Genomic DNA, 119,717 nt, shown 5'->3' on the forward strand with positions numbered 1-119,717 from the left:
AATTTTTGCTGTATTTTTGATCAAATAATTGGTGAGCAGGAGAGACTTCTTTCAAAAACATTAACAAATCTTACCAACCCCAAGCCTTTGAAAGGTTGAGTACATGAAACTGACATTTGATAAAAATGAATTTGAAATAAAAAGTTGAAAGGATAAATGGAGATACTGAAAAAGGAAGGAGAGACAAGGAATTTGTTTCTGTATTATGAAGCACATAAAGTCCTCTTTGTTGATATCATAAACGCTTGGTCTCTTCAGCACGTACAAGAGTTATTATCAGTGTCTGTTATCATAAACACGCTGAAAATAAAGCTAAACATTTATACTAGAACTATGTGAAAAGCCTCCTGAGAAACATTTAGATGTCGAGTCCAAGATATTTATGTATTTATCTCATATGATCACTTTTTCATGCCGTACTGATGAGGAAACAAACTCAACAAGCCTTAGCTATAGTAGGTAAGATATATTTCAAACGTGTCAAAAGACAAACAGAAGGAACGATGTAAATCTGGCAGATTAAAACACCATTAACAGCAGCAGATTAGTGTTTATCCACTTTAAACGAGGGCTTAATGAACATCACACACTTAATACTAGTTCAGCCATAAGATTAATGAGACAATGGAGCTGGTTTTGTTGATGATGAAATGGTTAAATCTGCATATTACTAAAAGGCTGAATTTATAGTTTTGTGAAATTCAGCCAAACAGTCGCTCAGATATAAATAAGGATTAATGTTAATTAAACCTTAATAATATTATACCTTGAACCTAATGATTCAATTTAAGTAGGCATGTAACAAGTAAAAGCTACTGAAATTAGAATAGAAGATTAGAATGTTGGTTTAACTTAAAAAAGTAAGTTAGTTGCCTTAAAATTTTAAGTTCATTGAAATTAAAAAAATGAGTCAATACAAAGAAGGCGATTGGTTTAATTAACAGAAACACAAAATATTATGTTATCTGAACCACATTAATTATCTAAGTTGAAAAAATGTTGTGATAACAAATCATGAAAATAATTTACAGTGTGTACAATGGTTAATATGTTTCTGCACTGGGTAATTAACCATGGTTTTATTATAGTAAAAATGTAGTAACCACAGATTTTTGTGGCATTACAATTTATTTAGCCACAGTTTTACTACAAATACCATGGTTAAACTATGGTTAAAGTAGCAAAACTATGGTTAATTTGTGGTTACCACTACAGTACAATAACCATCCATGGATAATTTTCGTAAGGGACGTGCAAATTAAGAAAATCTCTCCAAACACACACTACCAGTCAAAAGTTTGAAACATTACTATTTTTAATGTTTTCGAAAGAATGCTCATCAAGCCTGCATTTATTTGATCAAAAATACAGAAAAAAAACAGTAATATTGTAAAATATTATTACAATTTAAAATATTGGTTTTCTATTATAATTTACTTTAAAATATAATTTATTTCTGTGATCAAAGCTGAATTTTCAGCATCATTACTCCAGTCTTCAGTGTCACATGATCCTTCAGAAATCATTCTGATATGATGATTTATTACAAATGTTGTGCTGCTTAATATTTTTTTAACGTGATATTTTTTCCAGGATTCTTTGATGAATAAAAAGTTAAAAAGAGCAGCATTTATTTAAAATAGAAATCTTTCGTATACATTACCGTTCAAAAGTTTGGTCAGTAATTTTTTTCTTTCTTTCTTTCTTTTTTGAAATAAATTAATACTTTTATTCAGCACGGATGTGTGAAATTGATAAAAAGTGATTTATAATGTTAGAAAAAAATTATATTTTGAATAAATGCTGTTCTTTTTGACTATTTATTCATCAATGAATCCTGAAAAAAGCATCAGAGTTTCCAAAAAATATTAAGCAGCACAACTGTTTCCAACTTTGATAATAAATCATCATATCAGAATGATTTCTGAAGGATCATGTGACACTGAAGACTGGAGTAATGATGCTGAAAATTCAGCTTTGATCACAGAAATAAATTATATTTTAAAGTAAATTATAATAGAAAACCAATATTTTAAATTGTAATAATATTTTACAATATTACTGTTTTTTTTCTGTATTTTTGATCAAATAAATGCAGGCATGATGAGCATAAGAGACTTCTTTCAAAAACATTAAAAATAGTAATGTTTCCAAACTTATGACTGGTAGTGTTATTAAAGGCTATTAAAGGCCGTTATCAGTAAAGATCCAGAGTTCAACAGTTATTGCTTTTGTCCTCGAGTGACTCATGCCTGTGCTGAAACTCTTTTGTGTGTCAGATTGTTGCTCATACTAGACAACATTCACTTAACAGACAAGCAATGAATTATAACAATGCAATGTTGAATGTGAACAACACTCGGGACAGTTGACGGGCCAGTGCCCATTTGAAATATTCAAGCGCAAGAAGACGTGAAAGGGAAGCTGTTACTCGTTTCAGACAGAGTGTGATTACTGAATTAAGTTCTCTTTCATGTCGTCTTTGTGCTTGACAGACATATTCAAACAAAATAGCAAGTATCCTCATAAACAAAACATGCTTTCGGCAGTGTTGCCAACTGCTTTCAATTGAAAGTAGTAGCTAAATGTCACTAGATGACATCATAATGGCAAATTCATTGATCTATATAAATATGAATAGAGATCAGTGGGCAAAATAAGAATCTAGATAAGGTTTGTCCAAGAAGCTGCTAGATTTGCCCCTAAACTTTTGAATTAAGTCACAAAAGAGGCAGGGAAGTCACTAAATCTAGTGACAAAATCCCTAAATTGGCAACACTGGCTTTCGCTCTTAAAGTGACAGCAGCCTAAAATCACTCACTGCTCTAGACTGAATAACTTTTGTAACTTTAATAAGGATGCATCTGTTTCATGGCAGGTAAAAAACACTTATGGCCAGTAAAGTTAGTTTTAAGCCCTGCAGTCAAGGATTTGATTAGAACAATAAGATTGATCTGCATGAGGGCATTGAAGTTTTGGGATTGTTTTTGTTAAATATTTGGGCGACTGAAATGACTTTTACATGTCGGTCTGTATAATTCAGTTTGTTTCATTCTCAAGTTATGTGATTTAGTATCTCCAGTAACGGAAAACCTGAAAATTAGTGACCAAAAGTAGGGAAATTGACATCTTCACCCTTTATTCAAATATTATTAAACATCTTGTAGCGTTTTTGTGCTTGAAGTCGATTGCTTTATATCTGTGATAATTGTGCGAAATAATTGTTTAGACTGTCATACAAAGAAATTATGAACAAAAACACAAGAGAACCAACCAAGTATTAACTGATTAATATTTTTCCTTTTTTTTTTTTTTGCATAGACAAAATTTTGCCAGATAAATACATTTACCAAGTTCAGGGTTTTGTTCTTCCCTCATATTCAAAATGGTTTAATTGAACTTGTAAGGTCATTACTTTCCAGACATGAAAAATACTGGAATTTTACAGTCAAATTTTTTTTGCTCTAAAATTGATACTCGTCTAGATTTTTAACATATATTTTTTAAACTCTATGTCCAAAAATCCTTATCCAGTAAAATAAACTTTAAAAATACAAAATAATTAAATGCATGAAAAAGCATCTTTGCATTGGCATCTCGACAAGCATAGAAAAAAAAAAAACACCGAAAAAGATGTCCATCTGAACTTTTATTTGCATTACAAAACAAAAATTGTGCATTCCAAGACGTCAACATACAAAAAAAAACACTGCATGACTTTAAAGCATTTGAGCAAGTCAACCAAGAGATGTTACAAGAGCGAGTCTCTGTTACATGTCACTCAAATTCTTCGCCCCGCCCCCGAAGCCCGGCGCCTCCTCGTCATCCTCGTCCGTATCAACAAACTTCATCAGAATATCAGTGGTGCGGTTTACAAAAAGAGGAGTACGTGGGCACAGAAAACAAAGGGCTGTACGGTCGTCTGCATTTTTTTGGTTGTCCAATCACAATGCGACTTAGGTCATATTAAACAGCGAAAAGACGTGAAAAAGAAGGCAATGTGGAATGTACAGTGCATAGAAGTGTGGCGAGAGACTTTCATGACGAGCCCGCCTGTTTCTCCTGTTCGATGGCTGGAAAACAAGAGGAAAAAAGTGTTATCGGGTGTTCATTTTGGGGTCGGTTCCTCAAATGAAAGTGTGCCGAATCTTACTTTCTTTTGACGGCAACGGATTTTTCTCCTGAGTTTCTGTTTTCTTCAGCTTGGTTTTGTCAAAGCTGGTCACCTCCTCGAGATTTGGCTTGTCAGACATGTTTGCAGTAGGTCTGGAAGGAAATGATAAGAAAGAGACACATGACCTCCATTAATATTCATATCAGTGACTCATATCAATATGAGCTTATAGAACCCAAAAGAACCTAAATGTGCTTTAAAAATGCAATAAAGAACAAAAGCGAAAGGCTTTATGCTGTAATGCAGAGACTGTGGCAGAAGGAAACGCTGCTGTTGCATCACAGTCTTGAGTGTGTGGTATGAAACCACCGCCCTTTCCTGCTCATTCTCCCTATTATTTCACTTCATATCAACATTTTGATCAGTAAACACATTCTTTTAGCTTTTTGCAATGATTTGCGCATATCTGCCCTGACATTTATGCAAAATTTCGGTGGGTGGAATGTAAAAACTGATCGAGCTTGTTCATTCCTGAACAAAGAAACTGCATGCATCTATTGTCTTTGGCACATATATATCACATTAATAGTTATATAACCTATAATATAGCGACGAACCGTAACATTTCCTGTAAAAATGCATGCATTTATATATTTCGACAATTATGCATGATAAAACAGCTTCTAAAAACGCAAATTTAGACTATAATTAAAAGATTATAAAGAATAACAGCATGTTGTTATGCTATATTAGTGCATTTAAAACACAAAAAAGAGAGATTCTTGTGCTCACCAGAGTGTGTGGTAGTTGAAGTGGTTTATTCTCCAGCAGATGCAGCAGTGTGAGGAAAAGCGCAGAATCTCAGCATTTATAAGGAGGGATAGGCAAATCACGTGACTGACGTCACCGGACCGTTAGATGAATCGCTACTTCGCGGAGTTCGCGTGCACATTTATAAACCAACTAGATACGAAAATTAAACATTTCGGCCGAGAAACAATGTAAACGTGAAGCTATTTGAGTATTTAGGAGTGATAAAACGTGCAAGGAAGTCGTGTCGGGGCCGCGTGCTGATGTGAACGCGCTCTGCTGTGCGACAGCGACATCGTGTGGACACACAACAAATCACACTAGAAATAAATATAGATATTTTCACTTGGGGAAAAAACTTTTTTATTGTGTCCTAAAGTAACGTTTTCAAAATATCACAAGTTAATAAACTGAATGGTGTTGTATTATATTGTGGATATTCACTCGGTTCAACAAGATCAGAAACTGTGACGATCGCTGCACTAAAACAAAACAAAACAAAACACGATGTTTGTGCTGGAAAACGAGACAAAGATACTGAGGAAGAACGACGTTTTATTTATTTTTTATTTTTTGCTGTGTTTACATTGATTCTTTTGTTGAAATAAACTGCAAACCTACTTCCCTTTTTCAGGCAGATGCTAATAATGCTAAATAATGCTAATAATGCTAAAAACAAACAGACAATGGCCCTGTAAATACATATTATTTTGCGCTAAGTAGGCCAAAACAAACATGTATAACAGAAAACTTATTTTAGTTGGCTAAGCTGGTCTTGACTAACAGGAAGTGTGTGTGAGATCAGTTCCTGTTAGCTGCTAGCACACGATTTAGCAGTTCCTTGCAAAATTTGCTGACTTTTCCCCATCATTTTATGATAAAAGACAGTAAAACAGATGCTCCTTGTGAAATGTTCCTTTGCATCTCTCTCACATGATAAAATACTATAGTATTTGCTATAGTAAAATATAGTAAATTGTAGTAGTTATGCTAGTAAATGTCCCTTTTTTGGAAACCATCAATAGAAAGTCTGTAATTTAATATATATTTTTTATTTTTAGATTTTTAATCTTGAAACATGAATTTGACCTTTCAATGGCCTCATTGTTTATACTGGAAAAAATGAATTCACTTAAAAAATACAAATAAAGTTAAATTTATCTGATCAGTCCACACAACAAGAACATCATTCAACATTAATTTATGTAATATTTCATTTTCTTTCCATAAACCTTTAACAAAATGACCCTGTGACGGGGTGGTAAATGTAACGGGGTGGTAACTGATGTGACGGGGTGGTATGGACAAAGTGTTTCTCTATATGATCTGCTGGTTTTAAACTTTAAAAACTGGGGGAGGGGAGACCTTCAAATTGAGTAAAAAGTGTTTGAGTGAGTGAGTGAGTGAGTGAGTGAGTGAATGAGTGAATTAATGAACCAAACAGTGTTGCCAAGTCTGCGTTTTTCCTGTGAAATTGGGCTAGGCTACTTTTACACTGTTGCCGCGGGTTGTTTTTCATGTCCACGGGTTGAAGCGAGCCCAGATAACATGATATTTAGCCTTTGGAAAGCACATTTTTCCAAGGGAACCCTGCCAAATAAAAAGTTTAACCCCCCCAGAATGTGATTTTTATCAGGGGACATTTTGGGATGAAATTTACCACCCCGTCACATACCACCCTGTCACGTTTTTGTGACGGGGTGGTATGTGATGGGGTGGTAAATTTAATCCCAAAATGTCCGCAAATCTCCCATGTGGTCAAGTTTCTCACCTAGCATACATGCATTCAATCTGAAATTTAATTTTCTTTGTATTAATAATGTAAAAAAAATAATAAAAAACACTTTTACCTATCTATTTTGCGTGACGGGGTGGTAAGTTTAAGCTTGACGGGCCCTGACTAACATGAAAAAGCAACAAATAAACAATGTAAAAAAATGTAGGCCTACATAGTTGCCTGCTTTTGTTCTTGGTGACTATAAGGCTCAAATGATGTCACTTAGGCTTTGTGATGTCATTTAAAGGAACAGTGCATTATTTATAGATAAAACAAGTTAGTGTGACGGGGTGGTAAGTCAAACTGAGGGATGCACACAAATCATAAAATATTTACAAAAAAAATAAGGTTTATTGTGAATAAATATATCTTGTGTAAACAGGGACACACATATAATCCTGAAAATAGTATATGTTTGAAAAAAATATATAACTTACTTGGTGATATTTTAGATGCAAATGTCATGTTGGTTCACACGGACATGTGAAATTGGCTATGTAACTATGAAAAATTATTAAAAATAGTATGCTAATCTTCAAAAAAAAAAACATTTGATCATATATCATGTTAAAAAGAACACTTGAATTAATAACTTTAAGCTTTGGAAACAGACTTTGGGACATTTTTTGTGCTTTATGCATCTGATCAAATGTTGCGGACCCAAATGGCACCCGTTTCGTAGAATGACTCTACTATAGTATTTTTTCATGTGTGTGCAAAGAGTTTACAAGCGAGTTTCTGTCTTAGATTATAAAAATAATAAAACAATACAACATTAGTGACCATGTGAAGAATTAGCACACGAAATTTCATATATATATATCAGTTTTGCACTAAAAAAAGGACTAATATGAATACTTGCTGCATCATTTTATGAGGAAAAATAGGAAAAATATGCTCTGTGTGAAACGATTAAGAAACGATTAAGTTTGGACCGGTGGTGTAAATAATTTTAATAGTTTGAATTTACATTTTACAAGATATTGCAAGTGCCTTGGATAAAAAATAAACACAGGTAAAGTAAATTACAACAAGTGACCAAGTTAAGGATCGATTTTGTTGTACCGCTTTTCACTTGAAATTTCACTAACATTTACAATAAAGTCCTATTAGTTAATGTTAGTTAATGCATTAACAATGAGCAATGCATTTAATCTTTGTTAACATTAGTTAATAAAAATACAGCTTTTTGATTTTAATAATATTATGAACATTAACTGAGATTAATAAATGCTTTAGGAGTATCTCACTGTTAGTTCATGTTAACTAACTAATGTCAACAACTGGAACCTTATTGTAAATGTATGTATATAAGTTTTTATCATTTTGTTATGAAAAATAGAAAAAACAGATGCTCCTTGTGAAATGTTCCTTTGTTTGCAACGAGAAACAATGACTTTTGGACTGTTATTGTAAATATTTTTGTTTTAATAGTTTGAATTTACATTTGTAAAAAATTCCGCCTTTTTCACTTAAAAACCTTTCAGTTCCTGTCTTACATTGAGTTGAATCATCTTGTTTGTACAATTTCAACTTTATTATATTAAACCGACTTTAAAAAATTGAGTTGATAACTTATAAAGTTGAAACTGTGTAAATTATTTCGATGAGTTAAAGTAATGTGAAAACATTGGCATGACTTACAGATCATATCACTTTTCACAGTGTGCAAGTGAGTTTCAGCCTTCAATAAAAAAAAAATACAAAATTCAATATTTAATACATTAGTGACCAAGCAAATAAGCTTGAAATTCCATGTACAGTATAAAAGTGATCATTAAATATTAATATGCATTTTTTTCTGTTTTGCCAAATAATTTTGTCAGATAAGTACCTTAAACAAGATTAGTGTTTTGTTCTTCCCTCATATTTTGATCATATTTTGGTCATTAAGGGGTCATTAAAACAATTTAGCATGGTACTAGTTTTCAAATCAGGTTTCTGCATCTACTTGGTGGTGAAGTATCGGCTATAGAGTTCGCTGTACATGGCCTGGTTGTCCACCCGTATGGCGTTCCGCAGGGATTGCCAGAACCAGGCTTCGGCGGACGAGGAGCGCGGCCACTCGAGGATGCTGCGAGCGCACAGACGCCTGCGCAGCCGCAGGAAATGCGAGTACTGCAGCACGGGCTCCAGGAGCAGCAGCACGATCACGTCCTCGTTGTCCTCCACCAGCCTCTGGTGAGCCAGGAAGACGGCCAGCTTGAAGGAGCCGCTGTTCACGTAAGCCTCGGTCAGCACGAAGACGGTTTTGCGGCTGTGCTGGATGCTCTGGGTCAGGCTGTCCAAGACGGGAGAGCCGGGGATCCAGTCCCGCTCCTCCAGGCAGATGGGTAGGAAGCGCTCGCCTCGTTCCTCCAGCTGCACCCGCAGGTGGTTGAGCACCCAGTCGGACACCTGCAACATCGACACTGTTACTGAACTGAATAAGGACACTATTGTCTTCTATAGTAGTTTTCACATGACAGAACAAAACTTTCCTCCAGTGCAGTTTCTCCTTAAAACCATTATAAAGAAAATGCATTGCATTCATATTCTGGCCTCATCTCGCCTCTATATAGTGTGCATCATCAATAAGCTGAAGTTGGTCTTTTAGTAACAGTGTTTTAGTGCACTTTTCACGTTAAGTGTTTTATGTTTTTAGTGATTGAAATACTGCAGCAGATGCTGTATATGGATCACAAGAGGCCAAAACATGCATTTTGTTGACATATTTTTGTTTTTGACAAAATTGACAGGCCTGTGCTTCAGTTCTATCAATGTTTTGCCCTCCGGGTCTCTTTGACTGAAAACTGTGAAGAGCTGAAATTAACTTGTTTCATAATTGATGAACACTGTTTTTAACTGGATCAACAATGACGCCATCCTAGCTAACAAAAATATGCTCTGGGAATGTTTTCATAATGATTATGGAAAGAATATTTCTGAATGTTCTCAGAATGTTCAAATGGCTTGTCTTGAAAGTTATCAAGGGAGCATTCCATTTTATGATTTTACAAACATTATTGGGACGTACTTTATTTTGAATGTTGAGCGGTTTGAAACAAGTAGTAGTAGCAGCTCTTAACCCTTATAGGGTCTCTGGGGTCTTTTTAGACCCCAAACGACGTTTGCTAAAATAAAATAAAAAAATATTAAGAAAATATTAAGTCTTGTGTGCTGAAAAATTGTGCTTAAAGCAAGAAAAAATATCTGCTATTGAGGTCAGAAAAATAATCTTGTTTATCCTTTGAATTAAGTTTCTTTTTCTGACCCCATTGGCAGATATTTTTTGGGAAGCTAACATGCATTGTTTAAAGCACTTTAGAAATAAAGCTGACTTGACCTGCACGTCCTTGGTGTCGTAGGTGATGAAGGCGTCGTAGATGCAGCTGTCGGAGCTCAGGTGCTGATACCCAGTGAATCTGGCTTTCAAATAGTAGAATAAGTAGGAGGCATCCCAGTAGAAAAGGTGCATTGCGATGACCACGAAAGTGGTGCATATAATGCACACAAGTGAGAGGAAGCACGCCAGAAAGGCCAATTGGTCATTGTTGCATTCTTCAGTTTTAAATTTTATAACAGACTGACCTTTCCTCTCTTCCGGCATGGCGCACAGCACCGAGGTCACCAATTTAGGGATTTTCACATTGGTTTTAGAAATCCACAGAATGAATTCAAGTAGGTCGCACGTGCAGTGGAACGGGTTGCCGTTGAGCCACAGCTTCTTCAGGTAACTCTCGGTTTCAGGTGGAAACGTGGACTGGTTGATGGTTATGAGATAGTTGTGACTGAGATCAAGTGCCTCAAGGTTTACCGCTCCCTTTAGAAATCCATCGGAGAGCTTGGATATTCGGTTGTACTGGAGATTGAGGAACTGTAAAGAGGGAGCATCACTTGCCAAATTACTTGATATCTGATAGATCTTGTTGTTATTTAAAATGAGCTCTTGGAGATGTGGGAAATTTCTTAACATCGTCCAGTTAAAAACCACCAGATCGTTTTGGCTTAATCGCAACTTCTGAATGCTTCTGGGAAGAAGCGTATAAACTCTAAAAGGGATTTTCTCGATATCATTGCAGGATATGTCAAGATAAGTCAGATTGGTCAAGTTTGCGAAAAGCCTATCGTAGGTTCTGTCTCGATCCCTCCACATCCTGCCGAGACTATTGTGAATGAATTGCAGCTCTTGAATAGATGCGCTTGAGATGGTTTTGGTGGTCAACGTGAAGATGTAATTGTAGCTCATGTTCAACACCTTCAGAGAGGGCAAATATTGGAGGAAGTTCAAATTGTGCGTCACACCTTGTACGGTGAAATAATGGGGGTTGTAACTCAGGTCCAGCACCTCAAGACTCTGTAACTCTTGGAAGGCGTGATCGTAAGCCAGATCTATTTTGTTGTAGGACAAATCTAGGTATTTGAGACCTGGAAGCGATGTGAATTCGGATCCATTCGGAGCCGTGGAAAAGCCATTCATGGAGAGATTGAGGCAAGATATGTTCCCGTATGACTCAAACTGTGCAGGAGAAATTAGGAACAGGTTATTTCGACTGAGATCCAACACTCGACCGGTGGCGTAGCACTCTGGCTTCACGAGATTTTTTGGAACATCATAGGAATGATCTTTAGGGTAAGGGTCTGACACCGACGGCATCGCGAACGAGGATTTTAAACCAACACCTGTGTCTTTTCTCAAGTTCCTATTGATCACCGGGTAAAGTCTGTTTTCTGAAAGATAGAGTAGTTTCACGTGTTGGAATTTTTCAAATATGTTTGAATTTGCACGCACAATGAAGTTTATTCCTACATCCAACACAGAGAGATTTCGTAAGCCGTACAGAGAGCGGAATGTATCATCATGGATTTCTTGAAACACCAATCCTCGAAGGTTCAGTATCCTCAGCGAGGTCAAATTCGCGAAGCTGGGCGATAGCGTAACAGTGGGCGGGTAAGTCTTAAGGGCAAAGTTAAATGAAAGATCAAGTTTGGTAAGCAGTGGCAGATTACCCAAGAAAACATTCTCTTGGACAGCTGTGAACAAGTAATTGAACGAAAGGTAGAGCTTCTTAAGTTCCAAAATATTGGCGAGCCAGCCAGGATCTACGGACGTGAGTGAATTCCCTGCGAGGTGCAGAATCTGCAGCTTTTTAAGGTTGGAAAAAGCTCGCGGATGGATTTCAATGGAAACATTTTTACAAGGAACACATGGATATGGAGCATTGTTACACCTTGGGCAGTTTCCTTGGATCTTTAGAGTTGTCAGATTGTCGAGTCCTTGGAAGTCATGCTCTCCGACGTACGCGATTCTGTTTGAAGCGAGCTCGAGAGTCCTTAAAGACACCGGTAATCCTCTGGGCACTCGAGTTATGTTGTTGTACGATAAAGTAAGATGTTTCAATCTTGTCAGGACCGAAAGACTCCCATCTTCTATGTGATAATCTCTCAAGCAAGGATTCCAGTAGAAGCAGTTTTTCGAAAGAAAAAGAAGTGTCAGATTTGGCACATGCGCAAAAGTCGTCGAGTTTAACCAGATGATGTTGTTCACAACAAGCATTAGTTCCTGCAGGTTTTTTGGAAGTTTTTTTGGTACGTTCTTTAGTCTGAACCCGTCGAGCTCCAACGTACGCAACTTGGTCAAATTCACAAACTCCTCGTCGCCAACAACAACCTTCTGATTCTTATTCAGCCAGTTCAGATTTAAAGCGGTCAGATTCTCCAGGTATCGGAAAACTCCTGATGTTAAGTTCTTGATCCTGTTCTCAGAAAGGTCAAGGGAGGTGGTGTTTCTCTGGAGCGTCGGCATTACCTTGAGTCCACGTCCACCGCAGTTGACCACAATCGTCATCTCAGTTTTGTTCTCATGTATATCGCAGGGTTGATTCTTTATGGTCGTCACGTCCTTTTGGCACAGAATTAGTGTGATCTTCAATGTCATAATAAGCCAGACTTCCAATTTTATCACCTGTGGGAATACGAAACAAAGAGCTGTTAAATGACACTGTGCAATATGACAAAAACATTGTCAACACTTTACAATACGATATTATTATACTTGTTTTCCAGTAAAAGTATCTAAACATTCATAAATCAAGATACATTTACTGGAGAATCAAAATGACTGAAGATATTAAGTTGTGTTTTCTGAAAAACTGAGTGAGTTTGAAACAAGACTAAATATCTGCCAATGTAGTCAGAAAAATAAACTTAATTTAAAGAGAAAACAAGATTATTTTCTGACCCCATTGGCAGATTTTAGCCTAATTTTAAGCACAAACTCACTTCATTGTGTTACATTTTTCAGTAAACAAGACTTAATATCTTCAGTCATTTTGCTTCTTAATTTAAGAATGTTTAGATATTTGTACTGGAAAACAAGACAAAAATACTGAGAAAGAACATTGTTTTTTTGCAGTTTAACAATGAAAAACACTTCTTAACCATTTCTGTTAATTTCAGAATGTCCCACTTTATATTAAGTGGCTTTAACTACTATGTACTTACATCAAAAAATAAGTACAATGTACTTATTGGGTTCATATTGAATTGCAAAACACTTTTGCTGCTATTGAGGTGGATACGGGTAAGGTTAGGGAAAGCTTTGGCGGTATGGGTAGGTTTAAGGGTAGGGGTAAGGTAAACAGTGTAATTATAAATGTAATAACAGAAATTAATTACAGATGTAATTACATGCAGGTGTTTTTAAAATATAAGTACAATGTAAAAACATGTAGGTACACAATAAGTGCATTGTATCAAATGATTAATTTAAATGAAAGTACATATTAGTTAAGGCCACTTAATATAAAGTGGGACCTTCAAAATTTATATACGTATTATTTAAACATTCATCAAAAGTTCTGTTAATATTACGTAATGGACCTGAGCTGACTAACAAACAATGAACAGTATTTTTTTTATATAACTCACGACTTGCTCTTTGTTAGTTAATGCATTAATTTACATTATTTAATAGGAGCTTATTATAAAGTGTTACCTTATTAAAGCAATGCATTTATATGTGCATGAAATGCATTTGTCTTTGTAACTATAAACAACAGCATATGCAATAGACTGAAAAACAAAAATCACCCTAACATCAAACATACAATGAACACTACTATTGCTACTAGTAATAACTAATAATATTGTATAAATAGACTTTCTTACCATTGTAGCAATGTCTTTGTAATGCCCCTGTGCAAGCAATGCAATGCTTTGAACCAAAATAAGTGGAATCTGGCGATGCGCACAGTTGCATTTAGGAAACAGGAAGTTTTGGTTCAACTGCTAAAAACTATTTTAACACTAATAGATCTCTAAACGTGGCCTGTCATCACCACCTGCCAGTCCACCGACTAATATAAACCGTTCTGTTTTTCTTTAATGACCACAATCAAAATTGTTTGGTGAAAGGCATTTGTTTCTTACTGCTGGATCAGTACAGCCACAAAGACGAAAGTGGTTTTGTAAGTTGCAATTATAGGAGAGGAAGTTCTGCCTACATTGTTCCTTCTTCTCAGGGACATGATAGCACAAATCACATGCACATTTACATACGTTAAAGGCTCTACTTCAGAAATTGAAACTGGAACAGACCTTCTATGTATCATATTTAAATGTATGGTTTTCAACATGCTCAGCATGGTCAGTTATATATCTATAGTTCAACATATATATGGTAACAATGTGGTATTTTAAAGGTGAAGTGAGCTTTTCAGTGGTATGAATAGTTTCCCGTATCTAGAGTCTCTGTAAATAAATATGCAGAATCACTGTAAGTCAATCACCTTCAGGTTTATATCCTTATAAAAGTGAAACACTGATTCTGTCGTGTCAGAGCAACAAAAAGTAGGAAATAAGTTTGAGTGTTATTTTTAGCAATTCCATTTGGTGACACTACTGCCACAGAAATTACACAGTTTCGTTTAAATGGAGATTTGAATAAATATTACATTTTTTCTAATGCTTTGGCAGAATAAAATCAGCTATCCTCTATTGCAAAACTGCAACGGTATCTCTATTATATAAAAGGCACTAGTATAATGGGGATTTCCACTATGATTATGATGAAAAATCTAAAAATATATTCTATAACTGAATTAGGGGCTTTTTGATCTCATTAACACATGTATTGGACACATAAATGCAAAAAAATCCCTCTGTATATTAGATGGAGATTGCTTTGAAAAAAAAAAAAATGATGTTCTCGTTTTCCAGCACAAATATCTAAAGATTTTTGAATTAAGATATATTTAATGGGGAAGCAAAATGATTGAAGATGTTTTGACTTGTTTTCTGAAAAATGTTTATGCTTTAAAAAGTACGGTCAGAAAAATAAGCTTGTTTTTCCTTTAAATTAAGTGTATTTTTTCTGACCCCACTGACAGATTGTTATCTTCCAATATCTTCAGTCATTTTGCTTCTCCAGTAAATGTATCTCGATTTAAGAATGTTTAGATATTTGTGCTGGAAAAAAGGACAGAAATCAGTTTTTGCAGTGTTATTTTAACTATGGATCAGAAATCTCCAACCTTATTGTGAGTGAGAGCTTCCTGAAGGGTTAAAATAGATGGCTACTTATACAGTAAATAATAAATATATCTCCAAGAATATGCATTTTTGGTTTCGTTACCTCGTTTTTCATGCTCTGACACGCTGCTGCGGTTTTCACTTTTAATCACTTTCATTCAGGACCCTCGGGACCCCAGTTTAACACCTCTCTGGAGACCCGGGGAAACACAGATAACTCAGTGTTCAGTTTTTCAGAACTGAAATATACTGAAAAGTGTACACTGATCTGTAAGCATGACATTTGAAAATCCATTCCTCTTAGAAAAACAGAAATATTCCAAAATATGGTACTGGAATTTTAGTTTGAAGAGCAAAAAACACAGTTCATTTCACACTAAAGTGATTTATTTATTAATTTATTTTTTAATAACAACAACAACAAAATGATTAGCATCCTGCTTGGTGAAAACACTAGACATGTGAGCATATAATTACTTAGATCAGCATAAAAATACTACTATCTAAAAACTAAGAATATATTATTATTATTATTATTATTATTATTACATTTTTGCTTGGCTAAGGAGAATATAAAAATAATAATAATAATAACTTATTGTTATTAATCAAACTGCAGGCTGTATCCCTTGAGTTTGACCAAATAGAATAATAATAAGTTGTTGTTATTATTATTATTATTATTATTAATAGTATTATTATTTAAATATTAATTATTCTTATGTGGTTATGAAATCTACACACAGAGAATTAACAAAAATGTGTTTATTAATAATAATTACTTGACCAAACTCAATAGATACTGCTGGCTGTATCCCTCGAGTTTGACCAATAATAATAATAATAATAATAATTATTATTATTATTATTATTGTGTGGTCATGAAATCTACACATAAAAATGCTGTTTTAATAATAATAATAATAATTATTATTATTATTATTTAAATACTGTATTTATTATTATTATGAGGTCATGAAATCTGCACACATAAAAGAATTAGAAAAATGCTGTTTTAACCCTTAAATGCATACCTCGGGTCTTTAGTGACCCGGGACGTCATTCACTACCCTCCTCCTCGTTCATTTTTTAAAGTTAGTCATCAACCTTCTTGGTATTCCTCAATCAAATCATTATAAAGAATATAACAAGAAAAAAAACATAAAATTATGAGAGAATGATTATTTTTGTATTCATTTTTTGTAAAAATTGTATAGGGTCGCAAACGACCCGAGGTGTGTATGAGTGTACGTATATTTTTTCTGCACAACAATAATTGAATCTTAGATGATGGAATAAGTGCAATTCACCTTTATTCCACAAGGTGGCAGCGATCGAAATATTGATTTTGAAAATGTTGAAAATTATATAGTTTTGAGAATATGTTTGAGAACGCGAATGGGCTCATATTCGTGACCTCAAACATAAAACTGGCCCATTATTTGCTGATTTTACTGGGAAATGAGCTCTGACGAGGACAGTGATGATAGCATAAAACTCAAAGCTCCAAAAGGTAACAAAATATGCTTTATTTTATTCTTCTGTAATTGTTACTCTAATATCAAAGGAGTTTTATATTATCGCGACAGGTAGAGATCCATCCGTGTTAGATATAGATCCGGGTCGATAAAGACCCGAATATGTAAGAATGATTGGCAAAACAGTCATGCATTTAAGGGTTAAAAATAATAATGAGTAGAAGAAGAATTATTATTTTGATGTGGTCATCAAATCTTTCCAAAAACAACTTTCCAAAAACAACTTTCCAAAAGCATCCCAAACACCCAGGAAAAAAATGTGCATTTGTCAATGAACTCCAACAAAAAAGTGGCTGTGTTTATTTACAGTTATATGGACAACAAAACTGAATCAAATCAACATTATATTAAAAGTTATATGCTTCACTGTGGTCTTTAGACGGAAGCTTTGGAGTGTGTCCCAATCAATCACAGCGTTTCCTGGAAGAGTTTGTTGTACTGCCGACTGTCTGTTGACATGAGGCCTCTGAGACTGAACCAGAAGTACCTCTGTGCTTGAGGGTTCCTCGGCCACTCCAGGATTGATTTTTTATACAACCTCTTCCTCAGCTTGAGGTACTTGGAGTGACAAGGCATTTTCTCCAAGAATATCAGGACGATAACATCATTCCTCTCGTCCATGAGTCGCTGGTGGGCCAAATAAAATGCTGTCCTGAAGCTGCCGCTCTTGATGTACTGCCCCGTCAGGATGAAAACGGTGCGTTTACTCAACTGTATGCTCTGGGAAAGGTTTTCGATGAGGGGACAACCAGGCACCCAATCCCGCTCCTCCAGACAGAGTTGCATCCGCGGATCGCCCCGGTCCTCCAGGTGAACGCGGAGCTCCTGCATGACCCACTCGTGAACGGCTGGATCCGCCGTGTCGTAGACCACGAAGGCATCGTAGACGGTGCTGTTGGAGGACAGCCGGCGGTATCCCTTGAGTTTGGCCAGGCAGAAGTGGTAGATGTACCACACATCCCAAAGGAAGAGATGGCTGGAGATGGTGAGTGTGAGGATGCTAAGAATCACAGAGGTCAGGAAAATACACAGGATGATGGACAGGGAGTTGTGTTGGCAGGCCTGGACGTTTAGGAAAATGACGCTTTGACCTTTTTGGGCACTCGGCGAAGAGCAGGTGACGTCCGTCGCGAGGCGTGGGATATTCACGGAGGTGCGGTTGATCCATCGGACGAACCACGTGGCGTTGCAAGAGCACACAAACCTGTTGTTGTTCAAGTACAAGGTCTCCAGATGGTCAACAACATTTTCCGGGAAGCTCGATTCGTCGATGAACTGGATGAGGTTGTAACTGAGATCCAAGACCTTGAGGCTGAATGCATCCTTTAGGAAATTCGGAGTCAGTTTTGCAATGTAGTTCTTGTGTAGGACAAGAGTTTGGATCGATTTCGTGTAGTTGGTCAAGCACGTAGGAACCTCCGTCAGGTAATTCTCGCTGAGGTCCAACAGCTGTAGGTTTTTAAGGTTCACAAGGCCTTCCCATTTAAATGACTTAAACTTGTTGTTAGTGATGTAGAGTTCTGTGAGGGTGTCTGGAAGACCTTCGAAAACACCTTGTGGGATGAAGTTCAGGTTGTTTTGAGAAATGTCAAGAGTCTTCAAGGCCACAAGTTTCTTAAAGTAGCTGACGTACCTCGTGTCTCCATCCCTCCACAACATATCAAGACGGTTGCCTCTAAACTCCAAATGTTCCAGAGTAAAACTCTCCATTTCTGTGTTTGTGGATGTGGATATCTGGTTGTCGTTCATGATTAATTTTCGCAGCTTATTCAGGCTTTTTGTAAAGTTCAACATGTGAGTTAAACCCTCAGCCACGAAGAAATGGCTGTTACGGCTGATATCCAGAACGATCAAGCTGCTCAGTTCTTGGAACGCTGAAGAGTACATCAAATCCAGACGATTGTCGGAAAAGTCTAGGTATTGTAAATTCTTCAACTGGACAAACTCAGAACCGTTCAAACTCTGGCTCATGGCGTTCCCGGAGAGATTTAAACACCTCAGCTCACCAAGATCCAGAAATCTGGAATGAAGGAAAAAGATGTTATTCCTGCTAATATCCAATGTTTTTCCGAAGGAACTACATTCGTTGTTGAAAGGACTTGTAATCCAGAGTTCCTTGTCCTTGTATTTGCAGCTGCGTGCAAATTCGTCATAGAGGAAATAGTGGACATCCTTCACTTCTCCATTGTGGTACTGGGCACCTTGCGACATCGGGGAACCGTAATGTTTTTCTCTGTGGTTAGAATGCCAAGTCGCGTATCCTCCTTCAGAGGGCATTGAGATTTTGTTGTCGGACAAGTTGATGATTCTGAAGCTTTTCAGTTCCTTCAGGAGACTGAGGTCTGCTATTTTTATGAAGTTTGTGCCAAGATCAATGAATTCCAGGTTGCTCAAATTAATCAGTGGTTTGAGGTCTTGCTCTGTGAGTTTTTGAAACACGTACCCTCTGATTCTCAGGACCCTCAGAGATTTAAGGCTGCTGAATGAACTCGAAAGGTTGAGAGATGTGGGATACACCTGGAGCTCGAAGTTGAAAGACAGATCCAACTCTTCCAGATTGGGCAACTTAAAAGGAAAATTGGTGCATGTTATCTCCTTACCCAAAAAATTGCTTGAGAGGTCTAGAAGACTAAGTCCCGTCAGGTTTTGAAACCATTTTAAAGGTATATTCGTTAAAGAGTTGCTATGAAGTCGAAGAGTCTTGAGGTTCTTCAGGGTGTTGAAGGAGTCGGCGTGTATCTGAAGGGGAGCGTTATTTGGGCATGGGTTGCATGGGAATGGTGCATTATAACAGCGTGGACAATTCCCACTCAAGTCCAGTATTTCCAACTCTGTCAGGTTGTGAAAGTCCTCCTCCGTGATTGTCTGAATATTGTTGTTGTACAGGTACAGCTCTTTGAGGCTAGATGGCAGTTGGCGTGGGACATAGGACAAGTTGTTAGACTTCAGAGAAAGCAAAGTCATCTTGTTGAGCTGCACAAATGCATCCTTTTCAATGTAGTATGACTTGTTGCACGGGTTCCGGAAGTAACAGTTCTGGCCAAGATACAGCCTCTGGATGTTAGTCAGCTCTGTCAGATTCTCCTTAAGAATTGAATAAATACTGTTGACCTCGAGACTCAGAAGCACTATGTTGGGAGGAAGGCCCTTGGGTATGCTGGAGAGCTGGTTACCATCCAGGTAAAGCGACTTGAGGTTCTTTAGCTTCCAGAAGGTTCCGTTGTCAATCGTGACGCTCTGGGTGCAGACGCGGTCTTTGGGACCGATCTTGATCGGTACACAGTTGCAGCGGAGGTCGATCTCAGTGATGTTGTGCAGTTCGTGGAATGAATCATTCATGATGTGGGGTATGTGGTTGATGGTTAGTGTCAGGTTGGTAGTGTTCATTGGGATTCCCAGAGGAACTTCGGTGAGGTCTCGTTCGGTGCAGTTGACGCTGACCTCGGTCCCGTTACTAGCCAGAGAAACGTCACACTTCAGACTTTTGGGGTACCATTCTGCCGCATCCCGCAAAGAGACGAGACCGGCAAAGATGATTAATATCTTCTCAGTCACCTGAAAGAGGAACATAGCATGCTGTAAAAAATGATTTTTCAAAGTTGTAAATAAGGCAAAGATTATTGATGTGTTTTACAAGAAAATACTATTTCAGTCTTTCTACTTAAAAAATTGCATGTTTAATTCAATGTGTTCCTTGGTGTTCCTTTGTAATTAATTCTAAGTGAAATTTGTTTCTTTTCAGTGTATGTTGCATAATAAAGAAAAACTCGAACAATACATTGCCATTAAAAATTTTGGGGTCGGTAAGATTTTTTTTTTTGAAAGAAGGCTGCTTTTATTGGATCAAAAATACAGTAAAAATTGTGAAATATTATTCCAATGTAAAACAGCTGTTTTTTATGTGAATATAGTAAAGTGTAATTTATTCCTGTGATCAAAGCTGAATTTTCAGCATCATTACTCCAGTCTTCAGTGTCACATGATCCTTCAGAAATCATTCTGATATGCGACTTGCAAGATACATTTCTGAATATTATGAATGATATTATCAGATTTTTGTGGAATTTTTACAATAACTCAATTACAAATATTTCCCCTCCAAATTAGTGCACGCACACACACACACACACACACACACACACACACACACACACACACACACACACACACACACACACACACATACACAAATAAATAAATAAATAAAATAACTAAAATCTTGGTCTTGCTGACATATTTTATGCACATTTCTATACATATGAATAAAACAAAATATATAACATTATTTAAAACAATTAAAAGCAAATGCAATTTTTCATGCACTTACAAATTGCAAAATAGCACAAAGATTGCAAAATATGTATTAGACCAGTTTTACTGGTTTTATGGACTGCATTTAAAAAAATAATAATAATAATTTAGTTTTTCCATTGTTATTTTGTTTCCATGTATATTTCAATGTACCATATTGTTATTTTCCCTTTTTTGACCTCAAGTCAATAGTTAGTTTTAAAAATACACTTGCAGCATCTTTGTTTTGACATGTAATCATTATATGAGAGAAGTGATAAATATTTAATTACTCACCATTTTCATCAGACCTGGAATTCTTTTTGTTCTTCGAAGCTCGTTGTGCTGTACTTTGTCTGTCTTGTCAAATTGTACAGCCTGTATTTCGAGCAGAACAGGTGTTACTGACCAAGGTTAGACCACAAAAAAAGTACAAACAAAAGTGAGAGTGAATATTTTTAAACATAACTTCCCCTTTATCATACAAACAAGATACTTCTGAATCTTTTTGTATTGTGATTCTGCAAGTGATTATATTACTCTAACTCTCAAGACTGTTATTCTGAATTGTTTTGATATATAATGTATGAATTATATTTCATTACAACAATACTGTCACTGAAATACCACCATAAAGAGGAACTACATTACTTTCATCCTTTTTCTCAAGGGACGAGTTTCTGTAATAGAGATTGAGCAAAACAATGTCAGGGGTTTGCACAAGTTCTTATCTGATTTCTTCATAAATGAAAGCAAAACCACAAAAAGTGAAGCACTCCAATTATGAAATTATCAAAAACATTCTCTGTCCGACACAACCGTTGCTTATTCTGCACACAAGGAGAGGAAGAAAAATAGGAGAAGGAAGTATATTTCAAACTATGCAATTCATACACTATTTATAAATTAATTACTGGCATATTTCAGGAAATACAATGACTCGTTAGGAAAATAAAGACAGCACGAGATCACAGTGTCCAAGCTGAAATATTTAATGGAGATGAATCAAATAAAATACATTACATTTATCATTTAAAGTCAACATGAAATCAAAACGGACCTTTCCTGGTCATATTGTGAATGATTCATCTGTGCACGTTATTCATAATAATAATCTTTCATCAAAATGTACCAACTTCAGAAATGATTACTTTCAACATCCAACCAATTCCTGATGGATAAAATATTTTTTTTTTTTGTTGCACTGGAAACGATGTTGACTTTAAATTATTTCAGTAAATGTTTGCATTAGCCAAACAGCAAATCAAACGGTGCAAGTCGCGAACATAATACAGTTTACAGATCGTATAGTGGCTAAAATGTCTTTGAAAGTGAAGCTCTTCAGTTATGGCGACTGAAATAAACACATGGAACAAAAAGGATGCATCTATAAGGTGATGTGGTTTATATTATATATATATATATATTGTCTTTTAAAAATTCTATGTATTGTAGAATACTTCCCTTTCATTTTACATATTACACAAAATATACACAAGCACTGTTATCACAGTGGATCGCAATGGCCAGATTATCTTGATGACAAAGGTATGTGTAATATCATATGGCTTTACTATGGCTAAATAAATAAAAGCAGTGATTTTTGACACATGGCCATTGCTACAACAGCAAATGTAGTTTTGCTTTGGTCATCAAAATAACTTTCCAAAGCCTCCACACAAGAGAAAATAAAGTGACTTCCTGAATCGCTTTAAGTCCAACTAGCACTTTGAAAATGTCCTTTTGCTGCGTAAAAAAACAAAATCATCAGAGCAGAAAAGCTCCGCACATGCAGTCTTGAGAATTTGCACACAAATGTGGCTAAAATAGACGTATTAAGTGACCAGTGCAAGAACCTCTCAGAGCAATGCACAGTTCTTATGTATGTCATCCGAAAGAATAAGGAGATGGACTTGCCTTGTTCCAATGCTTGACATAAATAGAAAGCCTGTTGTCTTGTGCTGACTTCGGTAATGTCCAACCGCCTGTCATTCACTTACACTTCAGCAGATTAAAGTCAACAAGAAATCAAAATTCACTCAATTTACTTTCTTAGTGTGCATTTGTTATAGAGTGCTGCAGGGATGAAATATTTTTGTAGGCCAAAACCCAGAAACGAGTTGCATTTTAGCACTTCTGACACATGCAAGTTTGGTGTCAATATGCCAAAGCATTGCAGAAATACAGCCTCAGCCTCAAAATTCATTGCTGTGGTATACAAAAATGGGTTCGCCTATTGACATGAAATCCATAACTCCATAACCATAACCATTCAATTATAAGCAAAAACAGCCGTTTCTCCTGACCACTAGGTGGCACTGCTCCGAAACTGTGCAGGTAGTCTCATATCATAGTTTTCATAACACACACCAAGTTTGATTAGAATACACTTAAGCGTTGCGGAGATATAGCCTCATGTTCCTTTTGGAGGGCACTTCATCAAATTCGATTGCGCTTTATTTGAGAACAGTTTGACGAATCGACTTGAAATTGATAACTTTTTGTCGGCATGGTCTGAAGATGATGAAAGTCGTTTTTTGTGAAAAGCAGACCAACGGTCTAGAAGGAGTTAGAAAAAATAGATTTTTAAAGAAAATCAAAATGGCGGACAGGACGTTTGGCTGACTGTGGCAGAATTGGTATCTATGTTCTCTGATTGACTCAAGGAATCTATTGAGACCAGTTTCATTACAATAGGTTAATTTAGTCAAAAGTTATTAGCATTTTTTAGAAATTTCATTATAACTTTTGACCACTAGGTGGCGCTGCCCCAAAACTTTTTGAGTACTGCCAAAGACCCATACAGAGTTTTGTAACAATACCTTAATGCATTCTTAAATGTAGCATTTTATGACAAAATTCAAAATGGCCAACACCCAAAATGGCCGATACAGGAAAATTGAATATCGTTCAACTTGGCATGCTGCACTGAATCTTTGTGATTTTTGGCCAAACCTTTCAGAAGTTAAGCAAAAATAGCCATTTTTCATATCTCCTGACCACTTGGTGGCACTGCGCCGAAACTGTGCAGGTATCCTCGTATCATGGTTTTTATAACACACACCGAGTTTGGTCAGAATATGCTAAAGTGTTGCGGAGATAAAGCCTCATGTTCCTTTTGGAGGGCGCTTCATCAAATTTGTCCGCGCTTTATTCGAGAACGGTTTGACAAATCGACTTTTTCCGAAGATGATATGGTTCAATTGGATGATCAGGAAGTTTGGTATCTATGTTCTCTGATTGACTCAAGGAATCTATTGAGACCAGTTTCATTACAATAGGTTAATTTAGTCAAAAGTTATTAGCATTTTTTTTAAATTTCATTATAACTTTTGACCACTAGGTGGTGCTGCCCCAAAACTTTTTGAGTACTGCCAAAGACCCATACAGAGTTTTATAACAATACGTTAAGGCATTCTAAAATATAGCATTTTATGACAAAATTCAAAATGGCCGATACGGGAAAATTGAGTATCGTTCGACTTGGCATGCTGCACTGAATCTTTGTGATTTTTGGCCAAACATTTTTTTAAAATAAATTACATTATAACTTTTGACCACTAGGTGGCGCTGCCCCAAAACTTTTTGAGTACTGCCAAAGACCCATACAGAGTTTTGTAACAATACGTTAATGCATTCTAAAATATAGCATTTTATGACAAAATTCAAAATGGCCAACACCCAAAATGGCCGATACAGGAAAACTGAGTATCATTCGACTTGGCATGATGCACTGAATCTTTGTGATTTTTGGCCAAACATTTTTTTAAAATAAATTACATTATAACTTTTGACCACTAGGTGGCGCTGCCCCAAAACTTTTTGAGTACTGCCAAAGACCCATACAGAGTTTTGTAACAATACGTTAATGCATTCTAAAATATAGCATTTTATGACAAAATTCAAAATGGCCAACACCCAAAATGGCCGATACAGGAAAACTGAGTATCATTCGACTTGGCATGATGCACTGAATCTTTGTGATTTTTGGCCAAACCTTTCAGAAGTTAAGCAAAAATAGCCATTTTTCATATCTCCTGACCACTTGGTAGCACTGCGCCGAAACTGTGCAGGTATCCTCATATCATGGTTTTTATAACACACACCAATTTTGGTCAGAATATGCTAAAGTGTTGCGGAGATAAAGCCTCATGTTCCTTTTGGAGGGCGCTTCATCAAATTTGTCCGCGCTTTATTCGAGAACGGTTTGACAATTCGACTTTTTCCGAAGATGAATATGGTTCAATTGGATGATCAGGAAGTTTGGTATCTATGTTCTCTGATTGACTCAAGGAATCTATTGAGACCAGTTTCATTACAATAGGTCAATTTAGTCAAAAGTTATTAGCATTTTTTTGAAATTTCATTATAACTTTTGACCACTAGGTGGCGCTGCCCCAAAACTTTTTGAGTAACGGCGGGCACTTTGCCAAATTCATTTGTGCTTTATTCAGGAAGGGTTTAATGAAATGACTTGAATTCTATAACTTTTTGTCGGCATGGTCTGAAGATGATCTGGTTCAATTTTTGTGAATACTGGAGATACGGCCTAGGAGGAGTTCGAAAAGGTAGATTTTTTGGAAAATTCAAAATCGGGGAAACATTTTCAGGACAGAAAATGACATCATAGGGTGCAATTGAATCATCTTGAGCCAAGAAATCAAAGGAAAAAGAACCGTAACATCATGCAGACAATGTAGAAGGTAGTATAATCATATAAACACAATATGACTGATAATATTGGGTTATGTCGAGGGATGATACGGTTTTGCCTACAAAAATACGGCATCACTGCAGCGCTCTATTCCAAAGACTAACAATAAATTCCTTTTATTTTTCAGCTCATTCCCTCCAACCACCAGATTTCATCCTGGTATGGAATGTCTTCGCAATCCAATAAATAACACCAGTGGATACAACAAAATGTCACGTTACAGAAGTAAAATGAGCTTCATGTTGACTTTAAGAATGACAGAGTTGTAATCAGCTCCGTCCAGGGTTGGCTGTGTGATTATGACCATCTACATACTTGTTGCAGTTTCCATAAAAACTGTCAATGCTCCCTGAGCCAATAGTTGTCTTATTAAGATTCCCTTTCTGCCTCCCTGAGGCAACCAGAGCGGGGGTCGTTTGAGGCCAAGTGCAAGAATAAACAGGGAAGCATTCAAGACCTCCGATCACCTCTGGTTTGGCACATAGGAAACTGTGCTATGGATGAATATGGACGTATCGTATAGCAGAAGACGATTCTTCGGTTTTATCTCCATATGCAGCATGCTAGACTGGGGGAGGAAGAAGAGAGGGATAAATTAGTTGGCCAGTATTATGTCTCATAATTTCATGCTTCTGAATCTCCTGCTTATCCTGATTCAGCACGATAAGGTAATGACGTCAATGATAAGCCTGTCTGTGATACTTGAGAAATGGTCTATGCAAGGCTTAATGTTCTAAATCAGGAAATTCTAATTACATCCTAAGACTTAAAACCTGCAAAACAGCAATTTAAAGGTGAAGCATGTCATTTCTGCATTAGCAGTGAATTGCAATCTGACTTTATTAGCATGATTACAGCTCAACATTTGACTCCAAAGAGTGAATATTTATCAATATCAATTTAATGTATTTGTCATAAGTATTCACCCCCTTTAACATGAAACTCCAGAATCATCACTGCTGCAGCCTTTTGGTTGTAAGTGGCATAACTGCTTTTGTGTGGTCAAGGACTTTCGATTGATTGTAGCATAAGTGAGTCAGCACTGTGGAAGACCATGATGAGAAAAACCTCCAAAGTGGCGTCACGAAAAAGTAATTGAAAAGCACCAGGCAGGGGAGGATTTCCATGTCATTGAGCTTCCCTTGGTGTAGCAGTTAAATCAATAATTAAGAAATGGAAAAATATGACACAGCAGTAAATGCACCAAGAGCAGGACGTCCTCAAACGGTGCGTCATCGTGCGAGGAGGAGGACACCAAGAGAGTAATGACAAGTCTCAATGAGCTACAAGCTTCAGAGAACTGATGCTGAAGAGAAGCTACTGTTGAATATTTTATGCAATATTTCCGTTACAGTACTATCAGACATGTTTAGCATAAGCTAAATACTGCGCATCATCAGAAATACACCATCTCTACTGTGAATCATGCTGTGAGGATCTTCTCTGGAAGGCTTATGAGAGTAGAGGATCAAATGAATGCAGCAAAATAACAGGGAAATCATGAAGCAATACCTGAGTCAGCAAGACACATGGGACCTGGAGAAAATTCGTTTTTGACCCCAAGAATAAAGCAAAAGGTACACAGGAATGGCTTTTAAAACTACAAATTATGTTCCCGAATGTTCAAGAATCCAGAATTTATTTCAATAGAAAAATTATGGTCCGTGTACTTTTGCGTCCATTCGTTTTTCCTTTTTTAAACCAGATATGAAATATGGAAAATGCGGTTTCTTTGTTTTTTATTTTAACACTGATGAATAGAATTAGCAGATACAAGCTAATTTTCTTTATGCAAGATTATTATTTTGTGAAAAATAATATAAATGATACATAACTTGTTTTTTAATATGTAAAAATGCTAAATTTTGTTTTGCGTCATACACACAGACGCTAAAGCGCCCTCTAGTGCCTGTTCCTCTGGCGTTAACTCACTTCAAGAGCCTGCCTAAATGACATTGATTAATTTTCATTCGTTAAATTACTATTATTATTATTTTTACATTTATATTTTAACCTAAAAATTACATTTCTATACATTATAGCCTCTTGTTTAGCGCTCTAACATTATCGAGTTGCCGCTTGTGGTCTCAATCCCGTCATTTTGCTTTTTACTCTGTTTTATATGAATAAAGGCCAAAACGACATCTAAATTACTGTGACTTTTTCATCTGGCTCTGTGTTTTATATTGTTTTATATTGAGAAATTGTTTGGGATTAGAGTCACTTAGCTATGCTATGCTGTTCAAATTGAAAATATACCAACATTTGTTATGATGACAAAATTATACCCCAATATGTAATGACAAAATTCCCATGCCCTTTGCCTCAGTGAAGGTTTGACATGAAATATTTCTCAATTACGTTACGGCCACGTCGCTGGACATTAACGCTTTACGTGGCTTAATCCTAAAACAACATCCAGGGAGAAACTATTTTCTCGCACATTTTTTTGTCATCAACAACATCTGCTACGACAACGTAAACAAAGAAGGAAGGACAATATTTTTATGTTAAGCGTTTATAATGGTTTTCTATAAGTGGAAAACGCGGTTGAAAGCGCATTGCCTTCATATTCGGCCTGACCTGCTTGTCTGCATATCTTTATTGGTCATTTAATCAGTGTCTTAATGCATTAAGCGTTTTCTTCATAACTGTGTTTTATTTTCTAGGAAAATGCTTAATGTGTTATTGTGTTTATAGCGGGCTGCTTATAAGGTGTAGTGAATTTGCTCCTCCAATATCACCTACATTAAGCCACATTAAGCACTTATTTTTCATGTTAAGCACTCAGAATGTCTCAGTATATTATCTCTTGGACATGCGGCAATATCGGACCCCTCGTGAGTGAGAATGGGATGGAAATCAAGTGAAGTACGGCCGATTATCATGTTTCAGAGACATGGCTCTCGAAAGTGTGGGAGAAACAACAATTTTACAAAAGAAAAGAAAACTTGTAAATTGACATTTCTTCGACTTTAATTTGTCCTTTTTTAATTTTGGTTTATAAAGATGCAAAAATCATAAACAAAAATCTGAAAAGAAGTCAATATTTATTTTATGCACATGAAATTTGTGTATTCGGTTTGAATTTAAATTTTGGTATTCACAATAGCATTTAAAAATACAACAACCGTTCGTTTTTTGTTTTTCTTGATGGGGTTAAAAAACGAAAAAGGAATGGACGCAAAAGTACACGGACCAATTATGTTGCATGGTCTTAATGCATCCTGACTGAACTACAGCATCACACAACTACTAAATACTCACATAACTGGGGGGTGAATACTTATGCAAATGAACGTTTAATAACTATGAGACATTTTTTTTTTTTTTTTTACATTGAAATCAGGCTTCACTTTGACATGGAAGAATATTCTTCAGTTGATCAAATAAATGCATGTGATTCCATGTTGAGAAAAAGAAATATCTAAAAGGGGGGTGAATACTTTTTATAGGCAATGTATGAGTAAGTTAAAGTTTTAAAGCTACAATTTTAAGGTAGTTTCCCTAACACTGGGCCTCATTCATTAAACGTTCGTAAATATACGAGCAAATTCGCGCGTAAAACAGACCTTGCCGAAAACTCTTCTCTGGATTCACAAATGCTTCGTAAACATCAATTTTGATAGTTAAATGTGTACGTTAATGAATTCCAATCATTCGTAAATAGGGCACGTGCACGCTCATTCACAATTAGCATGATCCATAGCCTATGAATTACAACTTCGCAAACTGGGGTGTCCAGGAACGCTGTGGAATCTTCCGGACTTTCTTCTCAGGATTGGCTCCAGTATACTGCATAAATGCAAAAGAGACTAATAGGCCATATGCCTAACAATAAAAATACAATTAATATGTGTCCACCAAAGCTTTTTTAGCCAGCTGAAAAAATGCTAAGCTCCAGAAAACTGCCATGGGGGCGAATGCTTTTTTACAGGCACTGTATGAGTAGCTTACAGCTTGAGAAGCTACAGTTTTAAGAATGTTTCCCCAACACTATATGTGACAGTGACAATGTCAAGGTCATGGGTTTGATTCCCAGGCATAAAATGTGTACCTTGAATGCAATGCAAGTTGCTTCTGCCAAATGCATATAAGTAACTGTAAACGTAAAGGCAAGCCTGCAGTACCTGTAGTTTCTCTGATCTTGGGCAACCTTTGGCATCCCTCTCGGCCCGACTCTGTGCCAGCTTGTCCATGGTGTTTCCGCAAAAACGTTCCATCTACATTCTGATTTGGATAGCCAAGACCTTTCAGAGAGGACTCCGTGTGCAGGTGGACGCTATCGACCGTGCACAGAGGAGAATCCATTGGCGTCACGCAGCTGCTGCTTCCCGTACTGCAGCCGGCATCGATGGACGAACACTGGGAGCTCTGCAGGGAATGAACACCCTCGCTCTGTAAAGATGACATCCTTTTGGACAAGTGGTACTCGTACAACCGCGTCACCTCTTGTTCGGAAGAAGCCGCCTTGCTCTGTTGATGCTCATTCCGGGCTCGCTCGATCAGAAAATGTTCTTTGGCGGGGGAAGTTGCGTTCAAGTCCGTGGAGTCCTCCAAAGTGACTTTTTGCGTAACCCCGTCGGTGTGCAACAGACCGCTATCGCCAGCCACCTCGGAGTAAATGTGCTCTTCGGATTTATTATTCAGAATCATATGCAATCTTTGATTGCTTTCGTGAAATGCATAAGACATCCTCTCCATGTCAAAGGGACCTGAACGCTGGGAATCTCGTCCGTTGAAGTTGTTGTAAATCCCGACAAGATCCTCCACGTGTGATTCTGCATCAGCGCTCGATTTCCCCCCACCATCGTGCTCCTCGATCTTCGGCATTCCCATCATCACATCCCTGTGCATTTTGTTGAAGTAGTCCGTCAACGACTTGGTTTCCATTGTTTCCGGTTCCATCTCAAAGTGGTCCGAGCAAAGAGTGGCGACTGCGGAGGACTGGGGATCATCTCGAATGTTACACGCCGCCAATCGAAACTCGGTCTCCTCTTCGGCTAGAGTTTGGTACCCTTCTGCAGTGGCTACTAACATTTTCAGAGAGTTTTCGGAGAGTTTCTGAGCTGCAGCCAGCTCTGAGCTCTCCGTCATTTCGGAGGAATTTGTCTCATTCCCAGAATCAGAGGAGGACTCGGGACTAAAGGACCGAGATATTTCTACACCTGTGTGTCACAAAGAGACAAACATTTTAGCCATCACACCATACGCAACACCACACGTACTGTATACTTTAAAATAGTTTATTTGTACAAAACGTTGAAGGCTATGAAATGCAACAAATACATGAACAAAAATGAACCACAAATTATAATGAGATCACATTTACATCGCTAACAAAACAAATGCACGCACAATACATGGGGCTTGCATTGAACACAATGGAGTACGGAGAAACAAAACCAAAATAAAAGAATGGCTGGAAGGTCCTACAACGTCAATGAATAAACGTTACTATAGTGTAAGAACCTGAACTATTGTCCGATTGTGGGTGAGACTGTTCCTCAGAGGCCGCCAAGGCCTCCAGAGCTTGTAGTGTGGAGACAACGGCGTCATTGAACACTTCCTCGCTCCCACCGGCCACCTGTGTCGGCACTGAATCGATCAGCGACACAGGGATGTCATTTTTTAGCAAAGCTATGCTTTTACGGTCTTGGTGGTCATCTTCATCCGAGCTATCCCTGAACCCGGGCGGCGGAGCGGCTATTGCCAAGTTCAACGACTGCAACAGGTCATCGTTGTCCTCCTCATCGCCGCCTTCTGGAGGCGGCGGAAGTGAGGTGAGGTCAATGATGTCATCGCTCGATTCCGAGAGCGACAGGAGAGAGTGTGCTTTGTCCTTCATCTCCCCCATCATCATCATCATCATGTCCTCCTCGCAACTAATGTCGTCGTCATCTTCGGCATCGTCCGTAGTCTCGGCGTAGCAGATATCGTGCAGCAAAGGCTCCTCGATGCCTTCCGTTGTACCGAAGATCTTGGCATCGCCGTAGACCATGTGGGAACCGTACTGGAAGCCGTCGACCTCCATCGATGCTTCCAGAGGCTTGTAGTCTTTCTGCTGCGCATACATGTACCGGTGTTCCTCCAGCACCTCTGGGATGTCCTCCATCAGTCTTTGGTATCCCAAGTTCTGAGGGTTCACAGATTCCAGGGGAGGATCACCAAATATGAAGGACACCTTGGCGCTTCTGGGCGACTCTTGAGGTTTGCCTTTCGGGACATTGAAGTAGGGCTGTGGATGCATGTGGCTTCCTCTGCTTGCCCTCTCTGCCTTCTCGTCCATGTGCATACGATGCGACTGGTGGATTTCAGAGACGTTGGGGGCAATATCACACTCTCTTCGCCCACAGATGGCATATTCAGGGTGGGACTCGTCGCATCCGCCACAGGACGCATAATTCCAGTCGATTGCCTGGTAGTTGTGCTTGACCCTTGAGTCATGTCCTTAGACAAAACAAAATAAAGAAGACGCCAGTGTCAATGTTTTATTGAAGTATCAGATATAAGCACCTTAAATCAGTGGTTCTCAACCTTTTTGAATTAAAAAGGACACACATTGTCCAATATAGTATGCCAAAGTACCCATTCTCACTGCAAAAAAAAAAAAAAAAAAAATGCTCTTTCTCAGTAGTTTTGTTTTCTAGTACAAATAGCAAAATATTCTGTAACACTTAATTTTGATGGTCCATTCAACTAACTATATGTAACTTGTATTTAAATGGTCCACTTTAAAAATCCTACTAACTACAAGTAACTACATGTCAACTAGCATTTATTGAAGTATTAGTGCTTAATATCTACTTACTCTTTATCTAAATGGTCCACTTTAAAAATCCAACTAACTACAAGTAAGTTTGCAACTACATGTCAACTAGCATTTATTGAAGTATTAGTGCTTAATATCTACTTACACTTTATCTAAATGGTCCACTTTAAAATCCAACTAACTACAAGTAAGTTTGCAAGTACATGTCAACTAGCATTTATTGAAGTATTAGTGCTTAATATCTACTTACTCTTTATCTAAATGGTCCACTTTAAAAATTCAACTAACTACAAGTAAGTTTGCAACTACATGTCAACTAGCATTTATTGAAGTATTAGTGCTTAATATCTGCTTACACTTTATCTAAATGGTCCACTTTAAAATCCAACTAACTACAAGTAAGTTTGCAACTACATGTCAACTAGCATTTATTGAAGTATTAGTGCTTAATATCTACTTACACTTTATCTAAATGGTCCACTTTAAAATCCAACTAACTACAAGTAAGTTTGCAAGTACATGTCAACTAGCATTTATTGAAGTATTAGTGCTTAATATCTACTTACTCTTTATCTAAATGGTCCACTTTAAAAATTCAACTAACTACAAGTAAGTTTGCAACTACATGTCAACTAGCATTTATTGAAGTATTAGTGCTTAATATCTGCTTACACTTTATCTAAATGGTCCACTTTAAAATCCAACTAACTACAAGTAAGTTTGCAAGTACATGTCAACTAGCATTTATTGAAGTATTAGTGCTTAATATCTACTTACTCTTTATCTAAATGGTCCACTTTAAAAATCCAACTAACTACAAGTGAGTTTGCAACTACATGTCAACTAGCATTTATTGAAGTATTAGTGCTTAATATCTACTTACACTTTATCTAAATGGTCCACTTTAAAATCCAACTAACTACAAGTAAGTTTGCAACTACATGTCAACTAGCATTTATTGAAGTATTAGTGCTTAATATCTACTTACTCTTTATCTAAATGGTCCACTTTAAAAATCCAACTAACTACAAGTAAGTTTGCAACTACATGTCAACTAGCATTTATTGAAGTATTAGTGCTTAATATCTACTTACACTTTATTTAAATGGTCCACTTTAAAATCCAACTAACTACAAGTAAGTTTGCAACTACATGTCAACTAGCATTTATTCAAGTATTAGTGCTTAATATCTACTAACACTTTATTTATTTTTATACACAGTCTACTAATGATCTAATGAGAGTTAGTTGACAAGATACTTATAGTTAGTAGACTGTCTAAAGTGGACCACTGAAATAAAGTGTAGCCAAATATTCTTAAATCAAGATACATTTGCTGGAGAAGTGACTTATGATGTTAATTTTGTTTTGTTTTTTTAAATATGTTTTGAAATGAAGCAAATTCATGCTTAAAACAAGAACAAATATCTGTTGGGGTCAGAAAAATAATTCAAAGGGAAAATTAGTTTTATTTTTCTAACCCCACTGGCAGAGATTTCTTGTTTCAAGCATAATTTCAATAATAATTTTGATAATAAGACTTAATATCTTCAGTCATTTTGCTTCTCCAGTAAATGTATCTTGATTTAAGAATGTTTAGATATTTGTGCTGGAAAACAAGACAGAAATACTGAGGAAGAGCATAATTTTTTGCAGTTATCGGAAATTTAGTCAAGTATTTCTGCTGTAATTATGACAAAGCTGCTTGTTTTGAAAGTATTTTATTAAAAGACACTGGAAGTTCTGATAAAGTATATCAAATTAATTAATCATGATTGATTTTGTAAATCCCAAGTTTCAAATGTTCTTTAAAAAACATCAGTTATGAGGTGGATTTTACTGAGTTTTTAGCATTTTAATTAAGTTAGATTTCTTTATATAAAATTAAATAATTTATGTATACATTATTTTTTTTCACAAACATTTTGCTCTATTCTTATATTCTACATTCACTATTTATTTTTTTTTTTTGGATTCACAAATTTCTTGATAGTTTATTCTATTCTATTTTTCATTATGTATGTGTATAACCATAATTCTTTGCTGGTTCTGTTTGTTTGAACTAAGAAAAATCATTTCGCTACATTACATCACATGTAAAATAAATACAACAAATAAATAAATGACCTTGAACCTTTAAGTCATACTTGGACGTTTGTAGCTGAAGTTGAGAACCACTGCCTTAAATCTTCTATTTCAAACTGACAAATGAATTGTTCATATTATGTGGAGCGTGTAGATTTTGTGCTCTCACCTGCAGTGTTGCTGTTGTTGGCCATGTTGAAGATGGACCTCCGTGAATCGACCAGCAGTCTGTAGTATCCGGCCGTCAAACACGCCAGGTTCATAGCATCACTGGACTCCATTATAAGTGTGATGGGCTTCAGAAACAAAGAATATTTTGCATAAACAATCAGTAAATAAAGCAATAACTAGATAAAAGAGATGCTGAAAAAAGGGATATTGTTTGTAATATTTTTAACTAAAAATGATTTGGTTATACTTAAATATATCTGAATGTCACTGTATTATATGGCCAAATATTAAATCAAGTGTTTTCTGTAAACAAACAATGCTCTTCTTCGCTTCATCCGACGCACCTTAACATCCAAGACATGGAGCTCCACTCGTACGTTCCTCTCGTCCTCCGTGTACATTTCGATCCGGTTGACGTGGCTGAAATCGGCCAGCAGGGCCACCAGGTTGGTCTTGGTGTTGATCACATGACTGATGCCGTACCGCGGCCCCACGAGCAGCGTCACCTCCGTGTGTTTCTCTCCTTGCTGTCGGATCACAAACCAGAAACAAGAACAGCTGCTTAAACAGCGTCAGATCGCAGTACCTAATATATAATGTAATAATTAATAACTATAATAATGTTATAATTATTGACCAGACGCCGAAACTTCATTCTGTGAATGAATGTGTCTTTGCACTTACGACCAGCGTTGACTTGAACACTCGTCCTCCGTAAAGCCTGAGATCGCTCAGATATTTCAGGTAGTGGACCTTCGCCTGTAACGCCGTCAGCTTCAACACAGAGAACACATCTCGTCAGAATGAGAGAACTGAAAGTGTAACTGGTATATATATATATATATATATATATATATATATATATATATATATAAAAACGACTGATTGCGTGTGATAAAAGTGTGTTTACATATATGTCTGTACTGTGTATTTTTATTATGTATATATATATATATATATATATATATATATATATATATATATATATATATACACATATACATATATATATATATATATATATATATATATATATATATATATATATATATATATACACACACACACTTGGCAGATTATTGTAGAAGTGAAATAAATTATGAAAGTGAAAAAAAAAAGTTATAGATGTTTAAGTTTATGAAAATGTAAAAATATAATTGTTTATATTTTATAATAATGTTACAAAACATGTTTTACTTAAACTTCAAGAAAACCAAAGCCAAAAATATCAACATTCCAAATTTGAGGTTGATATCTCAAAAAATGAGCTTTCAGTAAGATTTTGTTTGCAGTACCAAACTTTAACACTAGATGACACCCAAGCTCCATTACTGACCATTTAAGGGCACCTCCATTTATGGTTTGAGTGATATGAACCATATATTTCCATATTTTCATACATTTTATGAAGAGGACATCCTATTCAGAAGTAGTATGGACAGTTTGACAGTATTTGATTTGAATTCGATCTCTCATAAACACATAATTAGAACATGTATGTTCATTATAGCTCGCCGCCGCATCACAAATGGCGAATCTATCATTTTTTCTTTTATCATTTTAAAACATTTTTAGACCTTTTTTGCTAAAAAAAAAAAAAAAAAATTATTGGGATATTATATTTTGAACTCTTGGCATGAAAACAAATTGGTTTTCAAATCTGGTGACTGATTTTCAAAATAAAGTACAGAGGAGCAGTAATTTATTAATTTGTAACAAGAATATTTCCAATGCAAAAAATGTTTTTCTTGCTTAGTATTTTTTGTCTTATTTCCAGTCCAAATATCAAAAAATTCTTAAATGAAGAAGCATTTACTAGGTAAGTAAAATGACATAAGATATTATATATCGTTTTCAATTGAGTTTTTTCTTAAAACAAGCAAAATGATCTGCCACTGGGGTAAGAAAATTAATCTTATTCAAATGGAAAACCAGATTGGCGGATAATTTTGCTTGTATTTGTTATCATGACAATATTAATCCATGTTATATTATGCATCGAGGAATCTGAATTCTCAAAGACAGATCGATTTCAATTCCACTTTTCTCATGCACATCAAGCTGTGAAAGTTTCTTCACCTTTTTCCCAGGAGGCACCAGGTTCTGGTTGGTTTTCAGAATGTGCGTGAGAGCTTTCTTGATGTTCTTCTCTTTCATGCTGGACAGCACCGCTGGAGGCAGAAACTGCGCCAGACCCCACTCCTTTCTTTAGAGACACGGCGAGAAGGAAGAGCTTTCACGCTCAATTTCAACATTCTTCGCAACACTCAAACACCTTTTGATCTTTTCTTCTCATTATTTAAAGCAACTGTCACCAAAAGATGAAAATTCTGTCATCATTTACTCGCCCTCATGCTGATCCCAACCGCAGCATTCTCTTCCCTCAGTGAAACACAAAAGAGGGAAGAACATTTGAGCTTCTGCTCTTCATGCAGTCAAAGTAGATTTATACGGCCGAGCTCCAACAAAAAACACCATAAAAGACTGTAGAAGTCGTCCACATGACCAAAGTAGTGATTTTTGTTTTAAATGACACTACAAGTTCAATTAAACCATCAAATCTGAAATTCTTTTTTTGTGTTCCACAGATCAACATTATTCCAGGAAGGCGAGTAAAACATATTTTGGAAACACTTTACAATAAAGTCTTATGTTAGTTAATGCATTGTGATTAAATGATTTAGATCATGTTAAGTAACATTGGAACATTATTGTAAAGTGTTACGAACATCTTTCCTTCAATAACTGTTCTCAGACATGACTGTTGAACTCACTCGATGTATTTCAGAGAGACTTTCTGCGTCTGTTTGGTGCTGAGCGTCAGGATGTACATCTGAAGAGCGGCCAGACGAAGAGCCGTGTCGTATTTGAGCTCCGAGCCGAAGCGCTCCTGCACCACGTCCTTACAGCTCTGAGACAGAAGAAACACAGACATAAACCTTCATCAGAGATTCTGAACATCGTAATCCCAAACAGGGCTGGACCACAGTGTGGTATACACCATATGCACCAAATGATGATGTTGAGATGTTGATACTCTGCACAAAATGATGCTCTTCCTCAGTGTTTCTGTCTTGTTTTCCAGCACAAACATCTAAACATTCTTAAATCAAGATCATTTACTGGAGAAGAGAAATGACTGAAGATATGAAGTAATTAGTAGAAACAAAATGAAAAGCATGCAAAAGTTTTCTTTATCATATTTAAATGTCTGAATGAATGAGCCGAGTCGAGCGTCACAGATGAGTTACCTGAACATAGAGGTAATCGAAGGCAACAGCGTCTCTCCTGAGAAGATCCACTGGATCTTTCGGAAGGAAACTGATGCGGAAAAAGCATTTCATCTTGTGTGAGCCGGGCCTCTGAGTCACCTGAACACAAGAACCATTCAGACCTCTCTGGATTTATGTTTATGAAACACTTTGCCGTTGAACCATCCATCCATCCATCCATCCGTCTGCCATTCCAATCCATCCATCCATCCATCCATCCATCCATCCATCCATCCATCCATCCATCCATCCATCCATCCATCCATCCATCCATCCATCCATCCATCCATCCATCCATCCATCCATCCATCCATCCATCCATCCATCCATCCATCCATCCATCCATCCATCCATCCATCCGCCATCCATCCATCCATCCATCCATCCATCCATCCACCATTCCCATCCATCCATCCATCCATCCATCCATCCATCCATCCATCCATCCATCCATCCATCCATCCATCCAATCCATCCATCCATCCATCCGCCACTCCCATCCATCCATCCATCCATCCATCCATCCGCCATCCGCCATTCCCATCCATCCATCCATCCATCCATCCATCCATCCATCCATCCATCCATCCATCCATCCATCCATCCATCCATCCATCCATCCATCCATCCATCCATCCATCCATCCATCCATCCATCCATCCATCCATCCATCCATCCATCCATCCATCCATCCGCCATTCCATCCATCCATCCGCCATTCCAATCCATCCATCCATCCGCCATTCCATCCATCCATCCATCCATCCATCCATCCATCCATCCGCCATTCCAATCCATCCAACTCATCCATCCATCCATCCATCCATCCATCCATCCATCCATCCATCCATCCATCCATCCATCCATCCGCCATTCCATCCATCCATCCATCCATCCATCCATCCATCCATCCATCCATCCATCCATCCATCCATCCATCCATCCATCCATCCGCCATTCCAATCCATCCAACTCATCCATCCATCCAACCATCCATCCATCCGCCATCCATCCATCCATCCATCCATCCATCCATCCATCCATCCATCCATCCATCCATCCATCCATCCATCCATCCATCCATCCATCCGCCATTCCATCCATCCATCCATCCATCCATCCATCCATCCATCCATCCGCCATTCCATCCATCCATCCATCCATCCATCCATCCATCCATCCATCCACCATTCCAATCCATCCATCCATCCGCCATTCCAATCCATCCATCCATCCGCCCATCCATCCATCCATCCATCCATCCATCCGCCATTCTAATCCATCTATCCGCCACTCCCATCCATCCATCCATCCAACTCATCCATCCATCCATCAGCCATTCCAATCCATCCAACTCATCCATCCATCTATCCATCCGCCCATCCATCCATCCATCCAACTCATCCATCCATCCATCCATCCATCCATCCATCCATCCATCCGCCATTCCAATCCATCCATCCATCCATCCATCCATCCATCCATCCATCCGCCATTCCATCCATCCATCCATCCATCCATCCATCCATCCATCCATCCATCCATTCCAATCCATCCATCCATCCGCCATTCCAATCCATCCATCCATCCGCCATCCATCCATCCATCCATCCATCCATCCGCCATTCCAATCCATCTATCCGCCACTCCCATCCATCCATCCATCCAACTCATCCATCCATCCATCCGCCATTCCAATCCATCTATCCGCCACTCCCATCCATCCATCCATCCAACTCATCCATCCATCCATCAGCCATTCCAATCCATCCAACTCATCCATCCATCCAACCATCCATCCATCCATCCATCCATCCATCCATCCATCCATCCATCCACCATTCCAATCCATCCATCCATCCGCCATTCCATCCATCCATCCATCCATCCATCCATCCATCCATCCATCCATCCATCCATCCATCCATCCATCCATCCATCCATCCATCCATCCATCCATCCATCCATCCATCCATCCATCCATCCATCCATCCATCCATCCATCCATCCATCCATCCATCCATCCATCCATCCATCCATCCATCCGCCATTCCATCCATCCATCCATCCATCCATCCATCCATCCATCCATCCATCCATCCATCCATCCATCCATCCATCCATCCATCCATCCATCCATCCATCCATCCATCCGCCACTCCCATCCATCCATCCATCCATCACAAAAAATCAAAATAAATATTGTTTTGTGTGTGTGTGTGTGTGTGTGTGTGTGTGTGTGTGTGTATAGCGTCAGGGTTTTGTGTCTTTCATTATTTTAACTCAACTCTCTTCCAGTATCATTTCTCCTGCTGTGTGTCTCTATATTCAGCACAGGACATCATTCACCAGCACACACCTGTGTTAACATCTCCTGCTCGTGCAGAAGCATCAGCTTCGTCGCAGATCCTTCCATCTTGTGTTCCAGCATCAGAGAGAAGTGCTCGATGCTTTTAATAGACAGCTTCTCTTGCAGGGTCAGAATAACATCCTTTCAAACAGAAGAACATCTCTGTCATCTCTGACGTGATCCCTGATGAGATCACGTCCACATTCAATTACACTACCGGTCAAAAATACAGTAAAAATGTGAAATATTATTCCAGTGTAAATCAGCTGTTTTCAATGTGAATATATAGTAAAGTGTAATTTATTCCTGTGATTTTCAGCATCATTACTCCAGTCTTCAGCATGTGGCAGCAGTGATTTGTAGATAATACACCTCTGTGATGTTGAAATACCTTAATGGAGGTGTTGGAGTCAAACTTGAAGGATTTTGTTTGTCCGTTTTCCAGATACACCTTCAACACGTTTGGCATGAAGAGCAGAGAATTATCCTTCACCGACTCCTGCAGATGAAAACAGTCTGTTAGGGGAATCCATCATGTTTTTAATAAAGAGCTGGCTTTTATCTGTGATGATAGCAGTACAAAAACATACATCTGCATCATTATAATGAATAACCTCTAGTTGTGCCACTAATTAAGATATATGAATGAACGAACACACTGATTTATGTAACGTGTGTCCTCTTAATCTTACTCCAGCGCTGAAATCTCTTTCACCAATCCTCTTATTTAAATCACCTGACTCACAATCCAATCAATCTCAGATGAATATAATCAAAACCCAACATTTTTTTCCTCACTGAATATCAGAAATGTCACATTATGGAAGTAAAACTCAAAATAAAAAAAGATTATAACATATGACATGCTTTCCAAGCCAAACGTGTCATTTTTCCCTTACCGGTACTTGTCCGTTAATAATGACTTCTTCAGCAAAACGCACTTTGACCGGATTGGATTTCAGCTTGGCCTTTTTGGCCGCACTGATGAAGGCAGATTTAGGCGACTGAAGGGGAATAATAGGAACAAAAGCAGAAAAATTACTGAAATATTAATGTAAATCAAGTCATTATCATTTGAGACAGAAACTAATAAGCCGGTCTAGACAGAATCTGCAGCAGGGTCATTATCGTTAACTAAAACTGAAGCGAAAAAACTTCTTTTTTTCTTTTGTGTGTGTGTATATATATATATATATATATATATATATATATATATATATATATATATATACACACACACTAAAATTTAAAAAGTTTTAACACACTAAAAAGTTAAAAACATGAAATCAATTTTGTTACTTGAAACAAAATTAACTGACATAAAAACATCTGAAATAAAATATTTAGAATAAAATATAAAGAAATAAGCAGATTTAGATGGAATATACAGCATTTTATTGTTAACTAAAATGTAAACCATAAAAATGCATTTTTGTTACTTGAAATAAACTGAGGCAAAATAAGCAGGATTATTATTGTTAACTAAAATTAAAGCTAAAAACATTATTTTTGTTACTTGAAATAAAATAAACATGATCTGAAATAAAATAAAATATAAAAAACTGCAGCAGGATTATCATCAATAACTAAAATTAAAGATAAAACAAAAATCGATTTCGTTACTTGAAATAAAATAAATATTAACTAAAATAAAATGATATATTTAAAAAAAAAACATTTTATTTATTTTTAATTAAAAAAGTAAAATAAAATAAGCAGGTCTAGATGGAATATGCAGCATTTTATTATTTTTTTTTAATTAATTTTATGAAAATTAAAATCATAAAAATCCATTTTCGTTACTTGAAATAAAATATTGAAACAATGTAAGATAAACAAATTGCAGCAGGATTATTATTGTTAAATAAAATTAAAGCTAAAAACATAACAAATATATTTTTATTACTTGAAATAAAATAAGCATTAACTGAAATAAACTAAAATTAAAAAAATATATATTTATTATAAATGAGTAAAAATAGACAATCTGCAGTTGGATAATTATTGTTAACTAAAATTAAAACTAAAAACCTATTTTCATTTCTTTAAATAAAATAAACATTAACTGAAACAAAAGATATTTTTAAAAATCTGCAGCAGGATTATTAAACAAATAATTTTTGTTACTTGAAATAAAATAAACCAACAGAAAAAGAAAAAAAAAATCAAAACTTATTTTATTTCAGCTAGTTGCCAAGGTAACATTTCTATTTTCCATTTAGTTTAAAGTCAAGTAGTAAAATAACTAAACTAAATAAATTAAAACTAACAGATAAAAATACTTTTTTTTATTTTTTAAAAAGGCAAATACACAAAACAAAATGACTAAAACTTTAACTAAAATTAAAGTAAAAACAAATAGAAATCGGCTATAAAAATAAAACCAAATTTAAAATATTAACAAACACTATAATATTAAATCAATGACAGTGAAATAACACTGATCTGCAGACTTTTTATTAATGCTTTTTGAGATTGGAGCAAAATCTGCAGAACGGATTTAAACGTGTGCTAAAATTAGCCGAAATACTGACAAACTGTGTTGTTCTTCACAATAATGATTGATTAGTGACTTACGGGGTACGGCTGCACCACCGTCAGGATGATGGACTCCTTACAACTTCTGCAAAAAACAAGAGCAGATTCTCCATCAGGGCTGTGATGATGATGATGTGCTTGAAAACACACCCAGATCTTCATCACATTCTCTACAGAGTCAGACACGTGATGAGTTGAACTGAAGAACACAGTGACTGGATGAAGAGCGACACACTCGCAGGATGATGGAGTTCAGTACCTGACCAGGTCGATGACCCGTTCCCGCGGGGCCGAGCTGACGGCTTCATCGTTTATCATCACGATCTCGTCTCCTGGGATCAGCTTCCCCTCCGAAGGACCTCCTGCACGTCACACACACACACACACACACGTACGTGTTGGGTCAATAAATCAGTTTCTGATTTAGATACTTTGATTTCTACACTCAAGATGCATCAAATGACTCGACTCTCTGAATAAGTGCTGGTGTAGAAGTCCGGGATACCTGGAGTAACTGAACGAACCACCACAGGTTTCTCGCTCCCCGCCACGAAGCCGAAGCCGAGCACCGGATCCCGCCTCATTTCCACCTTTCGCGGTGCAGGAGGGACAAACTTATCCACATCAAAACGCACTTCCTCCAAAGAGCTGGACTGTGAGAGGTGACTGAGAGAACGAGAGGAAGAGTTTTGATCATTTAAAGCCTTCCACATTCATGAATCAAACATGAAACAGCAGGAGTTCAACATGTTCATGGCTTATTTCTGATCAGTTCATTCAGTAGACGTTATTGTGAAAAGGTTTTGATGTCATGATTTTACTTTAATTTTAGTTAAAGTTTTAGTCATTTTGTTTTTGTGTTTTTTGCAGTTTTTATCTATTAGTTTTAATTTATTTAGTTTGTTAGTTATTTTATTACTTGACTTTAAACTACATGGAAAATAGAAATGTTACCATGGCAACTAGATGAAATAAAAAAATAAGTTTTGATTTTTTTTAAATTTCTGTTTCAAGTAACAAAAATTATTTGTTTTTAACTTTAATTTTAGTTAATGATAATAATCCTGCTGCAGATTTTTAAAATATTTTGCTTTAGTTAATGTTTATTTTATTTAAAGAAATGAAAATAAGTTTATAGTTTTATTATCCAGCTGCAGATTTAGTCTATTTTTACTCATTTCTTTAAAAAAACAACAACTATAAACTATATAAATATATATTTTTTAATATTTTAGATTATTTCAGTTAATGTTTATTTTATTTCAAGTAATAAAAATATATATTTTATGTTTTTAGCTTTAATTTTATTTAACGGTAATAATCCTGCTGCAATTTGTTTATCTTACATTGTTTCAATATTTTATTTCAAGTAACGAAAATTGATTTGTATGGTTTAAATTTTAATAAAATTAATAAAAAAAATAAAAAATAAAATAAATAAAATGTTTTTTTTTTTTTTCAGTCACTTTATTTCAGTTAATGTTTATGTATTTTATTTCAAGTAACGAAACCGATTTTTATTTATCTATAATTTTAGTTATTGATGATAATCCTGCTGCAGTTTTTTGTATTTTTGTATTTCAGTTCATGTTTATTTTATTTCAAGTAACAAAAATAATGTTTTTAGCTTTAATTTTAGTTACCGGTAATAATCCTGCTGCAATTTGTTTATCTTACATTGTTTCAATATTTTATTTCAAGTAACGAAAATTGCTTTGTATGGTTTTAATTTTAATAAAATGAATAAATAAATTAATAAAATGCTGCATATTCCATCTAGACCTGCTTATTTATTTAAATTTTTTTTAAAAATAAATAAAATGGTTTTTTTTCCAGTCATTTTATTTCAGTTAATGTTTATTTTATTTCAAGTAATAAAAATATATATTTTATGTTTTTAGCTTTAATTTTAGTTAATAATAATAATCCTGCTGCATATTGTTTTTATATCTTATTTTGCCTCAGTTAATGTTTATTTCAAGTAACAAAAATGGATTTTTATGGTTTAACAATAAATATTCCATCTTATTTCTTTCAAAAACTTTTAAAAATAAAAAATAAAAAATATATATATATTAAATATTTTATTTCAGTAAAAGTTTTTATGTCAGTTAATTTTATTTCATGTCATGATGGTGTTATTCAAACATGATTCAATCTTTTTTGTGCTCTACTAGAACAGGTTGATTATTCTCCTCATATTCTGTCAGTAACGCTCTGTTTACTTCCTGTCTCTATGAAGCCCCTCCTTCTGTGCTCTGATTGGTCGGCTGGAGCAGTGTGTTGTGATTGGTGTTTGGGAAATGTCCCGCCCCTTACCATAACCGCCAGTTTCAACACACTACTAACTAACTCAACCAGGCCCCGCCCCTTTATTCTGCGCATAAATTATTATTTAAATGAGGAATACTGTGAAGAAAACTCAAGATGGAGTTCAGAAACACTGATATAGAGAAGAACTGGAACTGTGCAGAGCTTTTCATGTTCAAACAGCAACATTTTCAAACTCTTTAAAGAAGTAGGAATATAGGAAAGCTTGCGGATGCAGTTTTTCCCTCAGGTGTCCGGATTACACAACTCTGATTGACCTCTTTCATAACAGCAACACCTGAGACGGGAGGTTTGATTGATTCAGCCACAACATAGTAAAAACCCAGTGGAAATGATGATTGGCCTCGGCAGGAACATCAATGCTGCGGCTGTCACGGCTCTCAAGGTTCCCGGGAACCGTAATTTAGGGGGAGGTGAACAATGACTTTGTAGTACAAAAGGTTCATGAGAAGAAGTGCTACAAGTGAAAGAAATTGCTGCAAATGTTGATGACCCGGTTACACACTGTAATCATTCAAAGCCATCGTCTGGCAGAGTTGAGTCACCGCACAGGAACACGCTACACGAAACACGCCATCTGCAGAATAACTGGATGAAAAGGGACAGGTTTTGTCTGAACGCTGCACCGTGTGTAAACGAACACTGTGAAACACAAGGCACACGTTTATTAGCCCGCAAACCACCACAATGAAAGCAGTTTAACGTTTGCAAATTAAGACATGTTATTAGTATTGTAATTTTACAGTTGTACTATTTATGTTTATACTGTTTATTATTATTGCAATATATTTATCACTTTGTCTATATATTTTTTAAATGATGAGCACTACAAAAATCACATTTTATAGTCATATTGAATGGGTCAAAAATAGTGGGAATAAGGACGATGAAAACTTTTTAAAAACTGATAATTTTATGCTTAATGAAAGAGGTTTGAGTTGGTTATTGTAAAAATACAAATTGTAAAAATAGTTTTTCCCAAATTGTTTGCCCACAATTTGCTTCACAAATCCAAAAAGTGAGTTAAAAAGTAATTTTTCAGTTGTATAGAATTATTTTTATTTTTTACACAGATGCAGCCGGGAGCAGCAGCTCATTTGCATTTAAAGGGACACGTACAAAAACGGCGTGTTTTTGCTCACACCCAAATATGGTGACTTATATTACATCTTGTAAAATGGGGCGTAATAGGTCCCCTTTAAATCATTCTAGAATGAATAATTCTTTATAAATGTATCTATTCAAGTCAGTATTATTTCATATCTCAATGTATTTCACAGAAAAACGAAATATTGCATTATCAGTTTTTTGTTTTTTTTTTCCAATATATCGTTACGGCTCTATTCATGAGGAGGAAACATGAAACTAGGACAAACAAACTTAATGGACAATTAAAAACATTAAAGTCATCACAAAACTGCCCACAAAATCATGGCAAACATTTCAACATGTGTCACAAAATAGACACTTTGTACTTTGGATGTGTTAATGTTGCCTTCAGTTCAAGTTGGAATGATTTAATTTACGAGATGAGTGCATGTAAACACCAGAGTGAGTGTGAACGGAAGAATTACAGCAGAAACAATCACAGTTAATTGATCATTTTTGAAGAATAGCTATAAAGCTTGGTTTTTGAGAAGCAGACTTTTGCAAAACTACACTGTAAAGAGTAATACGCTATATGTACATAACATTTTGGCAACAGATTACAAGCAATATTATTAATTAAATTCTGAGTTAGAATGAATCAAAATTAATTCCTTAAATGTCTACCGTTTAAAATTAGTACAATTTAAGTAAAATATTATTTACACAAAAATATCTGAATAACGGACAGACGTCAAAGATGAATTAAGAACTGGCATTTAGAAATAAATTAAGAAATAAATATTTATTTTTTATTACCAAACCCAAAGACACCTGATGATAAGCAGAATCACTGAAGGAAAGAGAAACGCAAGAATTAACAGAGGTTTAGATGTTGATTTTATTGAAAATGTTTGGTCACCAGTATGGTGATCAGTGTTTCATTTAGTTGGGCAGTTTGACTCTTTGCTTTTTATGTCAGTTTGTGGTTTTTGTAATGGTGTTTGCTAATTTTACACATTTTAAATGGTTGACTTTTAAGGAATTCATTTGATTAATTCCAACTCAATTCTTATATGTTGAATTTAATTAATAATATTGCTTGTAATCTGTTGCTACAATTTTATTGAGTAGATGGAGCTTTTTACAGTGTACATTTCCGAACATCTTCTGTAGTTGCACACATCTAATGTACATCGTTTGCTCTTCTTGAATTAGTGCTAAAAAAGCTTCCCGTCATGGTCCGCCTCTGAATAAAACACAGCCTTTGGTCTCCATGTGCAGCCATTATCTGTATTTCATCACTCAACGTAAGATTTTATTGAGAATTTAACAACATTATGTTTCTGCTTTACGCTCAGGTAACCAGCAAATGGCCTTTACATCACGTCTTCTCGCGTTTCACTAATGTAATCTGCGCTAGTTGCTCAGCGATTGCTCACTCTTTATATCATCTTGCATTTGTTCGTCTCTGAAGCGTGAGTTCTGTGCACGTTGTTAGCTAATTAAAGCCGTGGGCTGAAGGAGGCGGCGAGGAAGCGCCATCATTCTCGACACATGTTCCAGCGGAGCGCGAAGGGCTACAATTAATCTTTCAAGCCACGGCGAGAGCGCGAGAGGTCGTGCATGAGACGCTGCGGAACGCAGATACACGCAGGTTAAGCAACGGATCTGTAAAGCGCCATTAGTTCATTAACGGGTCTTTGTTTCATACATTTGGGATGCTGCGACACAAGTTTGTGGGTTCAAGGTGGTTTGGGCAAAATCTCATGTTTTTACTCAAAAAAGTCATTGTAAAATAGCCAATATACACACCTATGATGCTCATAGTAGCAACGTTGCTTCGCTACATCAAGGCAAGACGATACAGGTGAAATAGAGTAAAAAAATGATAACTAATACAGATGCAGATAGATAAAGTGCAATAAATGAAACACTTAAAAGTGCATTTTCCTTGTTTAGTATGGAACCAAAATCTCAAATCCCTGTAGAGTCTTGCCTTAAAACACATCTTGACTCATTTGACGCTCATTATTCATGTTATTCCATGTTCATTCATCTTGCTCACATGCAAATGAATTGACACACTTTTACCATTGCAAAGTAAATACTGTCACACCATCCAGTCCTAATAAAATGCACACCTTGAACGCACTGCAAATCTCTCTAGATAAATGCATTTGTCAAATGCATGAATATTAAGTGCATTCATGCAGTGACGACCAAATGATCCAGGTTAATGCTGGATGATCGCAGCGAGGCGAGCGCTGGAGATAAAAATATGAATGGGATTTGTGCCATCACTCTAACACCACAAGCCCTGCGAAAAACATATGGGATGCAGGAAATGCGTCGCCTCATCTTCAACCATGACCACCTGCTATAGATGGCTGGCTTCCCAAAGTCTTGAGAGCCACGGACACTGATGACCAGCGTAATGTCTTCATACTGTTATACTCATCAACAGGTGACTGAATAGATGGGTTATTATTTTAAACTCAAACTATGATGGAAACTATTGACTTAAAACTGTAGAAAATAATGCACAGTTGATGAAAAACTAGAAGCAAGTTCAAATAGAGCTGCAAGCAGCTATTAAGAGGCCAAGCACAAAGAAAGTAAAATCATCAGTAAAATATAGCATTTTATTTCATGTACTTTATTGTAGTTAGTGGCAATTTAATATTTTGTTCAGTTACAGCACCACCAACAGGCGCAATCCCACCACTTTTTTTATTTGTCCTCAGAGTGAGCCCATAAATAAGTGTGCCAAATTTGGTGAAAATATCTCATTTCTTTTAGGAGTTATAGACATGAGTACTTCAAAAATGACCCTTGCACAACTATATTGCATTTTTTTGCCACTTACTATCAAAATTTTGGCTTGAACGTACAGTCAACGATTTATGTTTCCAAATTTCTTACAGTGGTTTTGTCTCGATCAGACTAATGGTTTCGAAGATAATCGTGAAATTTTTTTAACACTACATCGCAACGTTGCAAAAACCATAAGGCGAAACTTTGGTATCGTTGGACTCGGCAAGGAATCTAAGAAGATGACTGCCATGAAAATAAGTCCATCACATCAAAAGTTAGCATGTGAATATTTGATTTCACCACTAGGTGGCGTGGTCTCGAAATTTCTCAGGCTACTTCAGGATGATGATGACCCATACGGAGTTTCATAATAGCAAAAATAACGCAGCATGTAGCCTCAGGTCATGCTTGCGATGACAGAATATGCTAAAGCGTGCAATTGGCATGCTCTTCTTCAAATTTGTTTGTGCATTATTCAAGAATGGTTGGGTTTACAAAAAGCTTTTGATATCTTTTTGCCAGAATAGTTTGAAGATGATCTGATTGTCATGAAAATTGGAGCAATCTTCTAATTTTGGAAGGAAAATTTTCATGACGGAAAATTTTGTTTTTGAACCCTTATGGTTCACAAGTCATTAGCGTAAACATGAGTGAAGATTTGGATAAGTGGTGGAGAGTTTGATCTAGACACACCAAATTTGCTGTAGTTAATGTTGGGACTGTCCTCTATCAGTGTGCCAAATTTCATACTTTCCTGCAAGTGGTTCCATGGGCTGCCATAGACGACCTGGGCAGAAGAATAACAAGAGCGCCAACGATACAATAGATGCCATCGAACCTTCAGCGCTTGACCCCTAATTAAATTAATCAATGTGGGATAAGACATCTCACACAGCAAACTCTAAATCAACATTGAATCAATGCATTTTGTGGCACTGAATAATAAATAATGCTTATCTTTTTATCATTTCAAAGCAACAATATAACACAATTAAAGACAAGCACGCAAAACATGTTCACACATGCTGGTAGTTTCATTTTCACTTGAAATAAATTTTGTTTGTAATAAATGTCATTTATTATGAATGCCACTTTAATTTATGTTTGTTTTCTACTTATATTTATCATTTCTGTTCTAAATACTGATAAATTTAAAAGTTCGACTTGTGCTCAGGTGCAACTTATTTTCCGGAAAATATGAAATACGCAAAAGACAGTGAATATTTTGATGACTGTCCTGGCCTGAAAATGTAAATGGTGTCATGCATCTTTATCCTTGCAATGCATTCACCTTTTGCATGGAACATAACATTATAAAAACTTAATATTTTTCAACTAAAGCCATATTGTATCTGATAAGTAACTTCTCATTAATGAGTGAATGCACATTTTTTTAGTTTTGAATGTTTTTTCTATGATTTAATTAATAATTTAAAATATTACAAGAACATATATTTAAAAACATATATTTTTATCAATATTTATGAGAAATTTTATTTGAATATATTATTATATGTAATTTATAAGAACATATAATATGAGAATTACCAGGATGAACTCCATTGGTTGACCCGGTTCGACCGATAATCAATAATTTTGATAATATGAAATACACAAAACCCTATCATTATATTAAATTTATAAGAACATATAATATGAGAATTATTGAATTCCTCTGAACTTACAACTCATGACTGCACAAAACTGTATATGCAATGTATAAAAACTACACATTCTTTTTCAAACAAAGCAACATGTTATCTAAAAGAAAAATTCATAAACTTTTACTTTCAGACGAAACAGAGATGATAAACAGCCTGATTCTCCTGCAGTGGCTCATCAGTAGAGTGATCTTCATTTTCAAACCCTCTTTACTTTTTCAAATTTAGACTATTTGGTCTATGAAATTAAATAGAAAATGTATCTATGAAAAACAATACACAAGCAGACAAAGTACTAAAATGAACAATCCAAACTGTAATGAACTTGTGGACGATAAGCTCACATCACCTGTTTGACGGACGTGTGAATAAAGCACAAATGACCTGGAATGATGATTATTCATGATTTCACTGGCTGTCGCCTGATTTGATGTGGCGATGAGTCACGGCGTTATTCAAATGACTCATCTGAAACATTCACATCACAAGACAAAAGACACAATCACAAATGCCCTCGCAGGAAGTGAACGACAATCGGACAAAAGAGCACATCGGCGTTGGGACTAAATGCCAAACCAAGCACGCAAAACTCACTGCAACTTCCTCCTCAAAACAAGCTGCTGCTGAGAAACTGTTTTATGAACCGGCATTTTTCCAGACAACCAGCAGGGAGCAAATCTGATCCGGCATGAGAGGTTGATAATTGCGCTTTTATTTGGTTACGTGAATTATTCCGGTCAAAAGCTCCAGCTAAATGCTTCTGGTTAATGGACTCTCATCTGGGCCATTACAGCCTCTCATCTTACCTGACCAATCAAATTAACCAGGTGAGGCGACTGGGAGAAGCTCTCATCGCTCTTTGAGAGGTCTATCACCTACATAACCAGCACCTTAACTCAAATAAAACCTCATTTCAAACACTCTCCACAGACAGCAGCCCTGTGCATTACACCAACAGACACGGGAAACTTGATGCATAATTGATTTGAATGCAGTTAGTGTTAGTTAGAGCCAAGATAACAACACAAAACTGACCAAATGCATCTATTCATGCCATTTCATTTTCTAGAAAATATGATATATGCAATCGACATAAAGTAAATAGTGTCTTGCAAAAACTATTTTAGACATTCATAACTCTCAACTGATTGATTAACTATAATTACAAATTAAAACGTATGTAAAAGGTACATAGAAATGCTCATCTATGAAATAAAAATCCGTGGTGTAGTTTGTGTAGCGAGCGTGAGCGTGCGTAGGCCGTCTAGTAGGTTTTGGAACACAGCCCGTGTGTCTCTTATGTAAACTGTGGTCTGTTTATTTGATTGGAAGTGTGTGAAATGATAGCAGAAACCCAATGTGCAGACATTTCATTTTCATTTTCTAGACTCGAACAGGGTTTGAAAACTGTCTTACTTAAAGACGACGCAAGCGCTCTAATTTCTCTCTATACTCTAATTATAAATGCTCCGCTGCACTAATAGAGAAGGATTGCAGGATTTAAAGGAGGCGCTGATCCAGCTGGCCAAGATCAGATCTCTCTTTAGCTACAAAACACTCGAAACAAGGTCCAGGATCAGCAACTAGATTTTGATGAGCAGAACAGCGTATTTGGCGTATCTGTGAAATAAGCAGGGCTTATTCTGTGCAATTAACAATTTCACAAAACCACAAACCCACACAGCATGCAAAAACAAAAACTCATACACCGAGAAAAATAAAAGGTGGAATTTGGAAAATTTGGAAACATTTTCACTTAAATTTTGCAAATAAACAACAAGTAAAACACTGAATTAAACAGTTTTGAAGTAGAAAGACTGATATAGTATTTTCTTGTAAAACGTAACTTGCTTTTCCACCAAGTCAGTCAGTCTCTTCTGATTTTTAACGATAACTTATAAACCTGTAAAGTCAGCCCTTCTGAGAGCTATGAGGTTGTTAATCGATGGTGTTTGCTTCTGTTGAAGCTGTCAGCTTGCATTATTTCAGCTTATTTCTGCAGAATTCATGGTGAAAAACTACATCACCCATGATGCTTTACAGAAAATCCCACCAATCAGAGTCGAAACAAGCAAAACGCACTAAAAGATCTCATTAGCTTCACACACTCCCATGAAGCACCATGAATGGTAATGTGATAAGTTCTGTCTCCCCACACCACGGGTGTCCAGTCCTGCTCCTGGAGGGCCAGTGTCCTGCAGAGTTGAGCTAATTAAACACTAAACACACCTGAACCAGCTAATCAAGGCATACTAGACACTTCCAGACAGGTGTGTTGAGGCAAGTTAGATCTAAACTCTGCAAGACAGTGGCCCTCCAGGAGCGAGTTTGGACACCCCTGCCCTACACTCTCAAAATACTTAAATATTTTAATATATTTTTTAATATACTTAAAATATATTGTCTTTACATATATACTCAACATTTTTAAATGAGCAGTTTTATATTTAATTTGATTATGCCTTTTCACAATGCTTCATGGGATTGTAGTTCTTTCCCTCACTAAAGCCGTTAAGTTCACAGATTTTCAAATACTTTTTTTTTTGCTTCAAATCAGTTTGTACACTAAAAAAAATGCTGGGTTAAAAACAGCCCAAGTTGGGTTAAATATGGACAAACCCAGCAATTGGGTTGTTTTAACCCAGCGGTTGGGTTAAATGTTTGACCCAACCTGTTGGGCAGTTTTATTTAACTCAACTATTGTTTTAAAATGACTATATGTCTGGCTTAAAATTAACCCAAAGTATGTTGGAAATTAAAAATCAGACACATAATTACTAGAGGAAACAATAATAATCAAAAGGTGAACATTTATTAATAAGCAATTTAATAAATGTTTATCGTTTAATTATTATTAATTAAACATATCAATAAATGTTAATTTCCAGCATATTTTGGGTTCATTTTAAGCAAGGAAAACAGTAATTTTTAAAGAATAGTTGAGTTAAATAAAACTACCCAGCAGGTTGGGTCAAACATTTGACCCAACCACTGTGTTAAAACGACTCAATCTCTGTGTTAAAACAACCCAATCTCTGTGTTAAAACGACCCAATCTCTGTGTTAAAACGACCCGATCTCTGTGTTAAAACGACTCATCCCTGTGTTAAAACAACCCAATCTCTGTGTTAAAACAACCCAATCTCTGTGTTAAAACAACCCAATCTCTGTGTTAAAATGACTCGATCTCTGTGTTAAAACGACCCAATCACTGTGTTAATACGACCCAATCACTGTGTTAATACAACCCGATCTCTGTGTTAAAACGACTCGATCTCTGTGTTAAAACGACCCAATCACTGTGTTAATACGACCCAATCTCTGTGTTAATACAACCCAATCTCTGTGTTAAAACGACTCGATCTCTGTGTTAAAACAACCCAATCTCTGTGTTAAAACAACCCAATCTCTGTGTTAAAACAACCCAATCTCTGTGTTAAAACGACTCGATCTCTGTGTTAAAATGACCCAATCACTGTGTTAATACGACCCAATCACTGTGTTAATACAACCCGATCTCTGTGTTAAAACAACCCAATCTCTGTGTTAAAACGACCCAATCACTGTGTTAAAATGACCCAATCACTGTGTTAAAACAACTCAATCTCTGTGTTAAAACAACCCAATCTCTGTGTTAAAACAACCCAATCTCTGTGTTAAAACGACCCAATCACTGTGTTAAAATGACCCAATCACTGTGTTAAAACAACTCAATCTCTGTGTTAAAACAACCCAATCTCTGTGTTAAAACAACCCAATCTCTGTGTTAAAACGACTCGATCTCTGTGTTAAAACGACCCGATCTCTGTGTTAAAACGACTCATCCCTGTGTTAAAACGACCCAATCGCTGTGTTAAAACAACCCAATCTCTGTGTTAAAACGACCCAATCGCTGTGTTAAAACAACCCAGTCTCTGTGTTAAAATGACTCGATCTCTGTGTTAAAACGACCCAATCACTGTGTTAATACGACCCAATCACTGTGTTAATACAACCCAATCTCTGTGTTAAAACGACTCGATCTCTGTGTTAAAACGACCCAATCTCTGTGTTAAAACAACCCAATCTCTGTGTTAAAACAACCCGATCTCTGTGTTAAAACGACTCGATCTCTGTGTTAAAACGACCCAATCACTGTGTTAATACAACCCAATCTCTGTGTTAAAACGACCCAATCTCTGTGTTAAAACAACCCAATCTCTGTGTTAAAACAACCCAATCTCTGTGTTAAAAAAACCCAATCTCTGTGTTAAAACGACTCGATCTCTGTGTTAATACAACCCAATCTCTGTGTTAAAACAACCCAATCTCTGTGTTAAAACGACCCAATCTCTGTGTTAAAACGACCCGATGTCTGTGTTAAAACGACTCATCCCTGTGTTAAAACGACCCAATCGCTGTGTTAAAACAACCCAATCTCTGTGTTAAAACGACCCAATCGCTGTGTTAAAACAACCCAGTCTCTGTGTTAAAATGACTCGATCTCTGTGTTAAAACGACCCAATCACTGTGTTAATACGACCCAATCACTGTGTTAATACAACCCAATCTCTGTGTTAAAACGACTCGATCTCTGTGTTAAAACGACCCAATCACTGTGTTAATACGACCCAATCACTGTGTTAATACAACCCAATCTCTGTGTTAAAACGACTCGATCTCTGTGTTAAAACGACCCAATCTCTGTGTTAAAACAACCCAATCTCTGTGTTAAAACAACCCGATCTCTGTGTTAAAATGACTCGATCTCTGTGTTAAAACGACCCAATCACTGTGTTAATACGACCCAATCACTGTGTTAATACAACCCGATCTCTGTGTTAAAACGACCCAATCTCTGTGTTAAAACAACCCAATCTCTGTGTTAAAACAACCCAATCTCTGTGTTAAAACGACTCGATCTCTGTGTTAAAATGACCCAATCACTGTGTTAATACGACCCAATCACTGTGTTAATACAACCCGATCTCTGTGTTAAAACAACCCAATCTCTGTGTTAAAACGACCCAATCACTGTGTTAAAACGACCCAATCACTGTGTTAAAACAACTCAATCTCTGTGTTAAAACAACCCAATCTCTGTGTTAAAACAACCCAATCTCTGTGTTAAAACGACTCGATCTCTGTGTTAAAACGACCCAATCACTGTGTTAATACGACCCAATCACTGTGTTAAAACGACCCAATCTCTGTGTTAATACGACCCAATCACTGTGTTAATACAACCCGATCTCTGTGTTAAAACGACCCAATCTCTGTGTTAAAACAACCCAATCTCTGTGTTAAAACGACTCGATCTCTGTGTTAAAACGACCCAATCACTGTGTTAAAACGACCCAATCTCTGTGTTAAAACGACCCAATCTCTGTGTTAAAACGACCCAATCTCTGTGTTAAAACGACTCGATCTCTGTGTTAAAACAACCCAATCTCTGTGTTAAAACAACCCGATCTCTGTGTTAAAACAACCCAATCTCTGTGTTAAAACGACCCAATCACTGTGTTAAAACAACCCAATCTCTGTGTTAAAACAACCCAATCTCTGTGTTAAAACAACCCAATCTCTGTGTTAAAACGACCCAATCACTGTGTTAAAACGACTCGATCTCTGTGTTAAAACAACCCAATCTCTGTGTTAAAACAACCCGATCTCTGTGTTAAAACAACCCAATCTCTGTGTTAAAACGACCCAATCACTGTGTTAAAACAACCCGATCTCTGTGTTAAAACAACCCAATCTCTGTGTTAAAACAACCCGATCTCTGTGTTAAAACAACCCAATCTCTGTGTTAAAACGACCCAATCACTGTGTTAAAACAACCCAATCTCTGTGTTAAAACAACCCAATCTCTGTGTTAAAACGACTCGATCTCTGTGTTAAAACGACCCAATCACTGTGTTAATACGACCCAATCACTGTGTTAAAACGACCCAATCTCTGTTAAAACGACCCAATCACTGTGTTAAAACGACCTAATCACTGTGTTAATACGACCCAATCACTGTGTTAATACGACCCGATCTCTGTGTTTAAACAACCCAATCTCTGTGTTAAAACGACCCGATCTCTGTGTTAAAACGACTCATCCCTGTGTTAAAACGACCCAATCGCTGTGTTAAAACAACCCAATCTCTGTGTTAAAACGACCCAATCGCTGTGTTAAAACAACCCAGTCTCTGTGTTAAAATGACTCGATCTCTGTGTTAAAACGACCCAATCACTGTGTTAATACGACCCAATCACTGTGTTAATACAACCCAATCTCTGTGTTAAAATGACTCGATCTCTGTGTTAAAACGACCCAATCTCTGTGTTAAAACAACCCAATCTCTGTGTTAAAACGACTCGATCTCTGTGTTAAAACGACCCAATCACTGTGTTAATACGACCCAATCACTGTGTTAATACAACCCGATCTCTGTGTTAAAACGACCCAATGTCTGTGTTAAAACAACCCAATCTCTGTGTTAAAACAACCCAATCACTGTGTTAAAACGACCTAATCACTGTGTTAATACGACCCAATCACTGTGTTAAAACGACCCAATCTATGTGTTAAAACGACCCAATCTCTGTGTTAAAACAACTCGATCTCTGTGTTAAAACGACCCAATCTCTGTGTTAAAACAACTCGATCTCTGTGTTAAAACGACCCAATCTCTGTGTTAAAACGACCCGATCTCTGTTAAAACGACCCAATCTCTGTGTTAAAACGACCCAATCTCTGTGTTAAAACGACCCGATCTCTGTGTTAAAACGACTCAATCTCTGTGTTAAAACGACCCAATCGCTGTGTTAAAACAACCCAATCTCTGTGTTAAAACGACCCAATCTCTGTGTTAAAACAACTCGATCTCTGTGTTAAAACGACCCAATCACTGTGTTAAAACGACCCAATCTCTGTGTTAAAACGACCCAATCTCTGTGTTAAAACGACCCAATCTCTGTGTTAAAACAACTCGATCTCTGTGTTAAAACGACTCGATCTCTGTGTTAAAATGACCCAATCACTGTGTTAATACGACCCAATCACTGTGTTAATACAACCCGATCTCTGTGTTAATACGACCCAATCACTGTGTTAAAACAACTCGATCTCTGTGTTAAAACGACCCAATCTCTGTGTTAAAACGACCCGATCTCTGTGTTAAAACGACCCAATCTCTGTGTTAAAACGACCCAATCTCTGTGTTAAAACAACCCAATCTCTGTGTTAAAACAACCCAATCTCTGTGTTAAAACGACTCGATCTCTGTGTTAAAATGACCCAATCACTGTGTTAATATGACCCAATCACTGTGTTAATACAACCCGATCTCTGTGTTAAAACGACCCAATCACTGTGTTAAAACGACCCAATCACTGTGTTAAAACAACCCAATCTCTGTGTTAAAACAACCCAATCTCTGTGTTAAAACAACCCAATCTCTGTGTTAAAACGACTCGATCTCTGTGTTAAAACGACCCAATCACTGTGTTAATACGACCCAATCTCTGTGTTAAAACGACTCGATCTCTGTGTTAAAACGACCCAATCACTGTGTTAATACGACCCAATCACTGTGTTAAAACGACCCAATCTCTGTGTTAAAACGACCCAATCACTGTGTTAAAACGACCTAATCACTGTGTTAATACGACCCAATCACTGTGTTAATACGACCCGATCTCTGTGTTAAAACGACCCAATCTCTGTGTTAAAACGACCCAATCTCTGTGTTAAAACGACTCATCCCTGTGTTAAAACGACCCAATCACTGTGTTAAAACGACCCAATCTCTGTGTTAAAACAACTCGATCTCTGTGTTAAAACAACTCGATCTCTGTGTTAAAACGACCCGATCTCTGTGTTAAAACGACCCGATCTCTGTGTTAAAACGACCCAATCTCTGTGTTAAAATGACCCAATCTCTGTGTTAAAACGACCCAATCTCTGTGTTAAAACAACTCGATCTCTTTGTTAAAACGACCCAATCTCTGTGTTAAAACGACCCGATCTCTGTGTTAAAGCAACCCAAACAGCTGGGTTTGTCCATGAGTTGTTTTTAACCCAGCATTTTTAGAGTATAGTGTTGTGATTCTCCTCATAGCTTTGGTTCATGGCTTAAAACGCTTTAACCAAGACCTTCTTCTGAAATCCCTATGGGAGAAATGAATGGAAAAAATACTCCCGGAACCAGCGCCACTCAAAAAGTGGGTGGCACTAATACACTCAATGAGGTCCAGATTTAATGGCAAATATCCAGCTATAAAGGAGACTAATAAATCACACGCTTAACACTCAATCGCATGTTACAAAAACCCTGCATGTTGCGTCTGCTGTGATCTGAATCCACGTGACACAAAAGCCGGTCATAAAATCCTCAGCTCACCCACACGCTGTCTGTCAGGACAGACTCGCACCGACTGACTGCAGATTATTCACCGCTCAGTGTCGCATGCTAGATTCACGGCTCAGACCAACAAACACAGAGTTCAGCTTCATCTTCATAATTCACTCGTGTTGCACAACGAAGCCTCCCGGCGTCACGTCCACTGCGACCCGGCTACAGAACGAGAGGTTCAGATATCACATCCCTAAAAGCCCCGAGCAGTTAACAGTTGTGCTGAGCAGCGGAGTTCTTTCATTTTCTTTATTTTGAAGATGTTGCTTCTATTTTAAGACTAGGAGACAGCATCCAATCACAGCACGAGCGTGAGAAAGGAAAGCAAAACATCATCCGTAGAACTGGGTTACTTAAAGACTTTATAAATAATGCATTATGAAGCATTTTGAATTATGCACCTTATAATGCATTGTATGATCTCATGAAAAATTATAACCACAGTTATAATACGCATCTATTCACTGAACACACTTTTAGAAAGCTTAATGCATTAAAACACACAACAAAATCAGATGTAACAAGGAAACTGGAGATGTTATGTTCTTTAACTTTATTTAAGAATGATTGACTGACATGAACAGACCTCAGAAATGAATCAGTGAGTATCATCAGATTCAGCTAGTGCCCTTTACAGTGTACCTCCCTAAGATCCTCACCGCACCCGTCCAGCAGCCCGTGAATCTCCTGGAAACATCACATGCCGCAGCAAACAAACACAAATCTGGTATATTCGAGGAGAATATTTCATAAACAGTGATTTCTTATATGGTTTGACTCAAGAAAACACTTTCATAACGACGCAAAAGCATAAATTATTACACACCCGAGGATGAAGCTGCATCTCGGCCAAGGAAGAAGACAGACCCAACGGGAAGCTTCCTGCTCGCGGTGTCCTGCATCTGATGTGCAGAAGGTTGCGTTTCATTCTTACATAAGTGGCCCTGGACAAAACCCCGCAACCCAAGTGTGACAAACCCCTCCCTCTGCTGGATAATTAGAAATAAACAACAACAAGACGCTTTCACAGTCACCACGAACAGAAACACGAGGAGCCGAGAAGCGAGGGAGGAGACCAGAACACAAAGATAATGTTCTAAAATGATTATATAGATCATATAATAACAGGATCACACTAACCTGTCAAACCCTAACAGCAAAGACGTCCACAGAGCAGCAATTTAGAAAAACAAATGCAACCCCTAATATAGTACACTGTGAAAAAATATTTTTCGAAGATTTTCTAGAAAATATTTCAGCCTTTCTACTATTTCATTGCTGTTTTTCTTAACTTTTTGTGCAATTTTCCCAGAAGCTCATGTTTCCATCAATTAGGCATGTGAAGGTTTCAAATTTTCATATCACAATAATCGCTGAAGCTTTAATCACGGTTAGGAATTAAGATAAAACTTAAAGGATTAGATCAGTTCAAAATTAAAATTCCCTGATAATTTACTCCTGATAATATTTATGTCTTCCTTTCTTCAGTTGAAGAGAAATTAAGGAAAACATTCCAGGATTTTCTCCATATAGTGGACTTCACTGGGGTTCAACGGGTTGAAGGTCCAAATGTCAGTTTCAGTGCAGCTTCAAAGAGCTCTACATGATCCCAGACGAGGAATAAGAGTCTTATCTAGAGAAACCATCGGACATTTTCTAAAAAAAATAAACATTATATACTTTTTAACCACAAATGCTCGTCTTGCACTGCTCTGTGATGCTCCACGCATGACGTAATCATGTTGGAAAGGTCACGCGTGATGTAGGAGGAAGTACTTCAAAGTCAACTTCAAAATTGTCCAATAACGTTGTTTTACCTTTTTTTGTAAAGGTTGTTTGACTTCATCTTTGACGTTCTCTTTGTAAACACTGGATCAATACTTCCGCCTACGTCACGAGTGACCTTTCCAACATGATTACGTCATGCGTGGAGCATCACAGAGCAGTGCAAGACGAGCATTTGTGGTTAAAAAGTATATAATGTTTATTTTTTTAATAAAATGTCCGATGGTTTCTCTAGATAAGACTCTTATTCCTCGTCTGGGATCATGTAGAGCTCTTTGAAGCTGCACTGAAACTGACATTTGGACCTTCAACCCGTTGAACCCCAGTGAAGTCCACTATATGGAGAAAAATCCTGGAATGTTTTCCTTCATTTCTCTTTAAATGAAGAAAGACAGCCATGAACATCTTGGATGACATGGGGGTGAGTAAATTACCAGGAAATTTTAATTCTGAAGTGAATTAATCGTTTAAGTCTTTATGCATTTGGTGCTGTGATGAATAACTAGAATGTCTGTTTGAAACACTTAAATACTGCTGAGGCACAGCCGGCTTCGTTTATGGCAGCATTTCTGCTGTTCTGTAAGTGCAATTTTTGACACCGCATTCATGCAATAAAAATGTATTCTAAAAATCTAAATAATTTGTAATAAAGAATTATTTACGATATTTCAAAGTGCCAATACCGTGCATGTTCAGTATCGCGATATATCGTATCAGCGAACAGAAACAGAAAAACCCCAAAGCGTGTGGCCGCGCAAGTTCTTCTTCATCCTCAGATCTGATCTCACATCAGTAGTGTAAAGGAAAAGCAGTATTAGTGTCTGTTTGTCACTTCAGAAGGCCGGCGCAAGTTTCGGCATGCAAATGAGCTGCGTTCACCCTGTCAGCAGCGAGAGAAGCTTCACTCCAGCTTTGAGCAGACCAAAGCCGGTGTCGCTCTCACACTCACAAGTGTTCAGTCTCAGGCTGCTCTGAGTGCAGTGCGGCGAGGACAGAATCAGTATTCGGGAGGGAACGTCCCGGGTTCAGTCAAGCTGAAGCTTTGCGTACATCTGCAATGAGAGGAACGCTGAATGCACAACACACTTACTTGCCGTAGCAGTCGCGGGCCTCTCTAGAGGACGCCATCTCCCAGCCATTGGGGGGCCCCTGTGTGGGAGCCCAACTCCCGGGGGCCGACGGCGGACAGCTGGAGGGTTTGGTCCTGTGGCTACAAGGAAAACGCAAGAGAAACATTTAGAGATGGTGTCAATCCAGCGCCACTTTACATCAGGTCACTTCTGTTTAAGCTGATTGTTTCAAAGCAGCCTCACAAAAATAGACATGAAAATCGAATGAAACTACAGTAGAGCTGCTTCACATCTGAAAGTTAAGACAGTGTCATTATTCAGCTCAATTCAGTTCAATGATTATTCAATTTAGTTCAATAACAATGTCAATGTTGCAAAGTTCAATTATGAAAAATTCAATTCTGCACAATTCAGTAGTTCAGCTATCATTATACAGCTTGATTCAGTTTAATGTTGATTCAGTTCAGTTCAATAATGTCAATGTTGCAAAGTTGAATTTTGAAACTATTGCAGAGCTGCTTTACATCTGAAAGTGAAGTTGTTTCATAATTGAACAGACACCGCTATTGAACTGAATTAACATTGAACTGAATTGAGCTAAATGATAACATCATTGTCTTTTAAGAGCTGCTTTACAGCTGAAATTGAAGACAGTGTCATTATTCAGCTCAATTCAGTTCAATGATTATTCAATTTAGTTCAATAACAATGTCAATGCTGCAAAGTTCAACAATTACGAAATTACTTCAATTATTCGGCTCAATTCAGTTGTTCAGCTATCATTGATTCAGTTTAATGTTGATTCAGTTCAGTTCAATAATGTCAATGTTGCAAAGTTCAATTATGAAACTACTGCAGAGCTGCTTTACATCTGAAATTGAAGTTGTTTCATAATTGAACATCGACAGTGTTATTAAACTGAATCAACACTGAACTGAATTGAGCTGAATAATGACATTGTCTTTTAAGAGCTGCTTTACAGCTGAAATGTAAGATAATGTTATTATCCAGGTCCATTCAGATCAGTGTTGATTCAATTTAGTTCAATAACAATGTCAATGTTGCAAAGTTCAATTATGAAAAATTCAATTCTGCACAATTCAGTTATTCAACTGTCATTATTCAACTCAATTCAGTTCAATGTTGATTCAATTCAGTAACTGTTAATGTAGCAAAGTTAATCAATTATGAAAAGAGAAATTATGAAATCCCAAAGTGATTCATCATGTTACAGGGACTCAGTTCCTACGAGAGCCGCATTTTGCAAGTCTGGAGCTTTGCATTTTAAATTGTAAATAAATAAATAAATAAATAAATAAATAAAGGGGAAAAACAGCAATTTGATTTATATTTAGCCCTACTTCTAATATTGCTTTTTTTTCTTTTTTATTCTGAGTGTGAAATTGTGAACATATTATAACAGCACATATATGGAGTTATTAGCCGTAGAGCGTTACAGTAGGAGGTCTTTCTCCTCCTCACTAAATCTGCAGAATATTAACCGATAACCGCCTGGACTTCATTTGTGTCTGTGATTTAATTACATTTATTATGTAATGCAATCATGCAAGCCTCAAGATTGTCATGCTTCAGTCTTGTACGCTAAGTGCCGTGAAATCTATCTTATGCTGAACCGCCGGCAGATTCCTTAGAAAGCCTGATATCCAGTGGGCCGTTTGATCAAAGCCGTGTTCGTGCACCAACATCATACACCAGATTACTGAAAGTATACGTGACTCACAAGCTCAAGGGCTACATTTACAATAAAGTGCAGCACAAATAGTTACAGAATCCAAACACCCACCTGAAAAGATAACTGGAAATATAGATGATGATGCATTGAAGCAAAACTGCTTCTTAAAATAAAAACACTGGCCTCATGTTTTAAGCTGTTTTTAAAAATGGAAAGTTCAGAACAAGGCTGGGCAGTATATTAAATATTCACATAGACCTAGTAGAAAAAAAGCTGAAAGCAATTTTTTTAAATCGATTTTATATAATGATATCAGACAAAAACAGCAGGATGCAGACAGGAATATGATCTTAAATGAGCTTCAGTCTGTCAGAGATGAAACCAAGTAACTAAATTACAGTAATAAAATTCCAAGGCTTAAAATGCCATAGAGACATCTTCATAAACTGATGCACACGCTGAAACTTTTGCTAGACAGAATCTAGTTATTGGATGAATGACAAAATGCACTTTTAGAAGCTTTTCTGGCTTGTAACAAGGTTCTTTGCATTTATTATTTAAACGCACCTCCTGTAAGGAGGAACTGTACTGTGTTTGTGTGTTTTACGCATGCAAGAAAGCTCTGAAAACTCCCAAACTGATCCATAATAAATGAACAGTCATATTTTGCTGTCATATTTTGGGTTCCTTTCCGCTGTCACCTTTGGCTTGCTTAGTTGGGGACACTTGACATTCATCAATGTTTTTGATCTGTCTGCATTAACACCATTGTATGCAAACTAAATTAATAACTATTGATTTTTTACAACGGAATATCAATTTACTTAAGCTGGACAATGACACCATTTTCTTTAAGAGCTGCTGTGCAGCCAAAATTATTTACCTGTTATCGCTGTAAAGCTGCTTTGACACAATGTGCATTGTTAAAAGCTCTTTATGAATAAAGGTGACTTGACTTCTCAGTCTAGTTAGAAGTCTCTTCTGATCACCACGGCTGGATATATTTGATCAAAAATACAGTAAAAAAAATGTGAAATATTATTCCAGTGTAAAAAAGCTGTTTTCTATATGAATATATAGTAAAGTGTAATTTATTCCTGTGATCAAAGCTGAATTTTCAGCATCATTACTCCAGTCTTCAGTGTCACATGATCCTTCAGAAGTCATTCTAATATGATGATTTGATGCTCAAGAAACATTTATGATTATTATCAGTGTTGAAAACAGTTCACATTTTTGTGAAAACCGTCATACATTTTATTTCAGGATTCTTTGATGAATAGAAAGTCCAAAAGAACAGCATTTATTTAAAATAGAATATTTTGTAACATTATAAATGTCTTTACTTTTGATCAGTTTAATGCATTCTTGCTGAATAAAGGTATCAATTCCTTTGAAACTAAACCTACTGGCCCCAAACTTTTGTACAGTAGTACAGCATATATATATATATATATATATATATATATATATATATATATATATATATATATATATATATAGGCATCTTTTGTCTTAACAAGTCATCTTCATTTTAAAACATTGTGGCAACATCTTGCTTAAATAAAGCATTATTCTGAAAGTAAAGTAATTCTGTAGCATAAAAAGCAGAGGCAGCAGATACTGGAATGGATTTAAACATAGTAAAATGTTTCAAAGCTGAGAACACGACAGACTTACTGGAGCTGAAAGCATCATCAATTAAACCAAAAACAATACACAACTATAACGAGATAAAACTAACTTAATGAGTGTGCAGGTGTTGGGTGTGTGTAGAATATTGTAGATGTTTAAGTTCTACAGGTGCAGAAATCATACAGGCCGACTAAAGAACACCGGCAGTCCCTGTGAAGCCTATTTTTAGGACCATTAAAATCATTCCACTGTGACTTTATTCTCATGACAATTAAGCACATTTTCCCTCCAAATTCTCATTACAAACCTGGTGTATGACCTTTTTTTTTTTTTTTTGTAAGCTATTGTATGACTTCAGAAGACTTGGAACATCATTCACAGGTCATATGGTCTACCGTTATAATAATTAAAATAATTATTACTTTGCAAAGAAAAGACATTATGCTTTACATTTCTGTGGTCTACAAAAATCAGGATTTGAAAAACATGAGGTTTAAATGATTATAGAATCAAAATTACAAGATGTAAACTTAGAATTCTGAACAAAAAAACATCAAAATTTTGAGATGTAAACTTAGAATTCTGAACAAAAAAAAAATGTCAAGATTGAGAGATTTAAGCTTAGAATTCCGAACAGAAAAATGTCAAGATTGAGAGATTTAAATTTAGAATTCCAAACAGACAAATGTAAAAATTTTGAGATGTAAACCTAGAATTTCAAACAAAAAACATCAAAATTTTGAGATGTAAACTTAGAATTCTGAACAAAAAAAGTCAAGATTGAGAGATTTAAGCTTAGAATTCCGAACAGAAAAATGTCAAAATTTTGAGATGTAAACTTAGAATTCCGAACAAAAAAATGTCAAGATTGAGAGATTTAAACTTAGAATTCTGAACAGAAAAATGTCAAAATTGCGAGTTGTAAACTTAGAATTCCAAACAAAAAAACATCAAAATTTTGAGATGTAAACTTAGAATTCTGAACAAAAAAAAAAAAGTCAAGATTGAGAGATTTAAGCTTAGAATTCCGAACAGAAAAATGTCAAAATTTTGTGATGTAAACTTAGAATTCCGAACAAAAAAATGTCAAGATTGAGAGATTTAAACTTAGAATTCCGAACAAAAAAAACTCAAAATTGAGATGTAAACTTAGAATTCCGAACAAAAAAATGTCAAGATTAAGAGATTTAAACTTAGAATTCCGAACAGAAAAATGTCAAGATTAAGAGATTTAAACTTAGAATTCCGAACAAAAAAATGTCAAGATTGAGAGATTTAAACTTAGAATTCTGAACAGAAAAATGTCAAAATTGTGAGTTGTAAACTTAGAATTCCGAACAAAAATTAAAATTTACGAGATGTAAACTTAGAATTCCGAACAAAAAAAATGTCAAGATTAAGAGATTTAAGCTTAGAATTCTGAACAAAAAAACATCAAAATTTTGAGATGTAAACTTAGAATTCCGAACAAAAAAAATGTCAAGATTGAGAGATTTAAACTTAGAATTCCGAACAAAAAAAAATGTCAAGATTAAGAGATTTAAACTTAGAATTCCGAACAGACAAATGTAAAAATTTTGAGATGTAAACTTAGAATTCCAAACAAAAAACATCAAAATTTTGAGATGTAAACTTAGAATTCTGAACAAAAATGTCAAAATTGCGAGTTGTAAACTTAGAATTCCAAACAAAAAAACATCAAAATTTTGAGATGTAAACTTAGAATTCTGAACAAAAAAAATGTCAAGATTAAGAGATTTAAGCTTAGAATTCTGAACAAAAAAACATCAAAATTTTGAGATGTAAACTTAGAATTCTGAACAGAAATGTCAAAATTGCGAGTTGTAAACTTAGAATTCCGAACAAAAATGTCAAAATTGCGAGTTGTAAACTTAGAATTCCCGAACAAAAATTAAAATTTACGAGATGTAAACTTAGAATTCCGAACAAAAAAAATGTCAAGATTAAGAGATTTAAGCTTAGAATTCTGAACAAAAAAACATCAAAATTGCGAGTTGTAAACTTAGAATTCCGAACAAAAAAAAAAAACGTCAGAATTGCAAGATTTTTTTTTTTGTCTTTTTTTGTTTGGAAATCCAAGTTTACATCGTCTTCATCTCGCAATTTTGTATTTTTTTTTTTTTTTCTGAATTCCAAGAAAAAAAAGTCAGAATTGCAAGATATAAACTTGGAATTCCAAGTCCAAGCATTCTATAATAGTTCTATCATTCTATAATCATTTACACAATCTCATGTTGTTTAAACCCTGATTTTTGTGGACCAATTAAATTTTTATTTTTTTATACTGTGGTGGAAACAATCTTCCAAACAACTCCCATATTTAGAAAACACTTTTAAACATATTACTGGACTCGCAGACAAGGTTTTCAATACTGTGCTTCCCTGCAAATACTCTGTTTAAGCAGAAGGAAGTATGTAATGCTTACAGCACAAATATTAAAACAAGTACAAACAGTCCTGATGAAGCCCCGTGGTTGAGACCAAACACAAGAGATACGCAGGCAAAGTAATCAGTTTCCTCTTTAGAGACATAAACAGAACAATTCACTCACAGTGTCAAACGCCGGGTCTTCAGAACAGTAAGACGGACTAACAAAACACTCTTCCATTTTCCCCGACAGCACCTTCATTAACTTGGTTTTCTCATTGATGTCCCTTCTTTAACTCGGCTCCTTTGGATCACGATGGGGATTTTTAGGGAGTAACCGTACCGGACAGAGAAACACAAGCCACTCAGAGAGCCATCAATAAATGATGGCCGTGCCGCCGTGCAGCCAACACTAGTGAGGGAGCGCAGGCTGCAGAATTCATGAAGTGCACTAAGCAGAGCAAGTGTTCAAATACCGTGGATTATTAATGCTTTAAAGTTGGCGTCTTTTTCAGCTGTATATACTGCTCAAAAGATTGGGGTCAATAAGACTTTTATTTTGGAAAGAAATAAATTGCTGTTTTTTAAAAAAAATAAAAATTAAAAAAAAAAAACAGTGAAGACATTTAAAATGTTTCAAAAGATTCTATTTCAAATAAATGCTGAACTTTCTATTCATCAAAGAATCATGAAAAATAAAATGTATGATGGTTTCCACAAAAATATGAACTGTTTTCAACATTGATAATAATCATAAATGTTTCTTGAGCAGCAAATCATCATATTAGAATGATTTCTGAAGGATCATGTGACACTGAAGATTGACAAGGATATCTGAATTATTTTCCAGCTGCATTCATATGTTAACAGTAATCTGATCTTTTGGTTTGTGTCCATCATGTGGCAAATAAAAAAAGGAAATAATTAAATAAGTAATTTAATTCATTTGATTATCCAAAACATAGTTCATAGGTTATTCAATATATGAAAGTATTGTTATTGTTATCTAAAACTATGAAAAATGGATTTTTGGTAATGGAAATAAAGCTGAAATAAAATTATAAATATTAGATGAATTTTTTTTTTTTACTTGAACGTTTGTGAAATTGCTGTAGAAATTGCTGTAGAAATCATTTTATTTATAAGTTTAAAAATGACTAAAAAATAAAATTCAAAATTCAAACTAAAATATTAAAAAGCACCTGACAAAGTTAGTAAAATGTATTAATAAATATATATATGTATTAAGAAATATAAAACTAAATAAATACAATAAACTTAAATATATTTGTGACAATGGTGTAGAAATATTGTATAGGAAATTTAATTTTCTTATTTTATTTATAAATTTCAGTACTAAAATTGCTAAAAAAATAAATAAAAATGAAATAAAAATGAAACCTAAAATATTAAAAAGCACCTAACAAAATTACTAAAATATATTAATAAATACTATAATAAACTTAAATTAATATGTTTGTGACGATGCTGTAGAAATATTTTTATTTTATTATTTTATTTACAAATTTAAGTTGTAAAATGACTAAAAATAAAACTGAAATAAAAGGTAAAATTGAAGCTAAATTATTAAAACGTACAAGTAAATATTATTGAATGTAAAATCTATAAATAAATACTATAATAGTAAATACTAATATATACGATGATCTTAATAGTCACTGATATTTAATTTCCGGCCAGCCTTATTTCCAAGCTGAAGAGCCCATTTCAGATCAATTTCACAATCCAACGTCTTGTTCAAGCTTAATGATAACGACAGAGGAAAGTTATTAATTTGCGATTTGTCAGTAGAATTGAACGCACTGAAATGACGTGCCGCGCCGTAACATGCAAATGAAGCTGTTAAACTGGGATCTGTTGCCATGGCAGCTGTGTGGAGACGGTGAGAGAGCGAATGACAATCAAACTAATATCTTCAACTAATCAGTAGCCTGACATCTATACTGGAATATCAGTTAGTGCGACTCCCACAGGAAAACTGTCCAGAGAAAAACACGGATCTGCTCCTGCAAACTAAAGCTTAACAAGCTGCTCAGCACTAAAACTACTGACAAAAAACGAATATCTTCAGAAATATATCTTTGTAAGGGTAACACTAACAGTAAGGTCTCGCTGTTAACATGGGTATTTCACAGTATTTACTCAAAATCCCTCACTACATCAAATGACAAATCTCCCCCTTCACACTGAAGCCATTATTACACACAAGATACAACAACCGCTTTCCCCCTGACAATACTGCCATAATACAGACGATAAATGTTTAACATCTTTGACTGCGTCTCGCTGTAATTACTCAATCTTTTTTGTTTGGCCAGTGAAGGACACACAGCAGTAACATTCCAGCACATGAACCCGATCGCTCATGTATGCGCCGCATCAATAATTCAGTCTGGAGAGCAGAGCTCATCATGTTCCCTCACAGCGTTTCCATTCCTAACATCCCGCCCTTCTTCATCTCAACGGACATTATTTCACTGGAAATGTGAGGAAAAAACTTTGTTGCATCAATTTCCTTGTGGCACAGAAAGTTAGAAATAAATAACTAACACTTATTGGTTGTACTTTAAAACCTAGTGAGCAACCTACATAGGCAGCTACCTTATAAGGGAGCATCTTACTTGAAATTGAGCCTATGGATACGCGAATGTTTGGAACACTGTACAGAAATTCTCAAAATAAGCAGAAACGCACACAAACTCACGGCTCTTCATCGCAACCCGCCAAAATAAAAGTTCAGAAAACTATCAGCAGATACACACACAAACTCACTGCTCTTCACCGCAACCCGCCAAAATAAAAGTTCAGAAAACTATCTGCAGATACACACACAAACTCACGGCTCTTCACCGCAACCCGCCAAAATAAAAGTTCAGAAAACTATCAGCAGATACACACACAAACTCACTGCTCTTCACCGCAACCCGCCAAAATAAAAGTTCAGAAAACTATCTGCAGATACACACACAAACTCACGGCTCTTCACCGCAACCCGCCAAAATAAAAGTTCAGAAAACTATCAGCAGATACACACACAAACTCACGGATCTTCACCACAACCCACCAAAATAAAAGTTTAGAAAACTATCTGCAGATACACACAAACTCACGGCTCTTCACCGCAACCCGCCAAAATAAAAGTTCAGAAAACTATCTGCAGATACACACACAAACTCACTGCTCTTCACCGCAACCCGCCAAAATAGAAGTTCAGAAAACTATCTGCAGATACACACACAAACTCACGGCTCTTCACCGCAACCCGCCAAAATAAAAGTTCAGAAAACTATCAGCAGATACACACACAAACTCACGGATCTTCACCACAACCCACCAAAATAAAAGTTTAGAAAACTATCTGCAGATACACACAAACTCACGGCTCTTCACCGCAACCCGCCAAAATAAAAGTTCAGAAAACTATCTGCAGATACACACAAACTCACGGCTCTTCACCGCAACCCGCCAAAATAGAAGTTCAGAAAACTATCTGCAGATACACACACAAACTCAAAGCTCTTCACCGCAACCCGCCAAAATAAAAGTTCAGAAAACTATCTGCAGATACACACAAACTCACGGCTCTTCACCGCAACCCGCCAAAATAAAAGTTCAGAAAACTATCTGCAGATACACACAAACTCACGGCTCTTCACCGCAACCCGCCAAAATAAAAGTTCAGAAAACTATCAGCAGATACACACACAAACTCACGGATCTTCACCACAACCCACCAAAATAAAAGTTTAGAAAACTATCTGCAGATACACACAAACTCACGGCTCTTCACCGCAACCCGCCAAAATAAAAGTTCAGAAAACTATCTGCAGATACACACAAACTCACGGCTCTTCACCGCAACCCGCCAAAATAAAAGTTCAGAAAAATATCTGCAAATACACACACAAACTCACGGCTCTTCACCGCAACCCGCCAAAATAAAAGTTCAGAAAACTATCTGCAGATACACACACAAACTCACTGCTCTTCACCGCAACCCGCCAAAATAAAAGTTCAGAAAACTATCTGCAGATACACACACAAACTCACGGCTCTTCACCGCAACCCGCCAAAATAAAAGTTCAGAAAACTATCTGCAGATACACACACAAACTCACTGCTCTTCACCGCAACCCGCCAAAATAAAAGTTCAGAAAAATATCTGCAAATACACACACTAACTCACGGCTCTTCACCGCAACCCACCAAAATAAAAGTTCAGAAAACTATCTGCAGATACACACACAAACTCACGGCTCTTCACCGCAACCCGCCAAAATAAAAGTTCAGAAAACTATCTGCAGATACACACACAAACTCACTGCTCTTCACCGCAACCCGCCAAAATAAAAGTTCAGAAAACTATCTGCAGATACACACACAAACTCACGGCTCTTCACCGCAACCCGCCAAAATAAAAGTTCAGAAAACTATCTGCAGATACACACACAAACTCACGGCTCTTCACCGCAACCCGCCAAAATAAAAGTTCAGAGACTATCTGCAGATACACACACAAACTCACTGCTCTTCACCGCAACCCGCCAAAATAAAAGTTCAGAAAACTATCAGCAGATACACACACAAACTCACGGCTCTTCACCGCAACCCGCCAAAATAAAAGTTCAGAAAACTATCTGCAAATACACACACAAACTCACGGCTCTTCACCGCAACCCGCCAAAATAAAAGTTCAGAAAACTATCTGCAGATACACACACAAACTCACGGCTCTTCACCGCAACCCGCCAAAATAAAAGTTCAGAAAACTATCTGCAGATACACACACAAACTCACTGCTCTTCACCGCAACCCGCCAAAATAAAAGTTCAGAAAACTATCAGCAGATACACACACAAACTCACGGCTCTTCACCGCAACCCGCCAAAATAAAAGTTCAGAAAACTATGTTCAGAAAACTCACGGCTCTTCACCGCAACCCGCCAAAATAAAAGTTCAGAAAACTATCAGCAGATACACACACAAACTCACTGCTCTTCACCGCAACCCGCCAAAATAAAAGTTCAGAAAACTATCTGCAGATACACACACAAAGTCACGGTCCTTAACCGCAACCCGCCAAAATAAAAGTTCAGAAAACTATCTGCAGATACACACACAAACTCACGGCTCTTCACCGCAACCCGCCAAAATAAAAGTTCAGAAAACTATGTTCAGAAAACTCACGGCTCTTCACCGCAACCCACCAAAATAAAAGTTCAGAAAACTATCTGCAGATACACACACAAACTCACAGATCTTCACCGCAACCCGCCAAAATAAAAGTTCAGTTTCACCTGACGAAACTGGAACAGAAATATTTAACTATAGTACAATAGAAGGTACCTCTCAAAGTAATAATAATAATAATAATAATTATTATTAAAATGATTTACACCCTTTTTTTTTTTACAAATTTAACTGAAATAATAAACAGTAAACCACTATTATGCAGCACTTCGTTTGACAAACAATAAAAAGAATTGTTACATTTTCATTTGATTACATTTTAAAAGATTAAACTTTTTGCATTCATTTGATTATTTGTATTCAGTCATAAAACACAAAATAATATAAAACAGAATTTTTTAAAAAGATATTACATTTTAGATGGCATTTTTATGAATTCAACAGAAATTGTTTTTGATTATTTATATTTAATTAAACCATTAAAACAGAATCCAGAAAAATTACTGTACTGACAGTACATTAGTGTAATGGTAGAAATCGCTGTCAGCCAGTAGACAATATTTATACTGCATTTTTAAAATGCGACAAGAAAGCTAGAGTCTATTTAAAAGAGGCACTTACAGTACAGACAGCTTTGTTTTATATAATGACAGCAATTTAGTTGTCGAATCTTGTGACCCAATAATAGAAAAATCCTGCACTTTCATTCCTTCTAAATTGAAGATGATGGCTTATAGTAACTCTTTCAGCAAACCAATGCAAAGCAGTGGCAGATTACAACAAAGCCCTCGAATATGCCAGCATGCAGGCGAGATGATGTAACCGGTGGACAGATGGGAAAAAAATCTCAGCTCCATCTCAGAGGAAGACAGAGACGCAGGAGAGACATGCTGAAGAGTCCAGGTCAGAATGTATGAGAATGGATGATTGGCTGGGGAAATGATTTTGTCTTGCTACTGCAAATGGGCTGTTGTCAGGTAATATGCAGCTCTGCTTCGAGAGCACTCAGACGCTTCGCAGTCATGTCTGGAGACTTGTGTGCTTTACTGTAGTGCTAATGATACTGAACCATCAGGGACAACGTTGCTGGAACGTGAACTTCAGCTTGGCTCATGGATGCTATAACTGCCAGCAAACAGCGTCTCTTTGCCCCGCCGTCAATCACTGTAGTTGTATCTGAGACTGGAAGTGTTTGGTTCGTGTTGCTCATGTTGAGAAGATGCTGTTTTCTGCTGCCAAAGCAAATCCACTTTCACGAGATTGATACGGTAAAACTGTTACTGTTCGTATCACTGTGAATCAAGAGCTGAGATTCAGATATGACAATGAGCTTTTGGTTTCTGACCAATCAGAGCAGAGCAGCTCTCAGAAAGGCGGGGTTTAGAGAGACCGAATCTATGATGGAAGCGTTTCAGACACTGAGAGAAAAGAGCTGATGCTGCAGTGGATATTATGAGAGAATTAAAGTGTTTTTTGAACTTAGATGAATGTGAACCTGTTTTAAAAGACTCTAAAGCAAAATTAACAACCTTTAAAATAGCATAATAGGGCACTTTAAATAAACACTGCAATACTGCACTGCTGAACACAGTAAAAAAAATGCTTCTCCAGTAAATGGATCTTGATTTAAGAACGTTCAGATATTTGTACTGGAAAACTAGACATAAGTACTAAGTAAGTGTGGCATCTTCCTTTAGATACGTGTAATCGACGCAGCGGAAGCGATGCTTTTCACACTGATATTGACAGTGATGTGATGCAGGCTGTCATTAAAGCGCTACAGAAACACACTGCTGTAAAACGCTCAGCTGCGAGCCGCAAGTGATTCCGCCCTGTTATTTGAGAGCTTCATCAGACCCAGATCGTCCAGCTGGGGAAACACCACCGCTCCGGTGCTTCCAGCTAATGACAGGCCACTGTAATAACACACAGCAGCTCATCAACGCCGCTAATGAGCATTTCACACGCAAATATTCCAGCAGAACTGATGCCCTGTGGCACATTGTGTCAAGAGCTGTTCACAACAATGCAAACAGGAAATACAAATGCCTTCCCATTATGTCTGAAATGCCATAATTACAATTTTCTGCCATTTACTCATCCTCATGTCGTTTAAAACCTGTATGATTTTTGTTCTTTCTTCTGCAGAAGACAAACACACACACACACACACACACACACACACACACACACACACACACACACACACACACACACAAAAGATATTTTGAAAAATGCCTACATACCTTTATAACTCAATTCTGACTTTATATCTCGCAATTCTGACTTTATATCTCGCAATTCTGACTTTATATCTCGCAATTCTGACTTTATAAGTCGCAATTCTGACTTTATATCTCGCAATTCTGACTTTATAACTCGCAATTCTGACTTTATAACTCGCAATTCTGACTTTATATCTCGCAATTCTGACTTTATATCTCGCAATTCTGATTTTATAAGTCGCAATTCTGACTTTATATCTCGCAATTCTGACTTTATAACTCGCAATTCTGACTTTATATCTCGCAATTCTGACTTTATATCTCGCAATTCTGACTTTATAACTCGCAATTCTGACTTTATATCTCGCAATTCTGACTTTATAAGTCGCAATTCTGACTTTATATCTCGCAATTCTGACTTTATAAGTCGCAATTCTGACTTTATATCTCGCAATTCTGACTTTATAACTCAATTCTGACTTTATATCTCGCAATTCTGACTTTATAACTCAATTCTGACTTTATATCACACAATTCTGACTTTATATCTCGCAATTCTGACTTTATATCTCGCAATTCTGACTTTATAACTCAATTCTGACTTTATATCACACAATTCTGACTTTATATCTCGCAATTCTGACTTTATATCTCGCAATTCTGACTTTATATCACACAATTCTGACTTTATATCTCGCAATTCTGACTTTATATCTCGCAATTCTGACTTTATAACTCGCAATTCTGACTTTATAACTCGCAATTCTGACTTTATATGTCGCAATTCTGACTTTATAACTCGCAATTCTGACTTTATATCTCGCAATTCTGACTTTATAACTCAATTCTGACTTTATATCTCACAATTTTGACTCTATAAATCGCAATTCTGACTTTATAACTCAATTCTGACTTTATAACTCGCAATTCTGACTTTATAACTCAATTCTGACTTTATATCACACAATTCTGACTTTATATCTCGCAATTCTGACTTTATATCTCGCAATTCTGACTTTATATCTCGCAATTCTGATTTTATATCACACAATTCTGACTTTATATCTCGCAATTCTGACTTTATATCACACAATTCTGACTTTATATCTCGCAATTCTGACTTTATAACTCAATTCTGACTTTATATCTCGCAATTCTGACTTTATATCTCGCAATTCTGACTTTATAACTCGCAATTCTGACTTTATATCTCGCAATTCTGACTTTATAACTCGCAATTCTGACTTTATAACTCGCAATTCTGACTTTATATCTCGCAATTCTGACTTTATATCTCGCAATTCTGACTTTATATCTCGCAATTCTGACTTTATAACTCGCAATTCAGACTTTATATCTCACAATTCTGACTTTATATCTCGCAATTCTGACTTTATAACACGCAATTCTGACTTTATATCTCGCAATTTTGACTACAAGTCGCAATTCTGACTTTATAAGTCGCAATTCTGACTTTATAAGTCGCAATTCTGACTTTATATCTCGCAATTCTGACTTTATATCTCGCAATTCTGACTTTATAACACAATTCTGACTTTATATCTCGCAATTCTGACTTTATAACTCAATTCTGACTTTATATCACACAATTCTGACTTTATAACACGCAATTCTGACTTTATATCTCGCAATTTTGACTATAAGTCGCAATTCTGACTTTATAAGTCGCAATTCTGACTTTATATCTCGCAATTCTGACTTTATATCTCGCAATTCTGACTTTATAACTCAATTCTGACTTTATATCTCGCAATTCTGACTTTATAACTCAATTCTGACTTTATATCACACAATTCTGACTTTATATCTCGCAATTCTGACTTTATATCTCGCAATTCTGACTTTATATCACACAATTCTGACTTTATATCTCGCAATTCTGACTTTATATCTCGCAATTCTGACTTTGTAACTCGCAATTCTGACTTTATAACTCGCAATTCTGACTTTATAACTCGCAATTCTGACTTTATATGTCGCAATTCTGACTTTATAACTCGCAATTCTGACTTTATATCTCGCAATTCTGACTTTATAACTCAATTCTGACTTTATATCTCACAATTTTGACTCTATAAATCGCAATTCTGACTTTATAACTCAATTCTGACTTTATAACTCGCAATTCTGACTTTATAACTCAATTCTGACTTTATATCACACAATTCTGACTTTATATCTCGCAATTCTGACTTTATATCTCGCAATTCTGACTTTATATCTCGCAATTCTGATTTTATATCACACAATTCTGACTTTATATCTCGCAATTCTGACTTTATATCACACAATTCTGACTTTATATCTCGCAATTCTGACTTTATAACTCAATTCTGACTTTATATCTCGCAATTCTGACTTTATATCTCGCAATTCTGACTTTATAACTCGCAATTCTGACTTTATATCTCGCAATTCTGACTTTATAACTCGCAATTCTGACTTTATAACTCGCAATTCTGACTTTATATCTCGCAATTCTGACTTTATATCTCGCAATTCTGACTATATCTCGCAATTCTGACTTTATAACTCGCAATTCAGACTTTATATCTCACAATTCTGACTTTATATCTCGCAATTCTGACTTTATAACACGCAATTCTGACTTTATATCTCGCAATTTTGACTACAAGTCGCAATTCTGACTTTATAAGTCGCAATTCTGACTTTATAAGTCGCAATTCTGACTTTATATCTCGCAATTCTGACTTTATATCTCGCAATTCTGACTTTATATCTCGCAATTCTGACTTTATAACACAATTCTGACTTTATATCTCGCAATTCTGACTTTATAACTCAATTCTGACTTTATATCACACAATTCTGACTTTATATCTCGCAATTTTGACTATAAGTCGCAATTCTGACTTTATAAGTCGCAATTCTGACTTTATAAGTCGCAATTCTGACTTTATATCTCGCAATTCTGACTTTATATCTCGCAATTCTGACTTTATAACTCAATTCTGACTTTATAACTCAATTCTGACTTTATATCACACAATTCTGACTTTATATCTTGCAATTCTGACTTTATATCTCGCAATTCTGACTTTATAACACAATTCTGACTTTATATCTCTCAATTCTGACTTTATATCACACAATTCTGACTTTATATCACACAATTCTGACTTTATAACACAATTCTGACTTTATATCTCGCAATTCTGACTTTATAACTCAATTCTGACTTTATATCACACAATTCTGACTTTATAACACGCAATTCTGACTTTATATCTCGCAATTTTGACTATAAGTCGCAATTCTGACTTTATAAGTCGCAATTCTGACTTTATATCTCGCAATTCTGACTTTATATCTCGCAATTCTGACTTTATAACACAATTCTGACTTTATATCTCGCAATTCTGACTTTATAACTCAATTCTGACTTTATATCACACAATTCTGACTTTATATCTCGCAATTCTGACTTTATATCTCGCAATTCTGACTTTATATCACACAATTCTGACTTTATATCTCGCAATTCTGACTTTATAACTCAATTCTGACTTTATATCACACAATTCTGACTTTATATCTCGCAATTCTGACTTTATATCTCGCAATTCTGACTTTATATCACACAATTCTGACTTTATATCTCGCAATTCTGACTTTATATCACACAATTCTGACTTTATATCTCGCAATTCTGACTTTATAACTCAATTCTGACTTTATATCACACAATTCTGACTTTATATCTCGCAATTCTGACTTTATATCACACAATTCTGACTTTATATCTCGCAATTCTGACTTTATATCTCGCAATTCTGACTTTATATCTCGCAATTCTGACTTTATATCTCAATTCTGACTTTATAACTCACAATTCTGACTTTATATCTCACAATTTTGACTTTATAACTCGCAATTCTGACTTTATAACTCAATTCTGACTTTATATCACACAATTCTGACTTTATATCTCGCAATTCTGACTTTATATCTCGCAATTCTGACTTTATATCTCGCAATTTTGACTATAAGTCGCAATTCTGACTTTATAAGTCGCAATTCTGACTTTATATCTCGCAATTCTGACTTTATATCTCGCAATTCTGACTTTATAACTCAATTCTGACTTTATATCTCGCAATTCTGACTTTATAACTCAATTCTGACTTTATATCACACAATTCTGACTTTATATCTCGCAATTCTGACTTTATATCTCGCAATTCTGACTTTATATCACACAATTCTGACTTTATATCTCGCAATTCTGACTTTATATCTCGCAATTCTGACTTTGTAACTCGCAATTCTGACTTTATAACTCGCAATTCTGACTTTATAACTCGCAATTCTGACTTTATATGTCGCAATTCTGACTTTATAACTCGCAATTCTGACTTTATATCTCGCAATTCTGACTTTATAACTCAATTCTGACTTTATATCTCACAATTTTGACTCTATAAATCGCAATTCTGACTTTATAACTCAATTCTGACTTTATAACTCGCAATTCTGACTTTATAACTCAATTCTGACTTTATATCACACAATTCTGACTTTATATCTCGCAATTCTGACTTTATATCTCGCAATTCTGACTTTATATCTCACAATTCTGATTTTATATCACACAATTCTGACTTTATATCTCGCAATTCTGACTTTATATCACACAATTCTGACTTTATATCTCGCAATTCTGACTTTATAACTCAATTCTGACTTTATATCTCGCAATTCTGACTTTATATCTCGCAATTCTGACTTTATAACTCGCAATTCTGACTTTATATCTCGCAATTCTGACTTTATAACTCGCAATTCTGACTTTATAACTCGCAATTCTGACTTTATATCTCGCAATTCTGACTTTATATCTCGCAATTCTGACTTTATATCTCGCAATTCTGACTTTATAACTCGCAATTCAGACTTTATATCTCACAATTCTGACTTTATATCTCGCAATTCTGACTTTATAACACGCAATTCTGACTTTATATCTCGCAATTTTGACTACAAGTCGCAATTCTGACTTTATAAGTCGCAATTCTGACTTTATAAGTCGCAATTCTGACTTTATATCTCGCAATTCTGACTTTATATCTCGCAATTCTGACTTTATATCTCGCAATTCTGACTTTATAACACAATTCTGACTTTATATCTCGCAATTCTGACTTTATAACTCAATTCTGACTTTATATCACACAATTCTGACTTTATAACACGCAATTCTGACTTTATATCTCGCAATTTTGACTATAAGTCGCAATTCTGACTTTATAAGTCGCAATTCTGACTTTATATCTCGCAATTCTGACTTTATATCTCGCAATTCTGACTTTATAACTCAATTCTGACTTTATAACTCAATTCTGACTTTATATCACACAATTCTGACTTTATATCTTGCAATTCTGACTTTATATCTCGCAATTCTGACTTTATAACACAATTCTGACTTTATATCTCTCAATTCTGACTTTATATCACACAATTCTGACTTTATATCACACAATTCTGACTTTATAACACAATTCTGACTTTATATCTCGCAATTCTGACTTTATAACTCAATTCTGACTTTATATCACACAATTCTGACTTTATAACACGCAATTCTGACTTTATATCTCGCAATTTTGACTATAAGTCGCAATTCTGACTTTATAAGTCGCAATTCTGACTTTATATCTCGCAATTCTGACTTTATATCTCGCAATTCTGACTTTATAACACAATTCTGACTTTATATCTCGCAATTCTGACTTTATAACTCAATTCTGACTTTATATCACACAATTCTGACTTTATATCTCGCAATTCTGACTTTATATCTCGCAATTCTGACTTTATATCACACAATTCTGACTTTATATCTCGCAATTCTGACTTTATATCACACAATTCTGACTTTATATCTCGCAATTCTGACTTTATAACTCAATTCTGACTTTATATCACACAATTCTGACTTTATATCTCGCAATTCTGACTTTATATCACACAATTCTGACTTTATATCTCGCAATTCTGACTTTATATCTCGCAATTCTGACTTTATATCTTGCAATTCTGACTTTATATCTCAATTCTGACTTTATAACTCACAATTCTGACTTTATATCTCACAATTTTGACTTTATAACTCGCAATTCTGACTTTATAACTCAATTCTGACTTTATATCACACAATTCTGACTTTATATCTCGCAATTCTGACTTTATATCTCGCAATTCTGACTTTATATCTCGCAATTCTGACTTTATATCACACAATTCTGACTTTATATCTCGCAATTCTGACTTTATATCTCAATTCTGACTTTATAACTCACAATTCTGACTTTATATCTCACAATTTTGACTTTATAACTCGCAATTCTGACTTTATAACTCAATTCTGACTTTATAACTCGCAATTCTGACTTTATAACTCGCAATTCTGACTTTATAACTCGCAATTCTGACTTTATAATATTTCACAATTTGACTGTATTTTGATCAAATAAATACAGCTTTTCTGAGGCTCTTTCTTTCTTACTGACTCCAAACATTTGAACATTTGTAGTGTATGTCAAAGAATCATAATGCAACACAACTTGCAATGCTTTGGCCAAGAATTTGCATCTGTTTTGTGTACTTCCAATGTTTCTGGCGTTGTATTAGGGAATATTTAATATCTGAACACTTCTAACAAAAGTTCGTGGCAGTTTGAGCTCATAAATATTCTGTACATGCATCACTCTCTGCCCGGCACATTCTGTACCTTCTGTGTGAATAATGAACGTGTATAAAGAGCAGGTCACATGGAAAAAACAACACGCAGCAGCAAACCATGCATGCTATAATAACTTAACGGCAGGCAAGAGTTTATTAAATATATGCTATATACTGACCAACAGACACGGTTTCAAATCCTGCATGACTAGCTCACACGTTAACTGATGTTTCCTAGATTTCAGCAGATGTTGCACAGCATTTGCATGGAAGAATCTCTTGAAACTTGTCAAGAATATGTTTAGGTCACCAAAATCAACAGAAAAAATACATAGTTATAATTTACATAAATGTATGCATTGCATTAATTATTTTCATGACACATTTTCTCATTATTGTCATGCATATGGGCATTTTCCCATCACTTTTGTGTAATTATCAATAATCTCTGTGTTGATTCTCTATTATTGTACTCTTTGGTCCTAGAAATAGGCTTCAGTTTTGTGCAAAAAGGCCAATTCTTATTTTATTTTTTATTTTAATTTCAGGGTAAAATGTGGTTCTGTGAGATTTTCATGCAGAATATTTGTACAGCGCTGTTTTATTACAGCAGTTGATGCACAAAAGCAAACAAAAGGATGATGCAATTGCTAATTTTCATTTGCACAAATCTCATGAAAGGAGAAAAAAGCATTTGCACTGATGAAACTGATAAATGTGATTATAATTGTAGTCATGATTGTAATTGTTAGAGGGCAGAGGAAAATAAAGCCCTTCGGATGGCATCTGCTGGGCATTAATATCTGCTGACTGAGGTCATCGCTGCCCCCGTCAGCCCTTCACTGTAACTGCAGCAGCGTTTCCTACAGCTCTCTAATCATCAGTCTTTAACAAAAGCTTCAACAACAAAGACATTTCAATGGGAAGCCAATAGTTCAGCCAGAAATTAAAGTTCTGTCTTTCTTCACTCATTCTCAGATCAGTCGACATACTGTTATTTGTACAGAACACAAGAAATCAGTTGATTACAGGGTCATTATAGTTAACTAAAACTAAAACTATAAAATAAATATTTTCATTTCTTGAAATGATGTTAACTGAATAAACTACTAAAAAATTTATTTTATTTTGACTAGTTGCCAAGCAAACATTTTAACTTTATGTACTAAAATAACTAAAACTAAAATAAAATGAATGAAAACTATATAGATATACACTACCAAGTTATGAAGATTAATATTTTATTCATCAAGGATTCATTAAACTGATCAAAAGTGACAGCAAAGACATTTATAATGTTACAAAGTTTATATTTCAAATAAATACTGAACTTATATTCATCAAAGAATCATGAAAAATAAAATATATGAGTTTCCACGAAAATATGAAGTGTTTTCAACATTGATAATAATCATAAATGTTTCTTGAGCATCAAATCATCAGAATGACTTCTGAAGGATCATGTGACACTGAAGACTGGAGTAATGATGCTGAAAATTCAGCTTTGATCACAGGAATAAATTACACTTTACTATATATTCACATAGAAAACAGCTGATTTACACTGGAATAATATTTCACAATTTTTACTGTATTTTTGATCAAATAAATGCAGCTTTTGTGAGCAGAAGAGACTCTTTCACAAACATTAAATATCATTTTGAGTCCAAACAAAGTATTAAAAAAAAAAAAACTACTAAAAACACATCAAAATTACTAACATTAAAATGAAAACTAAATCTAAGAATAAAAACTAATTCAAAATATTAATAAAATATATAATAGTATCTCAATTATACTAAAATAACACTGGTTCAGAGTGACGATCCTCTAAAAATGACTAAAAATGCCATGAAAGTACCATAATTAATTGTAGTCAACACAATATCTTTGGCAAGATTATCAGTGAATAATGACTAAAATATCAGCATACGAGTTTAGAAAAACATGAGGATGACAAAATTTTTATTTTTGGATAATTCTTTATATTTGAAAGTTGATAACCGATTTTTTTGGCCAATAAATCTAAATCCAAATTTTTTATATAATTTGAGAGCCTGATTACAAAAACAAAAGTCTCACCGTTAAAAGCCATGTCTCAAACACACAATTATAATGTTGCGCTGTACTTAACTGTATTTTCCTTTTTGAAGTGATTTCAATCATATTTCAAGCAATTCAAAACCATTATGATGAACAGTGTGCATCTGAAGTGTCTCAGCTGAAGAAAAAATCCATTATTTATCAGCTTTTATATATCGGCCAATAATGCATTTTCTTATTGGGCCGATAACGAAAACATTAAAAATGAACATAAATCGGCCGATACCGATATGCTGGACGATATATATCATGTGTCATATATCATTGAAAAGGTCTCAACTAGCAGAATACAACAAGCATATTTGTTTAAGTTAGAGACCAAACTATACCAAGTATTTGTATGAAAAAACGCTGCTGGTGCACGGGTAAACCGCACACGTGATGCTTCTACACCACATTTTTCTTTGTAACTTTGCGAAACATCAGTAAACCATAGTAGATCACATATATTTCGAGAGCCAGTGGTCTTGAACGAGCCCAAACACAACATAAGACAATGTGTAGATCACAGAGTGACATTGACATGCTGCTTCGCTTAAGCAATGGGACTTCCGGGATCCGATCGAGTCGCGATCATTTACTATCATCATTTGAAAGTGATTCATTTCCATTATTAAAAGGGGAACATGCAACACAAGATCCAGCATCAACACTGTTTTCGATGTGAAAGAGCATTTCTGACATCCATCTTCAGTTCTTGGTCAGGCTGTTTCTCCTCATGGAAACGGGCTTCACGTGTACTTTAATTATTTTAGGCACTATCTCATCTCTACTTTACAGAGAGTTCTCTCCAGCAGCGAAGACACAGAGAGACGCATGAATTAAAGATGATGCTTTCATAACTCTCCAAAGTGCTTCTTTTCATACACTGTCTTATAAATAAGATGGAGCGCTCTTTAACCTTCAGCCTGTCTTGCTAAAGTCCAAATATTCACAGTACACACGACCGAAGACCGGCTGAAGCTCTTACACTGTATTTTCCAATCAAGCATCTGCCCTTTAGTGATATTTGGTCAACTTAATTAATTTAGTTCATTATTTTAATTTAATCCCCCCCGAGTCTAATATTTTCCTTTTGCAAGAGCCATTGTTTGCAGGAGATTAAGAATGTAGCAGATTACAGTTTATAAAGAACACGCTAGAACGGCATGATTGCTTCAAAGAGATCACATGACAACTGACATACTGTTTAAATGGAAGCAGAAATCCTGTCATGATTCACTCTTACATGACATGATTCAGATTCAGAACACATGCACTAGACCGAAATTTCTCATTTTATGTTCCAAGGGAAAGAATAACATCATGTGTGTTTGGAATGAGTTTTCATTTGTGCAGATGCATTTGTTGCAGAATTTGAACATTCCATGAAACGTTTCAACATTAAATGTTTCTCATTCCAAGCATCACAAAACACCACTCCATTCCAACCTTCAGACTCATCCACAAGCTCACATCAGTCAACAACCGCTGATAACCCGTCCTCATTCAGAGCGTCCGAAGGCCCCGTTCGTCCCGTTGATTCTTTCATGCACAAAGCAAATGCAAAGCTGCTAGATGAAATAAAGAGCTCTTCTATACGTTTATAATCCTGATGATTATTTTGGAGAATAAACACTGGACGGAGGCGACGATGCCAGTGGGATCCAGGGGCCAATCCTTTAGGAGGATTAGCTGGGATAAAATCAAGAAAAATCAAACAAGCCAAATAGGTTATGGAGTTTAGACAGTCACAGGATGAAATGAGCTTAACCGCCCGGCTTATATGTTACGCCACAGTATGGATGGACACGAATCAAATCACAAGCGCCATTCTCCAGAGATCAACCTATATGGGTTTGATAATATATACAGTATAGGGTGGATATTATGATCATATAGAGTACAACAACAGGCCAAAAGATGTAGATGCTTAATTCATACAATTACATACATATCAGACACCTTGAACATTTCATTCATTAATTCAGTTTATTCACTATAGTTTAAAAAAATGACAAGATCTCAGAGTTAAAAAATAATCTTAATTATGTCAGATAACACTTAAGCAAATCATTGTCTGAATAATTTTTGGTTCCAAATGTTTATCAATTTTACTGGTAGTTCACTGTATGAAGAATATTTGGCTATAATATGTCACAGTTTACTTTATTTTGCTATCCTCACTTACAGAAATGAACTATAGTGTCCTGCACACACTAGTAAAATAATATCAAAAATATCTGAATTATTTTTGGTTTTACTATATATATATAAAGTGATTCCATATCTTGTAGCAGTGCATCAGTATATCAGTCTCCTCTTATGTCCACTTGCAGTTTGACATATTTTTTGTGTTATAGGAGCTTTTATTTTTATCACTTTATTATTTAGGTCTTCTTGTGCTTCATTAATATAGTTTGCCTGCTGTTGCTACAGCAACCTCCAAAATCTGCATGCTTAGACCACGGATAATGCACAAATTTCTGTTTAAAACACTGATTTTATTACAAAGTAGTCGAATTACTCTAAATTCAGTATTTTAAATCTACTACATACATGCATACTATATATATATTATATGCACATATAATATACACACATTATATATATATATATATATATATATATATATATATATATATATATATATATATATATATATATATACACACACACACACACACACACATATAGTTATGGCCATGGGTTATTGACAAGCCCATATCGCTCGACTCAGTTCTGTTCAGCTCCATCATTCAGTCTTACTCTCGAGTATTATTTTTAAGGGAAGCATAAGGGACGGATGATGCCTTTCCAGTGGCCATCAGGTCTGAATGAATGAGGAGAGATGCGACAGCTGCGTTATCAATTCCCGTGACATCACTGCTGCATGTTCTCGCACACACCGCGGAACGCGCACAGACACGCGCCTGACGCGGCGATCAAAACGCATTCAAGTCAATAACATGTTCTAAACATGGAGAAAGTGAATTCGCGTAATGACTGCGGCGGACACTCACCCTGCTAGTTTGGGCATCCTGACAAAGCTGAACACGTCCATGACATGGATCGCTTCCGAACTCACTTCGATTTCATCCTGCAGACGCCTCGGTGTGAATCGTTCAGAATTGAAGGCAGAGAGTCAGTGCAGATGATAACAGGTCTCGAGGATCTCCTGCATGGCTGCGCGTTTTGCATGGAAACACGATCCGCTTTTCCCTCAGATTACATCCTTCACAGCTCCAGCTGCCCTCGGCCAACTTTATTTAATTTCCCATCGCGGTGGAAACAGGACGCCGGAATTGGAGAGCAACGCGAGAGCGCGCGATAAAGCGAGAGATCGCATGGAGGGGAGGGAGAAACCGAGCAGTTCTCAACTGATGGACGCTCCATGTAATCTCAGATGTCCACATATAATGAATATTCTTGCGCGCGTGCAAAGGTCAGCGTCATCGTCAGCCACTAGCGCGAGACTGGAGAGGAATCGAGGAGCGCGTGGGTGTTCCGAGGAGGAGGAGGAGAGAGAGATAAACGGAGATGAAGGGAGTGGGAGGAGTGAAGCGAGGAGGAGAAAGTTGTTACAGGAGGTGGTTTGGAGATGATAAACACACACCTGTGAGCGCGCGTTCTGTATTAGCGCGTAAAGCGATACAGTGCGCCTTAACCAAAGGCAAGGGTTTGGGGCGGGGCTATTTGTGACCATTAGCAGGCGGGGAAACCTTTTTGAAAACAATAATGTGCGTTCAGCTTTGTCGGAATTATAAGATTCCACGTCCTTGTAAACTCGGAATTCTCCTAGATCTCTGACTTGAAGCAGCAGATTCAGATTCTCGATGGACCCGCGATGACGCTATTGTAAATCTAGCAACGTTTATATATGTATGTTTGTATGCAAACTGTATAATATCCAAGGTACATATTTCTAGTAATTGTGCAGTTAATTCTCATAATGTAGGAATATTTTCAAATTTGTCACTACCGAAACACAATAATAAATAATTTAATAAGAAGGGTCACATTAACCTATTAAGATTTTGTTTACATCTACCTTGTAAATATATATTTTTTGCTATTTAAAAAAAAAAAAGTTTTCACAGGTAAATCAATAATAATTACAAAATGAACAATATTTCAAGTGTGATTTATGAGATTTGTTGTATTTTGAATCCAATCTTTGTTTGTAAAAGTCATAAAGTTTATCAAACTGATTTCAAAGTGAAGGATTCATTAGTTTGAATCAAACACTATAATAACATCTGAGCTGATCATTCAATATACTTTATTTCTGACAAAACATTCCATGTTTCGGTAGTGACCGCATCACATGACACAATTTAACTCGCATACTAAAACACTAATGATTTGCACTAAAATTGTGTTTATTTCCCCCAAATAAATGATTATGTGCTTCTTTTGTCACTACCAGAACAATGATGTCACTACCGAAACTTCACCACATGTTTCGGTAGTGACAATTTCAGACACTTTTGAGCCGCTCAAAGATGATGATCAGCACATGGTTATCTAACACAGCTCTGAACAGTTTTACACACATGAACACTAAATTTAATGGAATAAAACCCAAAAAAGTTTGCTTAATTGCAGAAAAAGGTGTTTGTTAGTGACGTTCCTTAAAGCTCCACACAGATTTTCAGATTTCTGAACACATTTAACTCAGAATGATGATGATCTGCTGTGAAAGAGAGGCTGTGAGAGGAGGAACACAGGAATATTGCCTCAATGACTCAAACACACACTGTTCCTGTAGTGACGTGAACATGAGGGACACATTATTTTACATGTTTCATATTTAAAAGTAAAATATAAAATAAATATTTTTTTCAACTTTTTTCTCTTTTTTTTTTTTTTTTTTTTACAACAATGGAACAAATTGCAAAAATTATGTCAATATCATTTTCACAAGTTGAATGTAGGGGTCAGGGTTCAGGACGGACTCCTCCCAATTGAAAGTACCCAATAAATGATGATTTTATATATATTAATCTTACTGATATTTTAAATATTATTGTGGGATTCAACAGATAATAGAAGGATCTCAGTAAACATCTAAAATTTGAATACTTAAATGCTTCTTAAATGTGTTTTTTGCTTGTGGAACAGCAGTTTGCACTAGTTCTGTAGAATGGCCCAAAAATATATTATTTAAAAAAAATAAAATAATAATATACATTTACAACACTATACTTTAACAGTGACAGTAAATCAGTTTCTCTGTGTTTTTAATAAATGAGTCTATTTTTGGGAAAATGCTTGACTCTCTGTATTCACTAAACCCAACAGAAAGAGTTTTTGTTGCATTTAAAATGTGCATCTTATACTAAATCTTATTTTTTTTCTTGCATAATCGTATTCAGCAAACCATTAAACAAATTGGAAAGAGACTGTACTGAAGACCATGAAAAAGGTCGTCTTTCTCTCTGTGGAAACGCATGTCACTATGAGTCGCCCTGTGGAATATCAAACAGCTTCGTTAATAATCTAAATGTGAATCAAAGTTTTAGATGGAATAAAAATTGGGTCAGAAGTCACTGAGGAAACATTACATAATAACCCACAAAGCAACAGCTGAATATTAAAATTACAATGTGGGTTTGGCAAAGTATTCAAAGAATGCAAAGGGGGAAAGCTTTGTTTCCACTTGCAGAACTCATGAGTAAATAAGGTGTCTGACAAAATTATTTGGCAAAAAAATAATATAAACTACAGCTATGTGTTCATATTTCCTAATTTTCCAAAAATGATGTCGCACAATTTGTCATGTTTCATTGCCTCATCACAAATAAAGACTCCAAGCACAACTACACAATATGACTACAAAATCTTTAAAGGGGACCTATAATGCCTCTTTCACAAGATGTAATATGGTGTCTCCAGAATGTGTGTGTGAAGTTTCAGCTCAAAATCCCCCACAGATCATTTATTATAGCTTGTCAAATTTGCCCCTCTTTGGGTGTGAGCAAAAACACGCCGTTTTTGTGTGTGTCCCTTTAAATGCAAATGAGCTCCACTTTCCAGAAGAGGGCGGAGCTTTAACAGCTCAACAACAACAAAGCTGGAGAATCTCACGCAGCCAAAATGACGAAAGTGTTCAGCCTTACATTGTTCAAACCGGAGTCGACACTGATGGAGAGACTCAGGAAGAAGTTACAACTTTTAGACGTTTCTGAATGGTTAGTGGATAAATTGATGTAGTTGCTGTGGAGTTGATTCAACTCATCCACTAGCATGTGCCGTCATGTTCATCTTTTGTGTTGAATTGACCCTCGTTTGTGAAGCAGTCCGGCGTAAAATGACGGCATGACAACAACACTCTACTACAACAACTCTTCCTCTTCTCTAAAGCAGCCCAACATGGCCCCGCCCCCTTTGTTACATGTTCTCGGGGGCGGGGTTTATGTAAATTTTAGGGTTTGTGATGTCACTAACCGGGGAAGAAGCTCATTGTAGTCCTTAAAAAGTGATTTCTGTAAAAGAAAATATCTCCTTTGCATTGAACTTTGAGTGTCGTAACTTTGCAGATGTTGTTTATGCTCAAACAGCAACATTACACACTAACTAAAGTTAAAAAAGAGAAATCATAATCAACCAGCCCTTTAATGATATTTGAATGAAGGGTAGAATGAATGTAGAGTAGCATAATAACAACTTTCAACACACAAATGTATCTAATATGATAAACAGCGCTGCTTTACCCCACATACGCTTGACTGGAAGAAGCGGAAGCGCTCGTCTGCGGCATAATAAAAGCTCCCTGCTCTCGAGACGTGTGTCGCACTCGTCTCTCATTAGCAATCGCTCCAACACCATTACATACATAATACATTAGCTCATCTATGAATATGATTTCTGCCCGAGTCCCATCGGATTCTTAGACGTGAAGACAACACCTCCCATGATTCCACGAAATATTGGCGTCATCAAGCTACGCCTTTGTTTTGAATAAGCGACCTCTAGTGGCGAAAGTTACATAGCGTGCCTTTAACTAAAACTGCATAAGTAAATACATTCAGTTATAATATTGAAATAAAATTGTCAGTCTTTGAAGTAAATGCGAGAATAAATAAACTAACTAAATAAGTAAACAATAATAAGTCATGTGTCACTCCAGTCAGGATACTGTAAAATCCTGCGATTTCAATTTTAGCAACATAAGATATATTCAAGCTCTACCTCAAGCTTAAATGAATCTGACAGCAATGAGAAAAACACACAAACATCCCATATTCTGACCATATGCAGTTAAAAATGTCATGCATTTATGTGTACGAAATAATGCATGACATGCATAACATTAAAAGCTGCATCTGTTCATGACGGAAATAACTCATAAAACCTGTCAAGAACATGTCTAGGTCATATTTCACTCCAAAATTAAACTTGCCTATTTTTAGGACCATTAAGCGGCAAACTGGCCCTAAATCCTCAATATCATAATGGCAAATAGTGATGATAATGATCATAAAAAAACTATGTCAATGTCAAAATGCCATATTTTTTATCCAGGCAGTCATACAAAGAATTTATGAACAAAAACAAGAGAGAAATATTAATAACTGATTATGTTGTAATCGATGTTTGCTTTATTGATTTTTTTTGCACATAGTAAAATAACAGCAGTAGCTGTAATTTTTGCCAAATAATTTCATCACCTTAACCAAGTTTAGTGTTATGTTTAAAATATTAAAAAAAATATATATATATAAAATATTGTGCTGGTATTTTAATGGTTTAATCATTAATATATTGTAATGCATGTGCAGCGCTGTACTGATTATGTGTGACGCTGAAGCTTCTCACAACACGGGATTAATAAAGCATCTGTCCGTCTGCCTTCGCTGTGAACTTCAGCACATCATCACATTAGCTGGGGGTCAAACGGGGCATGCTGTAGTTTAACGCTGAATCATGCGTGTTTATTTACACGCAGCCAAAAAAGTAGTGAAAAACTAAGAAAACGTGCCACAATATGTAGGTCACAATAAGCCAACATAGACACACAGCCACATAGAGCTGAAATGTGATGTTAAATGGGAACGTTTGGGAATAATAAGGTCACGCGTTCCGCTTCTGGACTCTCCTCTAAAGCCAAAAGCTGCTGATTTCATTCATTTCCCAACTTGGAGTCCTAAATCCGTCGCAGCTTAATTCAGCAAACACTTGATGGAATTTGTTTGATGTGCTAAAGAGACTTCGGTAGAAGACACGGATGGAGGGAAAATCTCTCCAGGGATTCAGGTTAGTTTTGAACTTGATTGACGGCTCAGTGTTTAGAGTTCAAAAGCATCAGAAAACACACTGAATCATCTGATGTTCACATTTGGGGTTATCAGATAATTGAAGCTTGTGTTTTTATATCTTCAGTCATTTCGCTTCTCCAGTAAATGTATCTTGATTTCAGAATGTTTAGATATTTGTGCTGGAAAACAACAAAAACACTGAGGAAAAGCATGTTTTTTTTTTTGCAGGTGCATTATGGGATGCTTTTAAACACCATAAGCACTTCATTATGTTGCAGCTCATACATTTCTCATGCTCAGGTTACATTATCAGTCAGTGAAATGATTTATGCAGAACACCTGAGGAGAGGTTCAGTTCACTCAAACTGTCCATTAAATCACTGGTTTTCCAGTCAAAGAACGTCCGGCGTTCGTCTGCACCAAATATAACGACACAGATCACAGTACTGAACTATAGCAGAGACACAAAGATATCTGTCAGGTTAAATATTCAGTGTTTTGGGCAGATCTCTACTTTGGAAGTTAACTAAACAAAGCTTCTGTAGAACTCTTGACTCAATTTTAAAGAACCTTAAAACTTCCAAATGTTTGCATAATACTGTCATGTTGAATGAATCTTTTTCTAGTGATAAAGTATGTTTACGAGCTGTTTAACTCATAAAATGTAATGAAAAATGAATTAGAACAAAATGAATTAAACTAATCCATAAAACGATCAATTATATGAAGCTCCTGACGGAACCCATTAAGCTTCTAGTTGAAGAGTGGAGAAGAAAGTGCACCATACAGAACCTTCAGCTGCTTCATACTGTATATAGTATGCGTTTAAATGAATTTTTAATTAAATTTTATGAATTAAACAGCTTGTAAACATACTTTATCATTGGACAAATAAATGTTTGCGTAATACTAGGTTATGCAAACATTTAAGAGTTCTTGACTCATTACATAGAATTCCTTAAAACAGATTAAGAACTCTAGAGCTCTATATAGACCCACATTGAACCTTTTTTTATTTTAAAGAGTGACCTTAATCCAAAACTTGTCTAAATTGAGATTTGGGGAAAAAAAATGGAGAAAAACACCACTTGTTTCCTCACTATTATAAGTGACTTACATTAGAAAAAAGCAAGAGCTTGTCTAACACGGCAGGTAGCAACATTTTTAGGCAGAACTTCGCAGTGAGTAAGTTACTACGGAGCCCCTAAAGGGACATGGTGAATGAAAAAAAAAAGAAATGGGTGGAAAAATAATTTGTCAATGCTTTTGCATTCGCTCGCAAATGTTTGCGTTCTCCCGAGAAACTTTGCGTTCACAAACTTTCTCTGGGAACACAAAAGCATTGAAATATATCTCATATTTTTTCCACCAGCATGTCCCTTTAGGGGCTCCGTAAGTTACAGAGAAAATGTTTCTCAGCTAACTGAAATCTGTAATATTAAACTGTTATAAGACGAGAAAGAATTTTGACAGACAAAATGACACATATTAACATTAATATGAGAAAAAAAACAAACAAAAAAAAGGTGTAAAATTTTCAATCTGGTGACTATCAAAACACTGGCTGGATCTCAGGTCTGTTCTGAGGGAAAAACTATGCAAATAAACAAAACAAAACAGCTAACCATATAATCATGCAACCATTTTTGGTTCCCCAAAGAACCTTTCAGAGGTCAGTTCTTAAAAGAGACATTTTTCTTCTTTTTTTCCCTTTTTTATTAGTGTGAAGAGCATTTAAAAAACCCAACCCATGGATGTTAAAGGTTCTTCATGGAACCATCAATGTCTAATAAAGAAACTTTATTTTGGCAGCAAAACAAATAGACTTCACATGTCTTTTGTTGTCAATGTCATAAACTGTGCATCAAATCAAACTCTACGGCATTTTGGCACAAAATCTTTAAATCTAGTCAAATCAGACAGATGCCAATGGTTGTGTTGGTTATGCCCTCTTTTTCAAAAAAAAAAAAAAACATCAACAAAACTCAACAGGAGAAAAGAAAATGCAAAACAGATGATGATCAAATATGGCTTTGATTAATGAGAATAAACATTGAACTCAATGGGTTTTGGCTGCAAGTTTATTATCGGCTGAAATCATCGAAATTTACTCAATCATTTTTGCAGTTCATGGTAATATTGGTAACACTTTACAATAAAGTCTCATTTGGTTACACTTTGCTTTTACAGCGTCATTGTTACACGTTACATGTAGTTACTGTAGTAATAACTATAAATTATGCATAATAACATGCAATTAACCTAAACCAAATCATAATCCTAACCCTAAAGTAAGTACATGTATTTAATTATTATTACTCAGTACTTAAATGTATAATTACACTGTAACACGGACACCTTAAATAAAGTGTAACACTTTATTTTACAGCGTCATTGTTACATGTTACATGTAGTTACTGTAGTAATAACTATAAATTATGCATAATAACATGCAATTAACCTAAACCAAATCATAATCCTAACCCTAAAGTAAGTACATGTATTTAATTATTATTATTCAGTACTTACACTAAATTACACTGTAACACAGACACCTTAAATAAAGTGTAACACTTTATTTTACAGCGTCATTGTTACATGTTACATGTAGTTACTGTAGTAATAACTATAAATTATGCATAATTACATGCAATTAACCTAAACCAAATCATAATCCTAACCCTAAAGTAAGTACATGTATTTAATTATTATTACTCAGTACTTAAATGTATAATTACACTGTAACACAGACACCTTAAATAAAGTGTAACACTTTATTTTACAGCGTCATTGTTACACGTTACATGTAGTTACTGTAGTAATAACTATAAATTATGCATAATTACATGCAATTAACCCCAAAACAAACCCTCATCTTAACCCTAAAGTAAGTAATTATTATTACTCAGTACTTAAATGTAACACAGACACCTTAAAATAAAGGGTTACACTTTATTTTAAGGTGTCTGTGTTACAGTGTATTTATACATTTAAGTACTGGGTAATAATAATTAACCACATGTATTACATTTTAGGGTTTGGTTACTGTAATTATGCATAATTTATAGTTATTACTTCAGTAACTACATGTAACATGTGTAACAATGACGCTGTAAAATAAAGTGTTACCTAAACTAACAATGAGCTTTACAGCATTTAATAACTTTTTGTTGGTTAATAAAAACGTTCAAGTGCATTAACTTTTGATCTAAACAATGTAATAGTAAATGTCGATTAATAAATGCAATTGAAGTATCGTGAAGTAATGTTAACAAATGAAACCTTATTGTAAAGCGTTACCATGATATTAATGTTCTTTTTTTGTTGTTTCTATGTACGTACTTCATTGAGTCGCCCCTTGATTGAATGTAAAATCTGGATTATTATTGATTTCAGAAGCCACACATAGAAAATGCAAGAAATATTGTAAAATTCACAATGCAGTAAAGCAGAAGAACATCACTGAACTTACTGAATGACTGTGAAAACATCGAGTTCTTCACTGGGCTCTGCGTCTTCAGCGGACAGTGGCTTGTTTTGCTGTCCCTTTGGCATACTTTATGCTTTTAGCAAATCCTTCCGGTGACCAGCTCCTCGTGTCCCTGTTTCTTACGGAAAAATGCAGTCGGGTAAAATCTCAACATCTGAGCTGGCCTGGATAAACCAACCAACTAACTACTTGCACAGAGTCTGCCCCGGTCTGGGCGTGTGTGGGTCGAGCCCTGAGGCGGAGAGAGAGAGAGAGAGAGAGAGAGAGACTCAATAATGAAACACCATCACATTACGGGCCAATGCATCAGCGAGCCACAGGAATCGATGCTCAGCTGCTGTGTCTGTGACTGGAGAGAGAGGACAGAGAGTGCATCAGAACAGCAGCGGTTCAATATCAGAGCGACACACCGACAAAAATACTTCTGCAGACCGTTAAAGGATGAGCTGTGTTACAGCAATAAGTCACTCCAGGACACGTTACAGTGACTTTAGCTCTTGTGGACACAGCTTTCAGTGGCTTATTGCTTTTAGGAAATGGCAACAACAGCAATATGATAAAAACAACAACGTTCAATAAAGTGATTTTACCAAGGGACGGGGTAAAATCCCTCTGATCACTGTGGTAAAACCACTTTACTGGCCTCATTGCTTCATCATGTCATTGTTTTGAGGTGCAGTGGTTGTCTGTACACAGAGATATACGAGGGGTTGTACAGTATGTGTTGATTATGTAAGCAAAATGTGCTCATTTAAATGTTTTAATCCACCACACCATCCATATGTATTCGGTAATGAAGCATGAAATATGCATAATGTGACCTTTCAGTCAGTTCTGCCACTGCCACGAGAGCTGAAAGGAACTTCTACGATAAAACAAAATGCATACTGTAATATATGAACTGAAGAGAAAATAAATGCACATGTATTAAAGAAATAAGAAACGTGTGCTGTGGATGTGAGAAGACGCAGGCCGCTGCACTGATTTCATCCGCAGGGCTTCAGATTACGATTATGCTGCGGCTCCTCATGCGTGAAGCAAATGAAGTCTTCCATTAGTTATGAAGTTAAACGCGTGCAGTACATCGGCATTCTGGGAGTGATATTACATAAGGCAAGAATATGAACAGCTCTCAAGCAGCTGAGCAAATAAAGATCCTCATGCAACATTCACCAGTTTACATAACAAAATGCTCAAGGTTTATTTTCACTAAATAGAAAATATTTAGATGTGTTCTGGCATATTTTTTTGTAATAAAAAGTTGAAATGATTACATAAATGTAATTTATGATGGTCCTAACTATGACATAAATCAAAATTATGACATTTATGACAAAAATTGGAAATTGTGACAAAAAGTTTAAATTATGACATTAAATTTATGACATAAGTCAATTGTATGGCATGAAATATCATATGTATTATATATTCAAATTATGACAAATTATGACATAAAAATGTGAAATTATGACAAGTTAAATTTATGACATAAAAAGTCAATATTATGACATGGAAAACCATAAATATGACAAATAAAAATTATGTCACAAAAATTATGACAAAAAGTTTAAATTATCACATAAAAAGTAATATTTCTGAGATGAATAGTCAAAACAAATGTGTTACATGTTAGTGAAGCGGTCGCAATGTGTGTGTGTGTGTGTGTGTGTGTGTGTGTGTGTGTGTGTGTGTTACATGTTAGTGAAGCGGTCGCAATGAGTGTGTGTTACATGTTAGTAAAGCGGTCGCAATGAGTGTGTGTTACATGTTAGTAAAGCAGTTGCAATGAGTGTGTGTTACATGTTAGTGAAGCGGTCACAATGAGTGTGTTACATGTTAGTGAAACAGTTGCAATGAGTGTGTGTTACATGTTAGTGAAGCGGTCGCAATGAGTGTGTGTTACATGTTAGTCAAGCGGTTGCAATGAGTGTGTGTTACATGTTAGTGAAGCAGTTGCAATGAGTGTGTTACGTGTTAGTGAAACGGTTGCAATGAGTGTGTTACGTGTTAGTCAAGCGGTTGCAATGAGTGTGTGTTACATGTTAGTAAAGCGGTCGCAATGAGTGTGTTACGTGTTAGTGAAACGGTTGCAATGAGTGTGTGTTACATGTTAGTGAAGCGGTCGCAATGAGTGTGTGTTACATGTTAGTAAAGCGGTTGCAATGAGTGTGTGTTACATGTTAGTGAAACAGTTGCAATGAGTGTGTGTTACATGTTAGTGAAGCGGTCGCAATGAGTGTGTGTTACATGTTAGTAAAGCGGTCGCAATGAGTGTGTTATGTGTTAGTGAAACGGTTGCAATGAGTGTGTGTTACATGTTAGTGAAGCGGTCGCAATGAGTGTGTGTTACATGTTAGTAAAGCGGTCACAATGAGTGTGTTACATGTTAGTGAAACAGTTGCAATGAGTGTGTGTTACATGTTAGTGAAGCGGTCGCAATGAGTGTGTGTTACATGTTAGTCAAGCGGTTGCAATGAGTGTGTGTTACATGTTAGTGAAGCAGTTGCAATGAGTGTGTTACGTGTTAGTGAAACGGTTGCAATGAGTGTGTTACGTGTTAGTCAAGCGGTTGCAATGAGTGTGTGTTACATGTTAGTAAAGCGGTCGCAATGAGTGTGTTACGTGTTAGTGAAACGGTTGCAATGAGTGTGTGTTACATGTTAGTGAAGCGGTCGCAATGAGTGTGTGTTACATGTTAGTAAAGCGGTTGCAATGAGTGTGTGTTACATGTTAGTGAAACAGTTGCAATGAGTGTGTGTTACATGTTAGTGAAGCGGTCGCAATGAGTGTGTGTTACATGTTAGTAAAGCGGTCGCAATGAGTGTGTTATGTGTTAGTGAAACGGTTGCAATGAGTGTGTGTTACATGTTAGTGAAGCGGTCGCAATGAGTGTGTGTTACATGTTAGTAAAGCAGTTGCAATGAGTGTGTGTTACATGTTAGTGAAGCGGTCACAATGAGTGTGTTACATGTTAGTGAAACAGTTGCAATGAGTGTGTGTTACATGTTAGTGAAGCGGTCGCAATGAGTGTGTGTTACATGTTAGTCAAGCGGTTGCAATGAGTGTGTGTTACATGTTAGTGAAGCAGTTGCAATGAGTGTGTTACGTGTTAGTGAAACGGTTGCAATGAGTGTGTTACATGTTAGTCAAGCGGTTGCAATGAGTGTGTGTTACATGTTAGTAAAGCGGTCGCAATGAGTGTGTTACGTGTTAGTGAAACGGTTGCAATGAGTGTGTGTTACATGTTAGTGAAGCGGTCGCAATGAGTGTGTGTTACATGTTAGTGAAGCGGTCGCAATGAGTGTGTGTTACATGTTAGTAAAGCGGTCGCAATGAGTGTGTTATGTGTTAGTGAAACGGTTGCAATGAGTGTGTGTTACATGTTAGTGAAGCGGTCGCAATGAGTGTGTGTTACATGTTAGTAAAGCGGTCGCAATGAGTGTGTTACGTGTTAGTGAAACAGTTGCAATGAGTGTGTGTTACATGTTAGTGAAGCGGTCGCAATGAGTGTGTGTTACATGTTAGTAAAGCGGTCGCAATGAGTGTGTTACATGTTAGTGAAACGGTTGCAATGAGTGTGTGTTACATGTTAGTGAAGCAGTTGCAATGAGTGTGTGTTACATGTTAGTGAAGCAGTTGCAATGAGTGTGTGTTACGTGTTAGTGACACGTTCGCAATGAGTGTGTGTTACATGTTAGTGAAGCGTTCGCAATAAGTGTGTGTTACGTGTTAGTGACACGTTCGCAATGAGTGTGTGTTACATGTTAGTGAAGCAGTTGCAATGAGTGTGTGTTACATGTTAGTGAAGCATTCACAATAAGTGTGTGTTACATGTTAGTGAAGTGGTCGCAATGAGTGTGTGTTACATGTTAGTGAAGCATTCACAATAAGTGTGTGTTACATGTTAGTAAAGCGGTCGCAATGAGTGTGTGTTACATGTTAGTGAAGCATTCACAATAAGTGTGTGTTACATGTTAGTAAAGCGGTCGCAATGAGTGTGTTACGTGTTAGTGAAACGGTTGCAATGAGTGTGTGTTACGTGTTAGTGAAGCGGTCACAATGAGTGTGTGTTACATGTTAGTGAAGCAGTTGCAATGAGTGTGTGTTACATGTTAGTGAAGCGGTCACAATGAGTGTGTTACATGTTAGTGAAACAGTTGCAATGAGTGTGTGTTAAGTGTTAGTGATGCGGTCACAATTAGTGTGTGTTACATGTTAGTGAAGCGGTCACAATGAGTGTGTGTTACATGTTAGTGATGCGGTCACAATGAGTGTGTGTTACATGTTAGTGAAGCAGTTGCAATGAGTGTGTGTTACATGTTAGTGAAGCGGTCACAATGAGTGCGTTACATGTTAGTGAAACAGTTGCAATGAGTGTGTGTTAAGTGTTAGTGATGCGGTCACAATTAGTGTGTGTTACATGTTAGTGAAGCAGTTGCAATGAGTGTGTGTTACGTGTTAGTGAAGTGGTCGCACTCACTGAGTGTGTTACATGTTAGTGAAGCAGTTGCAATGAGTGTGTGTTACATGTTAGTGAAGCGGTCACAATGAGTGTGTGTTACATGTTAGTGAAGCGGTCGCAATGAGTGTGTGTTACATGTTAGTAAAGCGGTCGCAATGAGTGTGTTACATGTTAGTGAAACGGTTGCAATGAGTGTGTGTTACATGTTAGTGAAGCAGTTGCAATGAGTGTGTGTTACATGTTAGTGAAGCAGTTGCAATGAGTGTGTGTTACGTGTTAGTGACACGTTCGCAATGAGTGTGTGTTACATGTTAGTGAAGCGTTCGCAATAAGTGTGTGTTACGTGTTAGTGACACGTTCGCAATGAGTGTGTGTTACATGTTAGTGAAGCAGTTGCAATGAGTGTGTGTTACATGTTAGTGAAGCATTCACAATAAGTGTGTGTTACATGTTAGTGAAGTGGTCGCAATGAGTGTGTGTTACATGTTAGTGAAGCATTCACAATAAGTGTGTGTTACATGTTAGTAAAGCGGTCGCAATGAGTGTGTGTTACATGTTAGTGAAGCATTCACAATAAGTGTGTGTTACATGTTAGTAAAGCGGTCGCAATGAGTGTGTTACGTGTTAGTGAAACGGTTGCAATGAGTGTGTGTTACGTGTTAGTGAAGCGGTCACAATGAGTGTGTGTTACATGTTAGTGAAGCAGTTGCAATGAGTGTGTGTTACATGTTAGTGAAGCGGTCACAATGAGTGTGTTACATGTTAGTGAAACAGTTGCAATGAGTGTGTGTTAAGTGTTAGTGATGCGGTCACAATTAGTGTGTGTTACATGTTAGTGAAGCGGTCACAATGAGTGTGTGTTACATGTTAGTGAAGCAGTTGCAATGAGTGTGTGTTACATGTTAGTGAAGCGGTCACAATGAGTGCGTTACATGTTAGTGAAACAGTTGCAATGAGTGTGTGTTAAGTGTTAGTGATGCGGTCACAATTAGTGTGTGTTACATGTTAGTGAAGCAGTTGCAATGAGTGTGTGTTACGTGTTAGTGAAGTGGTCGCACTCACTGAGTGTGTGTTACATGTTAGTGAAGCGGTCACAATGAGTGTGTGTTACATGTTAGTGAAGCGGTCACAATGAGTGTGTGTTACATGTTAGTGATGCGGTCACAATGAGTGTGTGTTACATGTTAGTGAAGCAGTTGCAATGAGTGTGTGTTACATGTTAGTGAAGCGGTCACAATGAGTGCGTTACATGTTAGTGAAACAGTTGCAATGAGTGTGTGTTAAGTGTTAGTGATGCGGTCACAATTAGTGTGTGTTACATGTTAGTGAAGCGGTCACAATGAGTGTGTGTTACATGTTAGTGATGCGGTCACAATGAGTGTGTGTTACATGTTAGTGAAGCAGTTGCAATGAGTGTGTGTTACATGTTAGTGAAGCGGTCACAATGAGTGCGTTACATGTTAGTGAAACAGTTGCAATGAGTGTGTGTTAAGTGTTAGTGATGCGGTCACAATTAGTGTGTGTTACATGTTAGTGAAGCAGTTGCAATGAGTGTGTGTTACGTGTTAGTGAAGTGGTCGCACTCACTGAGTGTGTTACATGTTAGTGAAGCAGTTGCAATGAGTGTGTGTTACATGTTAGTGAAGCGGTCACAATGAGTGTGTGTTACATGTTAGTGAAGCAGTTGCAATGAGTGTGTGTTACATCTTAGTCAAACAGTTCCAATGAGTGTCTGTTAGCTTTTGTGTGACATCATCGCCCCCTTTTGTTACTCCAGACGTCCCTCTTCAGGCTCTAAGAACACCTTGCACGTGGTCAAATCGCTGTAATATGGCGTTCTGCTTTATTCACCACCCACTCATTCATCCTTACTGTGCTCATAATCTTTCCACTCACATTTTCGTCTCTCCTTGACACTTTCACCTCATAAATGTGTGGAAGTAAAACCTCAAAGAGCTTTTAGAGTCTGTAAAAAATAAGCTCAGTCTGATAAAAATAACATGATTATTTCCTCCTGTGAAATGAATATTTAACGTGAAGCCATCCAGTCATGTGGCATGACACAAGCCCAGGGCCATGAAGCACAGCATGACGAGCAGTGGCCTGCTTTTCCATCACACACACACACACACACACACACACACACGCACAGAGAGAGTTTGCAATGCTTATGCATCTGCTGCAGCACAAACTGCTGCTGTATCGGCTCCTGCCAGAGTAAACGACAGGAAAATGTGTTTATCTCACTGTATGACACACGCCGATCAATACGTGGAATATTCAGTGATCCAGTGGCTTATAGATACAGTCAGAGGGCGTCAGAGAGTGTGACCGCAGACATTCTGCATCTTCACATGGATACTCTGACATTTACTCATCCCATCACATGATTAAAGCTCAAATAACGCTATTTGAAATGTGGTTCACAGATATGAAAACTTACCAGAGATTATAAATATGATAATTTATGACTGATAACATAGAACAGGGTTTCCAAACAGGCATTTGTGAGTTGAAGAAAAACTAATAATTAAAGTAATAATTATTTAATAAAAATGATGACATTCTAAGAATTATGACATAAAAAGTTGAAATTATGACAAAAAGCCAACATTATGACATTAAAAATCACATCGAAATTATTACAAAAATTATAAAAAGTTTAAATTACGACATAATAAATGGAAATTATGATTTACAAAATGTAAAATTATAACAAAAAGTTCAATTTTTGACAAAGTCAATATTATGAGAAAAAGCTGAAAGTCATAGGCCTACTAAAAATCGAAATTATGGCACAAAAAAGTCAACATTGACATAAAAAGTTATAACTATGACATATGACAATTATAACATACTAAGATTTATAAAATTAAAAGTTTAAATTAGGAAAAAAATTAGAATTATGACAACAAAAAGTCAATATTATTACATGAAAAATTGTAAATATGACAAATCAAAATTATGACAAAAAATTTGATAAAAATTATAACAATAATTCTACATTATGACAAAAATTTGAAATTGTGAAAAAAATTGAAATTGACAAGTTAAATTTATGACAAAAAATCAATGACATGAAAAATAATAAATATGACATATCGAAATTATGACAAAGAGTATGACATAAAAAGTTGAAATTATGACATAAAAAGTCATAATTATGAAATAAAAAGTAATATTTTGAGTTGAAATGTCAAAATGATGACAGACATTGAGATAAAGTCATAATTATGATATGAAATTTATTACATTACATACTAAGTCATAATGACTTTAAAATGTCAAAAAAATTGTCATAATGACTTTTTATCACAACTTATTTATCACATAATATTGCAAACAAATAATGATAAATGCATTGATATGTGCTGATAAATTATTGAAATATTAACTTAAAGTCTCAGGGGGACTTTAAAATAACAAAAATGAACTGTCAACGATCTGAAATGAATTTACTATGCATGGTTGAATGCTGCAAAAGTGCATAAAATGTTTTCAACAAACAAACAAACACATTACATTTATTAATGATCATTCGTGCCTTAAGTCCAAACAGGGCTGTGTTTAATATTTTCATAATTATAGTTGGCTTCAGATGCAATGCACAAACAAGCCCTTGAGATCCATGAGAATCAAAATCTGATGCTCAGTGAGGAAAAATAATGCACATTTCTCTGGCTATATGTGGATCTGAGCGATGCTTTTCTATTCAAACAGCTGCACAGATACTGTATGTGTAACGTTAATAATTCAGAAGAAGTGTATCCTGTACATCAGCTTTTGCATAACAAACAATAAAACGGTCATTTGCATATTGGGAGGAGACTTAGTGCATGCAAAACAGATGTGTGTGTTTGAGAGAGAGAGGGAATGGCATAATACTTTGAAATAATTTTGTAAGATAAATACCTTAACCAGGTTTAGTGTTTTGCTCTTTCCTCATATTTAACATGTTTAAAAATATAAAATATTTTCCTCATATTTTAATAGTTTAATCGAACTCGTAGGGTCATTAAAAATAAATATCCCCACTCATACTGAAGAGAAAATGGCCAACTTCTCACCTGCAAGTAGTGCAGAAATTGTAATAATTTGACACTATATGATAAAACCACAAAAACTATGATTGGAGATAATGCTTTTGAAGGCTTTGCATCACTCCACCTCAATCAAATCTTCCAATGACATCATCCACGCTCAAATGACATCATCGCCGTGCTGTCATGTCATGATGTGCAGAACCTTATGAAGCAAAAACAAAGTGCAGCTGCTCTCCTCAGCTCAGCTGTTGCCGTGGTTTCAGATCTTGTACGCACGTTACTGCCGCGACCCCAAAGAGACGCAGCTGCTTCATGCAAGATGTGCAGCGTTTGAGCGTTACGTAAGCTCCTCTCTGCTTGTAGTGAAAAATTTGAGTATCCTATTCCTCTATCGATTGTTTCTCTTGTGTCCACACACACGTCTCTCATTGGCCAGCAGAAGCACAGGGAATATTGGGTTCACAGTATCTGGCAATTATCTGAAATGTGGGAGAAAAGAATCAATATGCTAGTAAGGTCACAAAAAGAGACAGAGACTTACTTAAAATGCAGAAACCATCTTCCACAGGGTGAGTCTGGAAAGGCAAATCTCCCAAATCCTGCCCTTCACTTGTGAAATCACAGGACTGATATGACAGTCATATAGCTTTTGTTGAAAAATCTTTTCCAGCAAAGCTTCATGGCAAATCTTGAAATGATTTATATAATGCATAATGATGAACAGACCAGCAGAGGGGTATTTCAGTGGAACGAAAGCAGGTTGTGAACGCTGAAAATAACAGGACAGCAGCACACTGGAGAAATGAAAAGGTCATGTTTAGTTGGCGATTCAGATTCTCCCACGTTTGTAATTTACTAGAGATTCTGACAAAATATTTATTGCTGCAGTCTATTTGAAAAACATTTAATTCATTTTCATTAATTATTTTTTAATCCATTTGAATGAATGATTCAATGACTCACTCAATATCTGGATGAATCAGCGTTTTTGAATGAATCTCTTGAGTGAATGATTCAATGACTCACTCATAAAGACTTCACTTGTTTCACTACTGAATGAATCAGCATTTTTGAATGAATCCCTTGAGTGAATGATTCAATGACTCACTCATAAAGACTTGACTTGTTTCACTACTGAATGAATCAGCGTTTTTGAATGAATCCCTTGAGTGAATGATTCAATGACTCACTCATAAAGACTTCTCTTGTTTCACTACTGGATGAATCAGCGTTTTTGAATGAATCCCTTGAGTGAATGATTCAATGACTCACTCATAAAGACTTCACTTGTTTCACTACTGGATGAATCAGCGTTTTTGAATGAATCCCTTGAGTGAATGATTCAATGACTCACTCATAAAGACTTCACTTGTTTCACTACTGGATGAATCAGCGTTTTTGAATGAATCCCTTGAGTGAATGATTCAATGACTCACTCATAAAGACTTGACTTGTTTCACTACTGAATGAATCAGCGTTTTTGAATGAATCCCTTGAGTGAATGATTCAATGACTCACTCATAAAGACTTGACTTGTTTCACTACTGAATGAATCAGCGTTTTTGAATGAATCCCTTGAGTGAATGATTCAATGACTCACTCATAAAGACTTCACTTGTTTCACTACTGGATGAATCAGCATTTTTGAATGAATCTCCTGAGTGAATGATTCAATGACTCACTCATAAAGACTTCACTTGTTTCACTACTGGATGAATCAGCGTTTTTGAATGAATCTCTTGAGTGAATGATTCAATGACTCACTCATAAAGACTTCACTTGTTTCACTACTGGATGAATCAGCGTTTTTGAATGAATCTCATGAATGAATGATTCAATGACTCACTCATAAAGACTTGTTTCACTACTGGATGAATCAGCGTTTTTGAATGAATCCCTTGAGTGAATGATTCAATGACTCACTCATAAAGACTTCTCTTGTTTCACTACTGGATGAATCAGCATTTTTGAATGAATCCCTTGAGTGAATGATTCAATGACTCACTCATAAAGACTTGACTTGTTTCACTACTGAATGAATCAGCGTTTTTGAATGAATCCCTTGAGTGAATGATTCAATGACTCACTCATAAAGACTTCACTTGTTTCACTACTGGATGAATCAGCATTTTTGAATGAATCTCCTGAGTGAATGATTCAATGACTCACTCATAAAGACTTCACTTGTTTCACTACTGGATGAATCAGCGTTTTTGAATGAATCTCTTGAGTGAATGATTCAATGACTCACTCATAAAGACTTCACTTGTTTTACTACTGGATGAATCAGCGTTTTTGAATGAATCTCTTGAGTGAATGATTCAATGACTCACTCATAAAGACTTCACTTGTTTTACTACTGGATGAATCAGCGTTTTTGAATGAATCCCTTGAGTGAATGATTCAATGACTCACTCATAAAGACTTCTCTTGTTTCACTACTGGATGAATCAGCATTTTTGAATGAATCCCTTGAGTGAATGATTCAATGACTCACTCATAAAGACTTGACTTGTTTCACTACTGAATGAATCAGCGTTTTTGAATGAATCCCTTGAGTGAATGATTCAATGACTCACTCATAAAGACTTCACTTGTTTCACTACTGGATGAATCAGCATTTTTGAATGAATCTCCTGAGTGAATGATTCAATGACTCACTCATAAAGACTTCACTTGTTTCACTACTGGATGAATCAGCGTTTTTGAATGAATCTCTTGAGTGAATGATTCAATGACTCACTCATAAAGACTTCACTTGTTTCACTACTGGATGAATCAGCGTTTTTGAATGAATCTCTTGAGTGAATGATTCAATGACTCACTCATAAAGACTTCACTTGTTTTACTACTGGATAAATCAGCGTTTTTGAATGAATCTCTTGAGTGAATGATTCAATGACTCACTCATAAAGACTTCACTTGTTTTACTACTGGATGAATCAGCGTTTTTGAATGAATCTCTTGAGTGAATGATTCAATGACTCACTCATAAAGACTTCACTTGTTTTACTACTGGATAAATCAGCGTTTTTGAATGAATCTCTTGAGTGAATGATTCAATGACTCACTCATAAAGACTTCACTTGTTTCACTACTGGATGAATCAGAGTTTTTGAATGAATCTCTTGAGTGAATGATTCAATGACTTACTCATAAAGACTTCACTTGTTTCATTACTGGATGAATCGTAGTTTTTGACATAAAAAGTGACAAAAAAGGTCAAAATTATGACAAACTAAGTAAAAATTATTACATAACTGACACAATTGACATACCAAGTTGAAATGATGACATAAAAAGTCATTAAGCCACTCATAATATGAAAAGTTGTGAAAATTGTAACATAAAAGGTCCTATTTATGAGATCAAGTTATAATTATGATGTAACAAGTCAAAATAATGACATACTAAGTCAAAATTATAACATACTAAATTAAAATTATGACACTAAGTCATCAAAATTATGAGATACTAGGTAAAAATGATGAGATAAAATAAATTTAGCCATTCATAACAAGAAAAGTTATAAAATGTATTAAATAAAAGAGATCAAGTCATAATTAGGACGTAAAATGTAAAAATAATGACATACTAAGTTAAAATTGGTCCTTAAGTCATCCATTACATGACATTTATGACATAAAAGGTCATATTTATGAGATCAGATTATAACTGATGTAAAGTCAAAATAATGACATACTAAGTCAATCATGAGATAAAAGGCATAATTATATGACATAAGAAGTTGAAACTATGATATAAAAAGGCTATATATATTTTTTTGTCATAATTTTGATGTTATATGCCATAAATATGTCATAATTGTGATTTACCAAACCATGATTTTTTTTCTTCCATAGACATGCCCAAGAGTGTAAAATGAATCATCAATATTTCTGCTCCATTTCCCCAGAAGAGAAAGACTGTCCTTTTCTAATGAGTATATACATATCTGCTAAGAGTATGGGTCAGTAGCTGTAGCATGTGTGTGTGTGTGTGTGTGTGTGTGTGTGTGTGTGTGTGTGTGTGTGTGTGTGTGTGTGTGTGTGTGTGTGTGTGTGTGTTGCTGTCCAATGAGGAGGAAATGTGAACCCTTTCCATCGCACCTCTTAGCGAGCTTCACAGTCTCTGTCGGTGCATGTTGGTGGTTGTTTAAAACGCAGCCGTCCATTTGCACACTCACCGTTCCTGCTGTGAGGTGGGAAGGGTGCGAATCACAGCCGTCCAATCTCACACCTTCAGGACGCAGAGGAATCCAGTCTCCTGAGCCTGTCCTCAGATAAAAGACAAAATCATTACTGAAATGAATGTACATTCTGTCATTATTCTCTCTCGCGGTTCATGCATGTTGTTCTTTCTGTGGCGCACAAAAGGAGAATAATCATAATGCAGCTCTTTTTCATAAGCATTAAAAAGTGCCAGCTCTCATACACAGGTCACAATACTCACACAGTAAACCTTGATGTAACTGCATATTGCCATGAGTAACTGCTGCTGTCTGCACTTTGTAGCTCATTACATTTGCCTTACTGAAGCTCTCCTTTTGTGCATTAATATATGAACATGCTATTTGTGAAAGAAACACAGGTCTTACCTGGTAAATTAGTTATTATAAATAATGTCAATGCAATTAAAAAAACTGTAAGCCATAACTATGAGAAAAAAGTCATGTCAAAATTATGACATAGTAAGTTGAAATGTATGGCAAAAAGTCAAAATTACGACAAGTTAAAATTGACATACTAAGTTGAAATGATGACATAAAGTCATATTTCTTAGATCAATTCATAATTATGATGTGAAAAGTCTAAATAATGACATGCTAAGCCAATTATAACATGAGTCAAGTCAAAATACTATATTCAATTATTAATGGCATACTAAGTTGACGTTTCTGACAAAATGTCATTAAGTCATTCAAAATATTAAAAGTTGTGAAAATTATGCCACAAAAGGCCATATTTATGAGATCAAGTCATAATTATGGCATAAAAAGGCAAATTAATTACATACTAATTCGAAATTGATGAAAAGTCAAAATTATGACATACTAAGTTGAAATTTATGACAAAATGTCATTAAGTCATTCAAAATATGAAACGCTGTGAAAATTATGACATAAAAAGTTGAAATTATGACATACTAGGTAATAATGATGACGAAATGTTTTATACTAAGTTGAAATTTATGACAAAAAGTTAAAATTATAACAATAAAGTCAAATTTACAATACAAGTCAAAATTACGAGAAGTTAAAATTGACATACTAAGTTGAAATGACATAAAAAGTCATATTTATGAGATCAAGTCATAATTATGATGTAAATAGTCAAAATTAATGACATTCTAAGTTGAAATTTATGACAAAAAGATTAAATTATGACAAAAAAAGTCAAATTTACATGTTAAAATTGACATACTAAGTTGAAATGACATAAAAAGTCATATTTATGAGATCAAGTCATAATTATGATGTAAATAGTCAAAATGAATGACATTCTAAGTTGAAATTTATGACAAAAAGATTAAATTACGACAAAAAAAGTCAAATTTACATGTTAAAATTGACATACTAAGTTGAAATGACATAAAAAGTCATATTTATGAGATCAAGTCATAATTATGATGTAAATAGTCAAAATGAATGACATTCTAAGTTGAAATTTATGACAAAAAGATTAAATTACGACAAAAAAAGTCAAATTTACATGTTAAAATTGACATACTAAGTTGAAATGACATAAAAAGTCATATTTATGAGATCAAGTCATAATTATGATGTAAATAGTCAAAATTAATGACATTCTAAGTTGAAATTTATGACAAAAAGATTAAATTACGACAAAAAAAGTCAAATTTACATGTTAAAATTGACATACTAAGTTGAAATGACATAAAAAGTCATATTTATGAGATCAAGTCGTAATTATGATGTAAAAAGTCAAAATAATGGCATACTAAGTCATAATTATGAGATAAAAAGTCATAATTAATGACAAAAAGTCATAGTTATGACATACTAAGTTGAAATTTATGACAAAAAGTTTGAATTATGACATACAAAGTCAAAATTACAACATAAGTCAAAACTGACAAGTTAAGTAATAATGAAAAGGTAAATTAGGACATTGACCAATAAGTTGAAATTTATGACAAAATGTCAAATGTCAAGTTATTCAAAATATGAAGTTGTGAAAATTATGACATACTAAGTAAAAATGATGATGAAATGTTTTATACTAAGTTGAAATTTATGACAAAAAGTTAAAATTATGACAATAAAGTCAAATTTACAATACAAGTCAAAATTACGAGAAGTTAAAATTGACATACTAAGTTGAAATGACATAAAAAGTCATATTTATGAGATCAAGTCGTAATTATGATGTAAAAAGTCAAAATAATGGCATACTAATTTATAATTATGAGATAAAAAGTCATAATTAATGACAAAAAGTCAAAATTATGACATACTAAGTTGAAATTTACGACAAAAAGTTGGAATTATGATATACAAAGTCAAAATTACAACATAAGTCAAAACTGACAAGCCACCAAAAGGTAAATTAGGACATTGACCAATAAGTTGAAATTTATGACAAAATGTCAAATGTCAAGTTATTCAAAATATGAAGTTGTGAAAATTATGACATACTAAGTAAAAATGATGATGAAATGTCATTAAGTCATTAAAAATATGAACAGATATGAAAATTATAACATAAAAGGTCACATTTATGAAATCAATTCATAATTATGATGTAAAAAGTCAAAATTATGACATACTAAGTTGAAATTTATGACAAAAAGTTGTAATTATGACATACTAGGTCTAAATTACAACATAAGTCAAAACTGACACAAGTAATAATGAACAGGTAAATTAGGATATTGACCAATAAAACAAATAGTCCTGAGTGAAACAGCAGAGCAATAACACTTTCCTAACCGTGAGTCATTTCATTTCCTGAAATCATTACGAATCCACCGGACAGAGATGATTCACAGAAGCCAGGCTCTGTTCCCACAGCAGATACAGATTCCTTCTAATCGAAAGTGCATTTGAGGTGATCACTTCTGAGATGTGATGCAAAGAACTTAAGATCATATAAAAACATCTCTGTTAGAAGTCAGAAAAGGGCAGTGCAGCTCTGCAGACTATGATGTTCTCCCTCAGTGTTTCTGTCCTGTTTTCCAGCACAAATATCTGAACATTCTTAAATCAAGATACATTTACTGGAGAAGAGAAAGTGTTTTAAGTGTTGTTTTCTGAAAAATGTATCAAAATGGCAAGGCATTGTTTAAATGTTCCACTAGAGGGCGAATCAAGCATGTGCAATAAAGTAAGAAGAGCACTTAAACTGGCTCAATCGATCATACATACATTTAAAAAAGCAATAAAATGTCCAAACATATTCGTTTTAGTAAAGTATAATGTGTTGAAATATTTGAATTGATCATTTTGAGCTGAACCGCATATGCACTGAAACTAAATGTACTTTGAAATCATTTTCACACAGAAATTGCTAGTAAATTTTACAAATAATTAAAATGAATTAAATGTAAAATTATGAATCAGAAAAAAACTAAATAATATTTTCTTGTAAAACGTACTCCAATAATCTTTAATCTTTATGTTTAATAAAAACTGTAGAAGTGTTGTTCATTGTTAGTTCATGTTGTAAAGTGTTACCCTTCAAAATACAGTCTAACAGCGCAGACTAGTGTGTAATACTGGAACTGCACTTTATTCCCAGAATTCAACACTGGTGACACATCACCGCAGTGCTCCTCAGGACATTTGAGCAAAGTGACTAATGTGATGTGAACAAAGGCTGTCATTGACACACAGAAGGGTTAGTCATTGGTTTCTGCGGTTTTCAGGTGTGCATCTGTGAGAAGGAGCTGACGCTGCATTACTGTCATCACACAATCACACAACACTGCGACACACACACTGCACATCACTGCTTAAATCTGAACAACTTCACACACTAAAGCAGCAATCAATCATCTCCTTTTTAAAGAGTGAATTCAACCGAGCCTGACATGTGAAATAACAGTACTTTTTTTTAAACAAAATATTTTAAAAATCAAAAAGTCAGTATCATATGTGATCCATCAGTCTTTTATGGCTCATATAGTGAGAATATGGAGAGGCCCAAAGTGAGCAAAATATGCAATTTGTTGCAGATTCTGATATTCATATGAAATGAGATCTTTATAACATTACAGCACATAAAATGCATATGAATATCAATATCTCCCAATAATATCTCTTAGTAAGATGATATTTAAATGCTTAGTTTTATGATCAAAGCTCTGTAGTTTTAAAATACAATATAATAAACCTCAAAAGATGATGATCATATTTGATCCTCATGATTTTTATAATAAATGATGTCTGAATAATCAAGTAAACCTCAGTTGAAATATTACTAACAATATCAAAGTTATTTTTACAATTATTCTTATGTTCATGATATGTTTATCCTTTAATTTCTATGATTTTTTTTTTTTGTCTTAGGTTTTTTCAACTTATATTGTTTACTTAGGTTTAATAGTGTAATAAATATGTTTTAAATTAAGAAATATATAACTGCAATGGAATTATGACATTTTTAGTTACACTCTAAAAAATAGTTGAAAAAAAACAAACAAATTTACACAGTAAAATACTGTTTTCCATTGAAACATTAATATACTGTGAAAACAATGCATTCTGGGTAATATTTGTAATTTTCGAGAAATTAACATATAGGCTACTTTCTTGAAAACGACAAATAATATTACCCAAAATGCACTGTAATATACAGAAGTAATAAAACTTAAAAACAATGCATTCTGGGTAATATCTGATGTTTTCGAGAAAGTACCCTATATTATCCAGAATGCATTGTAATATACTGTAATAAAACTTAAAACCAATGCATTCTGGGTAATATCTGATGTTTTCGAGAAAGTTACGTATAGGCTACTTTCACGAAAACGACAAATAATATTACCCAGAATGCACTGTAATATAGCCTACAGAAGTAATAAAACATAAAAACAATGCATTCTGGGTAATATCTGATGTTTTCGAGAAAGTACCCTATATTATCCAGAATGCATTGTAATATACTGTAATAAAACTTAAAACTAATGCATTCTGGGTAATATTTGATGTTTTCGAGAAAGTTACGTATAGGCTACTTTCTCGAAAACGACAAATAATATTACCCAGAATGCACTGTAATATACAGAAGTAATAAAATGTAAAAACAATGCATTCTGGGTAATATCTGATGTTTTCGAGAAAGTACCCTATATTATCCAGAATGCATTGCAATATACTGTAATAAAACTTAAAACCAATGCATTCTGGGTAATATCTGTTGTTTTCGAGAAAGTTACGTATAGGCTACTTTCTCGAAAACGACAAATAATATTACCCAAAATGCACTGTAATATACAGAAGTAATAAAACGTAAAAACAATGCATTCTGGGTAATATCTGATGTTTTCGAGAAAGTACCCTATATTATACAGAATGCATTGTAATATACTGTAATAAACCGTAAAACTAATGCATTCTGGGTAATATTTGATGTTTTCGAGAAAGTTACGTATAGGCTACTTTCTCGAAAACGACAAATAATATTACCCAGAATGCACTGTAATATACAGAAGTAATAAAACGTAAAAACAATGCATTCTGGGTAACATTTGACATTTTTGAGAAAGTAGCCTACATATTTCTTTATCAAAAAACAAATAAAATTACCCAGAATGCATTGTTTTTACGGTATATTACCGTTTTAATGGAAAACTTTTACTGTGTGAATTTGTTTAACTTTTTTACAGCATTTCTGGCACAATGTTTATTGTATTCATAAATCTTTTATGTTACACATGGAGTCGTTTGAAGAAATTGTGCAAGAGAACTCAAAACCGGATTTGCAAACACGTTAAATTTTATTTCTAACCATGCGGTTTGTTGCATTTTTCCTCACTTTACAAACCTGTAGAGCATTTTTTACTTTCTTTGCTAATTCTGAGTTGGTTTATTTCTGAAACCAAGGCCAAATTGCATCACATCAGTCTAGTTTCTCCAACAAATCTGAATATTTATGGCGTCATTGGGATAATCTCCTGCCAGCGCTGTCTTTTAAACTCAAGAGCAGTTATTGTGCAACCAGTCAGTTAGTTGAGCAAGAGTCCAGAAAATGTTCAGACATGACGAGAAAAAATCGAGTGAAAAATATAATGACGAGAGGGTGTGTCTGTTTCTTCATCTCTACTGTCATTTTAATTAGGCTGGAATGACAAAGTCAACATACTGTTATTGTACACACTTGAGTTATTGTTTGTTCCTCTAAACCTAAAAAACCTTTGTGTCTTTTTTGCATGGGCTTCTTTGAGATTACTTAACCTAAAAGTTTATATCAATTTTTAATTTTGTCAATTCAAATACATTGGACAAAACAATATAAATTAAATTTAGTCAAAATATTTTTTATAGTGTGTGCAGCTCTTCAAGTATTTTAGTTACCTTTGTAACTTCTGGGAACTTTTTTATGTTTAAGCCGACATCAAAGTTTGTTTTGACAATGTTTTCCTAATTATTATGTAAGATATTTTGAAAAACGTCTCATTGTCCAAAGCCAATGGGGTCCAATGTTGTTTTGAAGCCCAGCATTTCTTAAAATATCTTCTTTTGTTTCTCACGGAACAAAGAACAAATTAAAAAGTGTTTCAAAGCACATGATGTGTGTCTATCTGAATGTCCTTTACAAAAATAAGTATACTTCAAGTTCACTTTCATTAAGTATATGTAAGTAAAGTTCAAGTATTTTTAAAGTATTGGCTACTTTATGCAGCAAGTGTACTAATATTAATGTACTAGTACTATACTTGTAAGTGTACTATACTTGGGACTAAATTGGACCACTTTTTAGTGTATAAAAGTATACTTTTAAGTATACTTTAAGTGTAACAGTAGTAAACTTTGAGTACACAACTACGTTTTCTGTTTGTACTGCAACTATACTACAAGTGAACTTATGGGACAGTTTACTAGTTAAATACTTGTAGCACATTTTTTAGTTTATGAAAGTACACTTTGAAGTATACTCTCGATTAACTAGTACTTTAGTGGTTTTATACTATACTTGTAAGTTTTCTTTAAGTGAACCAAACCATTTATATATTATTTTTGCACTTTAAGCATACTACTATGATGCAATTTGGGTATTAATTTGTGTTTTGTTTTTCAAAGTTCAGTGATTCTTCTAAGATGAACAAGTAATAGTTGAGTTGCAAAGTTTGATATATATCCAAAGTATTACTTAGACTAATTTCAATTATGAACATAAATGTTTCTAATACATCCATGCATCTTTACTGTATGGAGATCTTCCGAAATGCTCTCAGTTACACCCTTATTTGTTTACGTTCACAGACCTTAAAAGAGGTCTTCGGAGATCCTTTTTCCTGTGCTAAAATGAGATAATAACCCCATGTCGGGAAGCTCTGGGGGTATCATGTAAACTCTGGAATAATATGTTGCAGATCTAACGCAAAGTCTTTTCTCTTTGAGGGGGTTTGATGGCATTTACTATGACTATGGAGTTTATTTAAACCTCTGTTTTCTTCTTCCTCGTCTTCCCCAGCAGACACATCCATCCTTTTGCCCATTGTTTGTGAGGACTGATCTGAGAATTAATGCAATCATGCATGTGTTATGATATTCTAATTAAGATTGATCGTTCAATTCTGATGTGGAAATATATCATATCAATAACTCAATGCACAACCCTTGGGGATGAATTGCTGTCATGCTGTGAGTATAAATTAAGCCAGCGTATGGGTGTGGAAGTGAAAAACTGTGACCAAAGCTTACACTTTCTTCATAACATCCAACTGAATTCTCTGTGGAAACCATCGCACTGTTGTGGCGATCAAGCAAAACAGTCAAGATCACAAGAATTGGCTTCCTTTCAATCCACGAGTTGGAAGTTCAATGACTGGAGGAAGAATTATTTAAAGGGATAGTTGACACAAAAATAAAAATGCTGTCATCATTCACTCACCCTCTCAAGTTGTTCTAAACCTGTTTAAGTTTCTTTGTTCTGTTAAAAAAGGATATTCTGAAGTTTGATTTTGGCTAAAAAAAAACGTGTGTGCACCTCTGGTCTAACACAAGAATAAAATATAAAACATATTAGTTTTGTTCTTGTAAGCTGCCTTATGTTGTTTAACGTTTTTAAAGCTTTTGTGTAAATAAGAGCACTTTAAGAAGCGTAGTCCCATAATGTGAAGTATTTATTAAAAATTGGCCTATATAAAAATATGTGAAATGTGTCATAATATTACATTTATAAAAGTCAAATTCTTTTGGAATTAAATTTTAAATCTCAGTGCAGTCAAAATTGAATTACAATTCAGATTCATATTTTCAACTCTCATTTATGGAGCCCGGCACATGACATGCAAGAAATAAAAGTAAATCGTGCGCTTGATTTACTATTTTGTTCCCTCGATTTGCTAAATTGTGCGCTTGATTTTCTATTTTGTTCCCTTGATTTGCTAAATCGTGCACTTGATTTTCTATTTTGTTCCCTTGATTTGCTAAATTGTGCGCTTGATTTACTATTTTGTTCCCTTGATTTGCTAAATCGTGCGCTCGATTTACTATTTTGTTCCCTTGATTTGCTAAATCGTGCGCTTGATTTACTTTATTCCCTCGATTTATAAATTGTGCGCATGATTTTCTATTTTGTTCCCTTGATTTGCTAAATCTGCGCTTGATTTTCTATTTTGTTCCCTTGATTTGCTAAATCGTGCGCTTGATTTTCTATTTTGTTCCCTTGATTTGCTAAATCGTGCGCTTGATTTACTAATTCGTTCCCTCGATTTGCTAAATTGTGCGCTTGATTTACTATTTTGTTCCCTTGATTTGCTAAATTGTGCGCTTGATTTTCTATTTTGTTCCCTTGATTTACTAATTCGTTCCCTCGATTTGCTAAATTGTGCGCTTGATTTTCTATTTTGTTCCCTTGATTTACTAATTCGTTCCCTCGATTTGCTAAATTGTGCGCTTGATTTTCTATTTTGTTCCCTTGATTTGCTAAATCGTGCGCTTGATTTTCTATTTTGTTCCCTTGATTTGCTAAATCGTGCGCTTGATTTACTAATTCGTTCCCTTGATTTGCTAAATCGTGCATTTGTTCCCTCGATTTGCTAAATTGTGCGCTTGATTTTCTATTTTGTTCCCTTGATTTACTAATTCGTTCCCTCGATTTGCTAAATTGTGTGCTCGATTTTCTATTTCGTTCCCTCGATTTACTAAATTTTCTTCTGCATGATTTACTAATTTATTCCCTCGATTTATAAATCGTGTGCTCGATTTACTATTTTGTTCCCTTGATTTGCTAAATCATGCACACTATTTAGCAAATCGAGGGAACGAATTAATAAATTGTGCGCATGATTTATAAATTGAGGGCCCGATTTAGTCAACTATTTTTTCCCTGCATGTCATGAGCGGAGCGTATTCATTCCCTAAGGAGGTAAAACAGTCAGTTGGGGCAGGGAATCATACATATTCTTTTTACCTTTAAGTATGTTTAAAAGCGAAGTCAAGAGTCAGTCAAACAGTGAGTTCATGTCATGTCGTAAAGATCGTATTTACGAACACATGAACAGTGAACACCACCCCAAAGTTGTAAATATGAGTGGGAATCTCAGGATTTTCTTTAAAACCAGAGTTACGAGTTGAGGCGTGTCAGTGAGAAATGTGGCAGAATACCACAATACTTGAAGCAGTGGCATTGTCAAGCTTTTTACAACAAAATAAGCTAACTGTTTGCACAAACTATGATAGCGTTTTAATGTAACAATATAATATGAAACGATAAAGTTTACAGTGCCTTCATAAATGAATTAAAAACATAAAAAAGCAAAAAACACCTGATGCATGTTCTTTGTTCTTAGTAGATTTTACTTACTGTATTTTTGTGTAGTTAATTTAGAGAAGGTACACTGCCATCTTGTTCCGACGAAAGTGACTTGAATATGCTGCCTTCATGCGCTATCCATGGGTTTCAAAGACGTCACTTCCGCTATGCCAGCCGCCATATTTGTGTCCGGTCACAGCTGCGCGCTCTGTTTAAGTCTATGGTGACAGCAGCTACAACTACCAGAGGAAGGCCAACGAAACACTCTCAGAAGGTTCACAACAAATTTACAATATGTCTGGGATATGTGGTGCTGTTAGCCGTTTCAACAGTCGTCAGAGAAACCCCGAACTACAATTTTATTTGATCCCAAAGGAGTTAGATCGGTGGAATTATTGGCTTCATTCAGAAAGGACCAGCTGGGTCCCCTGCTGGGACTGCAATTTACATAACATTATAATTGTATACAATATTGTATTAAAATTTTGTGAATTCTCTATATTGTTGTTTCAGCGTGTTGTTGTGGGAAGAGCGCGTCGACTGAGTTAAACATTGATTACATAACTTGTTCAAACTTCACTTGTGCATTCGCGTCATTTTGTGCAGATAAAACTTGTAATATTAATTTTATTAAGTATAAATATCTGATTATTCTCATAAAGGATGTGTTTCGTTGAGGTAAATAACCCACAGAGCTGATGATCATACAGCTTCAGCGCGAGCGCTCAAAAAGTAAGGCAAAACATTTGATTGGGACTGTCTTCTTAAATAAATTTTATTATAATCGTATATACTTGTAACATAACATTGTGAATTATTTGGGCTTATTTGCTGTGTTTCGGAGTTCCATGACGTTACTTCAAGTTCATATATGCGTGATTTTGTGCAAATACTAGTTGTAGTATTATTTTCATTTTGTATAAATATCTGAATTATTTTATATAGGATGTGTTCCGTTGAGTTAATTAACTTTCAGTTTATGAGTTTTTATTCTCTTCAACTTCAGCGTGCGCAGCTCAAACAGCAATGATTAAGTTATTAAAATGTTTACAGTAATATTAAAACTTTCATATTTAAAAAAAAAAAATGAATGCATTATTTTTAATAACTAGCTCTTATATTGTTCTCGTATTATATTCAGCAACACATGGTTTGATTAATAAGGATCACGAACAATAACAGATTTCTCAAATCATCTCATTTTGATAACAGTATTTACAGTAGTTTTTGTAGGCCAACCCGGAAGTTAGCGGCGCACGGGTTCCCTCGGTTGAAAGCCAATGCATTTTTCCCATAGACTTTTGGAAAATCGCAGAAAATAAGCTCTGTGTTTAACAAAGGGTTATGACTGGCTGTCAAACGATTAATCGTGATTAATCGCATACAAAATAAAAGTTGAGTTTGTATAATATATGTGAGAGTAATGTGTAATTAATATGTATATATATATAAATACACACAAATTAATGTATATATTTAAGA

The 119,717-nt window shown here is 35.6% G+C and overlaps 4 protein-coding genes and 1 long non-coding RNA gene across 16 annotated transcripts; all 5 read right to left on the reverse strand.

The window, feature by feature from the left end:
• Nucleotides 1–3,636: 3,636 nt before the first annotated feature.
• Nucleotides 3,637–5,064, reverse strand: tmsb4x (thymosin beta 4 X-linked). The gene is made up of 3 exons (XM_048194865.1): nt 4,907–5,064; nt 4,154–4,266; nt 3,637–4,073 (listed from the first exon to the last, which is right to left on the reverse strand). Exons 2-3 carry the CDS (start codon nt 4,251–4,253, stop codon nt 4,039–4,041), a joined length of 135 nt encoding a protein of 44 aa, XP_048050822.1. The 5' UTR covers nt 4,254–4,266; nt 4,907–5,064; the 3' UTR covers nt 3,637–4,038.
• A 2,560-nt stretch (nt 5,065–7,624) lies between these two features.
• On the reverse strand, nt 7,625–14,181 carry LOC125270861 (toll-like receptor 8). The gene is made up of 3 exons (XM_048194864.1): nt 13,851–14,181; nt 10,027–12,645; nt 7,625–9,098 (listed from the first exon to the last, which is right to left on the reverse strand). Exons 1-3 carry the CDS (start codon nt 13,851–13,853, stop codon nt 8,649–8,651), a joined length of 3,072 nt encoding a protein of 1,023 aa, XP_048050821.1. The 5' UTR covers nt 13,854–14,181; the 3' UTR covers nt 7,625–8,648.
• Nucleotides 14,182–16,829: 2,648 nt separating this feature from the next.
• Nucleotides 16,830–21,984, reverse strand: tlr7 (toll-like receptor 7). Its single transcript, XM_048194863.1, has 2 exons — nt 21,338–21,984; nt 16,830–20,305 (listed from the first exon to the last, which is right to left on the reverse strand). Exons 1-2 carry the CDS (start codon nt 21,344–21,346, stop codon nt 17,159–17,161), a joined length of 3,156 nt encoding a protein of 1,051 aa, XP_048050820.1. The 5' UTR covers nt 21,347–21,984; the 3' UTR covers nt 16,830–17,158.
• A 32-nt stretch (nt 21,985–22,016) lies between these two features.
• frmpd4 (FERM and PDZ domain containing 4) lies at nt 22,017–95,988 on the reverse strand. 11 transcript variants are annotated; one of them, XM_048194851.1, is made up of 17 exons: nt 95,770–95,988; nt 62,096–62,215; nt 43,448–43,608; nt 43,202–43,304; nt 42,982–43,027; nt 41,304–41,408; nt 40,796–40,903; nt 40,414–40,545; nt 38,034–38,153; nt 37,557–37,693; nt 36,862–36,988; nt 35,467–35,556; nt 35,127–35,309; nt 34,781–34,907; nt 31,227–32,204; nt 29,885–30,922; nt 22,017–26,322 (listed from the first exon to the last, which is right to left on the reverse strand). In XM_048194851.1, the coding sequence occupies exons 1-17, from the start codon at nt 95,850–95,852 to the stop codon at nt 26,318–26,320; spliced, it is 3,663 nt and encodes a 1,220-aa protein (XP_048050808.1). In that variant the 5' UTR covers nt 95,853–95,988; the 3' UTR covers nt 22,017–26,317. The 11 variants fall into 11 exon arrangements, with proteins under 11 accessions (XP_048050808.1, XP_048050809.1, XP_048050816.1 ...); XM_048194852.1 differs by lacking the exon at nt 95,770–95,988 and adding an exon at nt 87,060–88,027; XM_048194859.1 differs by lacking the exon at nt 95,770–95,988 and adding an exon at nt 73,059–73,062.
• A 7,454-nt stretch (nt 95,989–103,442) lies between these two features.
• On the reverse strand, nt 103,443–118,410 carry LOC125270865. 2 transcript variants are annotated; one of them, XR_007185481.1, is made up of 3 exons: nt 118,287–118,410; nt 108,479–108,564; nt 103,443–104,771 (listed from the first exon to the last, which is right to left on the reverse strand). It is a non-coding gene; the product is annotated as an uncharacterized LOC125270865 (long non-coding RNA). The 2 variants fall into 2 exon arrangements; XR_007185482.1 differs by having other exon boundaries at nt 108,479–108,569; nt 118,287–118,409.
• Between the last annotated feature and the right edge of the window lie 1,307 nt (nt 118,411–119,717).

The sequence above is a fragment of the Megalobrama amblycephala genome, linkage group LG6, assembly GCF_018812025.1.
Source record: "Megalobrama amblycephala isolate DHTTF-2021 linkage group LG6, ASM1881202v1, whole genome shotgun sequence".
Lineage (NCBI taxonomy): Eukaryota > Metazoa > Chordata > Actinopteri > Cypriniformes > Xenocyprididae > Megalobrama > Megalobrama amblycephala.

Excerpts from the sequence above, each read along its gene's own strand:
- tmsb4x (XM_048194865.1), bottom strand. The coding sequence starts at position 4,253 with ATGTCTGACAAGCCAAATCTCGAGGAGGTGACCAGCTTTGACAAAACC. Across the intron at positions 4,074-4,153 it reads TCCGTTGCCGTCAAAAGAAA|CCATCGAACAGGAGAAACAG; the intron begins GTAAGATTCGGC and ends CTTGTTTTCCAG.
- LOC125270861 (XM_048194864.1), bottom strand. Across the intron at positions 9,099-10,026 it reads ACGACACCAAGGACGTGCAG|GTGTCCGACTGGGTGCTCAA; the intron begins GTCAAGTCAGCT and ends TCGATGTTGCAG.
- frmpd4 (XM_048194851.1), bottom strand. The coding sequence starts at position 95,852 with ATGCCAAAGGGACAGCAAAACAAGCCACTGTCCGCTGAAGACGCAGAG. Across the intron at positions 43,609-62,095 it reads GCCCGCGACTGCTACGGCAA|TCACCTCTCACAGTCCAGCT; the intron begins GTAAGTGTGTTG and ends TCGTTCTCTCAG. Across the intron at positions 36,989-37,556 it reads GTCTCTCTGAAATACATCGA|AAAGGAGTGGGGTCTGGCGC; the intron begins GTGAGTTCAACA and ends GTGTCTCTAAAG.